We start from the raw sequence: 142,823 nt of genomic DNA, 5'->3' as shown, positions 1-142,823 counted from the left end.
AAACAATTTCAAAAAATGTTTAAATGGGGGATAGTTTAAGTGAGATCAGTGGAATTGCAATAAATCAGAGAATCTGGGAATGAATGCATGGAACTTCATCATACACTGCTACTGGATCTGTTTTGAAATTTTTCATAAAATGCTATAGCTTGGATTTGGAATGCCCTTCAAAGGTTCATGTGTTAAAGGCTTGGTTGCCATCTGTGTTGCCTTTGGGAGATGTTTGAGCCTTTCGGAAGAAAGCTCTAGTGGAAGGAAGTTAGTTTATTGGGGATGGGCCCTCAAAGGGGAATTTAGGATACCAACCCCTCCCCTTCCTCCCTTGTTGTCTCCTAGCTTCCATGAGGTGAGCAGCTTCTTCTGCCATATGTTCTTACCACAATGTATATATACCCCAGGTCCAAAAACAATAGGCCCACCAACTTGGACTGACAACTCCATAATAAACCATGTGAGCTAAAGTAACATTTTCCTGCTTATAAATTGATCATGTTGGGTGTTTCATTACAGTGATAGAAAATTAACACAACGTTAAAATTTTTTAAACTCCAAGAGTGCAGCAGGGAATGTCCCACAGCAATCATGAGTGTGTCAGAAGCACGGATGACTACAGGAGCACTGGGTAAGAAGCCACTTCTTCCTGAGTCTACCCTTGGCCATGCCCAGCTTCCCTTGATGGCACCCCATTTCTGAGGTGGTTTCTCCAGTCTTCCTGTATATACCATGAAGCATCCAATTGCCTTATATTTTTATTTTCTATTTAAGTTCCTGAAACTTGTAACCAAGAACCTGAATGGTAAAACCTAGCAAATTAAAAACCCTGGAAGACTGTTATGTTGTCTCATCCAGTAAGTGCAACTAGTTAATATGAAACTGGGCCAAGGATAAAAACTGTTTTAAAAATGCAGCTCTCTCCTTTCCTAAATTGCTGCCTGACTTTGGCAATTAATCTCATACTAATTACCTTCTTGTTTTTCCTGCTTATGGCCTCAGAATCCTGCTCAACACAGCTTTCCAGGAAGCCACTGCCCAAAACTGGAGGGCAGGGAATTGAAAGTGATTTGCCATTCCTATCCTAGGCAAGGGAGAACAAATGGGAAAATCTACTTCCCCAAACTTCTTCAAAAGATACAGAACTTTTGGGGGCTGGGGTTGTGGCTCAAAAGTAGAGCACTCACCTAGCATGCATGAGGCACTGAGATCGATCCTTAGACCACATAAAAATAAAATAAAGGTATTGTGTCCACCTATAACTAAAAAATGACATTTTTTTAAAGATATGTTACTTTTAAGCTGATTATAAATTAATTTAACTATGGTTGACAACAATTAATTGAATATTTCAAGATACTAGTAGAGAGGATTTTGAATGTTCCCAACACAAAGAAGTGATAACGTTTTGTCAATTACCCGTATTTGATCATTATACATTGTACATATGTACTGAAATGTTACTCTTTTCCCCATAAATATGTACAATTACATGTCCACTAAAAATAAGAAGCATATTTGAAAATAAATAAAAACTAAATGAGTTCAAACTTATTGTGCCTGTCCTCTCCCTTGCTCATCTTTCCTTTCCAAGTCAAAAGGTATAAATGACCTATACAAATATTTAATGATAAATCAATGATATCAGAAACCCCTTAAATGAAAACTTCACTGTAAGGGACGACACTTGGACCTGAAGGTCTAAGAATCCTTTTTGTTCCATCTTATCTCTGTATCAACTAAGTTTCTTTGCCACAATCACAAACCACATGCGCGCGCACACACACACACACACAGGCTCACATGCCTCACATGCCTTACTGAAGAGGGTAAATAAGATCCAGGCTCACTTCCCCCAGATCACCCACACAGATGGTGAAAGTCACAGAAGCTGCCACAAGCAGAAAATTCCTCATGATTTCTTTTACCAGTTGATCTAAACCTTACATCCTATTTCATAAAAATTACATTTTAGACATAAAAACGATCATTTTTCTTCAAAATGTGATATTTCAAGAAGGAACACCAGCTTAGCCCCTAGACCCACTTAGCCCTGGGATCTCCACATCTATAGTGAGGATCAAAGGGAACAGAGAAGCTGGGCTCAGGTTTCAGGCCGACTCCTGGAGCTGTTGACTTTGATGGTAACCTCAGACCTATCCTTTCTCTCTGTCCCTGTCTTAGTCCATTTTCTATTGCTATAACAGAATACCATAGCCTGGACTATTTATAAAGAATAGAAGTTCCCTTTGTTCTTAGTTCTGGAGGCTGGGAAGCCCAAAAGCGTGACACCAGCATCTGGTGAGCATCTTCTTGCTACATGATAACATGGCAGAGGGCATCAGATGGTGGGAGAGTGCAAATGCAACAGAGTCTGATTTTATAACAAAACTACTCTTTTAATGACCCATTGATCCACTGATTCATTGATCCATGAATAAATTAATCCAATCATGAATGCAGAGTCCTCATGACCCCATGAACTCTCAGAGATTACAACTCTCAACACTTCTGCATGGGAGACCAAGTTCCCAACACATAAGCTTTTAGGAAACACATGCACACCATAGCAGTGCCTTGCTACAGAATGCAATGAGGGAATTCGTGGGAGGTTCTTATTTTCCTGAAACTTGGTTTTAAGCTCTCAAGGCTGAGTTCAAAAGGGACCAAGTGCCCTGTGTAGTAAAGGTCAAAACTTACCAATTGAAACCAACTTGGGGTTTGCTGAGAGGGATCACTTTAGCTATAAATGCTCTTCCACAGTCACCAATACCGCCTGTCACACCCTCAGGAGAGGAAAGGGGCAAAAGGATACTTGTGGAGAGAAACATCTCTTCCCTTAACCCATCGTTCCATTCCCTGGAGCCAAGGGAGGGCGGCCCCCATAAAGCATGCAGGGTGAAGGGGGACTCAAGGAGGAGAGACTTACATCATGCACCTTGGTGTCTACCTGAGCACTGGGGCTGCTGGTAGGATAACCAAGCTGAGAAGGAGGCGGCTTGTGATGACCCTACAGTTTCTGAGAGTAGACTCACAAACGCAAACCATGTTCAAATCATAACAGAGAGCTAAGCAGAAACGAAGCTTAGAATTCTCAGTCCAGGGCCAGGGGTTGGGGCATTTATCCACCAACTCCTGCCCTACCTTCCCTGGAGAAGTAGGAGCAGGGGGTCCCTCACACTTCCAAGTCTAAGCCCTTGGATTGAGTAAGTTCCTTGCACTTGGAAGAAATAACTGAGGCAGAAGGAGACAAGACATGACTGTTTGAGGTGAGAGGTGGTCTGCAGGAGAACACTTTCCAGGCTGTGGCTGGAAGCAGAGGTGGGCTGAGGGCATGCAGAAAGGGACACCAACAGCGTCTGCTTCATACCTCCAAAATAATCAAGCAATAACAGGTGTTAACTATTTATGAAGTTCTGTGCGTGCCTCAGGAGACAAGCATGATATCTAATCACAGAACAATTTTATAATTTAAAAGGGATTTGATTCTCTTCTCTGTCTAGACAGAAAATAAGCTGGGAGAATGACTCAGACCCTGTATATTTAAATAGAACATTTTGTGTGCACCTTAAGTGAAGATACGTTAGTCTCTAGTGTGGAAAGTCAGATTAATACACATTACTTTGCAGGGAAACTAATTAAATTTTTCTATCTTCCTTCTTGGCCTCTATCAATTAACTGTAATTTAAACTTTACCTGGGTCTTTCCATAGAGGAAATAAAGCACACAACCCAAGCCCTGAAAAGCAAATATGGTGTTCTTAGGGGGAAACTTGTGAAGAATGAGATAAAAAGCTGAGAAGCTGGGTAGTTTTGAGTTCAACTGATTACAAACTCTACCATTCAAGGAGGAGAAAATTGGAAGGTATGAAGGCTTAACAATATGTTGAACCCAATTATCCATTTCAAGGAGACACTAACAAAATTCATATTTCCCAAAATAAAGAAAATCAAGCAGAGAAACAGGGCCCCAAAAAAACCTACACCATATGACATTGGTCCCTGGACCTTTTTTTACATTTTATATGAGTTCTAGATGCTTGTACACAGTAACCAAAGGACTAACTGAAGGAATAATCAGAATTGGAACAGAAAACTATTCTTTTTTTAATTTTAAATTTTTTATTTGTTTTAATTAGTTATACATGACAGTAGAATGTATTTATCCACTTTGATATATCACACATAGATGGCATATAATATCTCATTTATCTGAGTATACCTGTTGCAGAATCATATTGGGCACGTAATCACATATATAAAATAATAATGGATGTTTCATTCTACTGTCTTTCCTATCCCCACATCGGAAAACTATTCTTAAAAGGGAACAGGACTTTGTCCGGCCTTCCACAACCTGTTGGAGCAAATGGGTGACATTAGTGAAAATAACTCATTTTTCATTGAGTCATCCCACTAGAGGGCCTTTTAGGAGTTTCTTGGAGTCAAGTTTCCCATGTCAAGTGTATGTATGAACACTTTGGTTCCATTCAAGTGTGACTATTATCCCTCTGATCAGGGATGTGGCCCTCTCCCACTGCAGATGAAATCCTGGAATCCCCAAGGGACTGACATCCTATAGCAGCCGCTCTCCCTTTGTCCTATGGTCTGTTTCAATAATGCCAATGCTATATGACTCATACCCTAGGGCGCTAGAAAAACAGCACTGTCAGATTTTATTTATGGACACCTGTTCTCCAAGGGATGCTCACTTCTATGAAATCCAGGGAGGAAAGACTTGGATACAAACTAGAACAACAAACACATCTGAATCCTCCAAACCACATCTCCTCAGTTCTGGATGTTTTATTTTTCCTTTAGAAGGAAACTTCCTCTGTCTCTTTTCCAGGTATCCCCACATGGTCCTGAACCCAAGTCTAAGACACTCTTGATAAAATCGAAGGTAATTTTTTTAAACTCAGTTCTCAGGGATTGTTCTTTTTAATGAGTGATTTCATTACAATGTTGCTCAATTAGTTGACAAAGTCAGAGGTTCATGTTACAAAGGCAGAGTATCTGGGTTAGTGTCAGTGACAACTGATGACATGTTCCAGGCAATAGTGATGTTTTGGCCTTGGACCAACCCTTCAGAAGGTTTAAGAAATTTACAGAAAATGAGACATGGACCTAGCACTCTAGGAGCTTTAGTTTGACTAGGAAAATAAATGCACATCTAGGGCTGAGTTTGTGGCTCAGTGGTAGAGTGCTTACCTAGCACATGTGAGGCACTGAGTTCAATCCTCAGCACCACATAAAGACAAATAAATAAAATAAAAGTATTGTGTCCATCTACAACTAAAATACTTTAAAAATAAATAAATAAATGCATACCTATAAAGTCAGCAGTCTCAGGACGAATAAGTCTATAAATGAATACTTGTTCTTAGAAAAGGCCCAGAATGTGATCTATGGCCAAACTCACATTAGCATCCTCACAGCGGAGGTTCTCAAACCTGAATGTGCATCAGAATCACCTGGAAAGTGATAAACACAAAAGCATATGATACCTCAAGATAAAGGGAAGGTCGGTAATGTAGAAGGAGATCGAGGGGCAGAGTGAAGGGGTAGGTAAGGGGAGGCAATGCACGATGAAGTCTTTAAAAATCATGTTATTTGCATGTATAAATATGCCACAGGGAATTTCATCTTTATGTATAGGTAAAAAGAACCAATCAAATATAAATAAATAGACAAACAAAAGGAAATTTAGTAAAGGAAGGAGAACAGGGGAGGGAAAGAAGAAGAGCAGGGAAAAAAGAGAGAGAAAAGGGAAGGATCATAAATGAAATCAAATTCCAGGCATATATGAGTTTGTTGGGATGAACCCAACTACCATACATAACTATAAAGTTCTAATTTAAAAATAAATAAAAATAAAACAGGGTAGGATGTAGCTCAGTGGCTAAGCACCCTGTGTTCAATCCCTGATACAAATTAATTACTTAATTAAAGTGACACACACAGATTGCTGGACCACACCCCCAGAGCTTCTGCTTCAATAGGTCTGGAGCCCAGGAATTTACTTCTCTAACATGTCTTCAGGTGCTGTTGATGTTGCTGGACCAGGGAGCACACCTTGAGAGCCATTGGGATAGTTAATCTGCAGGGTCCAGTTGTCAGTGAGAAAATTGTCCTCTGGATTTCTGACCACGCCACCCCTGACACACACACAAACACACACAAAATTTTCAAGTAGTCTAGATTATTCCTCTACCCAGTCCCTTATGATATAGCTAAAACTCATTTCAATTATCCATTTGTTGATAATTACCTAATAAGTGTCACTATTATTACTTCAAGTATTCTCTTTTAGTTTCATTATGAATAAGAGGGCTAAGAATGTAGCTCATTTGTAGAAATCCTACTTAGCATGCACAAGGCCTTAGGTTTAATCTCCAGCAACCTTCCCAAAAAGCAAGAATAAGAAAACATTATTTTATGTTACTTTCATTTATTCTTTCACAACACTCTTCTTGTCTTTATGTAGATCCAGATTCTGACATATATCATGGTCCTTCTTCCTGAAAACTTTTGTTAACATTTCTTGCAAAGGAGATCTGGTAGTAATGAATCTTCTCAGCTTCTTTTATCTAAAGAAATATTTCTCTTTTACTTTAGAAGGAGAATTTTGCTGACTATAGAATTCTAGGTGGGGGAGAGAAGGTTTTTAGTACTTTAAATATTTTGTTCCACTCTTCTTGCTTGGCTGCCATCAGATTAGAAATCTATTCATGTTATTCTTATCCTTGTTTTGCCATAGGTAAGTGGTCCCCTAGCCCTACCTATCACCTTCTTTCAAGATTCTCTCTTCATCTTTAGCTATATGCAATTTGAGTATGATACACTTAAGTGAGGTTTCTTCGGTCATTTAACCTGTTTGGTGTTCTCTGAGTTTCCTGGAGCAGTAGTTTGTAGTCTCTTGTTTATTTTGGAGAGTTTCCAATAATTTTGGTTTCAAATATTTCTTCTATTTTATCTTACATCCTAATTACACAAATATTACATTTTAGGAAATTGTCCCTCAGTTCTTGAATATTCTGTTCTCTGTTTTGGTTTGGGTTTTTATTTTCTTGGTGTTTTATGGGCGGAGGGGTTGCACTTCATTTTGGCAAGTTTTTACTGACAATCTTTGACTGATTCTTTCCTCAGCTATGTCTAGCTTGCCAATGAGCTCATCAAATACATTCTTCATTTTTGTTACAATATTTTCAGTTTATAGCATTTCCTTTTGATTATTTCTTAAAGTCTGAACTTTTTAATATTAATCATTATATTATATTTATATTATACATTAATGATTATATTAGCCATTGTATTAATCAAAGTTGTATGTTGTCAAAAAGTTGCATGTTTTTCTTATCAAATCTCATAGCATATAAATCATAGTTATTTGAAATTTCCTATCTGATAATTCCAAAATTTGAATTGGGTGTCATATTTGAGTTGGGTTCTGAGTATAAGTGTAGTGTAGTGTGTGTGTGTGTGTGTGTGTGTGTGTGTGTTTCTTGTCTTTAGTATGGATGCCTTGTAATTTTGTGTTGAAATCTAGATGCCTTGGATCAGTAATAAGAACTAAATTATGTAGAGTTTAAGAGTGGAGATTTATGGTAATCTAGGTAAGAACTGGGCTATGTGTACTGTTTGCTGTAGTACTAGGTGCTAGAGGCTGCAATTCCCCCTGTTGTCCTTGTTTTTGTTCCTTCTTGACTCTAAGCTTCCCTAAATCCTCCTTCTCAGAGACAGCCTATGTCTTATAGTGCTTTGGGCTACAATCTGCTGTTAGTAGACTGGATACCTGGTGTGCTAGTAAGGTGAGTGGAAAGGGATTGCCCTATAATCTGATTAAATCTTAATATTTTAGTGGCATGTGACAATTCTGTGACCTTCACAAGTGTTTCTCCAGCAGTTTAGCTTTATTCCTCTGCCTTCCCTAACTGTGAAAATGCTAGTCTATTTCCTTAAAGCCCTGAGCTCTGCTGACTGTTTCCTCCACTTAGATGAGACAGGAAGGCTAGACAGAGCTAGAATGTGCTTTCTCCAGGTATAATAAGGCCATGGCAAAATCTTGACCTCTGAAGAGTATTTGTTATGAAGACTATGGGCATATTTCATAGTTATTACTCTCCCTCTGCCAGAGCCATAGGAAATAGTCCTTAGATATTCACCAGTGAGAACCTTGGAGTTAAAACCCACGAAATTGTGGAGTCCTTCTGAGACTGCAGCCCCCAGTAATTTCTCCCTCTTATGCTGGTCCATGTTTCATCTCCAACAATTTGGCAAAATTACCACCAAAGTTCTCACGAGTAGCTTATATATTACTTTATAGTTCCAGTATCTCCCAATCCTAGTAAGAAGCTCTCATTTGTATCTCTCATTTGTGTTATCTCTAAAGGCACCTCTCTCTCCAAATTCCAGGGTGGTGGTTTGCCCTGCAACCTCATTCCATAAGTCCAAGAAGATTCATTAGTTTTCAGCTTGTTCAGCTTTTCCTCATTGTAAGAATAAGAGAAACATCTTCCAATTTCTGCCTATGTAGAAGATGAAATCGGAAGTCCTTTCAGAATTAACCTAAGCAAAAAAAGTTTCATTTAAAAAGTCCTCAATAAAAAGAAAAATAAATTCCCAAGGCATTTCAAAACCAAAGACTTTCTAAGCCACCAAAGCATCTTCCTCCCGTCTCTGTTGGACTAGGCACATGAACAGCTAGGGACTTGGACATAGTGTTTCAGGGCAGAACTTCCACAGCTTTCCTGAAGAGAGACCTGATTCCAACCCCCAAAGACGATCTTTTCTCTAGTAATTATATTTGAATAGATCTATCTCCATGCACAATGTGTTGATGCAGTGGAATAATAAGCCATGACTGTGTTCCTTTCCATTTCTAAAGATGGAATATTTACAACAAATAGCCACAATCTAGAAAGTGTCAGTGTTAGGCAAACATTTTTTAATTTAAATATTGAATGTCTTCTCTCAGTTTTACACTGTCTCCATCCTAATTTAGAACATGTTCACCTCCTGGTCTGTGAGTATGTTTTTCAAATGTGCAAATGACCCTATCATCCACATTCCAGTACTTATGTTAAAATGTGTTGTATTCAAATATTAAACAAGACCAGAAACCAGAGAAATATAAATTAAAAGAAGAATGTGGTATATATTTACCCACACGACATTTACAAAAGGAGAAACTCCTGCAGAGGCAGGGAGCCCACTCGGAAAGAACTCAGGCATGAGATCACCAGGATTTTAATCTCAGCTCCATGACCGACCCCTATGTGACTTCGGGAAAGTCACTTGACCGCTCACCTCCAAGTGTTGGTGTTCTCAGCTGAAAAGGGGAGCAATAATGGCACATGTTAATATTGTAAGGAAGATGAGATGAGAAAATCTATGATGAAAAGCTTAAGACAGTATCCTATAGGCAGTGAAAAATAAATTAAGTTTTAATTATCACCGAGTCCAGCGTCATCACGCATGTCTGCAACATTCCCAGTGCATCAGTCCCACGCAGGCTCCCCCCGCCCCGCCCCGCACAACCCATACACACTGCAAAGCATTGGCTGAAATTACCTTGTACTTCATACCCTTTTGGCTCCTCTGCCCTCAAAGTTTCTTTAATCTTTAAGTGTCTACCAGACTTTTGACCCTTTGTTTTTCTTGCTTCCAGATTCCATTTGTGCCTCTGCTTGAACTTCACAGCAGAATTTCAGCTTCACTAAGTTTCGTTGTCAGCAAATCCCTGGACAGAACTTGCACTTCCCCTCCTACCTCTTCTCATACAAAAAGACCCAAACCACCTGCCCTAATGTCCTGCTTCCCCTACCCAGTTGGCAAACCTTAGTTGGTGACAGTATAATCAATAAACTCTTTCAAAAGGCAACATAATGTACACATACATAGAAAAGAGAAAGATGCAGAGACATAGATAAAAATAGAGAGAGGTTTTAAATTTTATCTCCTGTGGCTTAGAAATCTCACTTTTGAAAACATATTCTAAGAAAATAATACAAATTAAAGGGGGAAAGTGTATCATATGGAATTTTTCAATACAGGCTTTTTTATGACAGTGATAAATGAGAAGCAAATTAAATGTCCTAAGGAAGAGGAATGTTTAATTAACTTATGGCACATCCACTTCATGGAATATTATGCAGTTGTTAAAAAAAGGATGATTATAAAAACTAAATAGCAATTCAGAATAGTGCTCATGAGTCAAGCAAAAAAGCCAGGGATGAAACAATACATTTAATATGATGTAATTATATAAAAATATTGATGTATATAGAAAGATATAAAGGAATATTCAAAAATGATCATAACTATGTTAATAGGTTTAGAGTTACTTTTTCTTTTCTGTGTTTTTACCTTTCTGTAATATTATTGACTTATTTTAGAATAAAAATAAGACCCTTATAAATATAAATAAACAGTTACAAGCCCAATCTCAGCTTCCAGAATATTGTTTACTTTTAGTTCAAATGGTTTACATCCCAGTTTAATTCCTCATGCTCAAAGGATATTCTAGAGGCAAATATTTTTCTTACTAGATTTTGCTTCCTAAGGAAAATATGACCTCCACATTGAGTTATGATTCTCTTGCTCCTCTGTGAGCAGGGCATGTGTTTTGTATTGCTTTTCTCCTCATGGGGAAAGATTTGAGCCAAGCTATCCTCTTTGTCCTTTCACCTTGCTCTCTGTTCAGCTGATTATGAAGCATTTATGAGGCTAGGGACTGGGCATCCTGGTTTTCCTGGTCAGACAAAGCAAACTGACCCATCCACTGAGCCTGTTGAGACATTGGTCAAAGGATCCATCCAAACAAGCTAACTCAAAATATAATGACATGGAGATGAATGATTGTAGGTGATTCTGTGCCAGCCAGGTGAACTTCTTCGTTGTCCATGAAATGATGAATTCTCTAGAATGCTGCCAGATAACATTGTGTATATGTGTATAAATATAGAGCAACTGGAGAAATAAGGGGAATGAACCCTACTAGTCTGAAGAATGAATACCATAATTAACACCATAGTCTATGGCAGGGAACTGTATGTAATAAGTATTTCCTAGGTGGGGTCCTCTACCCTGCTATCCTCCAGTCTCTTTCTCTATTTCTCCAAACCCACTGAAAGGACCTTCTACATGCAAGTGTCTCTTTCACTCCTCATAAGAATCTATATGGGCCGCCTTCACCATTACACTGCAATGAGTTGCCAGACTGTGTCAGTCTTTTCTTACTTGACTTTTCTGTAACTCTGGATGCTGAGCATTGCCTCCTGTATGAGGCTATTCCTCCCTTGATTACAACGCTAATTTTCCTTCTACTGTTCTAGAGGCATGTTTTTGTTCTTTGAGTTCCTTATTCTCTGTCTTTAAATGTTGGCATCTCTTAGCTTGCTATAACTTCTCTGCCTCTACAGATTTTCCTGGGCAATATCATGCATTCCCATGATTCTAATTCCCATTTACCCACTGATAATTTACAGAGCTATAATTCTATGTCAGATCTCTTTCCTGCAGCCTTTTATATGTCCAACTTCTTAAACAATGTTCCCTGGATGTTCCAAGAAGGTACCTCAAATATTCCATAGCTGAATTCATCTTCTTCCAAAACCATTTATCTCTCCAATATACCTTATCCTCAAAAAGAAACCTGGGTATCATATTTGATGCCTTCTTTCCTTACATGTAATTAATCACCATGCTCTCTTGACTCTTCCTCTTAAACATTTCTCATATTAATTGCCTATATTTCCATTGCTCCTGCCTAAGTTCATGCCTTTGAATCTCTCTTAATTATTTCAACTGTCTCCTGATTTGTAGTCTCTGTCCCCAGCCTTGCTTCCTTTCAATCTATAATCCATATCTTATCATTCCTAAAAATAATTTAGTGGCTCTTCCTTACTTAAGAACCCCAATTAACAAACCCAGAAGTAATGATGGGAATAGAAAATCACCACTGGAACAACACAGAAATAATGACTACAGACAAGATCCATGGCTGACTACTAAAACTAGTGAGCAAAAATTTAGTAGAAACAAGAAATTTATATAGTGTCAAAGATGTTTACCTGAAATATTTAGTAATTACAAAGGAAAAAAAGGGCCTCAGAGTAGATAAATCTGGCATGCATCATCTTAGCAAGTGACTGAGGTTAATATTTCCAGTAATAAGCATATCAACATCAAGTACTGAGAAAACTAGTAAGACCAAATAAAGTTGAGTTATTTGTAGTATACCAATGCTAATTTCTTAGTTTTAATAATTACTATATGGCTATGCATGTTGTTGACATTAAAGAAAGCTGGGTAAACAGTATATGGGATTATGTACTATTTTTACATCTCTTATGTAAGTCTAAAACTACTTCAACCTAAGTTTTATAAAAATCACTGTGTCCCTAGAACCTACAGAATAAAATCCAATTTCTTTAACATGATCTATAACATCCTTCATGGTTTGACCTACTTCTCCACGGTCCTGTCTTCCACTCCTGCTCAAGACACACCCAATGTTGTAGTTATGCTAACTCATCTTGTTTCTAACTCATTCCTGATGCTATAGCAAAATACATTAAACTGTGTAATTTACAAACAACAGAAATGTATTACCCACAGTCCTAGAGGCTGGAAAGTCCAAGACCAAGGTGTTAGTAGATTCAGTGTCTGGAGATGCTTATTCTCTGCCTCAAAGTTAGTGTCTTGTTGCTGTATTCTCACATGGTAGAAGGGATCTAATCCACTTCTTTTAAAGGGCACACTAATCCCCCTTCCATAAGGGCTAAACCCTTTTGGGAAGTGACTCAATCACTTCCCAAAAGGCCCCACTTCTTCATAATATTTCCTTGGGTATAAAGTTCCAACACAGCCAGGCACGGTGGCTCAGGAGGCTGAGGCAAGAGGATTGCAAGTTCAAAGCCAGCCTCAGCAACTTAGTGAGGCCCTAAGCAATTTAATGAGACCTTGTCCCAAAATTAAAAATAAAAATTTAGAAAATGGGCTTGGGATGTGGCTCAGTGCTTAAATACTTCCAGGTTCAATACTTGGTACCAAAATAAATAGATAATAAAGTTCTGACATAGAAACTTTGAGGGGACACTAATATTCAGACCATAGTGCATTGTGCCATTTTTTATAAACACACACACACACACACACACACACGAGACCCACACACCATTTCCTGATTTTGTTATTAATGGATATTGTATTAAACCTTTAAATTTCTTGATTCCCAAACCGCAGGTATTTATTGAACTGATATAATTCCCATCCAATCATTGAACTCCCAAGTTATGACATATGCCATAGCTAAGTCAAGGTCATCAACTCAATTTTAACATCAGCTCAATCGAACCTTTTGGCAGAAAGTAACACTATATATGAGTCACAAGATGGAATGAGGACTCTGAACTCCTTCATCTCAAATGCAAACACTAAGATCACTTTTTACAAAGCCAAAGATGGACCCATTTATGCACATTTACAAAGTGCATAGTTCTGCTGTTATCAGGTCTATTACAATCCTGTCTAAATCCTAAAGTTAAAATGAATATCACAGTGAAGTAATTACTAGTGTATATATGAAACAACCTGGCCCAATTTCTTAATATATTCACAAACAGGGAGTTGAGTCTTTTATTAGTAGTTAGGAAAGGTTGCATTAATATTCAAGAGTTAAAATGTGCCATTCTAAATTTTTCATAATTTCCCATGGGGGAATAAATTTCCTTGAAAATATTCCCAGTAGGTGAATGACTTTAATAACATGGTGTCTGTGAAGATGGCAAATAAAATGGCTCATAGACTTATGCTTTAGCAAACAGTTAAAATAGCTTTTCTTTACAGACAAGTGTTAGTCCTACTCATTTGAGTTGATTGAGATTGGTTCACTTCTGTATATAAGTATGTTGACAATTGTTTGAGTCCTATTGACTTTCAGGTTCACAAGTTCTTTTCTGAAACCTTTATAAGCTAATACTTTAGTGGAGAGAGCAAAAAGAAAAAGAGGACCAACCGATGAAATTGAGATAACTGAAGGTTTTGAAATAAAAGAAGTGAAGAGTAAGTGAAATTCTCCATTTCTCCATCTTTGGCTCTCTCCTCTCATTCTTGTTTGTAGTGGCCAAGACACAGGGTGACCACTGTTTATTTTTTTTAAATAGCAATTTGAAGTGGGGAAACGTCTAACTCGAGTGTGGAAAAGAGCTACTAGAAGCCACAGGAGCAGACAAAAATTGAAGCATAGTGGGACAGAAAGGCCTGCAATCCCATCGAAAGCTTTTCTTCACAGGGTGCTAAAGAGCACAGTGGAGCACTCTTAGTCCACAGGCGGGACCAGCTGCCAAATTGCCAGAACAGAGTCACAGCAACTACACACAAGGCTAGTGATTGACTCTCCTCTAGAAATTGTTCACAATCAGGTAAATAACACTTTCCTTGAAAGTGCCAGGTCTGAGAATCCCAACCTCTTGAGGTAGGAGCGGCTTATCTGTCTCCCAAAGTCCGGAAGATAGATTTGTAGATAAAGCCTCTCTCTGAAGCTTTTAAAAAAACGGATGTTTTGAACAACCAATAAAAAATAAAATTAAATTAAATTTTAAAAAAAGGAGCAACTATCTTAAAGGAGAAATGACTTTCTGGAAACATGTGTTGGGCAAATATAAAGGTATATACATAACAATCAGGTGCAGAGAGAGCCTACAGAATGGAAGCAATTTTTACCACATGCACATCAGAGCACTGATATCCAGATATATAAAGTACTCGAAAAACTTAACACTAAAAATACAAATAACCCAAACAATAAATGGGCTAAGGAACTAAACAGACACTTCTCAGAAGAAGATGTACAATCTATCAACAAATATATGAAAAAATGTTCAATATTTCTAGCAATTAGAGAAATGCAAATCAAAACCACTCTAAGATTTCATCTCACACCAGTCAGAATGGTAGTTTTTAAGAATACAGACAACAATAAATGTTGGCAAGGATGTGGGGGGAAAGGCACACTCATTCATTGCTGGACTGCAAATTGGTGCAACCACTCTTGAGAGCAATATGGAGATTCCTTAGAAAACTTGGACTGGAATCACCATTTGACCCAGCTATCCCACTCTTCAGTTTATACCCAAAGGACATAAAAACAGCACACTACAGTGATGCAACCAAATCAATGTCTAGAGCAGCACATTTAACAATAGCTAAATTGTGAAACCAATCTAGATGCCCTTCAGTAGATGAATGGATAAAAATACCATGATATATATACACAATTGAATATTACTCAGCATTAAGAGAGAATAAAATCATTTTCAGGTAAATGGATGGAGTTGGAGAATATCATGCTAAGTGAAGTAAGCCAATCCCCAAAATACAAGGGCCAAATGTTTTCTCTAAATGGATGCTGATTCACAATGGGAGTGTGTGTTGGTGGGAGTGGGGGTGGGGGGTGGAGCATGGGTGGAAAGTAGGAACTTTGGATAGGGCAAATGGGAATGGAAAGAAGTGGGCAGGGAGTGGGAAAGATGGTGGAATGAGAAAGATATTATTACCCTAGGTACATGTATGAAGACATAAATGTTGTGACTCTACTTTGTGTACAACCAGAAAAATAAATGCTCCATTTCTGTACTATCAATCTAAATGCATTCTGCTGTCATGTATAACAAGTTAGAACAAATAAATTAACTTATTAATTTTAAAAAAATGTACATGAGAAAGCGAAAGATCAATAGTGACTAACCTACATTCTTAGGAATACATAACCATTATATTAACGGTGCTTATCTCTGATCATTATAATTATGGGTTGGTGTGTTTTCACTTAAGTTTTGCTTCACAGAGCATTTAATTTTTATGAGTCTCTGGGGTAACCTTGGTCACTCACTGGAAGCCCCAGTTCTAGGTAGCATCGTTCCTAGGAATCAGATTACACCACATGATATGTTCCTCCTGGCCTACAGAGAACCAAAGCAGGACAAAAACACAAATCAAACAGGATCTGGGCACTTTCTTAATTGCTTCCATTGAAAAGAAGAAGAAACTCTTAGAGTACATTTCTATAAAGATACATATTTCACAGTTATCCCCCAAATATATCCATATTACCTTCCTTTATTATTTTAACCATTTTTACATGATAAAAAAGAAAATTATATGTATATGAAATCATGTATCTGGAATACATGATGACTGACTATAAAAATTATAAATGGGTTGCTTTACAATAAAAGGCATAATTATACCATTCGTAAATAGAACCCTAAATAAGGAAGAAAATACTAACCTGTAAATTCTACCCACTACTATCCCCACACACCTACAAAGAAACGATTTTTCTCTCTCAGCATTTATTTTACAGATGTTTACTAACTTGTATCTAAAACTAACTGAAATCAACAATTGTTCTAAGCGATTAGGATATAACCAGCGTATTAACAATGCTTTATTGAGCTCAAATTCTGTAAGTGTCCATAACTTCTTTCAGAAATGGCAAGATAAAGAATTGCTTTGTGATTAAACTACTCATAGGCCTGATTCCTCACACAGCATTTGTCTTAGGACTTCTAAACAAAAGCCTAGCTTATGGCTACCCACAACCTGGCAACAAAGAGCAAATGCTGAATCCCTAACATCTTAATCTTTCAAATTTTGTGGCAAATATGCAAACTGTATAGTCTCTGACTGCTTACAAGCTTGAAAATTGCAACATACATGACAACTGACCTTTTTCTTGAAAATAGCTTCAAAGCATAGACTATTTCAAGTGGATACTACCAAACCTATTAACTTCCAATGAATTCCTTCTTTTTTCAGAGTCACATGAGGGAATGTTAGAATGTTTGGGGGCTCCAACTATCAGTGTCTTCAACATTAAAGAATGCCCACAGTAAACTTTAGAGCTCCAAATTTACATTCATTTCTAAAGCAAAAACAAGAAAAATAAGTGAACAGATAATAAATGAATGAACATAAGTAATTCTACACGAAAAAAATTGGATCTAAATATTACTCTGGCTTACCTGAAGGACAAGGTTCAAGAATGTTATCAGGTATTCAGGCATATTCTCAGAATCTCTGCTGAGCAAGGTCCATGATCTTATGGGTGCTGTCTCCATATGTCCCTGTTAAATTTTTATTATAAAGACTAGAAGGAAAAGAAAGCTCTCTTATTAAATGATATGATAATATAAGAACTGCAATAGATAAGCTCCTGGAACCTGTGCAATATACCAGGAGAGGCATCCAGAATGCAAAGCAGGAAGCAAAGCCATGGCAGGCTCAGATTTTTTGCCCAGATCTAATTTAAAAACTTCAGGGCAAGCTCACTCCAAGGAGAACTCATATTAGGCACAGACTCATTTATTTTCTGCTGATGAACACAGACATGTGAACAGCTGATAAACTCATCTTTCTGTGTAAAGGGTGCCAAGAATGCAATTATGATTTTCAGCTCCAAATTTCAAAACCACCCTATATACTAATGCAACTTAGGTTTGCACTATGCTAAATATATAGGTGACTTGATTTTACATTTATGTTTATCTTACTTAGAATTGGAAGAAAATGCACTCCACCTACTAGAAAATATGTTCCATATGACATCCGTTTGGGAGATACATGCAATAGGAGGTGATACAAGTATTTCTGGAAAGGTGTCAAAAATCTTTAATACAAACTCCTCAGCACGAATACGCAGAGTGTACATTTTGAAATCTGGGTGAACAAAGGCTGGAAGCAGAGTTTTGGGCTGCCTTCTACTGAGGGTCTACGGAGAAGGCTGTTCCACAGTCCATGAACAATGACTCTGTTCTGGGGCCAATTTCAGGAATTTTTTATTGACTCTCCATTTCAGATAATCTCAAAAACCTTAAAGACAGTCATATAGGATACAGTACCCATGACAATTCTCCACCCCTAGCACTGCATCTTGTTTGTAAAGCCAATAAGCCCTAGACAGGACTAGATACGTGATTTGCAAAATCAGAAGGGACCACGGCAAAATAAAAATGTTAAATAACTTATTAAGAAATTTAAGACAGAAATTCAAGTAGAGTGCTAAACCGAGCACAGTTCTGTTCTAAGCAGAGGGCCATGTGTTACTGCATGGGTCACATATCCATGAATATAGCCCTGCCCATAGAAATGTATTCACCTTTTCCCACAATCAAAGCATAGAACATTCACTGGCTACATTGCCTCCATGTATCCAGTACAATTTCTCTGATCATTTCTTATATATATAGACAATGCAAGCACTGTGTGTGTGTGTTTGTGTGTGTGTAAAACTCTATGGAATTAATGGATTTTGAAAGAGAAGCCGAAGACACTGGCTTATTGACTCTATTTCATTGAACTCATTACCAGCTTTGTTATTAGTCTTGGATTCATGGGCCAAAGCACAAGATGCTCACCTTTAATCTTTGCTATAATTTTTTTACACATAAAATATTGCCATAAGTATAATAATACCAAATGCTCACACTCACAATGCAAAAATAATTTTGAAAATAAAATAGAGAAATGCCATGGTTTTTTGTTTTTTGTTTTTTGGTTTTTTTTTACTTAAAGGTATAATAAAAAATCTACAGGGAGCCAGGTGTGGTGGCGCATGCCTGTAATCCCAGCGGTTTGGGAGGTTGAGGAAGGAGGATCATGAGTTCAAAGTCAGCCTCAGCAAAAGCAAGGCACCAAGCAACTCGGTGAGACCTTGTCTCTAAATAAAATGCAAAATAGGGCTGGGGATGTGGCTCAGTGGTCAAGTTCTTCTGAGTTCAATCCCTGGTACCAAAAAAAAAAAAAAAGTCTCTAAGGAGGGTAAGCACAAAATATAAAATAGGAAAATTAGAATAGGCATACTTACATGGATATTAATAATTAGCATTCTGCATTTATCAGATATGATATCTTTAAAGTAATTCTACAGCACAATATGCTCAGAGTCACTATAAATGATGTAAGTTTTTTATTATTAATATTTTCTTTAAAGCCTGAAATACCCAAAGATGCTGAAGATGGACCTGGTTTTAATGAACTACCTTAGGGCAGCATCTCCAGAACACTGCTTAGGAATATTCTCTAAGGGTAAATAAGTATAAAGAAGCAAAAAGTTTGGGAGAAAGAAGGAATGAAAAACAAATAGGCGTTGGATTATTTCTAGGCAAGGTTAATTTTTAGCCCAATTTATGACTTTAACATGCACAGCTAGCGCCACCTATGGAAACAAGAATTTTTAAAAATTCTGCTGCTAGCAAGTGGGTTCCTTCCAGAACAATTGAACTGGATCAAAGCCACAAAGGAATGAATCAGCATTTTAGTGGGGGGGGGGGGGGGGCAGGCGGACAGAAACTTGTCTTTGTTCAGTAAACAAAAGGAAGGGACTCTAATGAATCTTGGCACCAAGCCACAAAAGATTTACTGGAAATGGCAAACATGGTTTATTATCAAAGTCACTTCTAAGTTTTTTCCAGCTTATTATGCAAGGAAAACAAAAGAGAAACAGGCATAACAATTTTACCAGAAAGGGGATGATTTTATTTTAACTAAGATACCATATTGTTTGCACATTTCTTTTTTTAACTGTTGATTAATGTTTACCAATATTTTGGGAACACCTATTTTCTGCCAGGAACTTGAAAGTTAAATACTCAGTCCTCCAGAAGCATACCATCCTGAGCTGCTTTCACCCACCACACTCTTCCACCATGATGTTCTGCCTCACTTGGGGCCCATATATACATGTTTTGGTGGGGGACACCTCTAAGATAAACCATTTAGACATTTACTATGTCTAAAGTCCTATTTTTTAACAACAATATGGCCCCTAAGATCATCCTGGAATTGATAAAAGGTGGGTGTGGAGAGGAGGAAGGAGATAATACATCTATCTGGGGAGGTCCAAAAAAGCTACCTGGAGAAGCAGTACTGAACTGGGATATAAAGAAAGAGTTTGGTTTGAAAATGAAGCGATTGAGACACGAAATAAGAGTGGGGAAATAGAATCTATGTGTAAAGAGCAGCAAGGAATTCGAAGAGCAAGTACGGAAAGATACCTTTGGAGGGTTGCCCTGGAGCCAGATCATAAAGAATCTTAGACACCAAAGTAATCAAAAAGGACTTGCATCGTGTTTGCAATGTGCTGGGCACCATTCTACATGCTTCCTACAGACTAACTTGTCATCCTCCAAACAGCCATTAGTAGGTCGGCATATTTAAGGTCTCAGTTTTACAGATAAGAAACAATCACCACAAAGCTTCATAACTTGCCTAAAATCACATAACTACTAAGGTTTGAACCATGTTCATAACTACTACTTCATATCATCTCTTGATGATATGAGGAGTTTGGACTTATTTCTCTCCAAAATGAAGAAAAATTGGACAATAAGTTGCTCAATTTTTTAAAGTTAAGCAAAAGTTTCTCTGAAAAAGTAAACAAGTGCTCATTACAGATAACACAAAAAATAAAGAAAATGGCATAAACACAATTTCCCTTCCCAGAGACAAACACTGTTAAGATTCTATTCTGCTTTATTCCTATGTGTCTTGAAAACTCTCAGGGCTGGGTGCAATAGATATCCACAGTAACAACTTAAGGAATAAAAGAGAGGTTAGGCTGGAAAGAAACAGATAATACCCCCAATCTCTTTGCTCTCCTTCCTGCCCTGCCCCAGTGCAAACCTCTTCCTGATTTAACCACTGGAGGCAGAACCTTCTGAATTCACCTGTGCTACATTCCATTCTCCTAAATGTTTAACAACTACAATATTGTTTTTTATTCTACTACTGGCTACCTTAATAGTTTTAAATACTATAGTAGTCCTCTACTTATTCCATCAGTTTTTGTGGATTCATTCTTCCCTTAGCACTCAGGGAACAGTGATGCCCTATCTTTCCCTTCAACCTCCTCCCTTGACCTTCTGCAACTTCACTTTTATTTTTACTCTAGGAAACTTGTTGACTTGTACATAGTCTCTTCAGCAACCAAAACCAAGTCTTCCATTCTTCATACTTAAGATTGACTTTTAGAAGCTAAAAGCCAATGAATAACATTTACATTAACATGACTGTAAATACTTGTTACTGCAAGGTCAAGTATAATGCTAGGATCAAATGTCCCTGTTTACAAGTCCACTGTCAACTCCTGGGCTGTGAAAAGGAGAAAGCTTCTTGCCTCAAAGTGAAATAGGTTCTCTTACACTTTATCAGTTATGTTGAAGATCATGGAATATTTTGCTTCAAATTTGGAACACAATGGCTTGTGCTCTTACCTGACTTTCATTTTAGGGGCAGGATTTTAATTGCTCTTTTGGAGTTTCCTGAACTTCTGTTTGAAAGTGGAGTGTTTGTGCTCCCAGTTTGTGGAATGGATTTTATCCTGGATTTTCCTTCATGGCCCTCTTGGATTAGATCCACTGTGCCCCACTTGTCCCCTTGGACTAGATGCCTTCTTTTTCTCAAATTCTGTCTTTGTTAGAATATATTATCATAGAACTTTCTAAGAGACAGACTTTCTGATGCCATGAATGTCTGAAAATGTCTGTATCATCGTTCAGATTCCCAAAAACAACAACAACAAAACTGAAATTACTGTATGCACTTACACAGAAGGAATTTAAAGGAGAAAATTGATTGTATAAATAATGAAGGACCAAGAAACCACACAGGGTGAAAGGCAACACAGACATTCCAGCCACAGTGAACATTGACAGCCATCCTTAGGTTGGAGAGACAAAGCAGGAGTGTTCACAGATCCACACCTGGGCCAGGTCACCCAGAAGAAATGATCAAGAACGATATAGCAACTGTCAGGTCCCACACTAAGGGATTGGGAAAAGAGGAACTCTACCTGACTTGTTCATTCATCCTGCATTCTCACTGCTTAAAATCAATCTGAAGGAAGGGCAAGAAATCCATCCCAGAGGACCCATCTATGAAAGGAAACACACACACACACACACACACACACACACACACAATTTTCTCCTTCTCAGATACTCAACACAGAACATTTCTATGATCAGGTACGTGAAAATTTCTTCCCTAAACCAAGCAATTCTCAAGAAGACATCAACTGAGTGTCCTATGATTTAATTGAATTCTGACACTATCTGAATGTCAGGTTCCCACAGTTTAAGGGCTTCAGACCCACAAAAACAACCCACTTCAGGATACTAATTGCAACAAGTGCCATGTTGTGACCTATACTCCTGATCCACTAGATATAAATCTAGGTTGCCACAACTTCTCTCATGGGTTCAATAGTTTTCTAGGACAACTCACATAACAAAGGGAACCACTTGTGTTTACTGTTTTACTATGAAGGACACAGGGGAAGGGGGACACAGGGGAAGGTTCCAGGGGGTGAATTTCCATGCCCTCTCTGGTGTACCACTCTCCCAGCACCTTTTCACGTTCAACAACCTGGAAGCTCATCAAGTCTTGCTGTTCAAGAGTTTTCATAGAACCTGATCTCCAGCCCACCCCTCCCCACTACAAGAGGTCAGTGAGTAGGACTGAAAGACTTCCAACCTTCTAACCCAAATTTCACTTGATCTTCTGGTGACTGGCTCCAGCTTGAGCCTATCTAGGGGCCCCATTCTAAGAAAGCTCATTATTATAACTTAGGAGTAATTAAAGGAGCTCATTATAAAAAACAAAAGATACTTCTATCCCTTGGAAAATTTTAGGGACTTTAGATGATCTATGATAGGAACCAGGGACAAAAACCAAATAGATCTCATATTACATTATACAGGTCAAGGACTGGCATAGCCACCCTCATTCACACTTGATATATTTTTCTGCCTATAATGTAGGTCCAGGTCCTCAATTCTATTCCTTCAGAGTTTTGAAGGCATTGCTCCACTGACATCCAGCATCCAATGTTGTAGATAAGAAAAATGATACCAGTTTGATTCTTCTTCCATATCAGGTTGCTTGTCTTTTCTCCTGTCCATCCAGCCACCACAGAAAATTGGAAATTGCAAGCTTCCTATTCCAAATAAGAGTGTGTCCTACCACACACTCCTATCAAAATTCTTTTTTTTCTCTTGCTCCCTCAACCCACCCAAACTGTCAAACCATTGTGCCTCTGAAACAGGGAAAAAAAAAGAAAAGAAAAAGCAGAAGCAGATTTGGAACAACTCAAATTCCTAGCTATCAAGACAATAGCCCCAGGAGGACACTGGTTTATGTTTGGTCACTAAATCACCCAGCTTTCTCAGCAAAGGTGTGTTTGATAACTACAAATGCTCCTTTACTAACTATGGGGTACCAGGACTTGTCATAAACTGAAGATATTAAGTCAGAAATGTATTTAGGCTGGAGACATAGCTCTGCAGTAGAACACTTTCCTGGCCTGCACAAAGCCCTGCATTCAATCCTAGGCATTGCAAAGAAAAATGCAATTTAATATACCTAACTTACTGAATATCATATCTTAGCAGAATAGCACCCCTATAGTTCTCCCTTCTAGTCACATAGTCGACTGGAAACTGCCACTACTGTCACTGCCCAGCATCTCAAGAGTGTGTCCTACCACACATTGCTAGACTGGGAAAAGATCCAAATTTAAAATTTGAAGTATGGTTTCTCCTGAATATGTTTTGCTTTCACACCATCATAAAAATCAAAAAATCTTAAGTTGAACCGTGATGAATCAGAAACAGTGTGGATGTGTTGGATAAATAAATCAAACTACCTGGAGCCTAGGACTCTCACTTCTCTTTCTTATTTATCCAGACACCACTAGAAACCTAACCTCTCCTGGGTTCTTCATGGGCATATCCTACTGTCATCTGGACTCAGCCGAATATATCTAATTTCCCGCCCCCTTCCCAAGTGTTCCATCCTCATGCTGCATCACCTGTAAAATTAATAAAAATCCCTGTGACCTTAAGTGCATACACTAGTGTTGCCTCCTTAGTTCTACCATCTACAACCCCACCCCATCCCCGCTACCATCACTCTCCTTAATTGATGACTCTAATGTCTACTCTATTATTACTGCAATAAAATACTACAAACTTGTGGGCTTAAAATGATATAAATTTGTGGCCCAGGAGGCTGAAACAGAAGGATCCTGATTTCAAAGCCAGCCTCAGCCGCGGCAAGGTGCTAAGCAACTCAGTGAGACCCTGTCTCTAAATAAGATACAAAATAGGGCTGGGGATGTGGCTCAGTGGTTGAGTGCCCCTGAGTTCAATCCCCAGTACAAAAACAAATTATATTTATATAATTATATATATATATTTTCACCTTACAATTCTGGTGTCTAAAATCATTTTAGCCAGGCAACAATCCTTCTGGATACACGATCTTCTGGAGAAGAGAATTGTTTCCAGGCCTTTTCTAGCCTTCAGAGGCTGCTCACTTTCCTCAGCCCAAGAACCCACATCACTTAAACCTCTGCCCCCATCAGCAGATGTCTATTTCTGACTCCAATCCTATTGCCTCATTTTATAAAGCTCTGTAATTAAGTTGCCCCTGCCTCTTTTCCAGATAATCCAAGATGAAGCAACTGAAGGACTTGAACAAAATCATATGCGCAGAGGTCCCCTTGCCATTAATAAGCTAACATATCCATGGGTTCTGAGGATTTCAACATGGACATCTTTAAGAGGTCTTTATTGCACCCACCATACCTACCTTTCCTTCACTCTTGGTCCTCTCACCATTTTCTGCTTCATCATCCATTGGAAGATCCACCCAACACCCCAGGGCCATACCCACAGGCTTGCTATTACCAATAACCACACTTTCTCCAAAATCTGAATTTCAAATGTCTGCTTTTTTTTAAACACAACATAATTTCATTGAGATCACCAGTCCTAGCAACTATGCAAATTCAAAAACCTCCAGTACATTCATACCCCATTTTTTTTAATATTTTGTGAGTTTTCAGTGGACCTTTATTTTATTTATTTATCTATGTGCTGTGCTGAGAATTGAACCCAGAGTCTCACACATGCCAGGCAAGTGCTCTACCACTGAATATAACTCCAGCCCACACCCCAGTTTTTTATTCTCTCATCCTTTTCACCTCTATCTAGACCCTGTAGTCCACCACTGGAATCCCTCCCATGAAAACCTTTAATAGGTTTGTCATTTTTCTTCCCCACCTACACATTTACCTGGAAAACATGTCCTCAGTTAAATCCAATAAAACTGCTTAAGTTTTTTCAGAAGTGGGCTCTACATGGGAAGGACAAGCCTCTAGGGCTACCTCAGAAGAGTACATAATATGATAAATATGAACTGACCTACACACTAGCAATGCCCATCCATAGCAGAAGTCAATAAGATGTAGTGATTATTAAACTATTCCCTTGATTCACTCTGTATTACTGCTAAAAGAGTAGCAGTATTTCCTTTTTGAGATAGGGTCTCACTATGTTGCCCAGGCTAGCCTCAAACTTATGGGTTCAAGTGATCTTCCTGCCTAAGCTTCTCAGGTAGCTGAGGCTATAGACACATGGTACCATACCTGGCTTAAAAGAATATAATATTAATAGCTAATAAACTGTATCACCAGTATTATCCACCTTTAAAATATCCATGTAGTCCCCACACTTCTGCCTTCTGATCTTATGGCCCAGACAAAAATAATCTAAATAACAGAGTTTTATTATTGTCACAGCCACCATTCCAGTAAATCTAAGTAAATCAAGTGCTAAAATATTAATTATTTTACCTGAAAGAATTTTCATTTTTTTCAAAACTATCAGTGTGTTTGATGCTTGAAAATGACATATAAAATGATATGAAGTGAGTGCTTTCTGTCCATAAAGCATTTATGTATTAAAAAGAAAAGAAAAGCCAGATGTAAAACACAGAAGATAAAAATGAAAACAGTGTTGGGTCTGCTGTTTGACAAGAACATTTTGAAATGTGACAGGTGAACTTCATCAGGGACTGATACAAAGTAATTCACTCAGAAAAAAATATATAATCTATATTTATGGAGTAATGAACTCAGAACCATCTGCTATAAACCAGTAAAGAAGACATAATAAACTGCTAAAATGAGACACTAATCCAATATGATGGTGGGGGGAATAAGACATTAACAAGAGCAGATTTCAAATAGAATGTAAAAGATATCCTAAATCCCATAGCATATATAATGTATGAAGGCCTATTTGGTTCACCTCAAGAAAGATAAATGAAGCTGAGAAAAGAAAAACCAGAGAATGATAACAAAAAATGCATAAAAAGAGACTCAGTTTAATTATTAAGGCCAAGAATAAAAATAATAGAAGAGTTATTAATAAGATTATCATATATCACCTCAAACTAGAAACATATTACTTAATTTAATATTCATAGGAACTCTATTACATACCTATTATAATTTTCATCTTATAGATGACACCTCATTCTACTTGAACTATCAAAACAAAATTCCACAGACTGGATGCCTAAACAACAGAAATTTGTTCTCACAGTTCTGGAGGCTGGAAGTCCAAGATCAAGATGCAATCAGGGTTGGTATCCAGGGAGGGTTCTCTTCCTGCTATCTTCTCATTGTGTCCTCACTAGCTAAGGGAGATCTCTGGTGTTTCCTGCTCTTCTTATAAAGATACCATGTTCCCACCCCTCTGACCTCGTTAAACTTTAGTTGTGTCTATAAAGACCTCATCTCCCAGGGCTGGGGATATAGCTCAGTTGGCAGAGTGCTTGCCTCACATGCACAAGTCCCTGGGTTCAATCCCCAGCACCAAAAAAAAAAAAAAAAAAAAAAAAGACCTCATCTCCCAATACAGTGACACTGGGGGGTTAAAGCTTCAATATACAAATTTGGTGGGAGGTAGGAAGACACAATTTAATCCATAAACTGAAGAATGACTCTTCATGCTTATCTACTCTGTCCTGGTCCCTGGTAGTCTGGCCTCTGGGGACTGTATAGTGCTTATAGTAAGGTTCAGCCTTTGGGAGGGGGCAAGCAAGTAATGAGAAGGTCAGTGGCCTTGTGTGTGTTCAGAGATTGAACCCAGGGCCTTGCACATACTAAGCACATGCTTTACCACTGAGCTAAATTCTCAGCCCCTCAACAGTCTCTTTTTGATGTTCTGTGTGTTTCCTACTGGATGCTAATACAATAAGAGGTACCCAGAAGACAGACCCTCAAAACAGGATTCTGCAATTGCTCACATATTTTATAAAAGCACAGGTGGTCTCTTTTCTGGACATGTGGTGCTCTCACAATTACTCAAATTATTACTGGTAGTGGTGAAGGATGGAATGTGGACCCTGAGAAAGGAATTAGCAGATAATCATAGCATATAGTTCTAGGGAAAAATGTGGCACCTGTTTGTTAAGGCCATAGAGGTCATGAGTGCATGACTAATGAAAACCAAGTGACTTTACAACCCAGGATCATATCCTGGATGTTATCTGATCCTTTAAATCATAATTTTGACATTCTCTGCATTATTCTTTTGTTAATGGAAACAGTGTTTATAGTGACAGACTCAAGTAGATGTTGAAGTAGCTACATGAACAAATGCCTCACTCTTATGGTACCTGTTGTTATTGCTTTACCACCTTTCATCAACCTAAACCTTTGACTTCCTAGAGTATTCCATATGACTAGTTAAACTAGGAAAGTAAGCATGAGCCTAACTTATAGATGGTTCTCACTTGGTTCTGTCACTTTGGGGCCTGTGACAAGGCTGTACATCATGGTAGAGAGCACACAGCAAAGGAAACTGCTTACCTGATGGTGATCAGCAAGCAAGGGAGAGGGGACCTAGTGTCCCAATATCTCCTTTAATTTCATTGGCATATTTAACTTCCTCTAACTAGGTTCCCTCTCTTAAAAGTTTCACCATCTTCCCAATAGTGCCACAGGATGGTGATAAAGCCTTCACCAAATGGGTCTTTGGAGAATGCTCCAGATTCAAATAATATCAGAGAGCATTTCAACTCTCATAAAAAGAAATGTGGACTGAAAACAGATCTATGTAGATTGGCTAATGGATTGACCAAGATTTTTAGAATTTGAAAAAGCAAGATTGGTGTCAAGGTGATCTATGAGAGAAATATTAGATGAACTGGCCCAGAATGTGAAGATGTTTGTGTGCCATATAAATGCCCACCAGAGCACATCCACAGCAGAGGGCCCCCTCAATAAGTGGCTCAATGTGATGTCTCATTTTGTCAGGGGTCCTCAAGACAAACCTCAGATTTGATAATTTACTAAAAGGACTCACAGAACTTTAAATTAATTTTATATTTTATATATAATATAATGTAATATGTATGTAAAACTCCATATATATGTAAATATATGCATATATACGCAAAAAGATATGAATTCAGGTCAATCAAGAGAAAAGGTATATCTGACAGAGTCTGGAGGTCACCAAGCATGGGCTTCCAGGAATCCTCTCCCCTGAGTCCACAAGGTGCACTTGATTCCCCAGCAACAAATTGCAGCAATATGTAAGATAATTTTTCTACCACAGAATCTCACTCAAGCTTATGACCAGAGTTTTTATTGGGGTTTTTTAAGGTACCGTGTGTCTATGACATTGTAATTTATGAAATTTTAAACCCACCAGAGAAAGGAAGGTGTTCACCATCAATTACACTGCTTGCAGAATCTAGATGAGCAGGAACAGGCTCTGTGCATACACAAGAGTCCTATCTAAGAACTCAGTTACCAAGAACCAGAAAAGGGCCAATTATACAAGCCAGCTTTTTTGAGAATATGCAACATTTGAGCAACCAGGCATTTGAGTTAACTCTTCCACACATATTTATCCTGTTGATGTAATTTAGCCTCTGTCAAAGAGGCTTGCCTAATGGGCCCAGGATAAGTGGCCATAGAATCAAGAAGAGAAGCTCTGTATGGACTCAGCTATATGGACTCAGCTATATGGACTTTGTCTTATCAAAACTGATTTGACTGCTACTGTCAACTCTTCAGTTTTCCAAAGGCAGAAAAAAATTTCAAAAATTTTCAAAAGCCAGCATTTATTGTCAGGGTTATTTAGTGGACAACCTTCTATCACCAACAGGGCAGCTATTTGGCCTTCAGAGACAGATACTCATTTGTATTTTGGATTAGCTTTCCCTAACTTCTTAGTTTCTTCCAGCAACAACAATCAATTGTTCATATTAGTATGGGTCTAAATTTGGACTATGTTTCATAATTCAGATAGTATAAGTTCTCAAAGTTTTTTTTTAATGTTTTACAAAAGTTGCAGCTCTTTTAGAAATTGTCTGGCTGGCTTTCTGGCTATTATCAGAACTCCTCCACACCCTCAAAGAAAAAAAATTTACATTGTGCCTGGTGCAGTAGTACACATCTGTAATCTTAGCTACTCAGGAGACCGAGGCAGAATAATACAAAATTGGCAAGTGTGAGTCCAGCCTGGGCAACATAGCGAGACCTGTCTCAAAATAAAATAAAAAGGGATGGGAATGTAGTTTAGTGGCCCCTGGGTTTAAACCCTAGTACTGAAAATAAGTTTTTACAATGTATTATAATTCATTTTCATTTCCATGTATGTATAAATATCAGAATTATATTGTCAATAACTAAAAATTTATTGCTGATATTTTTGTGTGCAAGAGTGTCATATTTAAAAATCATTATGGGGAAAATAAATACATTTACTATGTTGGATCTTTCATTCCACGAACATGATACATCAAGTTTATTTGGGCCTTCATTGATTTATTTCATCAGTATTTTGCAGTTTTCAGCACATGTAATCTACATTTGTTTTGTTAAAATCATATCTAAGTATTTTTGTGCTAATATAAATAATACTGTTTTATAATTTTGACTTTTATTTGTTCACTGCAAGAATACAGAAGCATGATTGATATATACATGTATTGATGAGGTATCCTGTGATCTCAAATTCATTTAATACTATTAGAGTGTTTTTTAATAGATTCTTGGGATTTTTTCCATTAATAATAATGGTGTTTTTGATTAAAGGTACTTTTGCTTTTTCCTTTCTAATCAATCTGTCACCACTAAATGCAGTAATGGCTTTAAGGATTTTTTTTTGTAGATGCCCTTCTATTCCTATTTTGCTAAAATTGTTATGAAAAATGAATAATGAATTTTTTAAAATATTTTTGGTAAATCTATTGTTCAGATTACTTTTCTTCTTTAGTGTTAATATCATAAGTTATATTGACTGGTCTTAAATTTTGAGTCAGCTTTCCATTCTCGGGATAAATCATGTAGTCAAGATACTTTAGCCCTTTTGTATGTTGTTGGATTTGACTTCCTAATATTTTGTGGAGAATTTTTGTGTCTGTGCTCATGAGTATTATTCTACTTTTCTTTCTCATTAAGACTTTGTCTGATTTTGCTTTGCAGGAGAGATATTGATTTAATTTTCTTTTCTTACAAGGCCTTTGTCTTGTTTTGTGTGAGTAATCAATCTCATAAAATAAATTGTGAAGTATTCCCTCATCTTTTTTTTTTTTTTTTTTTTTGCCTTAAACAATTGGTAGAATTCATCAAACTAACTGGGTTTGGAGACTGGTTTGCTGAAAGTTTTTGACTAAAATTCAATTTCTCTTTTAGGTATACTAAGCAACATACTAAATTTTTCTTATTTGCCTTCTTTCTGGAGGTAATTTTGATAGTTTGTCTTCCAAAGAATAAGTCCATTTAATCTCTAAGAGTCAAATTTGAAGATATGGTGTATTTGTAATATTCCATTATTGTTCTAACACTTTTAATGTCCTCTTTTCTATTTCTGATATTGATCATTTTGTTTCTAATGTTGTTTTTTTTTTTTTTCTGGGACAGTATGGATAGTGGTTTAGCCATTTTATTTTTAAAGAATCAGTGTCTTATTTCATTGTGCTTTCTCTCTTTTTTTTTTTTTTTCCTATTTTCAATTTCATTGATTTCTGCTCTTGATAGTTTTCTCCTTTCTGATTTCTTTGGGCTTAATAAATCTTCTTTTTCTGGTTTCTTAAGTTAGAAGTTTAGATTATAGATTCAAGGCCTTTATTCTTTTCTATTGCACATACTCAGTATTATAAATCTTTCTGTAAGCATTGCTGTAGCTACAAAACACAAATTTTATGTTAGGTATTTATTTTTATTCAGTTAAAAATATATATTCTATATGCTCTTGAGACTTTTTCTTTCATCAATGAGTTCTAGAGAACTGTGTGGATCAATTTTCAAATATTTGGGTATGTTCCAAAACACCTTTCTCTTATTGTTTAATTCCATTATGTGTGGGAGACCAACCTTGCACATGACTGGGTCACACTCCCCGGCTGGGTGCTGAGGCACTCAATCACAGAAATGTGACAGAGCTTTCCCCACCCTTCTTGGGTTGTCTGCATTGGTGTGTCTTGCTACAGCCCCATGGGTGGAGCTATGCTCACCTGTTCCTTTGTAATATAACCCCTTGCCCTGTTTAGGATAGAATCTTCCATGGAAGTGCCTTGTGTGTGTCCCCTTCTCTTACTGTGCCCTTTGGGTGTGGCCTACCCAGGTGTCAATCAACCAGCTAACAGTGGACAGCATGATGATAGACTCAGCACCCTGAAACCTGACCCCTTGCCTCATTTGAATAGCTTCTCCTCAATAAAAGGGGTCAGTACAGGCTCTCACTCTCTCCCTGCAGACCCTTAAGGTCAGAGGAGCCGTCACAGCGACCCCAAAGAGAAAGGTATTTGTGTCTCTTGTGTGGTTATTTTGTGCAGCCCAATTAGCCTGAAACATTTAGTCACACAAAAACCCAGCAATTATGGTCACAAAATGCCTTTTGTATGATTTTAACTCATTAAAATCTGTTACGGTTTGTTTTATGGCCCAGCATATGGCCTATTGCTATGAATATTCCATGTACACTTGAGAATAATATGTATGCTTCTATTCTAAGGTGGACGTTCTATAAATACCAGTTAAACCAAATTGGTTTTAGTGGTTGCAGGTCTCTGATGTCTTCTCAGATTTTCCATTTGTTCTGTTGTTTACTGAGAGGAAAGAGTTGATGTTTCCATGTGTATTGTGGATTTGCCTATTTCACCTTTCTCTTCTATGTTTCTGCTTCATTATTTGACCCTCAGTTTTGTAATAAGGTCCAATACATCTAGAGTCATTTTGTCTTTTTGATGAATTTCACCTTTTGTCCTCATGTAAAATCCCTTTAATCCCTAGTAATCTTTCTTGTTCTACAGTCTACTTTGTCTAAAGTTAATATAATTACCTTATCTTTCTTTGATTAGTGTTTCTTGATCTTTTCTTTCATATAATGTTTATATACACTACAATACATTGAGTGGATTTCACATAATGGCATACCATTGTGTCTTCTATTTCAATTCAATCTGAAAACCTCTATCCTTAATTATTATATCTAGACCACTTACATTTAGTGTGATTATTGACCTATCGGATTTAGGTCTATCATTTTGTTATTTGTTTTCTCTGTTCACCCTTTCTGTGCCTTCCTTTAGAATGTCTGACAATATTATAGTATCCTATTTTAATTTATTTTTTTTTACTTTTTAGCTCCTTGTATTGAAGGACCCCAAGGGCCCAGGCCCAACATTAGGAAATCTAACCCCTGTGCCCTGAAGCTGCAGGATGCTCCCTTACACAACCCCCATGTCAAGACCCCTCCAGCAGCACGTAGCATTTCAAGTCCTGCACAATGCTACCACAAGATGCTCCATGTAGATAACCCTAACGGTCAAACTTGAGGATGCAGGTTTAAAAACAGGAACTAAAAGGATAGGATGCAGGTTTAAAAACAGGAACCAGAAAGACAGGATGCAATTCTATGGTTTTCCCGAGAACAATAAGTTGGGAAATTAAAAAAAAAAAAAAAAAAACAAGTTTACCCCCTAGGTGACCCGACTGACTGGATGCAGAAGGACCAACAGGAAGACTATTGTTATGCTATACTAAGAACTAACCCACTTGTTCCCTATAAAAGATCTGTACCCCAAAGCCCGGTGTGCCAGTTCACTGAAGCTCCGGCTGAGGTTTCGCTGAGCACCCGCAGGCGCCTGTGTGTCAATAAATCGCCTCTTGCCTTTGCAGCCAGTGTCTCGTGCGTCTTTCTTGGACAGGGAATCGGCGGGTCTTTCATTTGGTGAGCCAGCCAGGAGCACTCCTGTAACCCCATCCGGATCCCTGCCCGAGGAACTCCCGACATCACTGGGAGGTAAGCTGGCCAGCTCAAACTTTCTGTCTTGTTGTCCTGTTGGCTATCTGTTCTTTGTTCCACGCAGCGTCTGTATGACTATATGATCCTAGGCATAGTCATTTAGTATTCTGAGGCAGTTCTGTAGTCAATTTGTATTCTGAGGCAGTTTGAGAAGGAGTTGACGAACTCGGACTTCTCCCCTGCCACCCTGGGAGACGTCCCAGGGATCAGAGGGGTCCATTTCTTTGGGGCCCCCGGTGTTTCCGAGGATTACACCATCTTTGTAGGCGACGGAGAAGTACAAACTTCTCCCAGGCCATCTGATTTTTTCGGTTTCCACCGAAGCCGCGCAGCGATCTCACTGTTTGGTTTCGTTTTTGTGTCGTTGTGTCTGTCTCTCTATTTCCTCTCTGAGAATAACATGGGACAATCACTAACAACCCCTTTGAGCCTCACTCTAGATCATTGGCAAGACATTCAAGAGTGGGCAAACAACTTGTCCGTGGCAGTTAAGAAGAAAAAGTGGAAAACTCTCTGTACTTCCGAATGGCCAGCATTCAACACCGGCTGGCCAGCAGAAGGGACCTTTAACATTGATCTTATCTTACAGGTGAAAACCCGAATCTTCACCCACGGTCCTCATGGACACCCCGACCAGATACCCTACATTATCACCTGGGAGGACTTAGCTTCCAACCCACCCCCTTGGGTTGCTCCTTTCTCTCTACCCAAGCCCCCTCTCCATTCTCCCCTTGAACCCTCTGCTCCCCTTGAACCCTCTGCTCCCCTTATTCCAGTTCCCCCTCCCCAAACCTCTCACCTTTACCCTGTCCTTAACAAATCTGAGACCTTAATTAAATCAGGGGCAACACCAAAGAAAGTTCTACCACCAGAAGACTCAGCCCTGATTGACCTGCTGACGGACGAGCCTCCTCCCTATCAGCCCCAGCCCTTACAAGCCCCTGAACCTGATCAAGCATCCTCCGAGGACGAGAACCAAGAAGGCCCAGTTGCCAATGCTCCCCCGGATCCATCTCCCATGGTGGGACGGCTCCGGGGACGCCGGGATCACACCGCCTCAGGAGATACCTCCAGAGTTCTCCCCCTGCGACAGACGGGAGGCCCCAACGGCCAATATCAGTATTGGCCTTTTTCTGCCTCTGACCTCTATAACTGGAAAACCCATAACCCTTCCTTTTCTAAAGACCCTATAGCTCTAACCTCTTTGATTGAGTCTATCCTAGTAACTCACCAGCCAACATGGGATGATTGCCAGCAGCTCCTGCAAATTCTCCTCACTTCAGAGGAGAAACAAAAAGTTCTTTTGGAAGCTCGCAAAAATGTGCCAGGGGACGATGGGCGTCCCACCCAACTCCCAAATTTGATTAACGAAGCTTTTCCTTTAACCCGGCCAAACTGGGACCATGCGACTGAAGTAGGTAGGGACCACCTACGTCTCTATTGCCAGTTACTCATAGCGGGTCTCCATACAGCAGGGCGACGGCCCACCAATTTGGCTCAGGTAAGACAGACTACCCAAGGGGCAGAAGAAACCCCGACAGCATTCCTAGAAAGATTAAAAGAGGCATATCGGAGGTTTACTCCTTTTGATCCTGATAGTGAGGACCAGAAAGGAAATGTATCCATGGCTTTCATTTGGCAGTCCGCCCCAGATATCAGGTCTAAATTGCAGAGACTAGATAACTTACAAGATTTTTCTCTGGCAGACTTACTGAAGGAAGCCGAAAAGATATATAACAAAAGAGAAACTCCAGAGGAACGAGAGGACAAGATCAGAAAGATGCAGGAAGAACGAGAACTTAAGCTTAGAGAGGAATCAGACAAGAAAGAAAGAGAAAGAGAACGAAGGCGTAATAGGGAACTAAGTAAAATATTGGCCACCGTAGTTCAGGCAGGACACCAGGGAAACAGAGTAAACAGGGACAAGGAACAAAGCAGACCCCGTGTAGACCGAGATTAATGTGCCTACTGCAAGGAAAAAGGACACTGGGTAAAAGACTGCCCAAAGAGGCCCCCCAACTCCAGGAGAGATACCAACCGGACTCCCCGACTGCTAACATTAGATGAAGATTAGGGGAGTCAGGGCCAGGAGCTCCCCCCTGAGCCCCGGATAACCCTACAAATAGGGGAGCAACCTGTGACCTTCCTAGTGGATACCGGAGCCCAACACTCGGTGCTGACACAGACACCAGGACCCATGAGCCACAAAACGACATGGGTCCAAGGTGCCACTGGGAGCAAACCCTACCGGTGGACCACCACGAGAGAAGTACACCTTGCCACAGGTAAGGTTTCCCATTCATTCCTACATGTGCCTGACTGTCCGTATCCACTGCTGGGAAGAGACTTATTGACTAAACTGAGAGCCCAAATTTATTTTAAGGATGGGAGCGCCTCTATCACGGGGCCAAACCAGACTCCCTTACATGTATTGACTTTCAGATTGGAAGATGAATATAAACTTTTTGACAAACCCTCGGTATCTATGAGAGACATGGACTATTGGCTTAGTTCCTACCCAGAGGCCTGGGCTGAAACTGGAGGAATGGGAATGGCAAAACAACGGCCCCCAATAGTTATTCATCTAAAGGCCGCTGCTACTCCCATCAATATCAAACAATATCCTATTTCAAGGGAGGCCTACCAGGGCATCAAGCCGCACCTCAAACGCCTCCTAGACCAAGGCATTCTAACACCTTGCCAATCGCCCTGGAACACCCCATTACTGCCAGTTAAAAAGCCGGGGACTAATGATTACAGACCGGTCCAAGACTTAAGAGAAGTTAACAAGAGGGTAGAAGATATTCACCCCACAGTGCCAAATCCCTACAATCTCCTTAGCACTCTGCCTCCTACGCATACTTGGTACACTGTTCTGGATCTGAAAGATGCTTTTTTCTGCCTAAGACTGTCTCCCCAAAGTCAGGCTCTCTTCGCATTCGAGTGGAAAGATCCCGAAGGAGGAGTCTCTGGACAACTGACCTGGACGAGACTGCCACAAGGATTCAAAAACAGCCCAACACTCTTCGATGAGGCTTTGCATCAGGATTTGGCAGACTTCCGTATAAAACATCCTTCCCTAATCATGCTTCAATATGTAGATGACATTCTGCTAGCTGCGACCTCCGAGGAAGATTGCCAGGCAGGTACGGAGGAATTACTGAAAACTTTGGGACTGTTAGGGTATAGGGCATCAGCAAAAAAGGCCCAAATCTGTCAGACAAAAGTTACCTATCTGGGCTATGAACTCTATGATGGTCAACGATGGTTGACAACTGCCAGAAAAGAGACTATCTCAAGTATACCAACCCCCCAGAGTCCCAAGCAACTGCGGGAATTTCTAGGGACTGCAGGTTTCTGTAGACTCTGGATTCCTGGGTTTGCTGAGATAGCAGCCCCCTTGTATCTACTGACTAAACAAGGTAACTCCTTTATTTGGACTGAGGAACATCAATTGGCATTTGATCACATCAAATTGGCTCTTCTGTCAGCCCCCGCTTTGAGCTTACCGGACGTTACCAAGCCCTTTGAACTATTCGTAGACGAGAAACAGGGCTATGCAAAAGGGGTTTTAACCCAAAAACTGGGGACCTGGAAGCGACCTATAGCCTACCTGTCAAAAAAATTAGACCCAGTGGCCACAGGATGGCCACCATGCCTCCGGATGATCGCAGCTGTGACTCTTCTGATTAAGGATGCCACTAAACTGACTTTGGGACAGCCATTAACCCTATTAACCCCTAATGCCATTGAGACTGTAATTCGCCAGCCACCTGATCGCTGGATATCAAATGCCCGACTCACCCATTACCAGTCTTTGTTATTGGACACCGACCGAATTCAGTTCGGTCCCATGGTGACACTGAATCCAGCGACCCTCCTGCCGCTCCCAGGAAAAGCAGACCCTCACAACTGCCAGCAGATTCTTGCAGAGACGCAGGGAACCCGGCCAGACCTCACCGACCAACCGATGAAGGATGCGGAGCTGGTCTGGTACACAGATGGAAGCAGTTATCTGCTCAATGGAGAACGCCGAGCAGGAGCAGCCATCACCACCGAGTCTGAGGTAATATGGGCAAGTGCACTTCCAGGCGGAACATCAGCTCAGCGGGCAGAACTGATAGCTCTGACTCAAGCTTTAAAGTTGGCAGAGGGGAAAAGACTAAACGTGTACACCGACAGTAGATATGCCTTTGCTACTGCTCATATACACGGAGAAATTTATAAGCGCCGGGGGTTACTAACCTCAGAAGGGAAAGAGATCAAAAATAAGGCTGAAATATTAGCTTTGCTTAAAGCTTTGTTTTTGCCTGAGAAGTTAAGTATCATGCATTGTCCCGGCCATCAAAAAAGGGATACTCCAGAGGCCAGAGGGAATAGATTAGCAGATGAAACAGCCAAGAAAGCAGCCCTAGGACCACAACTTTTGATAGCGACTCTATTGCCCCAACGAGCAGAATCACAACATGGTGACCATGAGGAACACTGGGTCTATGAAGACAAGGATTTAAGTGTCATACAGAAACTGGGAGCCACCTATGACCCCGAGAAAAATGTCTGGAAATATCGAGGAAAGACTATTATGCCCCTCAAAAATTCAAAACAATTAGTGAAGTCCCTACACAGACTGACACATCTTGGGGCTAAAAAGATGAAGGAGCTCTTAGAGCATGGGGAAGGTACTTTATATCTTCCAAACAGGGATCAACTTCTGCGCCAGGAAGCAGAAAACTGTCAAGTATGTGCCCAGGTAAATGCTGGTAAGATCAAAATTGGAACAGGGATCCGGGTGAAAGGCCATAAGCCCGGAACCCATTGGGAAATAGACTTCACTGAAATCAAACCTGGTATGTATGGCTACAAATATCTTTTGGTTTTTGTTGACACTTTCTCTGGATGGACAGAGGCATTCCCAACTCGGCATGAGACTGCTAAGGTGGTTGCAAAGAAATGACTGGAAGAAATCTTTCCCAGGTATGGAGTACCTGGGACCATTGGGTCAGATAATGGGCCTGCCTTCGTCTCCCAGGTAAGTCAGATGGTGGCCAATACATTGGGGATTAATTGGAAATTACATTGTGCTTACAGACCCCAAAGCTCAGGACAGGTAGAAAGGATGAATAGAACCATCAAGGAGACTTTAACTAAATTAATGCTTGAAACTGGCACTAGAGACTGGGTACAACTCCTACCTTTAGCTTTATACCGGGCCCGGAACACCCCAGGCCCACAGGGGCTAACCCCATTTGAGATTTTGTACGGTGCACCGCCACCTGCTGTTAACTTTTATGAAACTGAAACTTATGCCTCCCTCACCCCATCTATGCAGACTCATTTGCGTGCCTTGCAGTTGGTCCAGAACGAGGTTTGGAAGCCTCTAGCCGCAGCATACAAGGAGGAACTCAAAACCCCCTCGCTGCCACATCCCTTCAAAGTCGGAGACACCGTCTGGGTACGCAGGCACCAGAGCAAGAACCTCGAACCGCCGTGGAAAGGACCTTACACCATCCTGCTGACCACTCCCACTGCAATCAAAGTAGATGGCATCACCGCTTGGATCCACGCTTCCCACGTGAAAGCTGCACATCCGCAGGAGTCCACAGACGCCTCTCCGGACCCAGAATGGAAGCTGCAACGCACTCAAAATCCGCTAAAGATAAGACTTACTCGCTGTTGATTCTTTCTGCCTTGCTCTTTATCAACCCTACATTGGGTGTTAGCCCCCACATCCCAAGAAATCAAACCTGGCAGGTGCTCACTCTAGATGGAGAAACTGTTTGGTCCGTCTCGGCTGTCCATTCCCCTGGGACTTGGTGGCCCCCTCTTTACCTCAACCCCTGCGATACCAAATTAGGATCAGCATTTGATCTCAAAGGAAAAAGACGCCTCCATCATAGAATTCAGGATGCCTGCCCCTGCCCCTCAGATAGCTTCTATGTTTGTCCACAAGATGGTAGAAGTGCAGCTCAGGCACGTACATGTGGGGGGAAAGACTCATTCTTCTGTTCCTCCTGGTCCTGCGAGACCACAGGAGATACCTACTGGAAGCCCACCTCCAAATGGGACCTGATACAAATGGCCAAAAATTATACAGGCAAGGGGAAAACCCAAAGCTGCAACCTAAAAATCACCTTTTCTGAAAAAGGTAAAACTTCCCCAGAACTTTGGCTCACCGGTAGAACATGGGGTCTTCGATGGTACCTGGCTGGATATGACCCAGGGTACTTTTTCAGGATTAAGTTAACTCAAGCCCCACTTCCAACCAGCCAAATAGGACCTAACCCTGTATTAGGAGACCAAAAAGTCCCTTCCCCACCTAAACTACCCCAAGAGATAATTATTGTCCCCACCAGTAGACCACCTAGTAACTCAGATATGACCCAAAACTACCAACCCTCAAATTCCTCCGGGACCGGGGACCGACTATTAGGTCTGATCCGAGGGGCATTCTATGCCCTCAACCATACCGACCCGAACCGCACCCAGGACTGTTGGCTATGTCTCACGTCTAGCCCACCCTACTACGAAGGAATAGCCTTTGCAGGTAAATGGACTAATAGTACCAACCCAGACCCTAAGTGCACCTCCCTACCCAGCACCAAGCTCACACTTACCGAGGTGTCCGGACAAGGGATCTGTATAGGAAAAGTGCCCTCTTCTCATCAGACCCTCTGTAATACCACCCTTACCCACATTAGCTCATCACCTAAGTACCTCTGGGGCCCCCCAGGGACCTACTGGGCCTGTAACACTGGGCTAACCCCCTGTGTCTCCACAACTGTTCTCAACATGACTACCGACTTCTGTGTGTTGGTACAGTTATGGCCCAAGATCTCTTATGAAACATCGGACTATGTTATAGCCCGATTAGGGGGACAAAAGCAGTATCCCAGGGAGCCCATAAGCATGACCATAGCCCTACTGTTGGGCGTTGGAGGAATAGCAGCCGGCATAGGAACGGGGACCACAGCCTTGATGCAAGGAAGCCACTTCTTACACTTACAAACAGCCATGAATGAGGACCTAATTGCTATGGCAAAATCTATCTCTGCTTTAGAAAAATCTCTCTCTTCCCTCTCAGAAGTTGTGTTACAAAATAGGAGAGGCTTAGATTTACTTTTCTTAAGAGAAGGTGGCCTCTGCGTAGCCTTAGGGGAACAATGTTGCTTCTACGCAGACCATACAGGAGTTGTCCGGGAAACTATGGAGAAAGTCACTGAAAGGTTGGCAAAAAGGCAAAAAGAATTTGAAGCACAACAAGGATGGTTTGAACATTGGTTTAACAAATCCCCATGGTTAACCACTTTGCTATCCACCATAGCAGGTCCTTTAATTATTTTGCTGATAATCCTGACGTTTGGACCCTGCATACTCAATAGATTGGTGCAGTTTATGAAAGAAAGACTTTCTGTAATCCAGGCTATGGTTCTAACTCAACAATACCAGTTGCTTAAACAACAGACAGGGTCACAAACAAGCTTAATCCAAGAACCTGAGCAAGCAGGACAATGGATATAAGATTATATCCATGATATAGAAAAGGGGGGAATGAAGGACCCCAAGGGCCCAGGCCCAACATTAGGAAATCTAACCCCTGTGCCCTGAAGCTGCAGGATGCTCCCTTACACAACCCCCATGTCAAGACCCCTCCAGCAGCACGTAGCATTTCAAGTCCTGCACAATGCTACCACAAGATGCTCCATGTAGATAACCCTAACGGTCAAACTTGAGGATGCAGGTTTAAAAACAGGAACTAAAAGGATAGGATGCAGGTTTAAAAACAGGAACCAGAAAGACAGGATGCAATTCTATGGTTTTCCCGAGAACAATAAGTTGGGAAATAAAAAAAAAAAAAACAAGTTTACCCCCTAGGTGACCCGACTGACTGGATGCAGAAGGACCAACAGGAAGACTATTGTTATGCTATACTAAGAACTAACCCACTTGTTCCCTATAAAAGATCTGTACCCCAAAGCCCGGTGTGCCAGTTCACTGAAGCTCCGGCTGAGGTTTCGCTGAGCACCCGCAGGCGCCTGTGTGTCAATAAATCGCCTCTTGCCTTTGCAGCCAGTGTCTCGTGCGTCTTTCTTGGACAGGGAATCGGCGGGTCTTTCAGTATATTTTGGTGGTGGTGGTGTGGTTCCTTCAGGGAGTATTATAATGACTTTTATAATCCATTTGGATTTAATATTTTATCACTTAAAAAAACTGAGATGCCTGGCCACCAAATAGGTTTCATGGTCTCCTTCATTTTTTTACGTACAGGCTATCATATTTATTACAACTACATACATTGAAAATCCCATAATATTGTGTTACAAGTTTTGCTTTTAACACTCATATATTTTAAAGATTTTAAAAAGAGAAAGTAGTCTATTATATCTACTCAGTTATTTGCCATGTCTGTTATTCTTTATTTCTGAAGTTCCAAGTTTCTCTCTGATATCATTTCCCTTTACCCTGAAGATATTTCTTTAGCATGTCTCTTAGAACACACATGTGGCAACAGATTCTCTTACAATTCATTTACCTGAAAATGATTTTATTTATCCTGAGTTCTTGAAGGATATTTTTACTGAAAAATCATGCTATCTTCAAAGCAGCACTGAGCAGGGCGGGATATGAAGATTCATTTAGTCTAATCCCTTAGCTAAAAAATTGAAAAACTGCCAATTGGATGAATATAAAAATGAACTTCATTTTTCCTTAAGTGACTCATTGTTGCTTCTTAAGGGACTAGTCAACTTAAGGAGGACAGCACTATATTTTCCATTCTGATAAGCTTGGGCTAATCTGATAATTTGTCAGTCAGATTCAGAATTTATTACCATTAGTCATGTTTGAGATTTATGTTCAATGCGAGGGAGGGATTTTTATATTCAATGGAAAATGTGTGACCTGTTCTCTGTGCCTCCACTCTACCCTCAGTCAGGGCACTCATATGCAAGGTGATGCTTTGGGCATGATCCAGAGAAAGCAATCCCCTTCTCAGCGGTGGCTTCTTTTTCCTTCTGTGGCTGGAACGATTAAACTCTGAGTTTGGCAGTTTGGTTTCTCACCCAACCAGTCAGATGCTGGCTCTGTCCTGTAGCACACTAATGGTCTATTATGCTCATGTGGGCATTTCAACCATGCATAATTCTAGTGTCAGCATCCTAAAGGGTGAAAACAAGCAGATACAAGTTCACAGTTATAGTCTAGAAGCAAATCTCAAATCCAAGGGGAAACAGTAAGGGGAGATCTTGACCCACCTCTCACCTGTGTTAGTCAGTTTTCCACCACTATAACAAATATCTGAGATAATCAATTTACAAAGAGAAAAGATTTATTTTACCTCAGGATTTAAGGGATATCAGTCCATGATTGGTCAGTCCTGTTGCTCTGGGCCTGAGAAAGCACATCATGGTGCCAGCATGGTACTGGCTCATCTCATGGCTAGCATTAAAATAAATAAATAAATAAGAAAGAGAAAGAGGACCAGCATATCACAATCCTCTTCAGGGCACACCCTTAATGACCTAAAGACTACCCACTTCTTAAAGGTTCTACCACTTCCCTTGTTCCAGGGCACAAGATTTCATTCAATACATGGGCCTTTGGAAGACATTCAAGATACAAACCACAACACCACCTGCTATGTTTTTGACCACTCAGCAGATATATGAAAAGTGGGTGTTTGTTGGTCTCCACATTCAGAAACAGATGTTCCCAACCTTTCCAGAAGTAACACCTTCCCTTTGTTGGGAGACCTTCTGGGGAGGATAAAGTTTAAATCCCTTGAAAACTCTCTTTTTACCTCTATCATACTCACAGCCCAGCTCCTGATGGAAAAGTCTAGTGGGGCAGAGGGAAAGTATTTATTTTAACTAAAAATAAATATATTCCCTTTTGTCCTTGTTTCTGAATGTTCTCCACTATAAGTCAGCACTTCCCATGTAATCAGCAGGTAAAGAATAAGGAAACAACAGTCTATAAAAAAAAGTTATGATGTGATATTCAACACTAGAATTCAGGATTTGAGCCTTTTTCTCTCTCCTATATTCTAGACCTTAGAGGCTGTGGATTTACAATTTAACATTACCTACAGGTTTTACTTATCTACATCCTCCACATCTCTATCTCCTCTATCCTTTCTCCAAATTAATGGTGTAATTATCTGCCCAATTTCACTCAATTCAGAAAAGAGAAATTACCAAGGGTATCTCCCTCACTCTTATCAACTATATTCTATCAGTCATTAAAATCCTGTAAATTTCACCTCAGCAACATTATCTCTGTCATAAGCCTTCCCTCTGTCCTTCTATTGTCTTATTTCCAAGTTTCATCACCTTTTGCTGGAATGATTACAATACCCAGTCGGTGAGTCAAAGGAACCTCTCCCCACACACAGTGCCACTGAGCTATCTTCCCAATAACGGGACCAGCTTCTTTCCCTACTTCAAAATATTTCATGCCAGTGGTAACAGCCTCATACTTTAAAAAGGAAAATAGGAAATCAGAAATTTTTCTTCCCTTACAAAGAGAATAGCAATTTTGAAGGAATCCTGAGTCATAGACTTCAAGATTCTGTTTATTCAGACATTGTGTTGTAAATTCCTCCTATTTGCTGATAACAGAAGCTCTAGGAAAAGGAATATCACTAAAGGAGCTAAACAGAGATCCTAGTTGCTAACTAATCAAATCCGGTTAAGATCTAAAGTAAGATTAAATTGCTCATGCTGAATCTGTTCAGTACCTTCAGTGACAGATTTCTTTAGTGTTTGCCTGCCATTTTCCAGTAACAGATAAGAACTCTGTTATTGTCTAATTGTTTTATTAGCCACATTAAAAAAAAAAAAGCAAAACTTTATGTTTGTCAGTAATACAGGGTTGGGAGATGATCATAAATCACAATTAGCAATTGCTTAGTAGGTAATAAAATTTCTTGTTGTTAATGACCTTATCAATAGTATCATCCCTCTAGTGCTTTACCCTGCCTTTTCTTCATAGTACTTATCACCAGCTTAAAGTGTTGTATTTGTCTATTTTGTCTTCACCAGAAACTGAATGCCTTAAAGGCAAAGGCTTTGTTTCACCAAACTGGGGTACCCAATGCATTTTAATCAGTTGTACACATCTATAGCCCAGAGCCTGGTTCAAAGCAAGCTTCCAGTAAATATTTATTTAAGGTTAAGAGAGAGAAAGTAAATAATAAAAAAGGAAGGGGGACTTCCCCTAGAAACCAGGAATGGCTTTTACATAATGAATTACTCTCAATGAAAGCATCTTAATAGTCATCGGAAAAACCCTGGAAGGAGGAACAGTCACTTGTATATGCCCTATTACACAGGTACAGACTGAAACTTTAAGTCCTGTCTCAAGGCAATTTAAAACAAGACAAAAAACTTCGAGACTCAACAATCTTAACTCTTTAGGTCAGACCCAAGAAATGGTCTGGCTCCTGTCAGAAATTACCACATTTGGCATGATTATTTCTCTCACAATAAAAGCACAAGAGGCGGCATTAGGATAGAACAGAGTGAATGAATCATTTTCGACTGTAACATTACACTCGGTTTTTTAAATATTTGTATCAGCTACGAGGATAAAGGTTGGAACAAAATAGAGAGCACCACTACCCAGAGCAAATATGGCCGAGAGGGGTTCCCAGCCCGCACCCAAAATGGACGCTGACTGTGACGTTTCCAACCACAATCCTCCACTGGTCCCGCCCCACCAACCGGAACCCCGGCTCCCCACTATGCCCACCCTTCCTTCGTAGGCTTTCTCATGATTGGTTGTTTGTACTATTTACATCTTCTCCGGATGTGGCGTCACTCAGTGAGCCTCGGAGACTGCGCGCGCACAGGCAGTAGGGAGTGGGTGGAAGGCGAGGAGGTGGGGTGTGCACGTTTCGCAGGCCCGGAAGGGGAACTGCGTGGAGGAGGTGACCGGGAACTGAGGTACTTCTCCTTCGAACCGACTTGAGACCCTCTCAACACTCTTTAAAGCCCGCTTTATGGGGCGTCTGGGGGGGTGGGGGCTGGAGGCGGCGGCTCCATTGGCTGTCACAGCTAGGCTGCGGGTCAGAGTCGCCGTCCTGTGGGTGACCCCCATGAATGAGCGGCAGCCTTGGGGTCCCCGACCAGCGGACAAAAGCCTCCCTTGCTGGTTGCTGCCGCTTGGCAACAAGGTGCTGAGTCATCCAGCCTCCGAGCCTCACTGCCGCGGCCTTGGCAGATAACGGAGCGACCCACACGGGGGCGGGGTGTCGTAGAGTGTGCGCTCACTTTGGAAGGTCGGAGGCTTTCCGTCGGGTTAGCAGCGGAATCTAGTGTACTGGATGGAAGACCGGGCGCTGGAGCTCATGCCTTATGTAAGGGGCGGTGGTGTTTTATACAAAATTAGCTAAGGTATTTGTTTAAGAGGTCTAATACCTGTTCAAGGTCACTTTTAACCTGTGGTAGAAGCGGGATTCCCACTCTGGGTGTTACAGGACACCGAAGCCATCCTGCCCCAGTCAGTGGGCTGAGGAAGGTAAGGGTTGAGATGATGTAATGGCATGCAAGTACCAGAAGGTCTTGGTATTTTCCCAAAGGACAGATGTCCAGTGTTGTACACCATTCATAGGTCCAGTGGCAGTGATGGAGACATTCATCTGTTCTAAAGCAAGAGTTTTTAGCTTTGGGGGGCGGGGGCTAGTTAAAACATATTACTAGTTCATTTCTAGAAGTAGACCCTCTAGAAGCAATGTAATACCCAGGAGTCTACATTTTAAGATGCATCTTGACAGTTTCAAAGCGTGTAGTCCCAGGATCAGCTATGTGGTCTGAACACTGTTTTGGTCACGTTTTCTTACGTTGAAGATTCAGAAAATGAGACACAGAAGGATGGTCACTTGCCTCAGATTCACTACAGATCATTGGCAAAAAATGGGCTAGTAGCCCAAGTTGGCTTACACTTCTCAGTTGCATTCTTACCTGTCTGTCATAATCATCTTAGCATTGCAGAAAGACATTTACCTGACTTCTTATTGAACACTTCTCTGGTGTAATCTCCCTCAGAGCTAAGACAATCAAAATTTTAGCATGCTTTTCTTTGAAATCACCATTGTAACATGAGGAAAACCTGAGTAACTGAGTTTGCTTTTAAAGATTAATTGCCCTTATTGTAGTTGTAGAAAGGCATAAGTAATAAAGTCAAAATTACATATTTTAAAAGTTATCACAGACTTTAATCATGTTAAAAATAGTGACATCCATTTTGACTTACACATAACTTCTCAGAGTCATACATCCTATTATTGGTCAAATTGGAATTAAAATCTAATTTAGTGGTCCATCCCAAACTGGGTTCTATGGGATAGGTTTCTTAAATTAGAAGAGACAGGCAGAGGCCTCCTCATTGAAAATTAGAGAAGTTGCTTTATTCCATATTTTTTGCCCTACTAAAAGATAAGTTATTCCTTCTATGCTCTTTCTCTTCCATGTCCTTACTTTAATTAATGGATTTTGTTTGGGGTTTTCTGTTTTTTGTTTGTCTTTATAACTAGCGGTTAGATCTGCTTGGTAAACCTGGTGTGTCACCATGCTGGCTGCAAGGTTTGTGTGTCTCCGGACACTACCTTCCAGGGTTTTCCATCCAGCTTTCACCAAGGCCTCCCCTGTTGTGAAGAATTCCATCACTAAGAATCAATGGCTCTTAACACCCAGCAGGGTAAGGATAATTTGAATGTTTTCCTATTGTCTTTTTCTGTCTTTTTAGTGTTTGGCTTCTCTTGATGTCCTGAGATTGGTTTGGGTTGGTTTGTTTGGGGAGATTTTTTGCTGCTTTTAATGATTTACAGGTAACGATTTACTAAAAATAATTAATAGTAATAGCCAGCAGGTGGTGCACTCCTGTAATTCCAGCAACTGGAGAGGCTGTGGTAGGAGGATCATAAATTTGAGGCCGGCCTAGCAACTTGGCAAGGCCCTGTTTCAAAGTGAAAAAGGATGGGGGATGGGGCGGGGGTTTGTAGCTCAATGGTACAGTGCTTGCCTAATATGCACAAGGCCCTGGTTTTAATCTCCACGTGGCGAAAAAAAAAAAAAAAGGACTGAGGATGTAATCAGTAACAGAGTGCCCTTGGGTTCATTCCCTATTACCAAACAAAAGCGAATACAAAAACAGTAATGTATCTAATTAGATGGTTTTCCCCATCAATTTTCTTTCATCCTGGTTCTTTTTTATTATGTATGAAAAAGGGCTCCTATAGCTTTTCTTTGATTTACATCTCTTGGGGTTTCTCACTCAGAAAATTGAGAGTAAATAGTAAGGGATCAGTAATTACATGGTAGGTGCAACAAGGAAATTTTGAGTGGTGCCTATAACCAAATGCTTAAGAACCCGGAGATATTTTCATAGAGCCAATGTTATCTTCTTTTTTTTTTATTGTAGATGGACAGAATGCTTTTGTTTGTTTATTTTTATGTGGTGCTAAGGATCCAACACAGGGCCTCACACATGCTAGGCAAGCTCTCTGCCACTGAGCTACAGCCTCTGCCCTCCAGTGAGCCAATGTCTTATTAATAAATTAGTAAAGATACTATTTTAGCTCTTATTCAGAGACTGATGAAATCTCTCAGGTTAGAGAGAAGCCCATTTTCTTTTACAACAGAGTTCTCCCCTAGTAATCAAGTGAGTAGGAGTGTAAGTTTTGAACTGTGAGATAATTAAGGAGAATACACAGTAGCTAGAAAGTCAATTTTTCCATCTTGGACTAACTGTTCCAGCATTGCAAAAGAGCCAAAACAAAAGCAGCAGTCATGGCTTCCCCTGACTTCATATTCAGGAGAAAGACTTTTTTTTCCTTGAACCGATTTTTCAGATAACAGAATATGGCTAATGATTTATTTGTATTTTTAAAAATACTACTAGATTCTCATCTTGAGATTTATAATAGTTCTGGGTATATAAATAAAATATGTAATTTATGAAAGGAAATAATTCTGAAACTCAAACCAAGAAGTGTATAATAAATTAGTGAATCACCATGAAGAGGAAGCACAGTTTGCTCCATGTTTAATTTGGTTGAATATTATTGACATTACATTATAGAGAGTATCAAATTTCTTTTAACTATAGAGTTTTTAGTGTAAAGAGAGCCTCTATTTTATTATTAAACATACTGTTTGGGTATGGATAATATATCTTTGTATATATATGTATCAGGAGTATGCCACCAGGACAAGAACTGGGATCCGCCGTGGGAAAACTGGCCAAGAACTCAAAGACGCTGCAATGGAACCATCAGCGGAAAAAATATTTAAAAGTAGGTGGTAGTTTTTAGTTTTTAACCTGAAGTATATGATGTTTTAAGAAGTCCACGAATAGCTTCCTAAAAATATCTACAAACCTGTATATATGTGCATTTTCTGAAAGAAAGGTCATATTTCTGTCAAGGATCTAATGATCCAAAACACATTAGTACCTTGCATTGGATTCAGTGGTTCCAGGTTACATGTATTTCTTCCAGGAAAAGTTTTACTTCTACTTTTTTTTTTTTTAGGAAGAAATATAAAAGATTATTAATATGCCATAATTTTAAAGGTATAGTCTGTTAAGGAAGTTCATTTAACATATAGAATCTTCATTTGAGCATATAATGTTAAGAATATGGCCCCAAAACATACATATTCGGAAAAGCCTAGCTATCTAAGAAGGGACCTCAAACTGCCTGCCCATTTGGGACCTTTCAGAAATGAATTACCTTAAATAAAGTCACTTCAGTTCACAGTTTGGATTTCAGCTTTGCTAATTCCATAACTAGATTGTTAATCTTCCCAGTGCTAAATAGTCTTATAAAACAGCAGTGTATTACAATGGGAAAAAGCCCTAGTCAATTACTAGGCTGATCCTAGAGAACAAATCATAATTCTATAGCAACAGCATAGTAACGTTCTTAGTAAACAAATTTAAATCAAAGGGAAAGATACTCTTTATGACATCTTTGTCCATTGAGATAGAGTTGACAAGTTAATTGTTGATACTCTAAACAAGAGCATCCTCTCCCTTGACTGTACTGCATAAACACTGATTACATTTTTTTTCTTCTTCTTTGGTTCTCTTTCTAGATGCCATGTAAGCTTTATCTTTGCTAATACTACTTTAGGACACAGTATAGATGATTATTTATAAATATTTTCTTTTTATCTTTTACTGTCTAAAAATTCCATGAGAACATACCCCCCCAACTCCTTTTAATAAAGTATTTCACAGATTGAAGGCTAATAAAATCTGCCCCCTCCCATTTCTAAATAGGAAAATGCTTTTTCCCATTTCTAAATATGTTGGCCTCAATTTCAAGTTCTCCTGCCTCAACCTCCCAAGTAGCTAGGATTGCAGATGTGAGCTATAGCACCTAGCTCATCCCCCCTCCCCCGCTTTTTTTTTTTTTTTTTTTAGTGATTATTACACCTTTGTTTCACGGTGTTCTTCAGTATGGTCTCCTGACCTTGAGAACATTTCTATATGTCCACACAAGATAATTCTAGCTATTATGAAGAAATACAGTATATCATTGATACCCCCCTAATAAATTTCAAGAAGGCTTTACCTCCAGCACTTTAGTATAGTTGAGACATGACAGTATTAACTTATATTTTCTCCTGTGTTCTGCAGTTGATCAGATGGGAAGGTGGTTTGTTGCTGGAGGAGCTGCTGTTGGTCTTGGAGCATTGTGCTACTATGGCTTGGGAATGTCTAATGAGATTGGAGCTATTGAAAAGGCTATGTGAGTAAATTTGTTCCCAGATGATCCCAGAAACCTTCCATAAAGATTCCAATTCTCATTCTTTAATCTTTAACCTTTAGTCACTAGTGGAATGTTTTGTATCCAGTCTTCATCTATGTATATACATGAATAAAAATAGAATCACTTTTTGCTTTTTTTGCCTATATGTATTCAAATCCAAGTAAACATCTTTTACCAAGGCTATACATGTTTAAGCAAAGAGAAAATATGTTGCTTTTTAGGTGTGCCAAAAGTTTATGTTTTATATTTTTTAATCTTTATAGTAACTTCAAGTTATACATAATTACTTTCCATGATAAGTGAAGTGAATACAATTGAGAATATTAAAGTGATTTATCCTAATGTCACTGAGCCAGTGAATGATTCAACCAGAATTCATATCCCTAACTAACTATGTCATGTTTCTTACAGAATTTGGCCTCAGTATGTGAAGGATAGAATTCATTCTACCTATATGTACTTAGCAGGAAGTATTGGTTTAACTACTTTGTCTGCCTTGGCAGTGTCTAGAACGCCTGCTCTTATGAACTTCATGATGAGAGGCTCTTGGGTGGTAAGTCAGCTTTTATTTTTCTTGTGAGTGTAAAGATCAAAAGATTAGATGAATTATACTGGGGTAGTAAATGGAAGTATACAGTTTTAGGAAAGTTGTAGTTCAAATGATTATATGACTCTTTAGTACAGCTGAGATTAATAAGGAAGTACATTCTTAGCTGCTATTCTTTGTTGAGTATAAAGCATTCTGTGCTATTAAGAGTAGGATAGTGCTGCCACTGTTATTCCTAAGCTTCTTGGCCTTATGTAAGATTTTATGTTCATTGAATATTTCTTGAACGCTTGGATTTTTATACACACCAAAATAAGATTTCAGATGGGGGCCTCTTCACACTATTTAGTATAAGCTGAACTGGACTCCATGGTATGGGATATGTAATAAAAAGTAGAAAGCACAAAAGTTAATAGAAAGACTGTATCTATCTTGGACTCTTAGAGCAGTTCTGTGAAAGAGACATTTCATCAGAGCTATTGAAAGTTAACATATTTATTTGATTTTTAGAAAAAGGCTAAGTGTAATCCAGCTTTACCAAACAACTTGAATAAAGAAGAGATAGGAAAATCTAATTTGAAAAGGGGCTTACAATCCCAGTAAGAGTAAAGTTTCATGTGTTTAAGGTGTGGAGTGTAAAGAAGACATGGTTAGAAAGAGTACGTTTGATTTCTAAGCTAAGGTGATTACCTAAGCCATTGAAGGCCATTCAAGAGACTAAAAAAGCAAAAATATGGTTTGTATTTGAATCTTCAGAATTGATGTGGAAGAGACCTGAAACAGGTATACCAACTTTGCCTTTATAACCTCTGAAACGTAGGATAACAACCTTAACTACAACAGTAAATGAAACTAAGGGAAGAGATGAGAGAGGTTATGTAGTACTTAACCAGTTCCCTCCGTCAGGAACCCAAATCCATCTAACTTTCAGATTTGTGGTAGTTCCATTATATTCTACTTTCTAAGAAGAGAACTATTTATGGTATCATTACCATTTGGACACTTAACATAGTCTAGGATCATGCATATCATGAATCTCTCAGCCTAGAGGTTCATGAATGCACAGTGAACATGGTTAGTCTCACCAGCAATGTCAGTTTGAATCAAAGGTGAATAATTTAAAACAATACTTTTGTAATAAAACACAAAATATTTAAATGTACATAAAATTTTAGGCCTTAAAATAAGACTTACAGAAGTTTTGAGCTGCAGCTGTACCCTCAACCCTCTTTGGTCAAAAGATTATTCTACTCTGCTTTCAAGGATAATTAAGTAAAATCGTTGGGCAAATCAAACACAGGTGCTACAGTAATGAAGATGTAGCCTTTTGGAGATGAGATAAAGTGAGTTTGCCCCAAGTGCTTTGGAATAGAGAGGCATCTGGCACTGCTTTAGGGCAGTCAAAGTGCCTAATAGAAAAAACTCAAGTTCAGAAACTCAGCCTTATAGCAAGGAGGTGTACGTAGGCCCAGTAGACACCAGTCAGTGTACCTGGAATGTAGAATGTAGAAAGGTAAAAGGCAAAAAATGAGACTGAATCATGAAGGACCTCTGAAGAAAATAAATGTAATTTTAGTAAAAACCCTGAAAATGTTATGCATGGAGGCAGCGTGAAGTTTTTGGTAATTGTCTCTCCATCGGAAAATTTTCTTCATTAATTGGGGTTTTTTGGTCCTCTGAAAAAACAGCTGTTCTGCTTACCTGTACTTTATATCGTAGGCTGAAAATTCTGATGCCCTTGGGTTAGACAGACAATACAGATGAATAAGGAGGCCTGGTATGGCCCATGGGATTATAGGCATCTAAAAACATTTAGATTTTAGGAATAGTTGATCAAACAAAGCATATCTGCTGTCTGATTTTATCCAAAGACGCATGTTTGCAATCTCTGCCTTAAGTTCCTTGAAAATGGACTCACTCTTATTCCTATCACACACGTTTCTTCTTGTCATAACACAACATTTAAATGTTACAACCTTGGAAATCACCTAAGATAGGCAAAGAAAAGGAATGGTGACAAATTCAGCCACAAACCTGCAGGTACAGAAATGTGGGGTCTTATATCTCATTGTTTTCCACATGTTATGACATTCACCTTCAGTTTTTCAGACTCTTTTAAAAATTATTTCAAGGAAATGTGTATATATATATATATGTGTGTGTGTGTGTGTGTATATAAACAGACATGTATGTTGCATAGTAAATATATGCATTTATAAAGATAGAGACATGTATATTTCACATGCTATTTGTGTTATATTAGAATATATATTTTAATCAAAAATAATTATTCTGTGGTTTTTGAAAGAATTTTGTTAATTGTTAAAAGATGTTGGTGCCAGTCCATTCTCCACTTGTATACTTGAAGCTGCAGAACCTCATATATAGCAGGAGGAGGCATTTCTCCTAACTTAACCAAAACTGAAATAAACCATTGCCTTAATGTGCTGGGAAAATATAGAATGCCATTTATCCTTTATAAAAACTGGTTTATTAGAAGTGCCTAATTGTATTTGAAACTTATGGTGTCAGATATTTATAAACATCTTTATTTTTATTTAAAGATCTGGTGTTTCTTTGTGTGTTTTTTCTTCAATATATTTTAGACAATTGGTGCAACCTTTGCAGCCATGATTGGAGCTGGAATGCTGGTACACTCCATATCATATGAGCAAAGCCCAGGCCCAAAACATCTTGCTTGGTTGCTACATTCTGGTATGTTCTGTTTTTAAATTGTTACTGAACAACCTTGAAAACTGTGCCCTTTTAAAGTGGCTCTTCACAGTTGTAAATGATTGTTGTAAATGTCAACACAACTAACATAAGTTAGTGAAATGGTATATGTAGAAAATAAAATTTTCTGTAGTCATTACTGGTTACATTATTGCTTAACCTTTGCTTTGAAAGGTTGTTTCTGGTACTAAGACTTTAAGCCACCCCAGTATTAATTTCCTGTAGCAGTCTAGTATGTGCATAGATTTACCTTTGTGTATCGTATCCAGTGTCAGGAGGATTTCAAATCTGATACATATCTTCTGAGATCCCCTTTTGTCTGGTATTTTTAGAAAAAGGGAAAAATTGAAGGTATAGAAAGTTGCTAAAATGTTTGTTGCCAATTACAAAACTGATGGGAATCCTAAGAGAAATGTCACAGGTCGAAATTTTTATCCAGTTATCTTTCCTAGAACAAAAGGTGTTTTTAAATTAGCCATCATCATGAAATCCAGTATGCCTTATTACTTATTCATACCTTATTACTTGATCTAAAAGTGGTGCTCTTGCCCAAGAGACACGCTAGTTTTGAAAATTCAGCATGAAGATAGGTAGCACTTGCCTGTTCTATGTAAGATAAACTACATTTAACAAAAGGGTAACTTCTACTCAGCACTTGACTAATGCCTTATCCAGGACTTTTTTTCTCAATTAACGAATTACATTTGCATCACCTTTGTTCTTTAAATTAATAATGCTTTCCACTATAATTTTTATGAAGATGTTTATAAATATCTGACATCTAAAATAATTTTTATAAGCTGTGATAGCATTCTCTAGTACACAAATAATAACACTGTCCTGTAAGTTCCTGTATTTTCCACTTTCCATCATAACACTCTTGCTCTTATTTTACTGTATTCCCTTTTGGCAGCACTAGTTTTCATTTTTGTTTTAAGCCTTTTTACTTTAATTCTTGAATCTATAATTTTGTAAAAAACTGATAGTGGGTTTAGATCCAAATAGTGAGCTACTTGGAATTTTTATAAAGTTAGGTTAATGTTTGTTATAGGTTGTCACTGACTAGGAAATAATGTTAATGTAATAATAGAATTTGGATAGCCACAGGTGTGGGTTGTGGAATTTGGAGGGTAGTATTATCTAAAGGGAAAGCTTTTTATAATATTGCTTAAAACAAAGGCACAATATTTTAAGATAGTACATTCAATATGGCATTTGTTCTTTGGTGGTTATTTAGTAAATACTTAACAAAAACTTGCTCTTCCTCCAGGTGTGATGGGTGCAGTAGTAGCTCCTCTGACGATATTAGGGGGACCTCTCCTTATTAGAGCTGCATGGTACACAGCTGGCATTGTGGGAGGCCTCTCCACTGTGGCCATGTGTGCCCCCAGTGAGAAGTTTCTGAACATGGGAGCACCCCTGGGAGTAGGCCTGGGTCTCGTCTTTGTTTCCTCACTGGGTAAGCTGCTATGCTTATCATTTTTAGTACTTGGTTCTTATGTCCTGAAATACGAAACACTCAAATATTATAATTAAGAGTCATTCTTTAAAAATTGTTTTAAAAGTTTATGCTAATTTGGTTGGGTTTCATTTATGTAAAAAAAAAATCTTATTGATTTTATAAGATAAAATCTAAAATGATTTAGAGAACATGAAAATTGCTCTGATACAGGAATCTTCCTATGATATGGGCAGGAGACCCATTGGAGGAATGAATGCCATGGATTTTTGAACAAGTATAAGTAACATTAGAACATATACTCACTTGTCTTATTGTTCAGTATACCAAAGATATTTGAGTAATTAAATTATTAGTCCAGTTATAATAAATTCCTTTTTTAACAAATCTTAATTTATTTTATTATTTAATTAATTAATTAATTAATTTATCTTTAAATTTTGGTTTCAGGGTCTATGTTTCTTCCACCTACCACTGTGGCTGGTGCCACTCTGTACTCAGTGGCCATGTATGGTGGATTAGTTCTTTTCAGCATGTTCCTTCTGTATGATACTCAAAAAGTAATCAAGCGTGCAGAACTAGTACCAGCATATGGATTTCAAAAATATGATCCCATCAATTCGTAAGTAGTCTTTACCATTGTTACTGTTATGGTGTTTTGGGGGGTTTTTTTGTCTCTTTTGTTTATGGCTTTGTTAGTTTCTTAGAGTAGTACCATAACGAAATATCACAAGCTGATAACTTAAACAACAAAAATTTATTCTCTTACAGTTCCAGAGGCCAGAAGTATGAAATTAAGGTTGGTACCTTTTGAGGCCTCTAAGGGAGAATCTGTTCCATGCCTCTCTTAGCTTTTTGTTACACTGGCAACCGTTGGCATTTCTTGACTTTTGTAGATACATCACTCCAATCACTGAACTTGACTGGCATTCTCCCTAAATGTCTCTCATTGTCTCTTCTTAAAAGACAACCAGTCATATTTAGAGTAAAGGCCTATCCTACTCCAGTATGGTCTCATCATAACTTATATCTTGGTTACATCTTCAAAGACCATATTTCCAAAAAAGGTCATGTTCACAGGTACCAGGATTGGGCTTCAACATATCTTTTGACGAAACACGGTTCAGCCAACATCAATGACTTTATCAAATTTTACCATTTTATTTCTGTTGCAGTTTTATTTCCTGTCTCTTAATAAACTGTGTGTGTATCCAAAAAACTAATCATTTTGCAACTAAGTGTAATATCTATATACTCGTCCAATTCAAAGTATTTTACCTGTTTTTGTTAATTAGGCTTAGGGTGCAACAATGAGCTCTTCATCAGTTTTTTGGATAGTATATATTTGACAGACTTTAGAACTAAAGAAAAGGTAAATATTAATCACATATTTTTGGAAAATACATAATCGACTTGGAATTTTTAAAGGATGAGTATCATTCTAAAAATTAGATATTCTTCATCATACAGGTTGTATTTTGAAGATATTGAACTTTTGTTGACATTTAGTATTATATATTCTCTTTTTCCCCCTTTGGATTCTACCAAACTAGTTTATTTTATTTTAAAAAAATTTCTAGAATTTCATGAAGTCTGTCACATTCTTAAAGTAATTTGTTTTTCTGTATCTAAAAATAAAACTTAATGTAGTGGTTTAAAAATTGTTGCTGTAAAGCTTACAGATTGGAGCAGTTTTCCTTAGGGGATTAGGGTAGGTGTGTTATATTTTAAAATGCTAGACTTGTGTCTAGCAAGTTTTTAAAATAAAGGTGTTTTTTTGGTTTTGTCTTGATTATTTCATTGTCTGTCACCCAGCCTATTTTGCAGTAAGCTGTACTCCTAGCAGATGGTCAGAGAATAGACTAACGGTTTTAAAAACTGCCTATAATATTTTAAAAGATTGGTATATTACAAGGAAACCTTGTATTTCCTAATTTAGGGCTTCTGTTGGCAATTAAACATCATATTTTTAACAAATTTCTATTTCATGTATTTAGAACAGATAATAAATATTGCTTTTTCTTTTACATATTAAAAAAGCTTTAGAATTGCATCATTTATAATGGGCATAATTTTCTTTCCTAGGATGTTGGGAATCTACATGGATACACTAAATATATTTATGCGAGTTACAAGTATGCTAGCATCTGGAGGCAACAGAAAGAAGTGAAGTAACAGCTTCTGGCTTCGCTACTGAATCAGATGTCTTGCTTGTTTAACAGCACATATTTGTCACATAGTTTGTACAAGCAGCTTTCCGTGATGTTTAGAAGTTAGGAACATATGTTGTCAACATGTTTAAAATGTTCCAGTAATGTGATCCTTCAGGTTTGCTTTTTCTTCTAGAGAATAAATTCAATAGTTCTCTTTCAAATAAGCATATACATTTCCAATTTTCATTTTTAAAATACTATAACAAAATATGAAATCTAAGGTTTGTGTTATAAGAATTTAAGCTTTTAAGTTTATTGGGTTAAGTTAGCAAACTCATGTTTGCCTGTATATTTGGGGGGGATGCAGAATGTTGAAAATATGGGTTTTGGTATAGAGACCAGAGAGAAGTAAAAGGTCATCTGCAGTCTTTTGTTGAATACTCATATGTCTTAGCTATGTGATCATGGGAAGCCAGTAAGAGTCATCTAGGTATTTGGAACAGTTGCTATTTTCCCATGTGTCTGTGAAACAGAGGTGATTAAATCTGCTCTGCTTCTCATTGCTGTCTTTACATTGTGGATATAATGATTGGCTTCTCATTGTTAGGGCAATCCAGAGTGTTAATCGTAAGGAGAATTCCTGATAGAATTATGTGAGTTTTACTTTTGAATCTTTTGTTTCAAGATAAAATATTTATTCATAACATGAAACTTGATGCTTTTTTTTTTTTTAAGTACACAAAAGATGTGTTTATAATTGCTTATCTCTTCAAACTCAGGAGCCTTTTTCAGAAAAGTCTGTTGCTTACACTAGAGATTATGAAAGCAGTTTTCTCATAAAACTGTTGGTTTCTTGCATTCCCTCTGAGACTAATAAGCACTTAACAAGCAAAGCAAAAGTAGTGTTTGTGAAACACATGAATCAGACTTATAGTAGGGAAAGTGCTTCGTTAGTGTCCACTAGCAGTTTTCTTTCTGTCCTGCATAAACCACTACTTAGCTTTTTTTTGTGATTATAAGTTTTTTGATACAAGAGTTATTTTTGGAAGTCTTTAATGAATGGAAAGAAATATGTATGATTATTGACATGATTGCTGTTTTTGAGAAATATTTATTACAGTAATCCAGAAATAACTATTTTAACCATCTCAAAGTATATAGGATGCTTATTTCTGAAATAATAAAGGTTTCAGCCAGATGGTAATTGGTCTGCTTTTTCCAACTAAACCACATGAACACCATTTTAATAGGGATTTATTTGTTCAAAACAGCAACATAGGCATTTGCTAATAGTACTTGTACCTCGTCTGTCTCTATTTTGCTATTGCAGCTTCTTAACCCTTATTTCTTATGTGACTTGACAAGTTTCTTAACCTTTCTTTGTTTAGTTTTTCTGTTAAATGAAGGTAAAGCCTATCTCACAGAGTTAAGGTTAAATGTGCACAAACTTGGTAAGCATTGTATAATTATTAATTGCTGATGCTGGTTTGTTACTATGTTTCCCTAAATAAAAATTATAGATGCCAAATTTCCCTTTCCCCATCCAATATCAATGTAATTTTAAAGTGAAATATCAAAGGGCCTATTGTCTTTAGTCACATTTTAGAACGGAAGTTTACATCCTTATTTTAAAATCCAGATGGTTTAATTTCAACAATGATAGCAGGCAAAAATTGATGTAGAATGTAATGTTGTTTTTTTAATTTAGCGGCTTAGTATTTTATTACAGTACTTTTTGTAACTTTATCAAGACAGTGAAGACTATATAAAATAGAAAAGTGAGTGATATAAAATGTGATTATATATCATAGCTCTAAAATGATAACTAAAAAAAAATCTGGCTTCTTTACTCCTGTTAACATGCAGAGTTCATTTCCCCTCATCCACAGGGAAGAGTATATAGATCTGAAAATTGATAGGCTTTAGGCAGAAAAAATTAGCATTTTACATTTTCAGACATGTCTTTTGAAGTGTTAAAGGATAACTGAGATCTGTGGTTTAAAAGTCACACAAAATATAAAAGCCCTTTTGGTTGCTTGAAGGGTGTCTAATGAGCATTCAGTGGGAAGACATGAGTGTGTAAGAGGGGAGGCTTATGAATAACGTAACTGCCTTCTGAAGCATAGCAGCCCCACATAAACAGCCACAGTCCCGGCCACTGGATGAGTGTCTTGGCAGTGAGCACTATTAAAATAACATAAAGATTCAGAGGAAATTTTCACAAGAAAATACAAACAAGCTAGCCATGCCCAATTACCTATACACATGTTGACTAGGCCAGTTTCAGCAGTGCAGAATGCCTCCCAAACAGGAATTTACTGGTGGGCAGTAACCAGGTGGGATTTACTGTTAGAAGACAGCTGGCCCTCCTGACCTTTGGGAACGCAGTGTTGGAGACAGAAACAATGTTAGGTGGGGAATCTCATGCCCTAATAGAACACTGGTAATCTTCACCTGAGTCATCCTTGAGAGATCAACATTTATTATGCACTCTATTAAGTAATAGTAAACCATGGAAAATAGCAACAAATGATTCCATGAATCAAGGCAAAGTCATTGAGAAACTACAAAAGGATTATTTGGAAAATTGCAACAGGACAGAGGAAGAGGCAAATGTGCCAAGAGCCCTTGGGAACATTATGTGTCAATATACAGCACAGAAGGGAAGGGTTGATGCTTGGGAAGGAGAATGGCGGCCAGGCCCTACATGCAGCATGATAGGTCGTGTCCTGACCTACTTCACAGAGAGCTTACCCCCTCTAAAGGACCCTGACTAAATTCTGTTATTAATTGCTGATTCTGGTTTATTAGTTTGTTTCCCTAAATAAAAATTATAGATGCCAAATTTCCCTTTCCCCATCCAGTATCAATGTAATTTTAAAGTGAAATATCAAAGGGCCTATTGTCTTTAGTCACATTTTTAGAACCGAAGTTTTTACATCCTTATTTTAAAATTACCCCTTCCGAAGGACTCTGACTAAATTCTGTTTGTGCTTGAAAATGCCCTCCAAGACTGCTTATACGTAAGCTCGAGTCAATTAGTGTCACCCGCAGAAATCACCTACCTCATTTAAATAGAGCAGTCTAAACTGGAAAAATTATATTTTTCACTGTGGTAAATTGTCAGGGGAAACTCTGTCTTTGGTTAGAAAATGGAGAGTTGTGTATCTTTTTCAGTATAATATAGCTGCCGTTAAGTAAATTTTGTAAAAAGGAAAGTACATATGGAGAGAAAGTCAAAAATCATTAAAACATTATAACATCTCAGATTTGCTGGGCAAGTTAGCACACACCTTCAATACCAGCAGCTCAGGAGGCTGAAGCAGGAGGATTGCAAGTTTAAAGCCAGCCTTGGCAGAAGCAAGACACTAAGCAACTCAGTGAGACCCTGTGTCTAAATAAAGTAAAAGACAAACTAGGGCTGGGGATGTGGCTCCGTGGTTGAGTGGCCCTGAGTTCAATCCCTGGTATCCCCACCACCACCACCACCAAAAGAAAAATTTCAGAGTTGAGCTTATGGAAAGATCCAGGAAAACAAGATGTTGCTCCACTGTAACACTGGACCCAGAGCCTTCAAGGCCCTACCCTTATTCCTCCAGCAGAGTAGAAGTTTGCCAAAAAGCTACACAGTTCAAGCCGCACTACACACATCTACCGCCCCTGCCTGCTGCCCCCACACCTGCTGTGGGGGTGAGAATAGGAAACAAAGCAACACTTCTGGGAAGCCTACTGCCAAATAATACAGCATTAGAACAGTCACTGACAAAAAGGGTCCATTCCAAACCTTGCTATTGTCCAGCCCCAAGTGCTGGCAGAAGCAGAAAACCTTGGCACCCAAGCTCCTGTCTGCACACCCTCCCTTCTGCTGGGCTATTGCAATTGGTGAGCTTGTCCTCTCACCTTTCTCCATCAAATAATTGGATTGGCATCAATTATTCAGACCTGAATTTCAGTGTGTGCGCACACATGTGCCCCACACACTTTTCCTTTTAACTGTGACAAGGAAGTCATTCCCCACCAAAGAAGTATCAGATATCCTTGAGCACAAGTAGGTGGTTGAGTATTATCTGGAGACAGGTTTTCATTGAAAAAGGGAGTGAGATCCAGCATTTCCACTTCTAGGTATATACTAAAAACTTGAAATCAGTATGTCAAAGAGGTATCTTCATACCTATATTCATTGCAACATTATTCACAAGCTAAATGTGTGTCAGTGGATGAAAGGATAAAGAAATTCACACATACAATGGAATATTACTTTGCCTTGAAAAAAGTCTGTCCTTGCAACAACATGGATGGCCCTAGAAGACATGTTAAAAGAAATAAGCCAGTCAACAAAAGACAAAAGTCATATGTCCTCTTATATGTAAGATCTAAATCAAACTCAGAAACAGAGAATAATGGTATTTATCAGGAACTGGGGAGAGGATAGATGAAGGCATTTTGATTAGGTTGCAGTTAGGAATATGTTAATTAGTTTGATTCAATCATTCCCTCACTGAACCTAATAATTACATACAATCACAATTTGTTGTAAAATAAAATACATTTTTAGCATATTATGAGAGAATTAATTCTTCAGAAAATGTAAATCTAAGTCAATGGTGACTAGAAACGTTTTTTTAAAAAAAAATCAAAATATTTTTAAATCTTGAAATGGTATTGAATCTTGGATAGGAATTAAATAAAATATCACTATAGCATCTCGGGGTCAGAATGACTATTCACCATGCTGAAGTCTTTTATCCTGAACTGTGATGATAATAAACATTCTGGGGTTGGCAAAAAGGGAGGGAAAATCTCGGCACCCTCCTTTCTGGAAATTGACCACATAATATTACAAAATAAATAAATTTCCCTACAGTCAACATTTTAGTATACCAGTCTTGTCATCTAAAACATAGTAGCACTCTGGTTAGAGCCTGGGTCATGTGACTGTAAAGGCTGTGCTTTGCACAAGAATAGGGGAGGCAGGGAGACAAAAATTGTCTTATCAGCCTGCTGGTGCCCCATACCAGCCAAAAACATGGGATGGAGTAAGGGGGAAAAGCCCAAAAGGCCCAGAAAGAGACAAAAGGTGAAAGCTAAAGGGTTATTTCTATCAGGGAGTCAAAGACTATGGCTTCACAGGTGCTCCAACACCAATATGGAGTGGCCACGGAAGAATGGAAAAGCCAATCAATGCCTTCTAGTCTCCCCACAAGCCTTTGTGATATGGTGGAAATCACGATGTTCCACCTGTAGGTGGCCACCAAGGCCAGGCAGAATAACCCCACAGCAAAGGCTGTAGGTGGACAGGGTTACGGGGAAGGGAGATGTGAATAACAGTGGGAAGATTTAAAGCTCCAGTGAAAGCAAAGGGGTCAGCAAGGGGCCAGATGCCTCATTCACCAGCCTTGACCACACAGCAGGACGCCCAGAGGCAAGCAAAACCCAGTAGATTGGAGGTTATGAGGAAGTTCAGATTAACTGTAAAAAGTAGAGGACAGTCTCATCTTTCAGGGGGGTGTGGAGCACAATATGGGGTGGAGTGTAAGCTAAACATCCATGTTGTAGGTTATTTCCTGGAACTCAGGGGAGAACCACGGTTTTGTAGTACACAGACCTGGCTGCAGTTGAGAAATTCCCAAGACCTTTTTTGCAAAGTGAAGGGAAACTTCATTTTCCTTAAGACAAAATAGAAGCTCCTGCCTCCCTCAAACAGGAAGAAAATTCAGTGAGAGGACAAGCAAAGGATAGTGTCCAGGACCTAGTCCCACCCTCCCTTCAGAGCCGATCTGCAGTTTGCCAGGCAAATAAAGGAAGGAGAGTAAACTCTGGTCCATTATAGGATCCATAAAACACTTGGACAGAGAGTGTTTCACCCGAAACTGCAGTGTAGGACACGGGGCAAAAAATGCTCTAACCATAAAGGGTGGGAACATTACAGGCAGCATCCTCACTGGTCTTAGAAATGGCAAATTTGACTTGAACTGTTTTCCTTCCTTGTAAAATCTCTAGAATTTTAAGTGCTTGTCTGGAGACTTCTTTCTCAGGAAGGCTGACAAATTTTCAAAATCATCTTTGGAAATCATTCAAAGCGTCAAATTTGAGTAGCTTTTTGGTACCTAAACTGCATATGCTTAAAACTAGCAGGTGTTCCCGTTAAAATGCTTCTCATTTTCACCTCTCCCAGCTCAACATGAGATTCTGAATATTCTAAAAAGCCAGAGGTGTTTCTTCCTTTTTAAAAATAAGAAGTTGACAGCTATCTTTGAAATGTTAATAGCAGGTGAAAATCTGTGAACATCGATTGTCCCTGAGGAATGGGGTTGAGCATGGAATTTACACTTTATACTCGGTGTTATTTAAATTAACGTGGGCCTGGATTGCTTCAGTAATTTTCTGTGAGCCTTTAGAAAGCAGAATTCTGACAAATGAGTCCCTTTTTCCACTGAAATGTACAGTCCCAGAGAAACCTGCAAATCTGTGACTGGTATGTGTGAGTGTATGAGGACTAGAACCCCTGAAGATAACTGATTTCTCCTGCCCTTAGTGGACAGTGCCCTTAGCATTCTGTTCTGTAAGGAGGAAAAAAACCTGTGGTATGAACCCGAAGTCTATTTCCAATTCCATAGCTGAATGGCTGCCAAATACTAGGAAAGTTATCCAAATCCCAGTTTAGTTGGTCAGTAGGTTACAGACAAATCTCTTCACTTCCCTAAGAGTCCACTCCTAATTTCTATACTCCCCAAGAGATTAGAGTTCATGTTTAGGAGTTGGCCTTAAATTCTTAGCTGCCCCTCTGCCAGCTGGACTGTTCCCTTCCCCTCTAATGATGGTTTGCCCAAAACAATAAGGGACTCTTCCAGTAGTACCTGTTACAACAGGTGACAATATAAGTGGCAGCCCAAGGTATGCGGCTGCTCAGAGAACTCGGTGGCAGCACTCCCAAACAACCCCAGATAAAATATGAAATTAGTAAAATAGTAGTACTATCCTTAATGTGGATCATGGATATAGTCCTAATCTTAGGAAACACCATTAGGAAACTGGCAGTTTATTGCAATCTAAGTAAGAATAGAGTGTTGGCAGGCACATGCATCCTCAAGAGAAGTCCCACCTTCTGACTCTCTCTTCTTCCAACAGTGGCTGCCCCCAGTATCTCCTGGACACCAGCACTGGTTCTGTCCCTGGTAAATTCCCAGGTTCTTCCTGCTGGAATCCCCTGCCATGGCCACTGCACATTCAGCATAGCCATCAGAATTCAGATAACAGGCCACAAAGGGAATCAGGCTGGGTAACTAACAAGGATGAGGTCTAGTTCGGAAGCTTAACTGCCCCAACCAGTTTCTTTGTGGGGATTGACTTTAAAGCTTTGCAAACATATAAAAGCATACGGGATGGCTGCCAAAATTGCCCCTAGCCATTGACTTGCCCGTTGAGCTGTTAAGCATGTGGATTAAATTGCTTCTCTAACCTGCAGCAAATGAGGAGGAACAGGGAATAGAAGGGCCATAGATTAGGCTCCAACAGCAGGAAATCATCTGACTTGGCTGCCAGGAACCAGGGAGATCCTGGAGATTTGAACAGATGATGCCATCTTCCCACATGCCTTTCTAGTCTGGGAACCACCATCATTTCCTTAGTTAGAAGGACATGATTCTTAAGACAAAGGACAGATGGCCATCCCATTCCAAGCATAAACGCAAATTTGCGTGTGCACTCATGCCAGCTATGTGTATGTCTTTACTTGCTGGCTTCCAGAAAGGAGCTCCTGCAGGCTGACCCATTTTCTCTCCAGCCACACAAAATTTATATTGCTTCTTCAGCCTGGGACAGCCTCTTCCCGCCCCACCCCGACCCATGCTCAACAGGAAACCCCCTCGGACACATTTCCAATAAAATTACTGTCATTCCTCAGGGATCCTGCTGTCCATTCACCAGGCCCTGTATCACCATAGTCTCTGCATCTGGGGGAAAGAGCATGCTAAGAGGTAACAGTCACAGCTTATGTGACCACTGCTGTTCCAGGCGTCATGGATGATTCACAAGGAGGAGACTCAAGCTGGATCTGGAAGGACAGGCAGGAGCTAGTTCAGGAATAGGGGCTTAGAGTACAGCCCAGGCAGAGGCTTGGCAAGGTGCATAAGAGACACCCACTCACTGTATGTTATAGGCGCAGGGGCACCCAACTCTATCTTTTTAGGGGTCTGGGGGTACTGGGGATTGAACTCAGGGGAACTCAACCACTGAGCCACATCCCCAGCCCTGTTTTGAATTTTATTTAGAGACAGGGTCTCACTGACTTGTTTAGTGCCTTGCTGTTGCTGAGGCTGGCTTTGAATTCACGATCCTCCTGCCTCAGCCTCTGGAGCACTGGAATTATAGGTATATGCTACCACACTGGCAGCATCCAACTTGCCCCTTAATGCCAGGGTCTTGCATGTGCTCAGGCAACCATGCACCATTATTAAAGGGACATCCAGAGACCATTCCTGATGGAAAAGGAACTCAAAGCGTTCACACCATCAGTCTCTCCCCAGCTGAAAGACCCCTATACCTCCTCTTTTCATACCTTAGCCAATCCAACACCTCACCTCTAGCAGCCCACCATGACCTGACTCATCATGCTATCCCGCCCCCATCCCACTTCCCACTCAATCTAGCCCATCTCTACAAAACTGCCTCCTCCCCAACTCCTTCACTGTACAATATCCCTCACTAGCCTTTGTCATGGACAGCACTTAGGATCCAGTGTGGTAGTCATCTGTCTGCATGGCTGCCTCCACCAAAGAAGTCACCTGAGGCCAGACACAGTGTCTCTGTGTTCCTGAGGCCCAAAATGTGGCCCAGCTGGTGGTACATGTCCAGTGAATGGGTAACCAATGAGCCTCCTGCACCCATGGCCAACCTCCCCATGCCAATCCTGGTTGGATGCTTCCCTCCTCCATGCCTTTCAGGCTAGCCCTATACCTGAAGTACCCTATCATTTTATCACCATATGAAACAATTATCCCGCACCTGAATAATTTAACAATAGTGCAACTACTCCTTGGGTTTTTGTTTTTTGTTTTTTGGTTGGGGGTACTGGAAATGGAACTCAGAGGCATTCAACCACTGAGCCACATCCCCAGCCCTATTTTGTATTTTATTTAGAAACAGCGTCTCACTAATTGCTTAGAGCCTCACTAACTTGCTGCAGATGGCTTTGAACTCTCAATCTCTGTGCCCATTTTACAGCTGGATGCATACTCAGAGATATTCAACAACAAGTTCAAGGTCACATTGCTGATAAATGAAGGAGTAAGGATTCAAACCCAGGTTGTTTGGCCATCCCTGAGGCATTGCAAAGGGTTTTATGGTCCTTATCCCAGCTTCATCTGAGGAATGAGCAGGAAGACATGCATATGATTATTCCAGATACTAAAAGTTAATGTTCAACCCTAGGAAGTGGCTCTCCCCCTATAACAGGAGTTTCCCGCTCTGACCACTGAAACCAGATCAGGGAGCTCAGGGGCTAGGCATTTACAGTTGTCTGTGTTACAGGTCACTAAATGCTCCTGACTTCTCAAAAAACTGAAAGTTTCCTCTTGGGAGGAGCTGATTGTACTCTTCAGGACTTTCAGTGCTGCTGGTGCCCTGCCCATTGGGAAACGCCTCTCCCTGTCACTCTCTATAAATGCCGTAGTGGCCCTGAGGGAAGCCTTCTGCAGCACAGCTCCAGCTGAAGACTTGAGACTCCAGTCACCTCACCATGAGGCTTCTAATACTTTCCAGCCTGTTCTGTATCCTGCTTCTCTGTTTCTCCATCTTCTCCTCAGAAGGTAGGGCTGCCCCCCTGGGGTGCTAGTACCTGAGGTACTACCTGAATTCTAGTTTCTAGGAAGTTTCCAAACAGGAACTGTTGGAGTTCAGGCTTTGGCAGGCAATCCTGCACAAGACAGGCTCTTGCTCCTGAACCCATGCAGTGCCTCTATCCATAGTTAGCACCAAACAGGTGGCTTTGGGGCTTCAGGACCTACAATCTCTTTCAATAGCTCCAACTCCCCCAAAAAAGACAGCCTAGGTGAACCATCGCACTTACATGCAAACCCAAGATCTCCCAGCTAGATTGCTGCACGTGAGTCCAACCTGTCTAGAAAATCTGGAGCCACTCTGTTGGATCTGTAGCATGGCTGGGGCAGAGCAAATTAGTGCTGAATGAATAATTAATTAGTTGACTATCTGAATTTGAACATCCCAAACATCTTGCACAGGCAGATGGGATGAGGGTATGTATGAAATGGGGATAGATATGGGGCACATTTATTCATGTTCAGAAGTGGGGAGCATGATCTTTCCACCCTTGTGGATGTGAATATTTAGCTCCCCTGCCTTTCTTCATTTAGATAGCTGAATATTTCGGGCTTTTTCTCTTACCTGATACTCTAGAAACTACCAAGTTTTTTTTTTTTTTTTGTCTCAATGATTTTGGTTATTTCAACATTTATTAGAGCCAGGGATGTAGAAATATGTAAAGGGGAGAAAAACACCCATGATTTCATGATTCAAGAATAACCATGTTCTGGCCACGAATGGTGGTGCACACATGTAATCCCTGCAGCTTGGGAGGCTGAGGCAGGAGGATTGAGAATTCAAAGCTAGCCCCAGCAACTTAGTGAAGCGCTAAGCAATTCAGTGAGACCCTGTCTCTAAATAAAATACAAAATAGGGGGATGGGGATGTGGCTCAGTGGTCGAGTGCCCCTGAATTCAATCCCCTGTATAAAAAAAAAAAGTATAACCATTTCAATATTCTGTTTATTTCTTTTCAGTCTTATGTGCATCTTTTTTTTAATTGCTAATATCTCTATATGGTCAATATTTGGTCTTTTTGTATTATAAAAACTTGTTTACTAAGACTTTAAACAATCTATATGTGATGTTACTTCACTGGGAAAAAGCTTAAACCTTTAAAATACAAAACTAAGAAATGTATGAATGAGCAAACATGAAAAATGTTGCTGAACTGCAGTGGATAAATAACAGAAAACACAGCTGATGGCATTTGTTATAAATGATGGCCTTCAAGCCTTCAACTTAAAATCATATTTCTGACATAAGCAGAAATATATTTTTGGATATCTTAGAGGTCACCAATGCTACTCTAATGGCAACTCAATAAGGATGAATATATTTCTCCATAAAGCTTCCTATTATTCCATTTAGGACTATCTATGGCAGATCCCAAAATTGACATTATTTTCAATATATAATATAATATATAATATAATAGTCTCATGTATAATTTGCCATCAAGTGAGTGAGATAGCACAAATTTATGTGCTCAGACATTTAGATGGTTCAAAATGTTGCACTGTAGTAAGTATATGTAAAAGAAAAAAAAAAAACGTGTACATAAAATATTTCCTATACTTAGGATTCTTAGGCTAGATTGCCAGGGGAGACTGTGTGGAAGGGCATGGACATTTCTGGGCCACAGAATGGTTCTTCGGACAGGAAAATGAGGAGGACATATTCTGAGGGCATAGCCATCTTCCAACATTGACTTTATTATTTCTGAAAACTAAAATACAGCAAAGTTCACCCTTTCCCTCACATAGCCTGGCTCATCCTGAGTTTCCTGAACCTGGGTCTCCCTGCCCAGAACCACCCCAGGGTACCCCCAAGTGCACTAAAGGAGTGTCTGGGCTTTTTTGTATCCATCCTCAGGGAAAAGGCATCCTGCCAAGTCCTGGAAACTCTGCTGCCACAGAGTTCCTGCTCTCAACCTGACAACCCAGAAAGGTAAGTGCTCATATCTGCTCATACCTGGGGTTAGGGAATAGCTCCAGTGGGTCACGGAACAGGCCAGACACGTTGATCAGCCCCCACCTGAGCCTGGTGTGAGGCCCTGGTACAGAGGGGGCCACCAACAGGTATGATCTTTGCCTCCTAGAGCTTAGAGGGAACAAATTAACCATTTCAAACTGAACACATTCTATCAAGGAAAAGCAAGAAATGGCATGGGGTGTACCTGTCCCTTGGATGGGAGGTGTCAGAGGAAGTGAGATTTAAGAGACCCCATGAAGGGCCAGGAACCCTGCCTCAGACCATGGAGGTTGATGGTCCAGAAAGAGGCAGCAGTGGCATTGAAGGCCTGGAGTGAGCTAGAAGAAGACATAGAACACAAAAAGGAGCTGGGGGGGGTGGGGCCAAAGGTGCTTATGGAATCTACAAACCAAGGGTGCCCGACTGCAGCAATGTGGACCTGACGCACAGGCCAGCAGTGCAAGCCACCTGCGGGTGGATGGGGCATGCAGGTGCCAGGAGCTTCAGCCTGGAGGGGCACATTGCAGCCCCCAAAGATGCAGGCTGCCAATATCCAGGCTCCATTCCTAGGCACCCAGATGGAGGCACCCAAATGGGCTCCGTGCTCAGAGTGAGGCCTGGAAGAGCAGATCTACCCCCATTCTAGGGCCCGTGCTTTGACTCAATACCCTCCCCATAGATTCCAAGGAGGCCCCGGCCCTTCTTGCCTCTCTAAGGCTATAGCCCCCAAAGCCCATGACTAACACTAGAGCCTCATGCCTGACTTAGCAACCAAGAGTCCCACCCACCCCAAAGGGAAGCTCAGATGTGGATAGGGGTGAGGGGTGGGGAGTGAGACATGACAGCTCCAACCTCAAGCTACTTCTCTCCAGACGCTGAAAACCTCTTCTTTCCAGCTGGCATCACACCCAGCTGGGGCTGGGTAAAAATAATCAGTTCTCACACGCACACCTCGCACATTGCAAAACCGCAAAGAGAATGTGAGGCATCTGCCCAGGCAAGGTGAAGGGTGAGCACAGGCTCACTGTAACTCTGCTCCCCCAGGCCTGCTGGGGAGGAACACTTCTATGAGTTGCAAACCTAGGCCCCTCTCACCCCTCCCCAGCATGGGATGCTCAGAAGCTGTCAAGAATAGACCATTGAGGGGTGGTGTTGTGCCCACTCACACACACACACTTACACACTACACATACAGAGGCACGCAGACACATACACAAAAACACAGACATACATACTACACACACATATATGCACACTACATACACATGTACATGTGCCACACATTACACACCCAGATACACACAAACTCATACACACACACACACACACACATATATACAAGTACACACAGTTCATAGGAAACATGGCCAGGTTCACCCTTTGTGCACAGTACAAAAGTAGTCCCTTTGTTAGTCATATAACACTTTGGAAAAATAACCTAGGGCTGTGACTTCTAAGTTGAGACTGAATTTCTTCAGGTGTATATATATATTTTTTTTAATTTCCACTATAGAAACATATAAACAACTTTTAAACATATTTCCAGGTTCTTGCCATGTGATCGCATTTAAATCCTTGCTACCACCCTAGGGAGGTCTTGTCACCATTGTATAGATTGGAAAACTGTGAGGCCCAGTAGGAAACTGGGCAGAGCCGAAAGCCAGGCTCTGTGCACCTCTTTCCACTACAATTACCTGTCTTTTCCTGGGAGGGAAAGTCTCCTGTAGCATGGGTTGGATGACACGGCACGCCAAGCTGGACCGCAGACTTCTTAGATGAAAAGTGCCATTCCGGTTGGCATCTCAGCTCCCCACCCACTAGATCCATGTCCTTGAGCAGGTCCCCAGCCTTGCTAAGCCTCAGTCACCTGCCCTGTGAAAAGGTATGATAAGTGAATCTGCATGGGGCTGCAGTGAGGAGTCAGTGGGGCACTTGGCATCAAGCCTGACTCCCCCCCCCAACCCCCACTCTTACCATGGAGTTAGGCTGGACCCTGCCTGCTTCCACTGGGGCAGGAGAGCGATGATTCCCATGCCAAACACCAAAGCTCACGCATTCTTGCCCAGGCTTGAGGGTTCCACCCATTATCTTCCGGGACCAACACTGGGATTGAGAGAAAAGGAGGGAGAAAAATGAATCAGGGTGTTGTGTAACTGAGAGCAGGATTTTGGGGTGTGTCAGGTTCCTGGAATCTAGCCTCATGGAATCCAGCACATGGACATATGAAAGCGCCTGTGCCTCCATCTGCAGTCAAGAAATTAATACAGGGCTGCCAGCACCAGCTGTGACCCACACCTGGATGGCAGCTGCTCCTCATTCTAAAGCCTTCTCTGGGCACTGCTTTATATCTAAGTGCTGCGTGAAACTCACAGGAGTGTCGAGATATGGAAGGCCCACGACTCTGGGTTAAGGCAAAAACCATCTCCAAAAATTAATGTGAAAAAATGGTGGATTTGATGAATTGACTCCATTTACCAATTTCCTGATAAAAAGTCTTTCTTAAAGATTTACAAAATTAGAGCAATCTATATAGCAGCATTGTCATAATATTTTTTAAAACGAAACATTCAATATACTAACTCTGTTGGCTTGAAGGGGCATCAGACACTGGCCCTGAGATGCAAAGCTGTTCTGGTTTAAACTAGGGTCAACTGATGGCTGCTTAGGACCTGGGGAGCCCTGTGGCAAGACTTGAGAGATTGCCCAGATACTGGGAGTCCCATGCCCCTCTCTGCTTCAAAGTTCAGCAAAATGATTCAACCCACAGTAGAAGACTCATGGTGGATGAGAGATTCCTCTCCTACCATGCAGTTGTCTCTGTCTTTAGGAAGGACCTCAGACAGGAGGGACAAAGATTGCCCACTGAGAAACACATGTGGTGGCTTCAGGGTTTCAGCAACAGTATCAGAATAGACATGAGGACCCAGAAGTAGAGACCCTGGAGGAGGTGGACAGAGCCCTCAGCCCTGGGGACCCACCAGAGGGACTGCAAATCTGTGGTCTTGCTTCCTGTAATGATGTCCATTAACTGTAACTGCCTTAAAAACACCCCCAACTTGAGTGACCCAAAGCAGTAAGTTGTTGTTATTTTCCATGCCACTGCAGGTCAGCTAAGCATTCCTTCTAGTCTCGGCTGGTCTTGTTCATTCTTCTAAGGTTTAGAGAGGCAGCTTTGTGGATCTCGGCTGGACTCCTTCATGTGTTTGTGGGTTGAATAGCTGTTAGTTCAGGAGAGTCTTGTTGTAACAACTGGATTTGCTTCCACGTGGTCTTTCTTCATTCAAACTAGCCCAGAATGTTCACAAGAAGGCTGCAGGGATCCACCATTTGGGAATGGGAACGTGGAGGCTTCCTCAAGGGGAGGCTCAGAAAACACCCACCTTCATGTCCACCCCGTGCTATTGGCCAAAACAAGTCACAAGACCAGCCCAGATCTTAGGAACAGGGAAATAGATCCTAGACCTTGATGGGAGAAGTTGCAAGAGAAGGGCGGAGAATGACCACCTATTCCCAATCAATCAACTGTGATGTTTATTGTAGGACGCAACAATGACACTTGGGATCTACAGGTGGGGACAGAGCACAGAGGGGGTGGGCAGTGGTCAGGACATCATGGGCCATCAGAAATGCTGGTGGAAATACTCATGACATGGTGTCAATGGAAAAGAATAAGTTATGTATGTTCATGATTATCACCACAGAAAGGTGAAAGTAATTTCAAGTAGGAAGTAAAAAAATGGAAAGAAAATCACACCAACGTTAGCACTTACTTATGATTAATACATGAGGTTGTGGATGAATTATGAGAATTAAACTTATTTTTTACGTAGCAAGAGCTTATATAGCAGTTACTAGTTGTCATATTTACATCTGCTAACACATCTAATCCTCACAATAATCCTAAAAGTCAGATGCTTTTACTATCCTTATTTTCACCGATGAGGGATCAAAACCCAGATAAGTTATGTAACTTACTAAAGGTTACACATCTAGTAAGTAAATGGTACAGCTGGGCTTTGAGTCCAAATAATTTAGCTCCAGATTCTGTTATTAACTTTCATACAACAGTGCATGTAGTAGTAATCTGGAATCAAGAGAGAAAGAAGAATCTCATTACCATAACTTAAGAACATTTCTCATTCATGTTTTCTTTGTTATTATTATGCAAAAAAGATTTGCCTGGGTTTGTTTTTATTGTACTTCACTTTAAAAATCTTTAATATTAACCATAATAAGCAATTTTCTTTATGTTGCTACACATTTTTTATAACCTCGGGGTTTCTATCATCATGAGGTATCATCACTAATTATCCATAAAGATCACAGGATACACTATTAGCAGCATTTTTTTCTGCTATTAAAAATAATATGAAGAATAGTTTAATGCAAGCAGTATTTCCTTTCTTGTGGATTGTCCTCCTGTAAATAGGACTGGTTTGCCAATGATGCAAATGCAGCTCTGGAACACATGTGGCCTGGCACTTGCTGCCTAGGAGGAGACAGTCTGGGGGTCCAAGGGCTGCACGTCCATGTGGCAAGCCCTCGGGCCACAGCCTTCACAAACAGGCCTCCTGGACCCAGGCCAACTCAAGTGTGCTCTGCCTGGTATAAGTCACCTTCTCTCCACCTTCTGCCAGTAAATCAGAGTTCCCCAGACTCCCCCAACATGACCGAAACCATCTGGGGTAGTCATGTTTGCCATGAAGGGCCCTTTCTGGGCCTCCCGTGAGGAGGGGAAGGTCTGATTTTTTGCTTTGATTTTTTTTTAAAAAAAGTTTGTGCTTGGAATAAGTCTTAATTATGTTTCTCTCTCTCTTTCTCTCCCCGCCCCACCTTTGCTCCCCACTCTCTGCCTTCCTGTCCTCATGCCTCTACCCATTGCTCCTCCCCAGGAAACCGCATGAGGCTCTGCAGAGTGTGCAAGCTCAAGCCAATGTCACAGTCTTGGGTGGTGCCTGGGGCTCTCCCGCAGGTGTAGTGCTCCCAGAGCCAGGCTCCATACAGCTGAGATTCTTGTTCTCAGCACCAGAAACACCAGAACCCTTGGTTTGCCCCTCTTAGCAAGTGAGCTGTGATGTTGGAGAATGTCATCTAAGGCATCAAGGGCCCTGGGGAAGGTTCTGGAACTCCAGGTCCTGGTCCCAATCCTGCCACAGTCTGCAGAGCTGTTGTGAGCCAGGCCCAACCCCCAAGACTTCAACCCCAGGAGGTCCCTTTAGTGCAGAGAGTTGAGGATTTCACCATGACCTGTGGCACCTAGGGTTCCAGAAGCTTCTAAGTCTACGAGAATTCAGCATAGTAAGACCGAAGGGTGGTCAATGAGGACTGCAGAGTCTCAGTCATCCTCAGATATACTCCAATCCTGGCATTTAGTCACCAGCATCCAGTGACCCCTGAAGGAACCACTTGCTAACTTTCAGACATGAGTCTACTGGAAAGAAGACCCAAACTGATAACAAATAAACAAACAGCTAAAATCCATGACACATCTTTTTTTTGAGAAAATTGGTGATAGGGCCTGAGCCACAGCATTCCACTAAAATAAAACCATCCAGTAAAGAACATGCAGACCACTTCTCTATCACAGCACAACTTAGGTTGTGGGCAATAGGGACAGTAACCAGGTTCAACACCCCAAGATGCAAAGCCCAGCCCTGCCCAGGATTTTTCATGCAACTTGAGCATTACAGTCTCTTTTTTTGTATAAATGGAGATCACAGGACCTTCTCAGAGGGCAAGCACACAGGAGTAATGTCGCTGCCTTCCTTGCTACAGTGATCACAAGGCTCAGAGCCGTGGCTCACAGGGGACAGATGGCTCAGGTTTAAGAGGCTTATTTCTCAGTAAAGCTCCCTTCTAATCAGATTCTCCCAGCAAGGTGAGAAGCCCCATCCCCGCATCACCCACAGGCATGGAGGACACGACCAGCCCACCTGATGTGAGGGTGACGGGCACAGGTCCCAGGTGCAGAATGTGGGGATAGCAGTCCCCGGGCACATTACAAGTCTTTATCTTGTCAAGGCAGGATTTTCCCATCCCTTTCATAGATGCTCCTGGGCTCACTCACTCACACCTTCAGCACCCTATTTCTGGGGTTGGCAGTGACTCGGTGCTGGGTTCTCAAGCTCAGAGATAAACAGGGTCCTTTAACATTGGATAGGCAATCACCACTCCACAAAACTGTGAGCACCAGTGGAAAAATTGCAGGCCAGGTGCAAGAGGGGAGCGAAAAGATGGGCAGCTGACACATGAATTGAGTTAGTGGGATGGAGAATCCAGCTAAAAGAAGGAGCATGCATGTATGAGGTTTGTGTTGGGGGATGAGGAAGATGTGACGTGTGTTTACTGGGAGGGTATGTGTGCATGTGATACGGTGCATGCGCTATGTGTGGTGTGTTGTGTGATGTATGTGTAGTGTGTGGTGTAGGTGTGTGGTCTACATGGTTGCTGTGTGATGTATGTGGTGGGTATATAGTGTGTAGTGTGGTGTTTGTGTGGAGTGAAGAGTGTGTGTGTGTGTGTGTGCGCGTGTGTAATTGTGGCCTATGGGTTGGGTTGGGTAGGAGCACACCAAGGGCTGGGCAGAAAGACTTGAGTTTTGGAGCAGAATTCAGTAACTGGACAACAATAGGGGGCAGAAGGGGAAGCGGAGGATCCGGCCTGGGGCACATAGAATGACAGGCCATCAGGTACCTGGGGTTTTCTCTCGAGAACAACAAAGAACTAGAAAAGTGTGTGAGCAGGAGAGACCACAGGTAAAGGAGATTGAATGAACTGGGGAGGATAAGGCACCGGGGGAAGGCGGGGATGTCTCTGAACATGGTGGGGTGGCCTTGGTGATGCATTAGCTGGGTGGCTGTGGGGAAAAGTCAGACCCTCACCAGGCACTCCCTCCTTGGTAAGGCAGCTGCCTCACCTACCAGCAGTGGGAGCTGGTGGTCCCTGTATCCTTGTCCTTCCTTCTTCTCTTCTCTCCATGCCCACCCCTCCCTCCAGAAAAGAGGTAAAGAAAACACACACACACACACACACACAGACACACACACACACATGACTTAATGCATGTGCTTGAGTCAACTAGGAGAAATGACTCAAAATCATGTGCCCCATCACAAAAGTGAGCCTCTCCCAGAAACAGGCAGAGTGAGGAAACACCAGTCCTGGAGCATCAGCCTCTTTGGTAATTTTGTGTGTGGGTATTTGTTAATGCACACAAGTAAAAAGAAGACACAGCCTGGCTCTTGGGGGAAGAGGACACTTTCTCTTGAGGACAAGAACTGCCATGCCATGGCTCAGCGAAGCTCACAGAGAAAGGGTGCAAGAAAGAGGCCAGCCTCCCGGGTTCAGCTGACTTTCAGAGCAGCCCACACTTGGCAAGGCTGTGGGGAAAAGGCAACTCTCATACATTGTTGGAAGGACTGAAAATTGGCAAATTGGTGCAACCCCTCTGGAAAGCAGTATAGAGATTCCTCAGAAAATTAGGAATGAAACCACCATTTGACCCAGTTATCCCACTCCTCAGCATATATCCAAATGATTTACAATCAACATACTACAGTGACACAGTCACATCAATGTTTATAGCTGCTCAGTTCCCAATAGCCAAGTTATGGGACCAACCTAGGTGCCCTTCAACAGATGAACAGATAAAGAAATGTTGGTTTATATACACAATGGAATATTACTCAGCCATAAAGAAGAATGACTTTATGACATTTGCCAGTAAATGAATGAATCTGGACACATAGTGTCCATCACTTCATGCTAAGTGAAATAAGCCAGTCCCCAAAAACCAGAGGTCAAATATTTTTGCTGATATGTGGAAACTAAACTATAATAAAGTAGGGAAGGTGAAGAAAGAATGTTTAGTATATTAGACAAAAAGGGGAATAAAAGAAAGGGAGGGGGATAGGAATAGGAAAGACAGTAGAATAAATTTAACATAATTTTCCTAGATACACGTGTGAAAACTCTTAAATGAATCCCACCATTGTGCCCACCCACAAGAATGGGGTCCTAACTAGAATAAGAATCATTCCATGCTTATATAATTCTATCAAAATGGATTCTGCTGTCATGTATAACTAAGAAAAACCAATAAATAAATAAAAGCAGTAACTTGAAAGGGAGCCGAGGACCCTATACTTGCCCCACCTCTCCCTGTCCCCTCTGTCCTTTGCCCGAACAGTAGAAAAACTTAGTTCTCAAAAGATATATTGAGTATCCAGGGAAGTCTTGTGCATAAGACTATTCAAACACGGGGAGGAATCCTAAACATCTGTAAATGACTTTAAACCAATAAAGCTGGAGTTCTTATGATGCCCCGATGGACTCCTCGAGGAATCTAGACAAGTTCACAGGATACAGTAGGGTAAAAGTACACAGTCTCCATGGCAACAGAGTGAGTCCATGGTCCTTGAAGTGGGAAAGGGGCACCTGGGGTAGTTGATTGGTTTCCAAGATAGATTTGAGGTTCCAACGGTGCCTCTTTAAGCATCCACTGTGTGACATTGGGGGAGGTCAGGAAGCTTCTCAGAACCTCAGGTTTCCCACCTGTAAAGTGAGGCTAAAACTGCTCATCACAACTCCCAGTTCATTCTGGGCAAATGATCAGGTAAGCCGCCTCCCAGAGCCCTGCAGAGACCACGCTCCAGCTGGCTAGCATTCATTCACACAGTGACTCCACTTACTGGGAACACCTAGGATATGGGTAGGTCCAGTGGTCTAGTTTGGTTTCCCTGGCAGTGGCGAAAACTTGCCAGTTTATTAGCAGCCTGGAAGTATGAAGACAGCTTCGAAGCAGCTAGCAGATACACCATCAACAGCTCCAACCCTGGAAATGGACTTTGGTGCACAACTGCCGTGTAAATTCAATTAAGCTGCACAAACCCTCAGATTAGCAAAGTGTTAACCAGAAAGATAGGAGGCATCAAGCTGTGAGATGTCCACACTGGGGAGTTCCTTTCCACATCAAAACACAACCTTTTTTGCTTATTGCTTGTTCAGCTCAAAATTCAAATATTCCATGGATGTGAACAGTCATATGTGTGAGCCATAGTTTCTACCACTCCATATTGTCTTTCACCCTGCCAGTTTCAAACATTTCCATTTCCTGCCTGGCTCAGAAGCATTACAACATATATCCCCTGGCTATTCTACTCTGTCAATTTATGGAAGGATGGGAGAGCATGTCAAAGGCATGCAGAGGGCCAGTGGTTAACTAGAACCAGGAACTAAAACTCCTGACATTCTTAGAAGACTCTTCGTTCACTTATTTCCTCATTCATTAAAGAAGTGAATGATTACTCCTTAAGGAGTATGGCTTTGATAAGTGTTGTCCAAAGATCCATGTGTTAAAGATGTGGTCCCCAGCCTGTGGCACTATTGGGAGGTGGTAGAGCCTTTAAGAGGTGTGGCCTAGTCTTTAGGTTATTGGAGGCATGACCTCAGAGGGGGACCCCAGCCAAAACAAACCTTTACTGTTTATAAGTTGATTGCCTCAGATATTAGTTGCAGTAGTAGAAGGCTGACTCACACAAGAAGAACCCACTGTGTCCCAGGCCCTTTGCCGAGAGTAAAGCAACCTATGAATTAAATACAGCCTTTCTCTGAATGGTTCACAGGCCCCTGGAGGAGAAAACCAAGCAGACGATTTCAATTCATTGTTCCAAGTGGTGACCAGTTCTGCTTGGGGATGGGGGCATACTGGGGGAAGAAAAACCCTCTGGGGAAACACATCTTCTTTGATGTGTTCCCTACCAGACTCAGCCATGCAGCAGACTTAGCTAACTAAGAAGACATCTACAGGGTAGAATTAGGCAAAGTCTGCCTACCTGTGTGAATGTCATGTTCAAAGCACTACAACATTACAATCCAGAAGTCAGTCCATGGGCAAAATGATTACTGGGGCATCACTGAGTACCAGGAAACAGTGGCAGAGTACCTCCGTTAAGGGGATAGGCAGGGCCACAACAATGGGGAAGGGATCTCATCCTCATTCCAGAGGAAACTGAAACTGTCACCCTACACCTGGCCTAGGAACAAGAGGGACAGGCAGAGGCTGACAATCTGCCAGACGGTCTCCCAGACTACTGGGGCAGAGTCAGAGACACTGCAGCAACTGTTTACCTACCCTTGCCTCCTCCTCCATCTGTGTTGTTGAATAGCTACAGCAGGTGCTCACCATCTTCTCAGCACTAGGGGGAGCCTAGAGAGTACCTGGTCCAACTTCTACATGCAGATGTGCATGCAGATGCTGGGCTGAGTGTCTGTCTACACATGGAGATAAGACAGGAACAAGTTTGTGATAACACATGAACAAGTTTGCATGTGAATGGCATTATGTATGTTTATACAAATAGGTGTGAAAATGGGACTAGAACTCACATGTGTATATTTGTGGACAGCTATGAGAATATGTGTGCACAAGTGGGCAAGAGACTATGGGTTAGCACACTTAGGAAGATCAGATAAGAGCAAAGGTGTAAAAGTGCATTTATGCCTGGGTTGATGTGTTGGCAAACAGCTAGAACACGTGTGCATGCCCAGGCTGGCAGCTGACTCTGTAATTCTCACTTATCAATAACTGGACCATTTGCCAGAGGAAAAGCTGTCAGAACCTGACCCAAAGATGACCTGATGGCACCACAGATAACATGTGGGGAGGCCCAGGAGAGAGGGAGCTCCTCAGTTACCCTGCAGGGGTGGTAGGCAGGTAGAGGTAAGGGTGACTTGGGTTCCTGGGGCTGCTCAGTGTCTGCAGGGTGAAGACCAAGTCTTATAATTCATGGCAGATGAGCCCTTCCCGCTACAGCAAACTGAGTCCTCCACATAGCTTCCAGCCCCACTCCAACCCCCACACTCTCCCAACCCCCACCACCCAACCCCAGTGTGCAATGTCAAGATCAAGATCTGTGACAAAAACTACCATGAAGCGTTGCTGCTTTTCCATGTTTTTAGGTGCTCTGAGGACAGCGCCAGATCTAGGGTGGCCACCCCATCTCAGGTTACCCCAGATTTTCCTGATTTTAGCATGGAAATTAGTGCATCCCTAGAAACCCTCAGTCACAGGTAAACTGGGACAGCAAGTCACTCTAGCAGATCTGAGCTTATACAATTGGGACGGAGGCAATCTCTTCAAGGAAAAGACTATAAAGTACAAATATGGAAGGGATATGTGAGTAAGGGAGCTCAGAGTCTAAAATTTCCTTAACTTCATGGCCATCTACATCAGCCATGGAAAGAGTTTCAACTTTGAAAGCAGTCCAACTGGATATAAATCCAACCTCTGCTCACTGGCTCTGTGGACCTATGCAAGTGACTTACCCTTTCTGAGCTTTAAGTTTTTCTTCTGTAAAGTAGAGACAATGATACCAGGAGGACTGTGTAGGTTAAATAAGGTAATAGGGGTGAGGATGAACACACACACATTTGCACACATCCTCATACACACACAGTTGGCATCTGGTATAAGTCTGTTGACTAAGTGAACTGAGGACAGAGAATCAAAGGTCCCAAAGAACCCTATAGTGAAGAGATAGTGGACAGGACACAAGGAGAGTGGGCTCTTCTTTGCGTATGACAAGATGGCTCCTGGAAACTTTGGTTCTGCCTCCAGCCAGCCTCTGTCTTCTCATCTCCATATAAGACTTGAGGAACACTGACCTTGGCTTTGTCCCAGCATTTTGTGATTGAAAGATGCAGAAAGGTCTATGCAATTTCTAGAGCAGCTTTTCAAAATGCCAAGCCTGAGAGGATCCAACAAGATGAATTAATTGGGCCTGAAAATTTGAATGTCCTAGAACCATTATTTCATCTTCTCCCTCCTTCTCTCTGAGTCCTGACCCTTGCTAATAGTTAATCAAGGTGGCCTGGCATAGGAGATGGGGGATGCCATGCTCCCTTAAAGGCCCTTGGAGGTAGGGGGTCTCCTCTACCTGAAATCACACCTTCCGAAGGGCATCCTGGAATGTAACCTGGCTTCAAGTGGCTGCCCTGTGCCCTCCTTTCTAACTCAGGAATGACACAGCCATGAGAAGGGAGTTAGGCTAAGTTTCCAAGCACACTCCTGTGTCAGAACAGGACAATGAGAGAGCCCAGGGAACTTTACTAGAAACTGGCAAGTTCCTGCCCTTACCTGCTTCAGGTAAGGTATCAATCAGCCAGGTATCAATCAGCCAGGGTCCCAAAGCAGTGCCTTGCTTTGCCTAAATATCCTGCAGGTCTGGGGAGCTCCCCTTACCTGGGCAGTCCATACTTGAGTTGGCCAGCTATATGCCAGTCTACCTCAAGATGGGGTTTGAAATTGCCTGCAAACTATTTGCCTTTCCTCCACCAGCTTGAAGAGTGAGTCAGCTGCTCCTCTATGGTCACCAGACTGTGCTCTAGGGATGAGAGTGAGTCTGCTGCCCACAACACACAACACATGTGATGAGACCCTCTGGGAGAGCTGGAGGGCAGGCAGGCATTCCTGGGATCCCAGAAAGGAGGCCCTGACAACCCTTCACCACCTGTTCCCCATCTTTTGGTCTCACCTTCAAAGCCTTTAGGAATGTGGTTCCTGGGACCTATTTAGATTGCTAAGGCAATGCCTCCCCAAACCTCTCCATCTCTTTCTCCTCTCACTTCTCCTCCAGATATCCCTTCAGACCAAGTCTGGGCTTTTTCCCTGCCCACTGTTTTGTCTTCAAGAATGCTCAAGAAGTCCTGAATTCCCTGAAACTCACAGAAGAAGTTCATGAAAAAGGAAAACTGGGGTGGAGCCCTAGCCCTACCAGGACTTGGGGACCCAGGGAAGCCCCAATTTTCCAACAGCCTTTTCAGGGCAACCAGGGGGAAAGACACTCCTTTCCCTCCATAATGCCCTGTCTCTGCACTTCGAGGCCCCTGGCTCCTGAGCGCCAGGCTTGAGCAAAGGGGGCGTGGTGGGAGGGAGGACAGTCCTGTCAGCCCTCCTGCCGGCACCTAGGAGCAGGTCCCTCAGCTCCGTTCCCACTAATTGGTCTCATTAGGAGGTGGGCAGGAGTGCTCTAGCTGCACAGATCCGAGCCCTGTCATCCGCTTAGCGCCCTCGCACCACCCGGCACTCCCGCCCCGTGCCCCCTCCCGCCGCTGCCGCCGCAGCCGCAGCCACCCCCATTGTCGTCTCTGCTCTCCTCGCGGATCCAGGGCATGCTTGATGCTCCTGCTCCCGGCCTCGGCGGCGGTGAAGCTCACTACCCACCCGCGGAGACATGAGGCGCGGGCCGCGGGCCGTCCTGGCGCTGGGGCTGCTGCCCTTCTGCCTGGGTGAGTGGCTGCTGGGCCCCTCCGGCCGCCGTGGGTGACGGGGAGAATGGGGGACGGCGCGACTTGGGTGGACTCAGGGACATCGTCCACTTCCAGAGTGAGACTCGGGCTGCGGGACGGGGGCGGGAGAAGTCCTTCCAGCTGTCTGGCCCGGCCAGATCTTGGGCGCTCCTGGGGCGCTTCTCCAGAGGGGTGGACCCAGATCCCCACGGTGTGGGGCTAAACCCTTGCTGCTCTCCCTTCCTCGGACGCAGGGTGGGAGATTGACTAACTACTTCGATGGCTTGGAGGGACAAGGGAAGGTATCCTGCCTCGCAGTATGACCTTGTCGGGGCACTGCCCCTCTCTGAGCAAGAGTTTTCAGTCCTCCCTTTGATGGGGGTGGGATTGGGCGCCACCTCGCTCCTAAACGCCCGGATAACGTTGTGTCTTGGAGAAGCTGGAGCGCAGTCGGAGCCCATTGGAGTTGCGGGGGTAGGGGTGCACTGTCCGCGGCGCCCAGCGGGGATCCTCCGTGCAGCAGAAGTTGGAGAGACAGAGCGCTCTTCTTCGCACTAGTGGGGTCTGACCAATGCCACGCTGGTGCGAAGCTCTCCCGGGGTGTCTGGGGGATCTTTCCTTTCTTCTTTCTAGTCCAGGCCAACTTTGCCCCCCATTTCTTTGACAACGGAGTGGGCAGCACCAATGGAAACATGGCCCTATTCAGCCTCCCAGAGGACACCCCCGTGGGTAAGTAGTCCTAGCTTCAGCCCACCCCCACCCCCACCCCAGGTCTCCCAGAGAGCACGCTGCATTCCCCTGGATGCAGAGACGCAACCATGACTCCTCTGAGCCTACAGGGTGCCTAGCTCAAGGCTGCGCATGCCCCTGGGGGATTCCTTGTTTGTCCTCCAAGTTCCCCAGGGCAATGTCAGGAAAAGAGGTCACCGCTGCCATGGCGACCTAAGCCGGGACAGTCCAGGAGACCGGGGAGAGAGCCTGAAGACAGGGTAGGCCCCTGGGGGCAGTCAGTGGTCTGCAACTTGGCGATAAGGCACTGCTCCTTAGGGGCTTTGTGACCTTGAACAAATATATTTACTTCCCTGAGCTTCAGCTCTCTAGACTTTAAAAAGAGCCACCAAGTTCCAACCAGCTGAAATATAAAGAGATAGCGAGGAGTAAGAAGAAAGGGTCGCAGCCCCTCTTCCTTACTCTATCAGCGTTGGTATTCCTAAAGAAAAGGAGGAGCAAGTTAAGCAGCACCTACCTTCAGAAATCCCTGAAGTCTTCCAGGTGACTTCCTGCCTTCAGTACTGCTCCCTTGTCTCCTTGCTTCCCCCACCCCAGGGATAACCCTCCCCCTCCTCCCAAGTCTTGGCTGCAGAGAGAGAAGTCATTTTAGACAGAGGGAAATAGTCACTATAGTCAACTAGGCACAGCAGACCTGAACCTCCTCCATAATCTGTTTTACAGATTACAGTCAGCAAAGTGGCTGATAATAACATCTGACAGTTGTGAAGAATAAAAATAAAAAGTGGGAAGAAGCCAGGAGGGGTGAGGCCAGTCAGGAGCTCCCAGTTCAGGGCAGCACCTTAGATGCTGAATTGAACATTCACTCTATAAACATTTGCATCCTTGGTTCTGAGCAGCTGCCACTTTCAGGATAAATTGGGTCCCAGGTTCTAGGTTTCCCCCACTGTGCTCCTTCCAGGTACCCATGTGTACACACTGAATGGGACAGACCCAGAGGGAGACCGGGTCTCCTATCACATCAGCTTTGACCCGAGCACCAGAAGCGTCTTTTCTGTTGACCCCAATTTTGGAAACATCACTCTGGTTGAAGAGCTGGACAGAGAGGTATGGGAATGTGTGAGAAGCCCTTCAGGGCTGCTCCTGCTAGAGCATGCCAGTATGTGTCAGATCCTCTCTGCAGACAGGGGACCAAAGGGGTTAGGGATGGTGATGCTGAGGCTGCCCAAGAACAGCAGCTCTGCCTCTGGGCTGCTTTCCATTACAGAGGAGACTGTGCTCTCAAGGAGGTGGGGGTGGGGGGTGGGGGGATGGCACACACCTGTAATCCCAGCACCTCAGGAGGCTGAGGCAGGAGGGTTTCAAGTTCAAAGCCAGCCTCAGCAACTTTTCAAAATAAAAAATAAAAAGCTCTGGGGATCTGGCTCAATGGTTAAGCACCCCTGAGTTTCATTCCTGGTACCAAGAAAAAAGAAAAGAAAGAAAGAAAAAGAAAGGTGAAATGTATGCACTTTGAGGTTTCTGAAAGAAATTTCCTGCAGTGGTCTTTCCTGCAGTGGTCTTTGAAGCCAGTCCTTAGACAGATCCTATAAGCCATAGGGATGCTCAGCAGATCAGGACTGGAAAGAGTAGTTGAGAGAATGTCTGAGTTTGGAAAACCTCCTCCCTTCTGCAAACATCTGAACCTGCCAATGACAAGGCAGGGGATTCCTTTCCCTTTAAAGACCCAACACCAGGCAAGGTGTAGTGGCACACACCTGGAATCCCAGTGATTCAGAACAGAAGCATTATAAATTCAAAGCCAGCCTTTTTTTTTTTTTTTTTTAAGGGCTGGAGATGTAGCTCAGTGATAGAGTGCCCCTTGTTTCAATCCTCAGGACCATAAATAAATAAATAACCCCACAGCAGGCTGGTCAGCCTAGTTGGCCACATAACTAGACCTCAGCTGTGGGGCTGCTGCCAGTTCTGCTTCAATGACAGAATCCACTAGCCTCAGGCAGAATAGAGAAAGGGAAAGAGGACTCAGTGACTACTGTGGAAACAGCACTCCTGGCACCCACAGGGATCTGGTGACCTTATAGACGTCACACAATGTCCTGGGGAGCTCTTGAGACAACATGGGCATAGACCACTGCAGATGTCTGGGATATGGAGAGGTGCAGAGAGATAAGGGAGAGGTAAAGGAAAAGAAAAGAAAGGATGTCCTCTTCTTCCAGCTAACCAGAATTGGCCTCTCCTCCCACTCGAGCAGGAGAGCATTTTCTGTTGGGGCCCCATCAGTTGCTCTGGGTCTATGAGAACCCCTGATACATAAATCCCCCAAATCTCAAGCCTGGCAAGAGGCAGCTTTCAGCCACACTGGGTGCACTGCCACCACCAGGCCCTGCTCCAGGGCTTCCTCAACATGCCCAGGCCTCCTCTGATGGTCCAAGAAAAGCTCCGCTAGCCCCAGCATCCCCAAGGCATGTCAGATTCCCAGACACTCACTCAGTTCCTGTGCTTCACAGAGGGAGGATGAGATTGAAGTCATCATCAGCATTTCTGACGGCCTGAACCTGGTGAGTGCGCTCCTGAGCTGCCCTAGCAACATGTAGTGTTTGGGCCTGAGAAGGGCATGGTTCCTCCCCTAGCCCACTTGAGGGTTCCTGTAAATCCAATCCAGGGTCCAACAAGACCTGCCCAAACTGCCCAGAGCAGAGAGCTGAGTGAGGTGTGGAAGAGAGAAGCAAGGTGGAGAGAACAGAGAGCAAGTTATCTCCACTGACCTTCTATGGGTCTAATCCACATTCCATAGCAACTCCTCAACCCTGTGCCCCCATCTGCTCCACTTGCTGGAGCTGAACTAAACACTGACCACCCAGGAGTTCTTCTCACCTGCCTCACACCCACTGGCCCCCCCAGCCACCCCAATCCACACCCAAAGTGCCACCAGAGACATCGCTGTGAAATGTAGATCTGAACACCCCTCTCCCAACCTTTGCTTTGCAACTCTAAAAGCAAGTGCCAACAGCTGGCTCCCACCACCCTCAGGATGAAATCCAAGCTTCACTCAGACATGCGGGACCTCCCATCAGGCACCATCTGCCTTGCTCAGCTTCTCTCTCTCATCCATGACTTAGCATCTCCTCTATTCTCTGAACTCACTATCTCAGTCCTCTTTGCCCTTGCACACATGGCCCCTTCTTCCCAACCCACCACCCAATTCTACCTCTTTCCCCTGGCCAATCTGCTACAGGGATTAATATTCACTCCTCTGAGAAACCTCCCTACTATCCACCACCACAGCCCCAGCTAGCTGCGGCTTCCCAGGGCCTCTAGATGCAGCACACACAGTCCGAAGGGATGCATTTACACAGGTCATGGTGCACCTGGTGCCCTTGAGGGGTTCCATGCAGGGGAGAATATGCTGTTCTTTACCCCATATCCAAGCCACCATGGCCACTGCAAAATAATGTACCTTCAGACTGTCTGCTGTCTCCAGAGTGGAACACAGTGCTTGGCATTAATAAGATTTGTTGCATTAAATAAATAAAAGAAGAAAGGAAGGGAGAGAAGGAGAGAGAAAGAAGAGATGGGTAGGAACATATACTTGGGGGTATTAGAGGCCACCATCCTTTTAACCCCCAGAAATTCTCACTGCCCTGACTCCTGATCACTCTGCCCTTTCTTAGGTGGCAGAAAAAGTTGTGATCCTAGTGACAGATGCCAATGACGAGGCACCCAGGTTCATCCAAGAGCCTTATGTCGTCCTGGTTCCTGAGGTAAGAGGAGCCACTGGACAGGGAAGAGACCCCTCCTCAGGCCCACAGCCTGCCTGCTAGAGTTGCTGTTTGCTCTGGCCCAGGGAACCAGGGCCTGGAGTGCAGAGCACCTGTCCTTCCCTTCACTTGCTGCCCTCTGGAGAGCCCACGCCTCTGGGTCCTCCCCTACCTCTGCCTCCCTGCCCTCCCACATTAGGTTTTATTCCAAAAGAATGTCTACTTACCGTTTTCCATTATAATTAATGCATGTTAATTGTAGAAATGTGTAACTTATAGAAAAGTAGGAGGGAATAGTTTTGAAAATCACGCTCAACCCCTCCAACCTGAGAACATGTTACATTTTAGTGTATTTTCTTTTAATTTTTGTGTGATGATAGGGTTTTTTTTTTTCATTTTTTGTTGGACATAATTGTGAACATAGTAAACAAATGCTATCAATATCTTATTTTTCACTTTATTTATGCCCTAGAAATTTTCCTCATTCATTGAAAAGTTATCATTTTGAAAGCTTCCACCAAGTGAACAATCCATCTTCATTAACTCATTTCTTTATGCTTGGATATTAAAAATTTATATTTTTGATATTATAAGAAATATAAACCTCTGAGCATACAGGATTTCTTTTCTTTAATTAAGATTATTTCCTTAAGGGGCTGTGGGTATATTTCAGTGTTAGAGTGCTTGCCTAGCATGCTCAAGGCCCTGGGTTCCATTCCCAGCCACAGAAAGAGAGAAGGCAGGAAGGAAGGGAGAGAGGAAGGAGGGAGGAGGAGAGAAAAGTTATTTTCTTAAGATAGAACCCCAAGGTTTGAAGTTACTGGGTCAAAAGCATAAATACCTGTATCCAAAGTGCTTTTCCAGGTCACCTGTTCACTTCCTGCCCTACAACATAGAGAAGAGTTTGTCTCCCTGACCCTTGTCAACACCAAAAATTCTCAAAGTTTAAAATGTTTGCTAAGTCAGCAAGAGAAACCAATTTCATTCTTGTTCTGAAGTCTGTGTGTGGGGTCCCTGGTGATCCTAAGTATGTCCATGTTTGTAAACCGTGTCCTCATTTGCAGATTGCAGTTTCATATATAAAACCCTCATCTACTTGGTCCTTCCGGTTTCTCATCGGGCACCCCAGTCTCTTGCCATGTCTTTCTCTCCCCCGTTCCTCCTCATCTTTCCTGCGTTCAGTTCTACATGTCTCCTCCGTCTCTGTCCTTCCCCCATTGGAGGCTTACATATGTCATTGTTACCTCTTCAGCCTCTCAGTCCCCTGACCTCACCACTTCCCTATGCCTCTGGCCCCTGACCCTTCCCTGTGGCTGTGGCCCCTCAGGACACACCTGCTGGAAGCAGCATCTTCAAGGTCCATGCAGTGGACAAGGACACTGGCTCTGGAGGGAGTGTCACCTACTTCCTGCAGGTATGGTGGGATGCATAGGATGCACCCAGGGTTTTGGGCTGGAGGGGACACTTGGACATCCTCCCTTCAATCACCAGTAACCTTAGACCAGTGCCCTCTACTGTTCCCAAAGAGCATCCACAGGACTGAGACAGACAGGTCGGGACCTGAGAGGGATAGCAGGCTTCTTCCTGACTCCCCCATCCTAACTTCTTCTAAGTTGGCCTGTTCCCTCCCACTCCTATGAAGACCTGTGACCCTTAGTCCTCGACTTCCCCAGAATCCTCCCCGGGATAAGCCTCGGACACTTTGCACCCACACAGGGTAGAAGAAACCTATCTGGGACTACAATGGTCCATAGAAAAACGGGCAGAGGGAACAACTCTCAGAATAAGAGCTACTATGCTACTGACCCACACCCTTGTCCATCGGTGCTGCCATGACAAAGGCAGGGACCCCTCCCCTGTAACCCCCACCCCTATCTGTTCTCCTAAAAGCCAACTGCCTCTCTGACATGGCTGCTGTTTCCATGCCATTTCCTCTTCTCTGCATCTGGTCACCCACCCTGACAATTTTCAGTGTACAGCTTGGTACAGGTTCTGAAGAAACATACCTTCGACTCCACATGGAATTGGAGAGATCCCCCACTTACCACTATGTACTTTCAACACGTTACCTGAATTTTCTAGCTCAGTTCCCTCACATGTAAAATGGGAAAGATAAAAACATATCTTCACTGAACAACTGTGAGGATTAAATGTACACAAAACTCCAATCACAGCACCTGGCACTTAACACCTAACCCTGTGGCCTCCTGAGCACCCCCACCAGAGGTTAGTGCTCCTGCTGGCCTCCTGCAGACTGCTCATCATCCCTTGCTGCTCCCAGCAGGAGCTGCCCTGGACAGGCACAGCCCTTACACGTGGTTTGAAGGTCCCCAAGGCTCCCTCCTTCACCATGATACTGAAACTCCAATGCCCTCTCAGAGTACCATCCGCACGTTTCTACCTGCTGGTAACTTCAGGCCAAGGATGAACCCCATGTTTTCCAGCTGAGCAGAAAGAAAAGCTAAGGCCCTGCTTGGAGAGAACATTCTGGTCTTGACGAAAACTGTGGGAGAGAAAGTCCTAAGCACAGTCTATGAGGGTATCCTGGGGGCCAAGAGGGCTGTGCGCCCTCAAGTTGGAACCTCAGCCCCCAAATCAGAGTTCTTTTGACAAGGGCCCATGAGAACCCTTCAGAGTGAACATTCCTGGGCAGCCTGGGGTCCTCCCTCAGGTCCAGTGCCTCCCTGATTCTTACAGAACCTGCACTCCACCACATTTGCCCTGGATCACCACAGCGGAGTGCTGCGCTTGCAGGCCAGAGCCACTCTGGACTATGAGAAGTCCCAGACTCATCTTGTCACTGTGATTGCCAAGGTAACAGAGAGTGAGAAACAGAGGAGCATCTAGTCTGTCCTAAACTTTCCTGGAACACAGTGAGGTTGTGCAGCAGGAGGGCAGTTTGCAGAGCAGGAGGCATAACGGGAATTAAGGAGGGAGGAGAGGCAGCTACTTAAAATCTTTTGTCAGGACTTATTCTCTGGGGAGCCTGGTGCCTATGGCATGGAGAGGCCATATGCCCTTCCAGGGGAGAGGATATGACCCTTCAAGACTGATGGCCAGGATCAGCTAGGTAGGACCAAGTGATCCCCTCACACCCTTCACAACCTGGCCTCTGGGACCTTCCATTGGTCTGGCCAGGCTTGCTCACCCCACTCCTCCTCTTCATGTGAGCAGTTCCTCTCTCTGAGCCTCTGTTTCCTCATCTGCCTGCTCCAGAAGTTTAACTAAGTTCTTCACATTTCTGAAGTGCATGGTGTGGGAGCCAGGAATCAGCAGGGCTCAACCAAGCCTCTTCCCCACTAAGAGCAAAAGCTATTCCACTAGGCCTAGAAGTTTCTTTTGCAGGAAGCCCTTTACAGGTTACATATTGGCTAGAGGTCATCCCACTACAGCCTCCATCAGGAGTTCCAAGTAGGGCCCACCTACTGGTTCCTCTGTGGGGGCTCAACTCACTGCACACTTCTGTTAGGCTTGCTGAGGATAAGGAAACAAATCCCATGTGCCCCCATGGCACCCAACTCAGGCTGGACCTGTCATCGCTACTCAGGTGTTCCAGGCTTGGTTTTGGGCTGGGAATGGGAATTTAGCCCTGACCTCCTCCTCCTCTGGCACTTGCTCACATGAGGTCCTGGAAAAAGAACCACTCCTGTATCCAGAGGACCCTAGTGCATCCCAGACCCTGGTTGAAAACCTTCGTGCATCATCTCATTTAATTTCCCCAACGTCCTTGTGAGAGAAGTAACTGCATTGACACAGGAGCAAACAGAAGCTCAGAGAGGGCAGATGGCCCCGCAGCCAGTAGATGGTAGGTGCCAGACTCCTATGGAGTCTATCCCACTCCTGAGCCCAGCTTGTCTTCATTCTCCTTCTGTGGTCCTGGTTTTTCCCCAGGATGGCGGGGGCAAGCTTCGAGGGGCCGACATTGTGTTTTCAGCCACCACCACTGTCACAGTCAACGTGGAGGACATTCAGGACATGCCTCCTGTCTTCGTGGGCACACCCTACTATGGCTACGTGTATGAAGACACCCTGCCGGTGGGTGGCTATGCCCCTCAGCCAGTGTCCCCTCCAGATGTTTCCTTCCCTGTCCCCTTGTGATTTCTTGGGGCCCCATGCTGAGGATGCTGGACTCACCCTGCTCCCTGGGAACACCCCCTTCATACAGAGGCTGGCTCTGGACTAGGCTCAGCCCATGAACCAGGAGGAGGAAGCCCATACCAGTGTGGAGCATGCTTCTGGGCGCTGAGGCTATGCCAGGCAGTCCTATATTCATGCAAGTTTACGCCAGCCTGGCTGCAAATGTCAGCCCCTGGAAAGGTCAGAGAGAGAGGATGGCGAGTGGCCAACAGTCTTGTTTGAAGTGGGGCCTTTTTTATACCTTTGGAGGGTGAGGTTTCCTTTGTGCCTCCACAGCCCCAAGCGTATAGCCTAGGGACCCTCCAACCAGCATTTCTTCCATCATCTGCTGTGTGAATCACGGTGACCCTTGTGAGGCATCCAACCCAGGTCCAGCTGGAAGGCCAATCTCTACGTCCTTCGCACGTAGTCAAATCTCTGCCCCTGGTGCTTCAGCTATTGTTCTTGTGTTCTGGTCTGTGGGTGAATCCCCAGTGGTCAGTTTCTCCAGGCTGGCTTGTGAGACTCAACCTCCCTGCCACACCAGGAACCTTACTATCCTTTGAGTACCCCACTCCATCTTACTACATCATTTGATGCCCCTCCTCCTCAGTTCAACTCCCGCACTGCCGCACATTTGGTGTAAGATGTGGGCATCTCCCCTCTGCTCCCACAGCATGCCTGGCACACCCCACTTGAGCTCATCCATTCTTGGAATACATCCATGTATTTAAAGTGCCTCCCAGCTGTACTATGGGCTCCCTGAAGGCAGAGCAGTCCAGAGCCAGACCTCAATTGGCCACAGTGGATGCAACAACTCTGTGCAATTATTTTGCCTTCTCAACTTTCACTATCCCCTTTCCCTGATTGTTCCCAACTCCATGAAACAAAGAAACTGAGAACATAGAGCTGGAGACAAGCACAGAGAACGGGAGGGAAAAATACTGGCTGCCCTTAGTGCAGGCTGCAAGATGGGTTGGGAGAGCCCCAGACCCACATGCTGAAGAGCTAAGGGCAGAGAGAGGTGTTGAGGATCAAGGCTTGGGGTTGGCTATGGAGGGAAGGCAGCAGCTGAACCCAGTTCAGATGTAGCCCTGAGTAGTCAGGCAAGAGGGTAGGTCCCAAGTAAGGTACTTAGAAAGGGGCAAGGTCAAACTGGACTTTTTCCTCTCAGTAACTCATCTCCAGGGGCCATAGGATAAAGTACAAAGTGTGAGATGTTGCATCTAAGGTGATCTTGGGATCCACCCCTCTCACCTCTCCCTCATGCACCTCTAGAGTAGAGTGAGGGCAAAAGATGGAGGGGGCAGCAGGGTGAGGCTGAGTGTGGCCTATGGGACTGGAGTCAGTCTGGAGGCCTGAGGGTCTCTGGGCAGCCCATGCTATAACCTTGTGGGCCAGGAAAAAGGGAGGCTCAGATTGTCCCTCCATCCCTGGGAGGTCAGTGAGTGCTGGAAGCCCCCTGCAGAGTAGGGCAGCATCACAGTTCAGGGCTACCCAGAGGCCTGGTTCTTTTCCTGTGTGGGGGTGGCACTTCCCTTCTGTGATGGGGAAGTTTCTAGGGAGGGGGAACCCCCAGTGTCACCATTAGCCTCAAGCAACTGCTTCTGTTCCCCCAGGGCTCAGAGGTGCTGACAGTGGTGGCCATGGATGGAGATCGGGGCAAACCCAACCACATTGTCTACAGCCTCGTGAACGGTGAGCCTAGTCTAGCTTTGGAGCTACAGCTCTGACTCTTTGGGTGACCACAGAAAAGTTCCTCCACCTCTCTGGGTTCTGGTTCCCTTACCTATTGAGGTCTGAGGGTCTCTAGGCAGCCCATGCTATAATCTTGTGGGCCAGGACAAAATGTGGTAGAGAAGGCCAACTGGGCCCTTCAGGAGGTGACAAATGTGCTGCAGTCTAGCAACAGTGGGAACAGTACTGGGGTCCTGAGAGCCACACAGTCCCCACTGATTCTCATTCCCTTCACCCTGAACACACATTTGTGAATGGCGATAAGTGGCAACTTTTCTTTTTTGTGTGTGTGTGGTGGGAGGTGCTGGGGTTCGGAACCCAGGGGCACTTTACCATTGAGTCACATCCCCAGACCTTTTCATTTTTAATTTAATCTTATTTTGTTTTTGTTTTGTTTTGTTCTGTTTTTTGAGACAGGTTCTCACTAAGTTGCTTAGAGTCTCGCTAAATTGCTGAGGTTGGCTTCAAACTTGTAATCCTCCTGCCTCAGGGTCACTGGGATTATAGGCATGTGCCACTGCACCTGGAGGGTGGCAACATTTCTTATACTCTTGGAATTTCTGTACTTTTTTTTCTCATTCTTTTAAATATTTGACTAGCGCATATAGTTGAATTGAATAAATAAGCACAGTGATGATATGGTATGACCCTAGTACTAGCCCTAATATGGATGAGGAAACGGAGGCTCAGAGCAGCTAAACTGGCACCCAAGTCCCGACCTCTGGATTTAAACCCAGGTCTTTTAACTCTGCAGTGTGCTCTTTCCACACCTGGGCAGCAGCTGAACAGGCTGCAGTGTTCCTGAGGTGGTCTCTGCAGCCCACAGGAGGCCAGGTCATCACGCCTGGAGTCTGATTCCAGATGTGCACATGTCTTTACACTCTCACCCAGAGACTACCACCTCCCACACCCTGTCCTAGGACACATCTGATACACACTTGCCTTCCAGCACCTCACACCTGCATGAACATGTCCACCATCCCAGACAGGCTCCTTTCCCCAGATGCACAGACATTGGGCACCTTCCTGCCCCACCACCACTGCAGCCTTTTCCCAGTCACAAGGCACAGCCCAGCCTCTGTTCTTGCTTCTCCCTCTGCGGTTCCCCACCATCTCCTTGTTCTTTCCTCGTTCTCTCTCCACACCCTCAGTTTCTTCCCCTCTTTCCTTCTCTCTCCTCTTCCTTACCTCCCTCTGTCTTTATCTCCTTTTTGTTCCCTTTCTCTGTCTCACTCACACACACACATACACACACACACACACACACACACACACACAGTATCATGCATAGGAGAAGGGATACAGTATGGAACCTGAGAGCCAGACAGAAGTGAGTTCAAGCCCTGGTCTGCACTTGCTGTGTAAGCTTAGATAAGTTAACTTGGCCCCTATGAGACTCAGTTTCCTCATTGTCAAGACACAGATGAAAACAGTTTTGCAGTCTACAAGGAAACCTCCATTAGCTAATGCTTGAGAAGCGAGTGGCGTGACTCCCCTACACCCCCCTGTGGCCCTGTGCTGAACTGCAGGGGACTTCTCTGACAGGTAGTGATGGAGCCTTTGAAATTAATGAGACATCTGGAGCCATTTCGGTCATGCAGAGCCCTGCCCAGCTCCGGAAGGAAGTGTATGAGCTGCATGTACAGGTAACCCCCTCTAGCTTTGCCAGTCCTGCCCACTCTCCAGCCCTGGAGGGCTACCAAGGCAATGAGACCCAGGCCCTCCTTGATCCCTGGGGCTCAGTCTGAGAAGGGAGCTAGATGTTGCTACCTTGGGCACCTACACCAGATTTTAGCTCGTGTGTGTGTGTGTGTGTGTGTGTGTGTACACGCATGCACACACAGCAGGAATTATGAAAAAATAGGAAGAAATAGGACTGAAGCAGCAATGCCTCCAGCACCAGTAAGACCCAGCAGGTGGAGACTGGTGGAGGAAACCATGGTGGATGAGGGTAAGTGAAGATATTACAAGCCACAAAATCCCTGGAAGCCCAGGCTGGGGACAATAGCACATGATATAGTAAGGAATCAAGAAGGAGTCAAATGAGATTGGAGCAGAGTTCATAGGCAGCATGCAGAAGAAGGAAAGTAGGAATCCCAGCTTGGGAACCAGAGCATCAGGGGTCTGAATGTGAGGTATGGGTTTTCTCTAAAGCAGGGCATGTGACTTGTGCAGCCACACAGAAACTGTGTTTAGGAGGGTCCCACACTAAAGTTAATTCTCTGCTGTTTACTATCTTCAAAGTTCCAATAACTTATGATGTTTTATTGGATCTTCCCCAAAACAATGAAGAGCCATTGAAAAGTTTTGACAGTCTCATGTTGGAAAGCTCATTGTGGCTACTTGGTAACTAGTTGGGTTCCAAAATTTGGAATGTGGGATCCTCTCTTAGGATGGGAATTCAGAGTGTGTGTCTGTGTATGAAAGGGGTAATCCCAGGACTCTGGTTGTTATGAACACTCGGGGGATCCTGGCTCCAGTGCTAGCCAAGCATTTGAGAACTCAATTAGGATCTGAAGAGAACTGAACAGGACACAGAAACACCATTCAAGGAGTCAGCAGAAGATGACCTGTAGAGGTAAAGGGAGGTGGGATGGCAGAAAGGGACAAATTGCAAAATACAAAGTGGTCAGATGAAACCTAGATGCTACCATCAGGAGCATGGGAGAGGCTACATGTTAATTAGGAAGGAAATGATGAGTCTGGGTGCCTGGAGGACATTCAAGGTGAAACATCCATACCTGGGCATGCAGGTTTGGAACTCAGAGGAGAGAGTGTCCATATTCACTGTGAAAGGCACAGGAAGGAATGAGAGCACAAAGGATGGCTGTGGGAAGAGAGGAGCAGTTGGCTAAGTCTACATCACAGGAGCATCAAGGGAGGTACAGGTGAAGGAAACCCAGGAGGGATCAGAGAGGTTGAGGAGAACTTGCCAAGAGCAGAATCACATTTTCCAAGGGAATGGAGCCCTTGGGAAGGTGCAAAGGTGATAGCGTGGAGTGCAGCACGGAAGGCAGTGTGAAGTATCTAAATGTGGGACAGGTGAGAAACGAGTGGGAGTAGGAAATGGAAACAGAAGGCACAGGTGTCTGAGAAGGGAAAGGGTTAGGAGAGCAGCCAGGCTGTGAAGGAGTCATTTTAGGAGAGTGACCTTGTAGTACCAGAGCATCCTGATAGAAAAGGGAAAGGAGGCCCTGGAAGATATTTGCTCAGATATTTGCCACATTATTAATGAGATACTATGGACCCTCAGCCCTGGTTTTTCAGCCTTTATTAGTTATCCAATGCTTCATGACAAATTACCCCAAACCCAGAGGCATAAAACAACATACATCCATACTCTCAGTTGGTGTAGGTCAGGGGTCCAGGTTCTGTTTGACTAGGTCCTGGGTTACAAGGTCACTTTCATGGCTATAGTCAGATTGTCAACCAAGACTGGGGTCTCATCTGGAGGCTGGAATGTAGAAGGATTGTCTTCCTAGCTCACATGGTTATTGACACTACTTAGTTCCTTGATGACTCTTAGCTAGGGGCCACCCATTGTCTCATGGGCCTCTCTCCAACATAGCTGCCTCCTTCATCAAAGCCATCAAGGGAGATTCTGCTAGTAAGAGAAGTTACAATCTCATGTAATCTAACCATGAAGTGATAGCCCATCATCTTTGCCATATGCTGTCAGTCAGAAACAAATTGCTAGGTCAGACTACACTTAAAGAAAGGGGATTATACAGGACCATTGGGGCCAACAAGAGTCTATCTGCCACAAAGCCGTAGCCACCTCTCCCCACCCCAGGTGACAGAGATCAGCTCTGCAGGAAGCCCAGCTGCCCAGGCCATCGTCCCTGTCACCATCAGGATTGTGGACCTCAACAACCATCCACCAACATTCTATGGAGAGAGTGGGCCTCAGAACAAGTTTGAGCTGTCCATGTATGAACATCCGCCCCAGGGGGAGATCCTGCGGGGCCTCAAGATCACCGTCAATGACTCTGACCAGGTGCGTGGTCTTGCCCTCAAAGCTAACTGGCTCTGTGTCAACTGTCACTGCCTATGTAGCAGGGGCCAGGCAGATCAGAAAGTGAATGAAACCAAAGGTTATAATCAAGAGGGAGCAGAGGGACAATGCCAATCAAAGATTATCTTCTCAGCATAAAGGAATTCAGAATCAACTAAAAATGAAAAGCCACAGAGAAAAAGAAAATTACGTCATTTGCAAGAAAATGGATGGAACTGTAGAACATCATGTTAAGTGAAATAATCCAGGCTCAGAACATCAAGTGTCATATGTTTTCTCTCATATGTAGACGCTAGAGAGAAAAGGGGCAGGAGGAGAGAGATCTCATAAAAGTAGAAGGGAGATCTGTAGAAGAGAGGATGTGGATCAGGGGGAGGGAGGAGGAAAGGGCAAGGAGAGGGCAAAGGAGAGGACACTGAGGAATGAATTTGATCAAATTATGTTGAGATAAAACAAAAAAATATGCTGTGTACATGTACAACTATGCCACAGTGAATCTCACTATTATATATAGTTATAATGTACCAATAATAATTTTTTAAAAAAGCAAAAGCCAGTCAAACAAAACTCCCTGCATCTGACCCTCCAAACAAGTGTTTGCAAATATGTCCTTCCACCCCTATGATCAGCACAGAAACTGGGTCTTATGTGTTTGTACCTTGCTTAATCCTTATAACCTGCTAAATCTTTCTGATCCTTGATCAATGCACCTTTAGAAAGAAAGATGACTCACCTTTCAGGGATAAGGGCATTTCCCTATGCTGAGGGCACTTAGCACCTGTATAGGATGTGTTTCTGTTCTCATTTATCTTCCCTGTTTCCTCTTTCCATGCTCCATTGCCCAGGGAGCCAATGCCAAATTCAACCTGCGGCTGGTGGGACCCAGAGGCCTCTTCCGAGTGGTCCCACAGACGGTCCTAAATGAAGCCCAAGTCACCATTATTGTGGAGAATTCAGACGCCATTGACTTTGAAAGCTCTCAGGTGTTAACCTTTAAGGTAGGTGATGTTTTGCACTGTCTTAAATGGGGAGTGTAATGGGGTGCTCACCCCATTATTGATTTATCCTGAGGGGACTCCTATCACCCCTGTCCTTCCTGGTCCTACTCTTTTTCTCCCTGGCCCTCTGCTCCTCCTGCTGACATGGGGAGAAGGTGCTAGGTCTGGTTGGGGGAGAAGAGTGGCGCACAGACAGCCTCCTACAGACTGCTCATGGCCTCAGCTTCACTGAGCTCCCAGCTCCTAAACCACAACTAGGCCCAGGAATGCAAGGGATGGAGAGTCAGAGAAAACTACCACTAAGATTTGGCCTGTTAGTAGAAAGAGAGAAACCGTTTGATTATCAAGATGTTTTCCCATGTGTCTTTGACATCTGTCATTTATTCTGATAACCACCTTAGCTGAAGAGGGAAAAAATACTTTTTTAATGTCACTTAAAATTAAGTAAAATTATAAATGTATACAAATAATCAATATTACATATTAACTTGTTATATGTTAGTAAAAATCAACAATAAATACTACATTGATATTATTTAAGTCATCATTGCACTTATACACACATATATACCTGAAGCCCAACATCATGTTTAAAAATGAAATATTAAAAGAATTCTATGAACTCTGGAACAAAACATGAATGCCTGCCATCACCACTATTATTTAGCATGATTTTTGGAATAACATTGTTCCCAAAGAAAGAAAAGAAATAAAAGTCATAAATATTAGAAAGAAGAAGCCAAAATTCACATTATTTGTAAGGGATATAATTGTTTCTTTAGAAAATCTAAGAGAAGTAGTTTAAAAACCACTGGAAAAATAGCAGAATAGCTGACATGTTCGATTACAAGTTGATACCCCCAATCAAACAGAGAATATATAATAGAATAAAAGACTTCTAGAAATTACCATAACAAGAAATGTGTAGTATTTAAATGATGAAAAATGCAAAAATTTCATAAAGGGATACAAAAAAGGCAAGATATGTAAAGATGTACCTTGTTTTAAAAATGCAAGTTCTCCTTAGGTTGATATAGAATTCACTATCTCCCCAATTAACTCTGACTTAGAATTTCCTTTGAGAGGAGGTAAGAAAACTTATCCTGGTTTTTATTTGGAGAAATAATAGTCAGAAAATTTGGAATTAAAAAGGAATATATATATATGCAGATCAGTAGAACAAAAAAAAACTGGCTCAAATATAAACAGGAGCTGTCTGTGAGGGAGGAATGAGGAGAGATCTTACAGATGGTGGCAGGAATAACCTCTTGGAAGCGGAGAGTAAGAACAGAGACAAGGCAAGGGGTGCTGGACCAGTTCTGGGGAGCAGGTGGTGGGAGGGCCCTGTGCAGGTGACTGTCCATCCAGACAAGTCCTCAGTTTTCCCTCCTTCTCCAGCTCCTGGCCATTGAAGTGAATACTCCAGAGAAGTTCAGTTCCACGGCAGATATTGTGATCCAGCTCCTGGACACCAATGATAATGTCCCCAAGTTCACTTCTCACTACTATGTTGCCAGGATCCCTGAGAATGCCCCAGGGGGCTCCAACGTGGTGGTTGTCACAGTAAGTTGGGGACTGGCCCCAGGACTTGGGGTGGGGTAAGGGGCCTTGTAAGTGAGACAAATTCAGGTTCCAGTTTAAATCACAAAGTCCACAGTCATTAGCTGTGACTTTGAGCTGCTTGCCCTCTCTAGCCTGTGTTCCTTCACTGGTCTGTGTTGAGGACATATGCACAGGCCATGGGACCCATCCCGTTCCCTTCCTCATATATAAAGGAGGAATAAATGACTTGAAGATCTGAACCTTTTTGTTCCTCCAACACTTGAGAACTCCCTGGAAGAAAACTAGAGACCTAAGGCAGTCTCCCGTCTCTTGGTGAGTTCCTCTTCAGCTGAGCAAACTCCAGGCCTCCTTGCATTGCCATTGAAAGCAACCCTTGCTTAGGGAGCTGTCAACATGTCCTGACCACAAGACAGGTGCCACTGGAGTTTTCTCTCTTCCAGGCTGTGGATCCAGACACAGGACCCTGGGGCAAAGTCAAATACTCCATCTCTGGTACTGGGGCCGACCTGTAAGTAGATCCAGAACACAGACATAGCCTCAAGCAAGGGATTTATTTGGCGGTGGGAGGAGGTATTTTTGCTGAAGGCAGGAAGAACCTGGAAGCCATGGGAGCCTGGGTTGCGGGACAGTGAGCATTCCAGAGTGCAAGGTGGGTGGTGATGAATAGTGGGAAATAGTACAGAGCCCAAGTCAGAGATTTCTGGGGACTTAATAAGCAAGGTGCTTAGGAGAAAAGAAGGTCATGGTCACTGCTAGAGCTAAGGCAGGAGGCTTTCTGAGCTAGGCAAGCAGTACTGGGCTTGGGGAGGGAGCAGGGTGTTGGAGGAGAGCTATAATTCCTGGTTGTTAAGCTCCTCCTCTCCCATTAGACTGCAAGGATGGAACCTGAGCAGGCAGGATTTCTGGGAGAAGCTTCATAATGCCTCACTGCTGCTTCCTGGAGGCAGCTCATCTGCTTATCATTGCATGCATGGATGTGTGTACATGAGTGGGTGCGTGTGCCAAACACACATATGTATACACATCCATGCATGTGCATACCTGTGCCTGTTCTTTCTATGCCTGCCAGGTTCCTGATACACCCGTCCACTGGGCTTATCTACACCCAGCCCTGGGCGAGCCTGGATGCTGAAGCCACTGCTAGATACAACTTTTATGTGAAGGCTGAAGACATGGAGGGCAGGTACAGCCTGGCTGAAGTATTCATCACTCTACTGGACGTCAATGACCACTATCCCCAATTTGGAAAAAGCATCCAGGAGAAGACGATGGTCCTGGGGTCCCCAGTGAAAATTGAGGTGAGTTTTGAGGCAGCTGAGCTCCCCTAAAAGTCTGGTTCTAGCAGCTGAGAGAGACACTGGAACATAACAATTTAGTTTAAAATAAAAGGTAATGGATTCCTACTAGGGGCAATGGACTTTAAGGTGTTTTACGTAACCTCATTTCCACCTTATCCCAGAAAAATCTTCTGAGAAAGAAGACATTACAAATGGAAAACAGGAAGCTCTAATGGGTTAAGTGTTTATCTTCTCTGAGTTCATATAGCTGGTCTGCCTGCCTTCAGAGCAGTGCTCTGTCTACTGGGCTTCACTGTCTTCCCAATGGCGAAAAAGTATGAGCTCTGAAACCCAATGGAATTGACCTTGGATCCCAATTCCCCTCCTTCCATTTCTACCTTTGGGCAAGTCACTTAGTATCCAAGCTTTCAGTTTTTCATCTATAGTATAGATTCACCAATACCTACTTCCTAGACTTGTTCTGGCAATGGAACCATACAGGACCTAGCATAGCCCCTCACTCACGGCAGTGCAGACCTTCTATTTTTTTCCCAGCTTAATCCATCTCAATTAAAATCAACCATTTCCAAGCTCCATATTACATCTGGTTTATCCAGCATAGAAAGGTATCTTCCCCAGGCCTGGCTTTATCCGTCCCTCTCTGTGCACAGGCCATAGATCAGGATGCAGAGGAACCCAACAACCTGGTGGACTATTCCATCACCCATGCGGAGCCAGCCAATGTGTTTGAAATTGATGCACACACAGGAGAGATCAGGCTCAAGAATTCCATCCGCTCCCTCGATGCTCTGCACAACATCACACCTGGAGGGGACTGCACATGGTCTTTACAAGTGCAGGCCAAGGACCGAGGCTCCCCATCCTTCAGCACCACAGCCTTACTCAAGATTGACATCACAGACACTGAGGTGGGTACAAAGCACAGTAAGGAAAAAGTAGCAGTAGTCAATGGACCTTAAGGTATTTTACATAACCCAGGCCTCTATGACACAAAGGCAGAGGGAGAGAGATCATCTCCTGGCTTCCTCCAAAAGATGCTCATTGCTATCAAAGGCTCCCTAAGACATCAAACCAATAGCCTTGGGAATCGGACTGAAATTCTAGTTTCAATACCTATAAATAGTGGAACTTCAGGCTTTCCTAGGATTCTGTTACCTTTCCCTATAAAATGGAAATAATGATGCCTCTTCACACGAGTGTTGAAAAGTAAAAGTGAAATAATTATGTGTAGTTGTCTGGCAGAGAATCGTCGCTTTAGGGATTTTTGATACATTTATGTTAGTGAATTCCCCTGTAATCACAGACAAACAATATCCTATGCTTCAAGGACAGCGTCCAGCAAAACAGATGTTTTGAATCTAAAAGAGGTTGTTGGCATCATGTTCTGCCTGAGTGATTGTCCTAGAGAACGATTTGCATTATGTTCTCTCTCCCTATGTAGTTTTTCTGTAAAGAAGCCCATAGCACATATTAGATTCTCAAATTCTCTTAAAATAAATCAGGCTTGGCCTGGGAGTGTAACTCAGTGGTAGAGTTCTTGCTGAGAAAGCATAAGGCCCTGGTTCTATCCCCAGCATGGGGCTGTTGGGGGGGGTGCTGACTCATCCCATCAGGCTTAAGGAAGTGCATGCCCCCACTCTGTCCTCCAGGGACCAGTGGGAACAGTTCAATGTAGGCAACGGCTTTCTCTTCCAGACACTGTCCCGAAGCCCCATGGCTGCCTTCCTGATACAAACCAAGGACAATCCCATGAAGGCCGTGGGTGTGCTGGCCGGTATCATGGCCATTGTTGTGGCCATAACCGTCCTCATCTCCACTGCCACTTTCTGGCGTAACAAGAAGTCCAACAAGGTCCAGCCGGTGCGACGTGTATTCCGCAAGCGTTTCAGACCTGCACCCCGCACTGCCCGCACTGAGTGGCTCAAGTTCAGGAAGGACAAGTCTGCCACCAAGTTCATGCTAAAAGAGGATCCTACCAATGAGAACTGCAATAACAGCACTGGAAGCCCATTGCCCCCCATAGCTCCAGCTCTCCCTCCACCCCCCAGAATGGTACCCAACACAGTCACCTGCTGTACGGTGCCTACAGTCTCTGGATCCCTCACCCCAGAGAGATCCCAACAGTCACCTCAGTCTGAGGCCTTGGGAAGCTCCACCCAGTTGACTCTGGTCTCTGAGCTCAAGCAAAAGTTTGAGAAGAAAAGTACAAACAAGGCTTACTTCTAGAGAATACCCTGTAGCTCCTTTTTCCCTTCCAACCCAACATAGCCACCCTGCTGATCTCAATGTGCTCCCCTTCCTCTGTTTCTGAAGGTCATCCCTGTTTTGTACCCCATACACAAGTCTCTGGATAGGGCCTTGGGCAAGCAATTTCTCAGGATGCATTTAGCAAATATGTCCCCGTGCCCCCAATCCTTGACAAAGCCATGATGCTCCCCATTCTTCAGAGGCCAGGAGTTGACAAGGAGCTAGCTCTATGCATCTTCTACTCACCAACCCCAGACTTCACAGTTGCTTGGGTCCTGCTGGAATCTCATCATAGGGCCTTGGCTGTATGTGATAAGCCAACAAGAATCTGGATCCTGAAGCCCATAGCTAAGAGCTTGAGCAGGAAAAGGAGATCTAGTCCTGGCTGAGGCTGGAGGTCAGCAAACTTTACATTCCATAGGAGAGGAAATGCAGGCAAGCAGGGGGAGAAGAGACACTGAAAACTCATCCTGGCTGCAGGGCTCTGCCTGAAGCCACTGAAACACTGAAGCATGGCACCCGGGTGAGATTGTAGACCACTGTTGTGCTCATGTGGGACAAGGGACCTACAGGTATAAGATGGTTTTACCAAGAGTGAAGGCAGAAATGCCTGTCCAGGACTGCCCTGGTCCTAGAAGCTGGAGCCACACTGGGAGCTCTAAAAGTACCCAAAAGAAGGTTGGGACTCCTCTCTGAGAAGCTGCCCCACCAGTCCTCTTCCAAAAGACAGTGTAGGGTGGTAGATAGATATCCGGGCTGAGATCTAAGGGATCTTCTGCTTTTATTCAACTTAGGGAAGCTGTTTTAACTCTCTGATTATCTTCTTCCTCATCAGTAAAACGAAGAACCTCAGCCCCAAGGTTGTGATGAAGCCTTCAACCAAGTGCAAAGTGGCACAAATGCAAAGTTTTTTTTATGCAGGCCAGTTCTCTGAGTACAGTTCTTCTAGAAAATATCAGAATCTCTCAGATACACTGGTGGTGTTGTGCTGGCTACCACTGGTCCCCAGAAGCCAGAACCAGATGACGGCTTTCTGTTTCTGTTCTCCCCTCACCCATTCCACTCTCAGGGAGCACCAAAGCTGGGCAGCAATGTCTAGTTCGAGTCTCCATTTTGCCAAGATAAGGGAAATGAGTTCCCAAGAAAGGCATGATTTGTCCGATGTTGCATAGTGGGTTAGTAGCTGGGATCTGGTCTAAAAGCATTTTCCTGTAGCCTAGGCATACATTGTTAATATGTGACAATGTTCCCAAGAGAGAAACCCTACAAACCTGCTATGGTTAATATACAGAGGTTCTTCCCTGCTTTAAGGAACCTGCCATAAGAAAATCTAGATTTATACACAGATATAAAAATAGAATTGTTCTTTACATTTTGCTCCACTTGCACAGAAGCCCTCTAGAATATGTCGTGATTTTATGAGAAGAGATTTTATGCTTGTGTGATGTCTGAATCTGTGTTTTGAGGTATAACTCAGATGTGCCAGTGTACAGAGTTCTTGCCAGGGTGTCTTCAGTTCCTAACCCAAACAGTATTAATGAGGGGCAGGCTCTCGCATGTCAGGAGCCCAGACTGGACAGGTCTTTCCAGACTTTTCAGGAGAGGGCTGGGTTGGATCATGTCTGCTCATTGCAGGGAATACAGCATCCTTACAACATGCATGCGGTCAACCTCTTTTGTAAATGGTAAATAAAAGTCTAATAACTCTACAACAATATGACCTCCTGCCCCTGCTTACTTTTGTGTTCATGGACTTGTGGAGACCAGTCTTCCTGACTCACAGCCAAGCTCAGCCTGCCTCCTGGCTCCTTCAGTGGGTATAGCCAACCTGACCCCCAACTGAGGGAGGCTTCAAATTTTTGTCCAAATTGCCTGCATGAACCTCAAACAGCAGCACCTTTGCAGACTTGTCTACCTGACCCCCTCATCCAGGACTTGGATTGGGCTTTTTCCCTAAGTAAGACACACTCAGGCAGGGTTACTTGGGAAAGAAGGAGATCTGGGGCTAGAAGTAACTACCCCAGTACAGTCCAGCAAGGGCAGGAATTGGGATGTTTGGCATGGGCGGGAAAGCAGTTAATCTCTGGAATGATGGTTGCTAAGACCTCTGAACTGGGAGCTCAGGATAGCAGATGGGTTCTGGAAGGGAGTCGGGCTCCAAGACAAGCCCAGAAACTTGAACCAAAGTAGAGTCGATTTTGGAACTGGCCATGGAAGGAGAAAGGGCCAAGTAGCCAGCATGAGCCACATTGGGACAAAGAAGGAGGGGACAGCTTAACTGAAGAGACCAGTGAATATAGTCAGCACTAGGGTAGACCCTGCCACTGGGGTAGAGCTAACCAAGTCCCACCGACTTAGGGAACAGCAGGGTGAGGGGCTCCTTGCTCAGTCACATCAAGAAAGGCCCAGATCTACAAGCTGGTACAATGCTAGGTCTGTAGGGAAAGAGCTGAGAGGGCAGGTACAGCATCTGGGGAGGGCCTTCCACTCTTGGACTATAAGAATGGAGCATTAGCTCCATGGACAATCAATAGACACTAACTGAAGAAATCTGTAGTTATTTTTCCTTCCCTGTGGCTGAGCTCAGCCTTTCTCGTTATATGAAAAATAAAGTGCTTTTACAGTTTGACAGCCCTTGGTCTGAATTCAGATTCTGCCACTTAAATGTGATATTGCTGTGACAATGACAAGAACTAATATATTCAAAGGACCTGGCACCAGCTTTGTAGCTACTGTCATAGCTCAGAAGACAGTTGCTATTTTTAGTTGTAGAAGAGAATATTTAAGGATAGCTCACTGTGGCCCACCTAGGAGGGCACATTTCCTGGGGGAGAGGGCTTCTCCAAGCAGACCTTCCTGAGAGTGTTTCTACCCAATAATAGGCCTGGAATCCTTCCCTATGTACTGGGAGGAGAGAAGACAGAAGATGGAAGTAGAAGAGAGCTGGGCCTCTGTAAGCTGCAACTTGCAGCTCTGTCCCAGTGCAGAACCCAGCTGGAAAAGTGTGGCAAACCTTCTGCCCCTGTTTCTCCAAGGACATCAGGGATTCTGTATCTCTTTGATAACAGAATATTTTCTCTTTCTTTCTCTCTCTCTTCCTTCCTTCCTTCCTTCCTTCCTTTCTTTCTTTCTTTCTTTCTTTCTTTCTTTCTTTCTTTCTTTTTTCTCTCTCTCTTTCTTTATTCCTCTTTCTTTCTTTCTTTTTTCTCTCTCTCTTTCTTTATTCCTCTTTCTTTCTTTCTTTTTTCTCTCTCTCTTTCTTTCTTCCTCTTTCTTTCTTTCTACTTTCTTTCTTTTTTCTCTCTCTTTCTTTCTTTCCTTCTTTCTTTAAAAAGATGGGGCCTAGCTATGTTGACCAAGCTGCTCTTGAACTCATGTGTTCAAGGATTCCTGAACAGCTGAGACTATAGATCCATGACATCACACACAACACAACAGAGGCTTCAAAGAATCCAGAGTGCTGGCTACTAATAGGCAGCAACACTTCTCTGACAGTCTTCAGGGTTTCTAGATGAGGATGGGTTAACAGGGATAATGAAGATGATGTTGCATGAGGACCACGGCAGGCAGATTGGCATGTGGACACAAAGAGGTTCTTTTAGGAGACAGAGGTGTTCTGAAGGGTCTGGATTCCAGAATGAGGTGGTTGTGGCATGAGCCACCATAATATGATTAATAAAGTGGATTAGCAACAGTTTGATGTGACAAGAAATCATGCCAGTGCACTTCTTTTGCTAAATGAGGTCCTGTCACTTATCCAGTACTCAGTAATTCACTCAATCATTCCTGTGGAAACACATGTTCTTAGTCTTATCATCTATGCTGGGCCCTAATCTAGGTGTAAGGTGGACAGGTTCTAAATAGACAGAAGAAAAGAGGAAAAGAACAAAATTCCTTCTGCAAGTTGCTGATAGCAGAACCCTGGGACTAGAGATAGCTCTATTCTAAAAACCAGTAGCCCTACTTATAAATGCCTCCTGTCTTAAAATTACATGATCTAAACTCTAAATGCATAATCTCCCCCCAAGAGCATGACAAATGGATCTAAAACTATAACATCCTTCAAACATGAATCGTACAGAAAAGGTGAGGGATATTAGCATAGGTATCATGACGTTACATGTATGGATACTCCTTGACCTATGGAGTTTTATCCAAATAAATCCATGTTAAGTTGAAATCATTGTAAGCCAAAAATGCATTTAACACACCTAATTTACTGAACATCGTAGCTTTGCATCACTGTACAGTAGAGTATCAGTGGTTGTTCCCTTCTGATCACCAAATGGGCTGAGAGCTGTGTCTTGCTGTAACATCTCCATGCTGTATATTGCTAATCCAGAAAAAGATAAAAACTCCCGACTGAAGTTTGATTTTTTACTGAATGCATATCAGTTTTGCATCATTGCTAAGTAGAAAAATCCTAAATTGAACCATTTGGGACTGTCAATAATGTGAATCTTTAGGATTCTTTTTTTTTTTTTTTTTGGTACTGGGATTAAACCTAGAGGTTTAACTACTGAGCCACATTCCCAGCCCTTTTTATTTTTTTATTTTGAGACAGAGTCTCACTAAGTTGCTTAGGACCTTGCTAAGTTGCTGAGGCTGGCTTTGAATTTGCGACCCTCCTGCCTCAGCCTGCTGAGCTGCTGGGATTACAGGTGTGTACCCCACACCCAATTCACTCTAGAACTTTTTAAGAGGCTCCCCACAGATCTTCAAAAGGATGGTATTCCCAGAAATCCACTCTAGACCAGATTCCTCTTCCCTAAATGTCCATATTCACAGGAGCAGCTGAACACAGCTTCTGACCAACATGCTTCCGACCCACTTCCAGGTTTACTCCTCTTCCATGCCCCTTCCTTCCTCCTGCCCACCCTGTTCCATGCCCACCTCCAAGCCCCCTTTGGCAGAGGAAAATCAGAGCGTCCATTCTCGCCTTCATGGTTGCACCAAGCTATTTCACGATGGCTGAATCCTCGGTCCTGTGGAAGGAAATACTCAGAGGCCAATACAAATACAAGTTCCTGCCTCACTTCAGCCACTTACCTTTGAAATATACCTCAGGAGTCTCAGGAAATAGAAGGGAGACCATAGAAGGGAGACCAATAGTGTAGAGGAAGGGAATGAGGGGGCATGACAAACTACTGAGAAACAAAATCTATCAAAGTATAATATGTCCATGTATGAATATACTCCAATGAATCTCATTGATATATGTGTGTGTATATATATGTATATATATAAAATTATAATGCACTAATTGAAATAATAATAATAATAGTAGTAGGGATATCAGTAGAGTAGAGCAAGTGGATCTGGGACGGAAGAAAGGAGGGAAAGGAAAGGTGCTGGAGAATGAGATTGATCAAATTATGTTATGCACATGTACAAATATGGCATAATGAATCTCACTATTACACATAGTTATAATGCACTAAATTATAATTTTTTTGGAAACAGAATTTTAATTTATATATACTCAGAGAAAAGAAAAAGTCCTATAAAAATTACCATATGAAATTTATTATAAAGAAATTCTCTATTATATATATGTGTTATTGTGCACATGTACATATCTAAGTGTATATGCATTTTTTAAAAAATATACATTCTAAGGAGCAATAATAGTGTTGTCTTGTGTTTTTTTAGAACTTAATTTGTTAGAGAACAAACTAAAATATTTACATATAAGTAGGTGGGAAGCTTGTATTTACTTTAAAATATTTTAAAATCCCCGAAAAAATAAAATAAAAAAAGGTTGAGGGTAAGGACCAGATGAAATAAGACCAGAAAATTTTAAAACTTGTTGAAGCTGACAGATGGGAAGGAATGAGATTCTCTCTACTTTTGATGTGACTGTAAATTCCCATTAAAAATTGTTTTTTCTTCTAGTGTCTAAAAGAATAAGTGAGAAGGACCTGAAGGAATGATGAACAATTGATCTGAATATGAGTGTTGTCTTTGTTTTAAATTTATTTCAAGCTGGGCACAGTGGTGCACACCTGTAATCCCAGGTACTTAGGAGTTTGAGGCAGGAAGATCGCAAGTTCAAGGTCAGTCTGAGCAACTTAGTGAGATCTTGTATAAAATACAAAGTAAAAAAGGACTGGTTATATAGTTCCACAGCCTAACATATATAAGGCTGTGGGTACAATCTTCAGCACCACAAAAAAAAATGTTTTAAATTATTTCAACCAACACTGATTATCAGAAAATTCTGATATTGGGTGAACCCAGTGGCCAATGTAAAGAGAGTCAGCCTCATAAATCATTGAACTTTCCAGGTTTAAGTTTCTTTCCCTATAAAAGGGGATAACTACCTACTTTTACAGAATAATATATGCAAAATGTTACATGTAAATATTACATGTAAACATGGCCTTAGCTCCATGAAGATAAAGACTGTGTCCTGGTTTTCACTGTTGAACCCAATCTGTCAAGTTCCGTTCCTGGAACACTGTAGGTGCTCAACAATACTTGAATAAATGGATGAGGCTCAGTTGAGCTGCCATGGAGGGTTGGTTTTAGGGATTGGATTAGCCCCACATCACCCCTTGGCAGGCAACAAAGCACTACCTAAAAAAGGATTAATCCCAGTTTCCTCAAATAGGCAGACACTGGCCTTCCTTGCTATGGTTACTGTGCCCATCCAGTATCAGAATTTGTTCACAATCTTGGTTGAAGTAAATTTTGTCCACATCATTTCCCACCCCTTGACCTGGGTTGTTAGCCACTGTCTTCTTCTTTCTCCTCATTCCCTTTCATGTGTCTGTGGCCATCGCCATCCTCACAGACAGCTAGATGGTCTCTAAAGGATCTGTCTTTGCACTGTGGAACTGCAGGGGGAGGCCTGAGAGCATGCCTGTGGCGAGGACAGCAGTGCGGGCCCCACTCCCTGCAGCTGCAGGGGCCCTCGGCTGTCCAGACATAAGCCCCTACAGGCACTGCCAGCAGCAAAACACACAGGACCACCGAGATGTGTAGGAGGCGCTCGCGGTCCTCCAGCCTGCCACCATCTCTGCCTGTCACAAAGAGGACACATCTGCCCTCGTGTGGGGGCCGGCTCCCCATACTGAGGCATGCCTCATATTTTGTGCCAGGGAGGAGGTTATTTACAGCATATGTGTTGATTCCAGGGCCAATGTGGACCACTTCCTTTCTGAGGGCTTCATCCGAAGTAATATAGAGGGTAAACCACTCCTCAGAGATGTTGGCTACTGCAAACCACTCCAGCAAGATCCCGTGCACGGTCTGCTTCACCACCCGCAAGTCAATGTAGGAATTACCCTCCCGGGAGATAGAAAGAGAATAGGATGCAGGCAGGACCTGGGAAGGCTGGACATGGAGGGAGATGACCAGCGTGCTCCTGCCAATGAAATTGGAGGCTACACAGGTGTAATTGCCACTGTCTACCAGGTGAACAGCAGGGATGATCAACTGGGACAGAACAGCATCTTCTGCAGTCGAAGAAGTCAACACTGGGTGGAGAAAAGAGAAAAGTAGCTGTGCATTGTTCTGATAAACAGTTGGAAAGTTCTAGCAATGCTGGTTTTGTTGTTGTTGTTAAAAGATGATGCTAATCATTTGTTAAGCATGTACCTGGTGCTAGATGTTCACCTCTCAGAAACTCTGTAGGTACCTAATCTTACATATAGAATGTTGAGGACTGGATCAATCTACCAACTTACCCATAGTGAGAGCGATTGCTGCTGTTCAGAAGCAGCAATTAAACTGAAACCCAGTTCTATCTATGAAGCCCACACACTTTCAACATCAGTAACTACTCCCAACAACCACAGTAGTCTTATTGAGCTTAACAGCTTTCAGGAGATTTCTTGTAATTGTGTGACTGACCAATACTGTGAGCTCCAAGAAATGCTTTCTTACCTCCCAAATGTGCAGTGCCTCAGAGTTTGGAGTCAAATTTCTGGGTCCCTATTCCTTGCTAATTGTATGGTCCTGGGCAAGGTGCTTAAATTATCTTCAACTTACTTGTCAATAAAATGGGATGATAATAGCATGCACACCACAAGTTTGAAGATAAGGGTTCAATAAGTCTTAGCTGTTGTTATTTCTAGAAGACTAGGCAGAGCATAGTGCCAAGAGTGATTTACAGAATAACAAAACATAAGCTCTGAATGCATTTCACTGGTTTTCAAAAAGACTGAATGATAAATTCTGTATTTCTCCTCCATTCGCATTTAACCATCAACTAACAGGATGTGACCAAAATGATGAGGAAAACTGAAAAACTCAGTTAATTTTTTTTAATCATCTAGAGGATGTAACCATATTATGACAACTGTCTTGGTGACTAACTGCATTTCCCAAGTTTTACCTTGATACTTCAAGTAGTCTTCTAGACCTAGACCTAAAAATATGCAAAAATCAACAAATTTCCTTTTACCTTCAAGATACTCTTGAGGAAGCCATGTCTGGCTTTGTGGCATGGACAACCCTACAGGCAATTCCACCTGAAGTGTGAAAACAGAGCTTAGAGCTTTGATAAAGAAAGACAAATCCCAGTTCTGGGGCCCATGGAATTCTCTTTATCTCCCTGTACCCAAGTATTATAATTTTAAGGTATAAAATCTGACCAACACAGTAGTAAGAAGTGAAAATTAAGTTAGTATCTAGGAATTTCCAGCTTTTCCAATTAACTGAGAGGTAAGAGGGTGAAAGATCAATTGCTGAAATATATATTCTGTCCTGGACTCACTGAACTCATATCTCCAGGGCACGGGGATTGAAAAATTTCATTTCAAGCAAGCATCTCAAATGATTCCTTTCCGGCAAGTTTAGTAAATAAGTAATAAAATCAATTCTAGTTGGAAATTCTAGGATTATAAAATTTGCAGTATACTGTTTTCCATCTAGAGGGCTCTTAAAAATGTATTTATTCATATACAATTCTAAAACATGTATACAATATGATAAATCAGCAATAACATGTTTATTTATGTCCCTATGCCTATATGTCCTGGAGAGATCTGTATGCAACCATTTAAAACACTGCCAGTGGACTGGGATGTACCTCAATGCTACAATGTTTCCTAGCATACAGGCCTTGGCTCTGATCCCCAGCTCTGCAAAAATAAAGTGAAATAAAATAATGCTGGTAATGAAACACTGTCTTGGAATCTTTTCTATTTTGGTGAGTGTAATTCAGATCTATTCTGATTTTACCTATACCCAGCCTTCATGACTAACACATTTTAGAACCTCCTTATTGATGTAGGATTGCTACAGACCTCTCCATTCTCCCTAGATACCCCAAGAGGGTACGTGTGGCTTACCATTAAATTTTCTCCAAATGCTCAGGGGATAATTCCATGAGATGGTTGGTGAGGGGCTGGCCTGTGCCAAGCATTGCAGAGTCACATTCTGTCCTACCTGAATGGTAATATTGGCACTAGGGGTTGAGATCTGTGGCTTCATGCAAACACTGAGCTTAATCTCATGAAGTAGCTGCCCTGCCTTGTAGACAGGGTCCTGGCATATCAAGTAGGAATTCACCAGGATGACTGGAAGGCTATTGGACTTGACAAACTGGACAAGTCCTCTTAGACGACAGTCACATACCCAGGGGTTGTTGTCCAGTGCCAGCACCATGCTGGAGAGAATCTTAGCCCGACAGTGAAGTTGCTGGCATTTCTGGTAGGACGGCCAGTTCAAGAAGACATTTTTGGATACGACTGTAAGCCTATTGGAGGATAGGTCAAGGTAGGTCAGGTTGGCTAGAAACTGAAGAGCCAGCTCAGGGAGTATATCAATCCTGTTGCCTTTGAGATCCAAGACCCTCAGGAAAGGGGTGGCACGGAACGCTGTCCATGGTACTGAACGGAGTTTGTTCCCCTGCAGTCTCAACTCTCTCAGTTCTGGCAGATGCTCCAGGGCTCCTAAGTGGATCACAGTGATATTGTTAAAGTTGAGCCAAAGGTATTCCAAGGTGCTCATGTTGACGAAAGGCCCTCGGGAAAGTTCAAATATGGGTGAGTTTTCAATTCTTACTTGCTTGAGCTCTTGAGGAAGGTTCTCTGGAATATTTCCCAAAGAGATAGACATGCATTGCAGAGTCCTGTACAAGAAATCAGAAAAGCTTTAAAATGAACATCAGGAAAGTTGGAAGGGATGTCAAGTGGATCCTTGCATTGTACATGTGAATTATATGAAAATATATTATTCGCTTAAAATAATAGAGATCTATATTGGTAAAAATACTCAGCTCACAAAGTCCAACACCAACTAAGGTGAATCTCATAGGAATTTTGCTGATTTCCTGCCAATTCTGGGCATGTGTCCACTCCATATCATTCCCAACAAAAGTCCATCCCCTATAACCCTCTGGCATCCTGCCAGGACAGCGCACCTGCCAAAACTCTCCTCTGAGCAGGTGCATCCTTGCAGACAGAAAGGCTGAACTGCATGTGTATCCTGAAAGACCAGAACTAGCAGAAAGTAGTGAAAAACCAAAGCCATATTTCTCTGTAAGAAATTGCTGTGTGCTTTGAATAAGCGTAGTCCCAGTTTCCGAGTGGCAAATCCTATTACTGGTAATCCATGGTGATGTAGGTCAGCACAGCAGCAGCAAAGCCCCTGGATGCTCTAAAGTCTGTTATGGCCCAAATCATAGGCTCAGGCAGAGTCCATGCAGAGGGAGTTATGCCTCTTGACCAAGGCATGAAAATTCACCATTTTTCTGGTTGCTGGTTCTGGAAATTTAAGTCAGATATCTAATTACATCCTGGTTCTACCTTCCTTCAGCTTCTTTCAAAAAAGTCTGAGAAACCAGCAGGTAATGCTGTTCTGAGCATCAGGGTTCATTCATGGCCAGGGTCCATTTCATATTTCACCATTCACAATTGGCTCCTGAATCCCAGCATTTTCAACCATTTTCTCCAAGTGAAAGCAGATGAGGAATAACAAAGTAGTTCTTTGATGATTCCAATCATTTGTTCTCTCCCCCATACCTTGGTGGTGTAGTTAGGCATGCTTCCAATGCATCAAGACTACTGCATCTGCAGCTTGACCAGAGGCTGACCAGAGTCAGAGAAGCATCATGATGTTGTTTCAAACACAAGATGGTATTTTATTGTTGTTGGTGGTGCTGATGGGGTTTTTGTTGTTGTTGCTGTTGTTGTTTTGAGACAGGATCTCAGTAAGTTTCCAAGGCTGGGCTCAAACTCATGATCCTCCTGCCTCAGTTTCTCAAGTAGCTGGAATTACAGGCACATGCCACCATATCCAAAAATATTATATTTTCTTATAAAACCAAAACATTTTTCTTTTTTCTGGATTTCTCCTGAATGCTATGTATTTCACATTAAAAGTTAAAAAGCTACATTTTAAATTGAGATCTATATGACTTGGTACTTGCTCTGCCACTCTTTGTTCATTTACTAAATATTTCTTTATCATTTTCTCTAAGCCACACACTTGCTAGGTACAAGGAATGCTGTGGCAAGACAAACTCTTATAGACCCTGACCCCATGAAGTCTTCTTTCTTGCTTATGCATCTGTCTTGAGATTTTTTTTAATGTTTAACGTCTGCGAATCTCAGTTTTTCCTTTGCAGAGTGAAAATATTAATAAGCACCTCATAGTGTTCTAAGGAAACTTTAAGATTATGTAAATAAAGCTCCCCACATACAATAGGTGTCCAATAATTCACTTCCTATAACAATAGATTTCTGAAGAGCAAAAATACCTACATCTGTATTAATTGGGGGTACTTCCAGATGAACACTGAAATTTTGTGAGTTCCTGTAAGACTCATGATACACATTATACCCTACAAAAGGCTTCAGTGAAAAAAATCCGCTTAGAAGCTAACCAGTAGGAGGGAAACGGGTCACAACTAAGCTGATTACACTCCAGGCTTTCCACTCATGACAGATATATTTGCAGGAGTTCCCATTCAGTTTAGCTGTGCAATCTGGGTAGATCTCTGGAGTTCCTCTCAAAATGAAAATCCAAAACAAGGAGTGTGCTGTGGGTACAAAGTTTGTGGTGAACATGGAGATGCCTAGATCTCCTTTCAAGAGATGATCTTATTCCCAGTTGCAAAAAAAGTGCTTATGTGAGTTCAGATCTGTTCCAAGGCAGCCTACATCCAGTGACTGAGGGCAGTGAGGGATCAGAGCCTGGCCAGATTAGCCTGATGGGGGGAACACTTCCTATAGGCCATTCTCATTCTAGAGTCTTCTGCCAAGTTTTCCAAGACCTCATTAAGCTTGCTTCCTATGTGTGATTCAACCTACAGGTATGCATAATCATCAGTAAATTCCTTTCACTCTTCTTACTCCAAAATATAAAAGCTGAAAGAATCTTCTTCTTTATCTACAATTTTTCTGTCCACTCCATGCTTGTGTACAGCATTGTCATTATCAAATAAAAAAAATTGTCAAATAAATCCAGCTCCACTCAACTTACTGGAAGTAATTTGCTGCAAGACTGTGAAGAAAGAACACCAGTGGTATGTGCCATCTCTGAAATCACGTAGGCCACTTTCCTCTGCCCCTTCTCCTTTCCTGTTCTCCTCAGCCTCTTATTTTCTTATTTGGAATAGAGAATCTATATATTGGGAGTTAAGGCAGGGGTTAGAACAATTAAACTACCTTGGGTAATGCCATTCAGCTTAAAATAACATGTGGCTAAGTGTAATCCCTAGACTCAAGAGACCCTGTCAACAAAGAGAAGGAAGTATAAGAATATTTCCACTACATCTCCCCTCCTGCAGGTTGATTTTAGAAACTTGGCTCTTAAGAGTTCTTGGTGGAGACAAGTGGAAGAGGACTTACTCTGCTTATGAAACTATTAGATATAATAACTCCTGGGAGGCATCTCACTGGCTTAATAGAATCTTGATAAGAGAGTATCCTATCTGTTCAATTGGAAGATGCTGCTCATTCCTCAGTATTAGCCGAACTCTGAAACAGCCCAGACAGAGAATTGAACAATTTATCAGAGAGCAGACATGCTATGTTCCCTTTTTTTTTTTCTAGCTTAAGCTGCTTCCTGCCCCCTCCATCTGCTTCCAGTATGTTTAGATGTTTCCTTTGACCACCCACACTCTGTGGTAAGTCTGTGGTGAACAGAAGATCACATTTCCAAGGCCCCTTGAAATACATGGGCCATGTGACTCATATTCTGGCTAATGAAATGTTAGAGTAAATGATGTTTGAGAAGTCCCATGATCCCCTTGTGTCGTGTCACTTTTTCCATGGACATTCCAGTTGGTGGCGCCTCCCTCCACCTGGATCCTTGTATGAGTGAGTGAAGCAGAGCCCTCCCTCCATCCACATTTCTCACATTTCCCTCTCACTCCAGTAGACTCTGTAAGAGCAAAAATGAATTATGATGTGTAAAGACACTGAAATGGAGGAATTATTACCACAGTATATACCTAACCTATTCTGCCTACAACCTGCTTACAACTAAATAAAATGTGCTTGAGTACTTTTAAATCAATGTTTGTCTTTACTAGATTATACCATGGTTAAAAATCAAAATTTCTAGCTCTAATTCTTTGAAAGGACTGCTCACTAAATCCCTTAATTGATAGCCTAGTTTTTTGTTGTTATTGTTTTGTTTTTTGTTTTTGTACTAGAGATTGAACTCAGAGGCTCCTAACCACTGAACCACAAATCCCAGCCCTTTATTTATTTATTTTTTTTTTTTTTTTGAGACAAGGTCTCACTAAGTTGTTTAGAGACTTGCTAAGTTGCTGAGGTTGGCTTTGAACTTGCTATCTTCCTGCTCCAGCCTACCAAGTCTCTGAGATTACAGGTGTGAGCCACCCCACCTAGTTTTGATAGCACATAACTAATTTCCAAAACACAATTTCTGGATTTTTGTGTCCTACAACTTAGGCAACTGCAGGTAAGTGACACTTGACACACCCTCTGTCTAATCAAGAGGAATATAATCATGTTATAGTCAGGAAAAGACATGACGGAGATACCATGATTCCAACCAATCTCTGAACTCATCTTCCAGGGGCAGCATGCTGCCGGACCACTATAGTTCAGACTGGTCTTCAACATTAGCAGACAAGAAATTTTTTTCCAAGACACTCAGAGGTCATTCAGTTTTCAGGGATTGACTCATAGTAACCAGACTCATATACTAAAAGATTAATATATAAACCAGACACCATTTATTTTTTTACCATGGGAATTTGTTGTTTTCCTTTTTGAGTGACTTAAACATTCATGAGCACAATTAAGAATGATTCTTTCCTACAAGAGCAAATGAGAAAAGACAGAACATATAAATGAAGGCTGACAGCTGAGCACTGGGAGGCTAACCATCTTGGAGACCATGACCATGCAGACCATGAAGACTGGCATTAATTAATCACTGGAAAATCCAAACCTTCCCTCTCTTAATTAGGTATATGAACAAATCTTGCTTTCAGTTTCTTATTTTTTTTCTTCCAATAAAAATGGGTAGATATTAGTTGTCTTTAGGCCAATAATTGTTCAATATTGATTGATTTAGACACTTAAAGGCAATATCTTAATCATTTCACCTGGTGCTTCCTCATCTGTTGCACTTTTATTTGAATTTGTGGGGTGTCTGTCATGTTCATGTATCAAGCAGTCAGAATGAGTCTTGAGTCTCCAAAGACACAGCAGAACTACAATAAAAATCTAGATGAGGGGTTGGCAAACAACGTCCTGTGGAGCAAATCAAGTTTGACACTTGTTTTTATAAATAAACTTTTATTGGAACACACCAATGCCCACTAACCAACTTATTGTCTGTAACTGCTTTTGCATTCCATCAGCAGGGCTGAGTAACACAGCCTATAATATTTACTATCTGGTTCACTTCACAGAAAAGCCTTGCCGACCTCAATGTGGACATTGCCCAATCAAATAATTTCTCATACCAATGCCTATAGCTCACAAGTTATAATAAAACACACTGAAAATGATGGCAGAAAAATACCCAAGTATGGAAACTCCATGCTTATATGCCTAGTTGTTCTCATGGTTCAGATCCCAGGTTTCAGTGGTTCCAGAAAGATTCCTTTTTCATAGTGAAACTGCTGTGCACTACATTACAGAGATCAGTACTGAATAAAGACCCTCAGCTTGGTCAAGAGGTTGTCAAAGACCTGGAGTCCAAAAAAAGAATCTATCACTCCCTTATATAAGTCCCTTATCTCTTTAATTCTCGGGTTTTTCATCTGTAAAATCAAAGAATTCAACTACCATTGTTGGTTGTTGTGAGCATCTAATGCAAGAAAACTGAGGGAAATGTGTGATAATGCAAATATGAGAGGAAAATGACTTTAGGAATGAATCATTGTATTACTCTGATTTTTATCTAGTGAGTGTTCACATTATGTGGGGTCTCTTGCATGATACTAACAAAATAATTTCCCTGGACCATTTACTGTTCACAAATTTCCACAATTGTTACCCCAAAGACTTGATAACAGGCACCATGGATGCTCCCCTCACTAGAGCCCAACTCTGTAGACAGGGAACAAATTAAGCCTTCCCCTGGACATACTCACATTTTCCTATACACAGAGTCAGTATCTGAGTGGTTTCCCACCTTCAGGCAAAAACCAAACAAAATCTCTAGAATAGCTTGCCGAAGGACCAAGGAAGGAAAGCTCCCAGACACTTTGAGAAGCCCCAGTAAGATTTAGTAAGAATCACAAGTGTTGTGACATGAGGGCAAGTGCTGAGTGCCAGACAGTATTGGGTGTGAAATGCCCTCTGACACAGAGGGTCTCTTTGATCTCTCCATCCTGACATGCTGAGAGCAAATAAGCAGTGGTCTCTTAGGCATCATCCAAACTTCTACAGTCTGTTGAAAATCAATGATTGTCTCTAGGCAAAAATGACACCCAGGGAATAAATGTTAGAATTCACTGAATTTTTGCCTAGAGCACAGTATGGATGAGTAATGTGTATATGAGTATGTACATTAGCCAAAAGGTGACTGTATGTGTGAGTACCTATGAGTTAGCATAAATGTAACCAAAATATGGAACAGAAGATTGATAGGGATTGTTGCCAATGGAGATAAAATGCTGTGTCCAATTCCAGAGCTTCCACAGCCTGGTCATGTAATCGTGGGCAATATAGAAAATTAAATCGCTGTTCAGCAAATATTTCCTGCTCCACTATCACCTCTGTGGGAGAAGTGTCCTTACTTACCCTGTTAAAGTTGGGTTTGGCCATGAGACTTCTTTGGCAGATAGAATATGGGCATAAGCGGCAGTGTGCCAATCCTGAACTAAGAATTTAAGAGGTATCACATGACTTTGCTCATTCCTCTGATGTCATCTGACTTTACCATGGGAATAGCCTGTCCCAGGTAGCCACTATTACTCTCCAGTCCAGGCCCCAAATCAGGGACACAGAGCAGAATGCCCATCAATATATAGACCATGAATGTGAAAATAAGTGTTTTTTACCATACACCACTGAGTTTTGGTCTTATTTGTTATATACCCCAAACTGGTGGATACAGACAAAATACTTAACTTCCCTATTTCTTCTCCAGGAAAATGGAGAGGAGGGTGGTGCCTGGTATAAATGGTTGTTAGAACATTTAAGCGAGTTAATTCATACAGAGTATTTAGAACATTTCCTGGCACACAGTAAATGCTTAATAAGTATTAACTGCCATGGCTGTTGTTGACATAATGTATGAGTAAGCAGGTACCCAAGCCGTAAGAGTGACTGGGCATGCAGTCAGGCTTCAGAGTGAGTGTGTAAGAGTTGAAGAGGGAAAACAGATAGGCAGGTGTGAGAGGGGGGTGCTGCCCTCAGCAGAAGTACTCGTTCATCCTTCTGCCTCCGCTGGTCCCCAAAGCCTGAGAGTCTAGGCTGGACCGGCCGGAAAGGAGCCGGTCGGCCTCACTAAGGCTGTGCCGAGACAGCTCTTCGGAGCCGTCGTCGCTGTGGCCCAGCCTCTCCAGGTTGACGTAGGCCCCCGTGGCCTCGGTGGTGCCCCGGGTGCGGCACTTGCGGCAGCGCCTACGAAGAGCACCACAGCAGACGAGCAGCGTGGGTGGCAGGGCGATGATGGCAGCCACGCTGATCACCACCACGTTGATGAGCCGCTGGGTGCCCTCGGCGTCCACCATCTGGTCGGTGGAGAAGATGAGGCATTGCTCCTTTCGGGGCACCAGGCCCCGCACACAGACACATGCCACGTACTTGGTCTTGGGGGCCAGTCCGTCAATGGTGACACTGGTCTTCCCCGGCGGCACGATCAATCTACGCATATCATGCTGCCCAAAGACGGTGTAAAGGACACTGAAGGCAGTTGTGTTCCCAGCCTGGGGGGCCTTCCATACCAAGGACACTCTGTGGTAACTGTCCCCCACCACTTTGAGTGACTTCACCATCCGTGCCTCCTGGGGTTCAACCTGCCCTTCCCAGAGCTCTCCTGGGGCACCCATCTGGAAGTGCTGGAGGGCCAACTTCTCCTTCAGGCTGGGCATAGAGGTCCCAATGGCCAGGACAGCAGGTTCAGGAATATGCGAGACATGCCGGGCCACCAGCTTGTTGTTGTAAGCAGCAGCTTCCGCCCCTTCCCCTGTCCTTGCCCATAATGCCCCTGGGATCCCAGTGTGTTCTGTGGATGTCTGGGGCTCTGTGACAATAAGGGAGATAAGAGTCTCAGAGGCTCCTAGGAAGTTCTTTGCCTGGCAGATGTAGTCTCCAGAGTCCAGTTTAGACACTGCAGGCAAGTCCAACAGAGTCCAGCTTACACCATCACTGGAGACTTCCTGGTGCACTGGGGGAAGAAGAAGCACATTTGAGAAAATGAATGGGCCCATCTGCCCCTAACTTACTCCCAGAGCCAAGTTCACAGCCCCTGGGCTACACATGCTGTACTAAATATCCTATCATCCTGAGAAATTGCTGGCAGGCATTCAACTTTCAAGTTATTCAAAGGCCAGCTCACTGGGTCACTCAAGGCTCAGTTCCTTGCCTTGTAGCCATATAACCTTGGCTGAGATCAACCAAGATCAGGATTACCTAGGCTCAAATCTGGGTGAGGCCCTAGAACTCCGGATGGAAGCAGAGCCTAAGAATAAACTGCCTTCTAAATCTGAGATGTTCAAATCTGAGATGCTCTGTGAAGTTTTTGCAGAGGTGATGCAAGTATGTAGGCAAGTACGTTGCAGGGTGGCAGTCAGGGAGTAATCATGAGGCAGAGAGCCAACTGGAAGTGCCCTGCCACCCTGTTCACCCCCATGGTTGCTTCGGTTGGATCATCTTCACCTTTCTGTTTTACATTGTGGAACCTGTTGTACTATTTTGTTTGTAAGTTTAATTCAAACCCACTCTTCTAGAGCAATGCTTACCAATCTAGTTGAGGGAGACATAGAAGAAAGCTGGGGGAGGGTTGCAAGATTTTCTGATTAGCTGCTAAGGAGTCATTTCTCCTTAATCCCCTCTCTGTTCTGTGGATGGCTGTGACTCCCACCATTGACCCCCGTCCTTGCTACCACCATGACAAAGATGAGTCATTTCTGCTTATACAGCCAAGCCAAAATAGTATATACTGTGAAGTCACCTTGACTATATTAGAATCCCAGCTCCTTCTTATAGGGCTGTGTGATGCAGGCCAAGCATTTAGCTTCTCAGAGCCTGCATGCACTTGTATGAAAAATAAGGATATCAGTTGCTCTTTAAAATTCAACAACATTATGGGCATAATTCACTTAGCACAGTGATAACCTCAATGAGGAGATCAATAGATAGCAATCCATATCATTATTCCTGGCTTAATATTTCAACTGGAAAACTTACTGTAAGTATTTAATACACTAAGTTCTACCAAAAATCCAGCCTTTTATTCCTCCCAATAAAATCCTTCAGTTTCTATAACAGTAGCTGGTAGGATATATAACAGGACATTTCAAGAGCTGTTGTCATCATTAAATCCGTTGTCTCCATACTGCTTCTGGGAAGATCTTATTGGAGATATGGGGGCCCAACCTAGCTTAGATTGGAAAGACTCCATTGGAGATATGGGGGCCCAACCTAGCTTAGATTACTTTCCCCTGACCCTGCCCACTCCCTGTTTGGGATGTTGATCCCCTCACCCCAGTTCAGGTGCTCAGCACAAGAATCCCCACAGCTCACATACCTGTGCCATTGAGTGGGTGCCCGTTGGCTCGCCTCCAGCTCATCTCAGGTCCAGGGACCCCAGTGGCTCCACAACGCAGCAATACTGCACTTCCCAAAGGGGACTTGATGCTGGTCACCCCTGGACGGAGCTCTGGGCCCTGGCACTTCCTCAACTCCAGCTGGCTAAAGGCCACTCCAGCCAGATTACGTGGGGTGTCACACCTCAGTTTGGCCTCGATGAAGACCAAGTTTGGGATCCAACCATCTAGGAGATGGACCAGGTCATAGAGTTGGCAGTCACAAACCCAAGGGTTGTCCTGCAGCCCTGTAGCAGTGAGAGAGAGGCAAGAGGTGAGCCCTAGATACTCAGGTGCCCAGGCCCAGCTCCCTTTCCCTTTAGAGAGGATGAAGCAGGTCCTCAGGTCAGAGTCAACAGAACTGACTTCCAGCTCTTAGCCTTGCTAGCTGTATACCCTTACACCTGGTTTTTCATCTTAAATGATAGCATTATTTCCCTTCAAGGTTGGTATAAACATAAATAAAGATTATATCATTAAGCACTAGATAGGCCATACAGCACACTAACAAAATTGCCAACTATGTCAGACTAATCTTTTCAAGTCACTGGCAAGGAAGAAATTTTCCAATAATTACAGTATCCCAAAATCATTCCTAAAACTACTCACTGACTCCTGACCTTTGACCCTAGTCTTTCCAGTGTAAGTGGCACTTACAGCATCATCCCAGCAATAAGAATGGCTGCTCTGAACAATGGGTCTCTTTGAGGTAGGCTCAGAAGGAGTAAAACGTGGGGTAAGAAGGCTGAAAATCAAACCCTATGAGACGTCCCCATTCCTCTTTACTCCTTGTTGAACATTTTTAAAGAACTGAAAGCAAGTCTTTGCACCCACTTGGTCAAAAAGGGGTACCATGTGTCTTCAATTCTAAGGCACAATTCCTTTTTATATGCCTGCATTTCTGAAATACAAGATGAAGGCATTTAATATAATATAGTTTTCACTCCCCCAAAGATTGATATTAGATTTGATAGTGAGTTTAATAATCCTAATATATCATACAATTGCATCCATACAGTTTATATATTTGGAAAGGAAAATGTCAAAGGGTTGGGGAAGGTATATTCAGACCTGATTGCATGTCCATGACTTTCAGGTCCCTATGAGCACTAGCTGAAGATGTCACTTTCTTCTCCCCCTCTCTCCCTCCCCCTCCCACAGTGGCTGCTGCCTTGTATCACTGCTTAAATGTGTTTTGTGATACACTAGTAACTCAAGGTTCATCACTGTCTTGGCTCTCATAGTGAGTTAATCTGGTTTTCGCCTGTTACAAAAGGATCCCAAGGAATTAATATAAAGGACAAAGTTAAACAACAGTGAAACGTTCACCTATCAGATTGGCAAAAGTTTAATATTTTGGCCATTTTAATTGTTAATTCCATGAAGGATTACATTTTCTGTCACTGTGATTCACTGCTATATCCCCACATCTAGAATTGGAAAGAACTCAAATATATTTACTAAATGACCTTGTGAATGGGTGGTCTCAAGCACTACTGGTGAGGAGTGAGAACAGTACTGGCCACTTCACAAGTTATCAGATTGACTCCAAAATGTTTAATGGGCACTGCATGACCTAGGAATTCTAATTCTGAGCACCTATCCTCAGAAACAGCTGTACACACATATAAGAATGCACTGCCCAGAACATTCTCAGTGGCATTGTAGGTGTTAACAAAATATAGAAACAATCTAAAGGTCCACTGAATGGGAAATGGCTACATAAATTATAGCAAAATTATATTACAATCCGGCACGGTGGCATATGCCTATAATCCCAGCAGTTCAAAGCCAACTTCAGCAACAGCGAGGCACTAAGCAACTCAGTGAGACCCTGTCTCTAAATAAAATACAAGACAGGGCTGGGGATGTGGCTCAGTGGTTGAGTGCCCCTGAGTTCAATCCCAGGTACCTCTCCCCCCAAAAATCCCTATATTATAGAATATAGTGCAGTAGCTTTCAAATATGAATTTATTCCATTTGTAATAATACCAAAAGATCTCCAAAAAAGATTGTTGGATGAAAAAAAAATAGTATTCATTAGTATATATAATAAAAACTGTTATATAACACTCACATAACTTTTATTTTGGCATGTTTGTGTATATATATATTTGTATGCATATGCAAATGTATTGTAAAAAGGAACTTGCAAATAAACATGATAATAGCAGCTATCTGGAAAAGGCAAACGAGATCAGAACAGGAAGCAGGGACTAATGGGTCTCTATCCTTTTCTGTTATGTTTTCAATATTTACATATATTCACATATGAGTTAGATAATCCAAATCGATTTTCCAGTTATGCCATACCTCTTCTCCTGGGGATCAGGCAGAACATACTGAGGAACTAGCCAGTATATTGTGTCAACCCATTCAACCTAGCCCCTTGCGCAGGGAAACTAAGTCTCAGGAGGCCACAAGCTGGGTATATGAACTGGGAGATTCCATACATCTAGGTTTCCTTATTTATAACAATGGAATTTGAACTGCTGTAGTCTAGCCTGAGACTTGAGCTCCTAAGCCTGGGACTCTTGTATATCTTAATCCATTTTCACTTGAACGTAGAAGGTAGATACGATTTATATTTTCAGACAGAGAATCCAGATTCACAGAAGTCTGGTATAAGACCCCCAGGCTCAGCAGGGTGGTGCCATCTCTTACCTAGGACAAGCCTGGCGTGGTGACCAGGAAGGAAGGGCCCAGACTTCAGTTGAGCCCAGGTGAGCAGCAGCTCCTGCGGGAGCCTCATCAGCTGATTGCTAGAGAGGTCCAAGAAGGTCAGATTTCCCAGGAAGCGCGCGGCCTCCGGCGGCAAGACCGAGAGGCGGTTGGCCTGCAAGTCCAGCAGCCGCAGCTGGGGGGCGTCCCTGAGCGCGGCCCAGGGGAAGGCGGCCAAGCGGTTCCCTGGCAGCCGCAGTTCGCGCAGGCGTCTCAGTCCCCGCAGCATGAGGACACTGAGCTCCGCGAGGGCGTTGTAGGGCAACCACAGCTGCTCCAGGCGGCCCAATGCCCTGAAGGCCTCTCCAGGAACTCTGCGTATGGCGGTCCTCTCCACGCGCAGTCTGCAGGTGTCCGGAGGAATAGACGCTGGGGGTAGGGTCATGTCGGGATCACTGCACACCACGGCCCTGGTCACAAAAGTGGGGGATATTTGAGCAAGGGTCCTGTCAATTCTGGGATAACCCCCTTCCCTTAGCCTCCGGATCTGCTTGTTAACACAGGGCACCAATTTCAGGGTCCAAACTAGGTCAGGCTCTGGAGAGGGGACCCTAGAACAAGCAGCCTCACATTTTCCCTTTGAGGTGCTCTTGTTTGGAGAGCAGAGCCTTTCATAAGGGTCCCAGGAGAGCCATTTGGTCTTCACTGGCCTGAAAGACTTCACACTTAACTATGTTCTGTTACAGCCCACAGCACCCACCTTGCACTAAGAAAGAACAGCATTAATAAATCCTGTGATCATTGTGCGTGTGTGTGTGTGTGTATACATATATATGTGTGTGTGTGTGTGTGTGTATATATATATATATATATATATATATATATATATATATATATATAATTTTTTTTTAAAATATGCCAACGGCATCAAAAACTGGAAGTGCTTCAGGGGCCATGAGATGATCAAAATTTAGTCTGAGATCTGGGATGTGGCAGCCCCACCATTAGATTCACATTTGGGCTCTCTGCTTGCTGGCTGTGTATCCTTAAGTATATCAAATAACCCCTTTCCCCCTCAGTTTCCCCGTAGTAAAGTCTACCTCATAGTGCAGTTACAGTGTTTAAGTGAGATAACATACAAATTCAGCATGCAGCCTATCACCCTGTACTCATGATATTGATTACTGTATCTGTGTCTCAGCACTGAAGGTAGAGCAGGGCAGTCTTACAACTTTCAATACTCCTGTGCCAACAATGACTTCCTAGGCCTTCTTAGTTTGAATCTAAAGCTGAAGATAAAGAGAGAACAGGAAGCAATCCCTGACCACAAGTAACCTACAATTCAGGGATTGTGTTTTATACCATCAATGAGAGTAGCACACTCACATGAGGTAAGATGAAAAGGGAGCGATTCCCAAAAAGACAGTAAAATGTGGAGGCTGGGCATCAGGGACCCAGTCCTTGTATGGTGTCAGTTTCATCCCAAGCGCTGCTCTGCTAGCACTATGAGAAAGGTGTCATGTTTTGCTTTGCTAAAAGAAGTTATTCTCTTTTAATGATTGCCATCATGCATTGCCCAAATCAGGCCTTCCTAAGTGTCTACCATCTTAACATACACATGATACTAAAAAATGGCCCAACTTGGCTTGTTTTCTCTTGTAAATGGCATCACAGAAGGTATTTCCACCCACTCATATTCCTCAAAGAAAGATTGGAACCCCTACTAAGTGATGGGCCATTCAGAAGAGAATCAAAGTCCCTGTCCTCTGCAGCTTATAGTCTATTTAAGGGAAAGAGAGCATTGAAGGCCATAATATTTTCAGGTAATAATACAGGTTGAGGTGATAGCAAGGAGGAAGGTCTGAATGTAAGTGGGAGGAAAGGAAAACATATCCTGAATGGGGGAGAAAATGGTGAAAGGAGGCCTTAAAGGACCCCAATAAGAGCCCAACACAAGCCAACAGCACAACTTTTGATGGGACAACCTGGGCACAAAAAGCATGAGACACATCTGTCCAGGTACCCAGATGGGGCATCCTAGAAACCCCCATATCTGCAGGGACATACATTTTGCTCACAATTCAAGAGTGTGGGTCAGGGCAGGTTGCCAGGGGAGGGCTCTCTGAGAGACCCTGGTAGAGGTGGGTCTGAAGAAGGCACCTATGGGGCTGAAGGAGCCTTGATCTAAGTGCACAATCTGTGCCTCTGGGCATTGAGGATCTGGGGAGAGGGGGCTCTGCAGCCCTTTATGGCCTCATTCCTCTCATAAGACATTCCATATAAATGCATGGGCACACATCAATCCTACTACTGTCAGGCAGGTAGAACCAACTGTAAGAGCTCTGGCTTCAGGAGAGCATGACCACTGGTTGACATTAGGACCCCTAGAAATTGCTCTTGTAATTTTAGTTTCCATCCAAAGTCTAACTCTGTTGTCTGTAGTTCTCATCTTGTTCATACCCATGGCAGCATCCCAGACAAGAAGAGTTCTGGAAATAGAATCAGAAGTCCTAGGTTCTGGGACCAATCCCATCACTGAAGCTCTGGGACTTTGAGGCCTGTGCTCCCTGTGAGTGGTAAAGGAGGCTTCTTGTCACTCTGATCACACTGTCCTTGGCCATGGGCTATTTCCCAGCCTGCTCAGGTCTAAGTCTTCTTTAGTGAAAGGAAGCTTACCTTCCATGTGAGTTACAGCATCAGACACTTATGCAGAAAGTGGAAATTTTCCTATTCCTCAGATCTTACAGGATGTCCTTTTTTTTGGCGGGGGGTGCCTCTCCATTCTCTGCCACCCCTCAACCCCAAGCAACATGATGCCCATTGCCTGAAAGGATAACTGTAGTAACATTGTTCTCTGATCACCACCGTGGCTCCCTAGTGCCCATCTAAGACAAGGGGGAAAAGGAGGATGGAATTCCATAAGGTTGGAAAGTTGATCACAAAGGCCATAAGCCAGAAGATGAAATCCTTAAGTTAGAAAATGCACAGGTCATTAATGGATAATCCGAGGAAATTGGTATAAAGAAAAGATGGTATAAAGACTGCTGGAGAGAAGACAAAAATGAGCTCAGGGCTGGGGCTCAGCGGTAGAGCACTTGCCTCAAAGGTGTGAGACCCTGGGTTTGATCCTCAGCATCACATAAAAACAAATACGTAAATAAATAAAGATATTGTGCCCATCTAGAACTAAAAAATTTTTTTTAAAAAAGAGCTCTAGAGGAAAAGCAAGGGTCCACAAACCAGAGTAGACTTGGGAAGGTGCCATGGAAAGGAGACGGAGAGAATGTGGGTGTTCTAAGGGACCAGATGGAGGATGGGGGAAAATCAAGGAGGAGGCTGAGGATGGAGGGAGCAAGCTTGCAATGGAATGGACACTTATAATACTTCTGAGTCTCCATAGAAAGGGGTCAAGCCTGATCTCTTAGGGGCTGCCAGAGGAGACCCAAAGTGGGAAGAGCATGAGGAGGCAGGTGGTCCCTTCATGGGTGGAGTGACAAGAAGCACTTGGATGTGACTGGTTATTCTAGGGAGATTAGGCATATAAATAGAAGAGGCTTGGAAAGATGGGGCTTGGAGACACAGGCAGAAAGGTGGGATGGGAGGTAGCAGGAGAGGAAAAGAAAGAGGTAAGGAGGAAACTTCCTGGGCCTTTAAAGAGCTCCTTTAGGCTCCACCAGGAGCCTAAAGGAAGGCTCAGGAGGGAGTTTCTGAAACCAGCACACTTGGCCCCACGGCACCCCCCACTTGTAAGCATACTGAGTACCTGCTGGACAGAGCAAACCCCCTACTTACTGGAAGAAAATACATTGCAGACAACCCCCATAGGACTCCTGGGTTTCAGGGGCCAGGGATATGGGGGTCTCACCCAGTCATGATTTGAAAACCCCGCATCCTGCATACCCATGATTATCCAGGGGCCTCAGGTGGAGATGCGTGGGACTGTCAAGCAAGGGGACAGCTGCTGGTATCCAACCCCTCCCCACCCAGTCTAACTGGTAAAGTTATGAGGGCGAGCCACCATCCCATACCCCTGGTGCCGTACCTGGCCTTGCTGCCATCACCCAGGATGTGGAGGCCGCAGGTGCACTGAGAGGGACAAGAGCCCCGGGCCTGGTGGGACCCCCCAAGGGCCAGGATCCAGAGCATGCCCACTGCCACCCACATGACTCCTGGCTCCTCTCTGAGGAGCCAGCCAGGGGCCAGCCAGCCCAGCAGCTTCCCACTTACTCATCCTCTCCTCCCAACCCCAGGCCATCGGATAAACACAGACAGTCTGGGGATTAGGGAGGGGGCCCCAGCCAGAGCGCTCAGCAGCTTACTGCTTCCTGAATCATTCAGACCTGAGGGTGGGGGAGGAGAATCCTTTCTATAGCACCGGCCCTAGGCCCAGACAGGTGGGGGCACAGCAAGGCAAGGTAGGTGAACATCTGCCAGAAGCAAGCAACTACGAGGGTGGTCATCTGTAAAGTTCCCTATGCAACCAGGCTGTGGGTAACACAGACCTCCCCGAGGTACATGAGCTCAGGGAAGATGGACAGAGAACTCTGGCCTCCCTGGAGGTGATGAGGCATTAGAAAGAGCTGGAACTCAGGGACAATGGCTCTCCAGGTTCAAATCCTAGCTCTTCCATTTAAAGGCCATGACTTTGGGTGAGATACATCATCTCTCTTGGCTTCTGTGTTCACATCTGACAAAAGTAAGTCAAGTTAATCCACCCAAATTCAACAATCCAAGTTTCCCAGGTAACAAAAATTCCTGGGTTACAAAAGTTCTCTCACAAGTAGTAAATATTAAGTTTTTCTGGCACCTGTTCAAGAAGGAGCTGGAAAGACAGATATTATAGGAAGACCTCAGATGTCTTCCATGGCATCAGGAACTATGGCAGACTGTTGGGCAAGCTGCTTCCCATGAGAGCCCAATGGATGCTCAGAACATTGTCATCTTAGCTGGGCTCTTCTGGACATTACCACCAATGCCAAAGGCAAGGGATAAGAGGAAAGATCTCTCCCTTCTTCTCAAAGCACCATACTCTCAGAAGGGGCCCAGAACAGCATCTCACAGAGTTTTTGGAGAATGCACATTCTATTTTATCTGTTTTCCCTTCCCCTAACTTCATCTTAACAAATCTATTTAAGATGCCAATGGGGACCAAGCCATGGGTGATTCCAAGTAGTAGACACATTGGTGACCCATTCGTTCATTCCTCATGTTTGACTCCAAACATGAGGGTTTTTTGGGTTTTTTTTGCTCTTTGGTCAGCCTGCCCTACCTGGGTCCTCCCCAGACCAAAAGACCAGCCCCACCTATTGTTTCTTCTCTGTCCTTCCCTCTTTGTGTCTGAATGCCTTCCTTCCGTCTCTTATCTGGCAGAACTCTATCCATTATCCCCAGCCTCATGCTTCTTTATTTTCTCTCATGAAGTTACTTGAGATCTTGCAGATATAGAAAGAAGAGGGACATAAGGGTTAACTAGCAAGAAGTCTAGACAGAGCAGGGAAGACTCCAGAGGATGTGACCTTGAGCTCAGCCTTGAGGGGTGATAAGGCTCAGACATCAGTGGGGACTCATGAAAGGAAAAGTCTAGGAAATGGACATTCTCAGAGCAAGATGAGTTGTGTGGCGAGAGGAAATCAGATGATATCAATGAAAAGTCCCTGAGCTACATGAGCAGGAGATCGGGCTTTTGTTCCAGTTTCATCCTCAAATCACAGCATGACCTCTGGCTGATTATTAACTGCTATTGGCTTCAGTTCCCTCATCTGAAATGGAAAAGATAATAGTATCTAATTCATGGAGAATTAAGAAATCATCACAAGATTTTTTACTATGGTGGCTGACCTCAATAAACATTAGTTGTATTACTATTATCTGAAAATGAGTTAGGTTGCACTAGATCAATATTTTCTGATGTAAATGTCACCATGAGCTATTACATAACTTGTACTAAGAACCTCATTTGTTAGAAGCCCAATCTCTCAGTGAGTCATGGGGGCACTTACAAGAAGACAGCAGTCCATCATTCCAAACCAGAGACCTGCTAGATTTTTTTGTGCTTTTGTAGTTCAAAGACTGTATGACAAGAAATGCAACCCTGAAATCTACATCTATGATGTGCTCTTTTACTAAGGAATTAGGACAGGCCATGGACAAAAGATGCTTACGTTGCAAAGGAGGAAACTGAGAAGACACTATTGGTCCCACTTCAGGGAATGCAACTAGTGGAAGATTCAGAGCCAGAACCCAGGCTCTAGTCCCAAAAGAGGTTCTTTCTATGATAGCAGGTGACTTTCAAACCTCAACCTTTCTACAGGCACGTGATCCTGTGGACATACACGCATGCATGCACACATACAAACACACAGGCACTCAGATTGTCAGCAATGATGAACACAGAAAAGCCTGGCTCCTATCCGATTCTCAGGAACAGCTGCGGCTCCAATCCCTCCTTCCACTCCTCTCCCTTGATTATGCAACTCCTTTCCAATTCAGCTCTCAGCCACACACCATTTGGATTCCCAGACCTTAATCCTGCCCAGTGAGGCTGAAATGAATGAGACAGGGCCCCATTCTGGCTTCACAAAGGCTGCACTGTCCAGCTGGTGAATGGTTTTCTTTTGCCTGGGCCAAGAGGACGAATTAGACGAATTAGACGGGGGAGGCAGAAAGAAGGAGTTCAAGGTCTAGCATAATAACCTGCATGTGCCAGCACGGGGAACGGTCCTTTAAAAGGGAGGGGCATGGCTTTGGGGAGCCAGAAAAAGAGCAAGGATGGCAGAGACTGCAGCCCTGCCCGCAGGCTTCGGGGAACTGGAGGTGCTGGCTGTGGGGACGGTGCTGCTGGTGGAAGGTGAGCCAGGCAGGTCCTGGGGTGGAGCAGGGGCCCAGCAGGTTCTCAAAACCCAGTCACAGCTATGGTGCTGGCACGAAGAGTTCCCCTAACCTGAGTTATCATGTCATCCTGATTGCTTATTCCTATGTGCCTAGACCTACAAGGTCTCCTCGTGGCTTCCCTGTAGGATGCAGAGCACCAGCGAGGAGCCAAGAGAAAAAAGCCAGGTAGGGATCAGGAAGGGACAGACTTTGGAGCAGTGTCAGGGGTATATATCTACCCAGAGATGACCAAGAACCAACCTTCAGACTTTATGTCCCTCCAGGCAGGAGAAAATTTAATCCAGTCCCTGGAAATCCTGCTAAGAATCCCATGAAAGATTAGCCTCCAAGAAGACTCTGGAGACAGATAGCTCTGCCACCTGCTGTCTATGTGACTAGTACCAAGTCACTTCAGCTCTCTGACTCTCAGTGCCTTGACATTCCAAATGGGTGGTTGTGAAGGTTAAAAGGGGTCAAAGTATGAAATGTTTGTCTAGACAGAAACCCAGGGAAGGCACCAGGGAGTTCATTAACTTCTGTCCCCTCCTGCCCACCATTCCTTCTACCAAGTCTCCTCCCACAGCCCTAGGTATGTCCCACATAGGGACCACCTGGTTCCTTCAGAAGCCCACCTTCACTCAGAATCCTTAAAATACTCGTGGGGCCAGAGCCAGAGATTGGGTTCACCCTAGAACTAGGCTGACAGGGTATACAGTCCATGTTCAAAGCACATCCAGAGAGGTAAGCAGCACATTTTCTCACCCAGTGAGAAACGACAGTGGAGAGGAAGTGACATAAAACTGGTCTTAGAGACTCTGAACACCATTGTCTGGTGGCCCCATTTCATTTCCCTTTTTTCTAGGAATGCTACATTCTAGCCTTCCTCTATGACCTCAAACATGCTGGGAAATTTTACCCTTTATGTCTTGGCATGTGCTGCTCCCTCATTCTGGAATGTTCTTTTATGCACCATCCTTTGGGTAAATGCTCCCACAGTTTTCAAGTCAGGATCTTTCTCTGTTCCTCGATGTTGACAGGGGAAGAAGGTGAGGTTTAGAAATTTCAAGGGACAGCAAGTAAGTAACCTAGCTGCCATTCAAGGCCAGGTCTCTCTGCTCTCAGAAAACACCTCAAGTTCACCTCACTGACTGATGTCCTGGGTGCAGCTCCCGGCACTAACGTCGGCTCCTCCTCTCCAAGATTCTCCCTGATGTTGCTCCACCGACCTTGGGGGAGGCATTTTGGAATCTGAAAGACTCCAGCTGGAGTCCTAGCTAACTGTGTACTTAGGGCATGACAGCTAGCATCTCTGAGGCTATTTCTTAACCGTAAATGGATAGGAGAATATGTAAGAGAAGTCTGAATGACATGCTTATCAGGGTGCCTGGCACCTCCTAGGTGCTCAGTGCTTGTCTGTCGGAGGTTGTGAATGTTCTAGCAGGAACCATGCTGTACTGGACCATCTTCTTTATCTGTCTTCCCATGGGGCTGTGTTGGTAGAGGAGAGGGCGTGAGACTTAATGGCTTTCAGTGTTTGAGGGTCAGTCTGCCTCAGGAGCATTTGATGAACTGCACCAAGAGAACTGCTGAGCATGAAGGGAGAAAGTTGCTGAAGGTCCATCCACCTCTGGACCCTGGTTCTGACCCAAGGTGGGCCTCTCTAGCCCAGATGCCAGCCCCTGCCCTTCCTTTCAGCTCTCTCTGGTCTCAGCCTCAATGGCCTGACCATCTTCTCTTTCTGCAAGACCCCGGAGCTGCGGACTCCCAACCACCTGCTGCTGCTGAGTTTGGCCGTGGCGGACAGTGGAATCAGCCTGAATGCCCTCATTGCAGCCATATCCAGCCTCCTCCGGTACCAGGCCCCTCTGCACTCCACTGGTTCTGGGACCCTGCTTGGGGCCTGACTTAGGGGTACTGGGTAGCCAGACCAGAACCTTTTTTTTCTTACCTATAGAAAACTAACCCAAGGGCAGAGGGTGGGCAGGGTAAACTCAGCTAAATCCAAATTCCAGATTATCCCTGCAGCGCCACAGCTAATTTCTGGAACACAGGGGTTATTCAAACTCAACCAAAGGGATAACAGACTCTCAGGATTAAGAGCATGAGCCCTGTAACGGGGTAGCCCAGGTTTGAATCCTGGTTCTATCACTTCCTTTTCTGGGCTATTTCTGTAAATTGTATATTATTCCCTAATTCATATGGGTGGTTAGAAATATTGACTTTAATTATTTTCAAACAACTTAAAACAATGCTTGCCACCTAGGAAGCCCTAAATAATTGTTTGTGAAAGCAAACAGAATTTTGACTTGTGTCCAATATACATCCACATGTGCAAACCTGGGTCCTGCATAATTTCAGAAGATGTGTTTGTAAGATTGTTTTCTTAAGCAAAGGGAACATTCTGTCAGGTTTGGGGCACTATGAAGGGAAACCACCTGGGTATGAATGCTCAGGGCTGACCAGTCTGTGGGGTCTGAATTGGTAAGGATCTTTCCTCCCACAAAGCACTGATGTTTCTTCCTTTGCTTATCCATGGGGCAGAGGATAGGGAGGCCCGAGATCCAGGCTCAGTATCTTTTCCTCCCGTGCCTCAGTTTCCCCACCTATAGAAAAAAGGGCTTGAGCTCTCCTCTGGTGGAGGCATCTGATCACGCAGAAATATCCTTTGGTCTAATCGCGGTGCAGGAAAAGTCGCAGACAGTTTGCATAGAGCTTCACCTCTTCCACCGGGATTCTTAAGCTCAAAGACCCCAGTACCTTCCCAGGAAAAACAAAGATAATAAGGCCCTCTTTGGAGGAGTAGGACTAACATTCAGGAATCTTCCAAGCTGTTTCTGGGCGGGCGTGGGCGTAGGAGAGATGGAGGGGCGGGCGGAGTAACTTGTGTCGTGTGTCTCCCACAGGCGCTGGCCCTATGGCTCCGATGGCTGCCAGGCTCACGGCTTTCAGGGCTTTGTGACAGCATTGTCCAGCATCTGCGGCAGCGCAGCCATCGCCTGGGGGCGCTACCACCACTACTGCACCCGTATGTCAACGGACTATCTGCAGTGCGGGAGGATAAGAGGCAGGGAGGGGTGAATAGAACTAAATTCGCCCAGGAACTTAGTGATGTGTTTCCCAGCGCAGAGAGTGTGGGTGGGTGGGGGTGTACCGTGCATAAGATGTGAACAAGCATTTCAGAGAAAGAGGGAGGGTAGGAGAGTGTGCAACAGATCTGTTTTGAGGCAGGTGTTGGAAAGATTGCCTCTGCCTTTGCTGCAGCCTAAGGCAAGTCAGGGATCCTCTCTGAGCCTTAGTCTTCTCCTCTACAAGATAATTTTAATAACTAATCTCACAGTTTTATTTTGAAAATCAGATGAGATCATGGATTCACAAAACGTCCTTGCAGTTGGGCAGTGTTAGAGATAGAAGGAGATGAAGAGAGAGAAGCAGTGCATGAGTGTGCACGTGTGTGTGTGTGTGTGTGTGTGTGTGTGTAGCTAGGCATGTGACCTAGAAACTCACTCTTCCACAGGGCCTCTGCCATGCCAAAGTTTCATGAAGACTAGTTGCATTGTCAAATGCCATCATCATAATTAGCCATCGCAGTGTGCCACCGAACAGGTTAAATCTGTTCTGATTTTATCTGATATTTTTTTTAAACAAACATTTCACATAACTCTTAATTTATTTACTTCTTTCTTTCTTCCTTCTTCCTTCCTTCCTCCCTTTCTTTCTTTCTCACAAAGGATTGACTCAGGGGCATTTTAACACCCAGCTCTTTTAATTTTTTTTTTTTTTTTTTTATGGACAGGGTCTCACTAAATTGCCCAGGCTGGCCTCCAACTTGCAATCCTCCTTCCTCCACCTCCTGAGTAGTTGGGATTACAAATGTGCACCAGCAAACCCTACTCTTAAACTTTTAAAAATCCACTTAGTCTTATTCTAAACAATATCTGTGAAATCACAATTTTAATGTTCTTATAGTTTTAACAAACATTAGAATAAAAATCTTTCACTGCCAGAGGTATAAAAATGTGCTTTGAGAAGCTGTGTATCAGCTAACCCTCCAGCTTGCAGCCTAAGAAACAGAGGCACAGAGAAGTTAAGCAGTTTGCTAAGTGTCACACAATAGTAGACAAGAGCTAGAATTGAGTGTGGACCAGATGCATCCATAGGAACCTGCTTTCTTTGTTAGCCAAGTCCTGAGCTATGGATTTGCCCAGCATGGAGGCCCCTGTGGGGTCCACAGACAGTACAGCCTTGGTCTCTGAGCATGGCCCCTTTGGAATTTTCAGATCTTCCCCTTGTGGCAGACACACACCTGGCAGCAATGTCACCAACCCTCGTGGGTGTCCCCTATCACATGTCTCTCTCCAGATCAAAACACTGCCTTTGTCCTTATGGTTTTCCAAGGCAGTAAGTTAACCTCTCCTGCCTGCATGGCCATGAGGCACCTCTCCCACCACTTCCCCAAAAGTCCCTTGAACCATCCCTCACCCTCACCCCACCCTTCTCTCAGGCACACACATACACACCTCCTTCTCAGACTGGAATAGGCTTCTCTGCCTCATTCCTACCAGACCTCAGTTCAGAGCCCTTTCTGTCCTGGAGGGTTTGATACAGCAGGGTGAAGATGGGAGAGGAGGAGGGAGGAGGTCTGAAACTCACCTGCACCATGTCATGGAGCTCTTGTTGCAACACGTGGGTCAAGATGGACATTGACGATTGTGCCCCCACTTGGGGTGGAGGGCATCTTAGTCAGCCTGGGCTGCTACAACAAAACTTACCAGAATGGGTGGCTGTAATAACAGAGATGTATTTCTTAGAGTTCTGGAGCCTGGAAGTTCGAGATCAGGGTGCCAGCATGGCCAGGCTCTGGCAAGGCCCCATTCTGGGTTTGTAGAGAGTCGCCTTCTTGCTACATAGTCACAGGGAGGAAAGCAAGATCATCTCTCTCGTGTCCCTTCTTATAAGGACACCAAACTTTCCATTGGGACTCCACCCTCATGACTCATTACTTCCCAAAGGCCCTCCCTACCTTCAGTGCCGTCACACCGGGGAATAGGGCTTCAGCACATGAAGTGCGAGTGGGGGACACAAACATTCAGTCCATAGCCAGGGAGCACATCCAAGCCAACTCCATCTGGGGCCATATCTGTAAAAGCAACGTGTTGGCTGTGGGAGGTTGCAGATAGGCTCTTCTCATTGACCAAACCCCATCTGGATTCTTGTCTACAAAGAAGCATGACCAATAAACCCCCAACAGAGGAGAGGCTCAGTAAAGGCATTCTGAGCCAGGTCCAGGGAAAGGAATGGAGCCTATGTGGAGGGAACAGCAGGATGTCTGGTCAGTGGGGCTGGACCAGAGCCACAGATGCTGTTGGGACCTGGCCTCTGCTAATGGCCCTGAGATGGAACCCCAGTCTCTGAGTCAAAAATTCTCAGAGGGTTTCCTAGAAGCAGAGACCAGCTGCTTCTTAACAAGAGCTGAGGGCGGTGGAGAATCCAGACTTCCACGTCTCCCCTCCACTGCTCCCACCTGAACCACTGCCCATGGTTCATTCCTAACCTTGGCTCTGAGAAACACCTCTGTTCCTTCCCTACTCCCTGCTTCTCTCTGTTCTCTGAAGAAGATGATACCAATTGTTTATCGAGAGACCTTCACCATCCAGTGTCTCTTTTGTTCTTCATAAGGATCCTCAGAGGAATTATCATTCCCGTTGTGGAGGAGAAAACTGAGGTTCAGAGAAGACCTTTTTTGAGGGGGAGGTACTGGGGATTGAACTCAGGGGCACTCGACCACTGAGCCACATCCCAGCCCTATTTTGTAATTTATTTAGAGACAGGGTCTCACTGAGTTGCTAGAACCTCGCTTTTGCTGAGACTGGTTTTGAACTCACGATCCGCTGGGATTACAGGTGTGCACCACCGAGTCCAGCAAAATTTACTTTTTTTCTTTTTTATGATACTGGGAATTGAACCCTGGGTCTTGTGCAAGTGGGGAAAATACTCCACCAACTGAGCTATATCCCCAGTCCCACCCTCAACTTGCCGGAGGCACCAAGCTATTTAGAATCAGAACTGAGAGTTAGCAAGCTTCTGTGTGACCCTGAAGTCCGTTCTTTTTCTCTTGGTCAAGATATCTCCTCTTCACGACACCTCTTCCTCCTGTCTCACACAGGCAGCCAGCTGGCGTGGAACACGGCCATTCCCCTGGTGCTCTTTGTGTGGCTGTCTTCTACCTTCTGGGCAGCACTCCCCCTCCTGGGCTGGGGCCACTATGACTATGAGCCCCTGGGAACATGCTGCACCCTGGACTACTCCAGAGGGGACAGGTGAGGCAGGAGGACCAGCTTCCAGGCTTCCTTCCATGGGAATGTTGGCTTTGAGTTCCTGTGACAAGGTTGTCCCAGCTGAAAAATCCAAATTGGGAAATGCCGACATTTATCAGAAAAATCTCAACTCCGTAGTCATGATGTCCACTTAGACAGGCTGACATTGGGACTGAGGGAAGCCCATCCTGAAGACTGACCAAGGGATGGGAATGTTATACAAACTGGGGCCCAGAGTGGAGCCCGAGAGGGGGCATCATACAGTGCGTCCTCGGCTTCTATCCATCAGAACAGTGGTGGAGCCCTGCTACCCCTAGGCCATCTTCAGCACAGTCAGTTTTTCTGGCTCAGACTTCATAGATTTCTAGAGGGATCCATTCCCTTAGTTCAGTAGATCCAAAGAATGTTGAGGTCTTTGTAGTGGGAGGGATTCCCCTGCATGGAGATCAATTCTAGGAATTCCCTGAGTGTTCTGTGAGCCAGTAGAGAGAGAGAGAGAGAGAGAGAGAGAGAGAGAGAGAGAAACTGAATGTTCCCCACTATCATGGACTGTTTTCTAGTACTTTCCCATCCATGTGGCTACCTTTAGAGGATACCTTGGGGAGTTGGTCACATGGCTCCACTCTCCCTTTTTGTTACCACCAAAGCTGTGTTGAATTCCCTGCTTTCCAAGAGATCTTTTACCCATGAAGCGTCTGCACCTGATGACAGCCTTCCCAGGTGAAATCTACCTGAGGAGCTGAGTGCCATCCCTGTAGGGTATTCTTCAGCTGGGGTCCACTGCTCCTGGCAGCCCTTCCTCCCACCCCTCCTTAGTGGTCATCTCCAAAGTGTTCCTTGGATGGTCTTCCCTTCATGCAATGAAAAATGAGTGAGTCCCACCTGTTCCTGGTCATCCCTTCCACCTCCCTCTGACCACTACCTGAGACCCCAGGCTTCTCTGATCTCCTCAGTGACACAGTGTCCAGTCTCTTTGTCATTCACAGGCTCCTTTCAAATCCCTGTACCTAGAACACCCCTTGAATGTTCCTTCCTCGTGGTCCACTGGCATCTCCCAAGCTAAAGTGTCCCATTCTTCATGCTTGGGGAACAGCCAGGTGAGTGGGGCTGAGCACTTGAACTTGAAGGAGGCTTCTTCCTCATCTCAGCTCCCTGGCTTCTGAGGAGAGTTCAGCTGGGACCAGCAGTGATGGCACTCTGAGCATTTATCTGATGGGAGCGGTTCCCCATCTCTGACTCTCTGGTACAGAGGTGGCTAACCATTCCTGGTGGCTGACTCCCGCTCCTCCACCCTTCCACCTGTAGAAACTTCATCAGTTTCCTCTTCACCATGGCCTTTTTCAATTTTTTCGTGCCTCTCTTCATCACCCTCACATCTTACCGGCTCATGGAGCAGAAATTGGCAAGGAGTGGCCATCTCCAGGTAAGGACCCAGCCCAGAAATCCCTCAGTTCTTTTCAGGGATACTCAGGGATATGTATGACGTGGTGGTTGTTTCCAGGGTTTCCTGTGTTTGCAATGATCAGGAGAAAATTCAATTTGTATAACAATAAACTGTTAAGGCCCAAAACTACCCTCCCCTTGCTCAGATTGCCAAGGCCTGGGGAGCAAAGACCAGAATGGCTCATATTTACCCAGACCCTCTTCCACTGAAAGTCCAGCTCTCCCTGCAGGATGCCATCCATGCTGTTACATTCAATTCTTCCAGAGGATTTGAGGCTTAGCACAAAATTGCAGACTCTTTAAATGTTACTTTTAAATTGCTTTGAGATGTTTAATTTAATCACAGTCACAGGCTGTTACCCACAACATAAAGTCACACCTGCAAGCACATTTGTCCAAGAAAAATGATGTTTCAATATAAACCCTCCTGGCCATTTCTGAATGTCTGCATTAATGTTCATTTTTCGTAGTTTGTTACCTGGACAATTTAGCAAATGAGTCATAACAAGCAGCCAAGGTTTTTTTAAAAAAGTATTAGCACTATTTTATATGTATTGTCAGCTCATCTTTGTGACCACTCTCTGAGAAATGAAGGCTTTATTCTCCCTGTGTCACCGACTGGATTGAGGTTAGAGGCAGAGGGAGGTTAGCTAAGCAACTCACCCAAAGCCACACACCTGGAAAGAGCAGAGATAGATCCAGAACCCAGGTCTTAGGCTCTGCCACCCAATTGCTCAATTATAGTCATAAAAGAAATACTCCATTTTATTAAGACACTTAATTTGCTACTTCATTATTTTTCCTTTGAATTAGAAAGGGATTCTAAAAATTGATTTTAGCTGGACATCCACATACCTCTGAGCCCGCAGGAGGAGTGTGGGGGTTGCACTGGGACCAGAATCCAAATCCCTGGCTTGAAGCTCACTTCTGGCTCTGGCGCCCCCTCCCTCCCAGGCTGTCCTCCATTCTGCTCTCTCCAACCTGTCTGAATGTGCAAAGTCACCAAATTTCTTGAAGTTTTGATCAGCCAAGAGATAAGACTGTCACTGTGACTTTGTCATTTTCCCCACTGACTTTAAATTACCAGCTCTGGTAGCATCAGCTGTAGTCACCATGCATGAGCCCAGGGACCTCAGCCTAAGCTAAGTGGTTTCTGGAGATGACATGGTCTCCCACGGAAGTTCCAATTTCTCCTTCAGCCTCAACTTCTCCCCAGAAGAATCCATCAGTCCTAAGCACCCGTCCTCCCCACCCCCTGTAGAATGAGGTACAATTCAAGAGAAAAAGAAATGTCTCCTGGTCAACATATTTTCAAAATCTAACATTGAAGAAAATGTGTCCTCTTCCAATTTAAATTGTCTTCTCTGTTAAAAATACACATCAATGAGAAAACAGGCAGCGATATTTTGCATCAAATTTTTAGCATCTGAATATATGCCAGGAAGCAATGACAGGGCAAATACATCCTGAAATTTGATCTTGATTTGTGCGCCTCCTTGTGGCCATGGGTGGTATCATATTATAATCCCTTTGTGGCCACTAGGTGGTCCTTAAACATCACCCACTTTCCAGACCAGCCCTGTTCTCTGGTTGTTTCTCATACTGTGAAATCTTTGATACAGACAGGTCAGTATTACCAGGTGGCTACAGCTGCTGATGGCAAGTTGGTTCTGGTCTTGAAGTTTAAAGGCAGCTCAGCCTGGGACCCTTATGCACATAGTCATTGAAGCCCAGGATTCCTCCCACCACCAGTGCTGTGAATTGAACCAAGGGCTTCAGGCATGCTAGGCAAGCAATATACTACTGAGCTACATCCCCAGCCCCAGGATTCCTCTTAAAGAGCAGAGACTTAGAAGGAAGCTTATTATCTTTCCCTGACCCCCAGTGCCTGCCTCCAGGCAAGTCAAGTATTGTTAGCACATTTTACAGACAAGGCAACTGAGGTTAAGTAAGCTTAAACAACAGGCTTAGGGTCACCCAGCCTTAAATGGCAGAGAGGCCCATCAGATCCCAAGTTCCTCTTCAGGCTTAGCTTCTTCCTGAAACCTGGTCCAGGCTGCTCAGAGCCCCTGAGTACAGATCTGGTCTCCCTGCCTACCCAGAGTTGTGGCCACCCTAAGTGAAATGACACCTCCTGTGACAATTTTTCCCAGGTGAACACCACTCTGCCAGTCAGGCTGCTGCTGCTCGGCTGGGGCCCCTATGCCCTCCTGTATATATTTGCAGCCATCATGGATGTGAGCTCCCTCTCCCCCAAACTTCGAATGGTAAGGTCACTTCCAAGACCCAAAGCTAGAACCCACTCCATTGTTTTGTGTTTCTTTGTGTCACCCATATCTCCTATTGACTTTCTGGCCTCTGTATCAGTCTCTCTCTCTTTGCCACTTCCTTTGAGTGTTTATAATGCACATCTCCTGGGCCACAGGAGACTGAGATGATAGGGACAAATAGTCAGAAGGTGACACTCAGGTTTTGAGTGGAAGTGTATTCCTATGGGGTTCTATGAATCATGCATCATCTGCCAGCTAGTCAGGGAGAGCTCCAAGGCTGCAGAATCAAACCAAGGACAAATGATTAGCAGTTGCGGGGCGGGGGGGGGGGGAGACTAGAGCATCTAAGTTGGACCAGGGGGAGAAGCAGAGGCTTCAAAGCATCTTTCCTGGATTTTTCTGTGACAACAGGTGCCTGCCCTCGTTGCCAAAATGATGCCCACAATCAATGCCATCAACTATGCCCTGCGTGGCGAGATGTTCTCTGGGGGAATATGGCAGTGCCTGTCACCACAGAGGAGCAAGCAAGACAGAGCCCAGTGAACCTCTCTGAGGGACTGCTGAGACCCAGACCCATTCCTGACACCCTGGACCGAGACCCTGCCAAAAGCCTGTCCCAGATCCTGTCCATCAGCCTCAGAAGCCAAGCCCCAGACACTCATCTACCAACCCCAATGGCCCTGTTGAGCCTGACCCTAGGTTGAACACAGGGATACAGAGACCCCAAGCTGCATGGAAAGATGGTCATCATATCCCCCACACCAAGGCTAAGAGACCTTGAGAAAGTCACTCTCTGTCCCATGAGTTACCTGACCCCTAGCATAAAGATATAAATATGGCTGTGCAGGGTTGTATGAAGCTTGAACAACATAACATGTATTCACCACGCTCATAGAAAATGCCCATTAAAACACAGCTATTGGTATAAGCTTTGACCAGGCCCTTTGGGACTCTGAGTCTTACATGGAAAGGAGAATACCCCTGAGGTTTGCTTATGGGAGCTGGACTCAGGCTTCCAGCATTCCAACACCACTTCTTAAATCCTGATGTGACACCAGTGACTTACCCTGTCCCTGCATCTGTGTCTCAGCTGATGAAATGAGATGACAGTAATGGTGACCTGTCTGCACAGATAGAGCCAGAAAATTATCTGCATGTCAAGTACTCCCTGGGAGTTAGCCACCAGCACACATCAGTCAGAGCCAGCTCCTGGATCTATGGGGCTTGGCCTGCATACTGCTTAAAAATGGGGATTAGTTGCCAATATTTTAAAATCTGAATAATTTATGTAAAGCTCCAGATGTCAGAAGATGAGGCCTCACCAGTTTGCCTTCCTCCATAATGACAGGGTTCAGAGCTCAGGGTGGTTCTTCCCTTTGCCCAGTACACAGACTCTCCAGTTAGTGGCAGCTCATGCGTTGTCTGTAGAGCGCAGGTGTCTGTGGGTTGTGACACTAATGCAGGGGTCCCCATTTATCTCTAGATGTATGTCTGGATGCATCTCACACAGAGCCAGCACTTCAGGGGAAAGGTGTGGCAAAAGCCCAGTCCTGGGTGGACCCATTGCTTTAGAGGAAGATGGTGATGATTAGCAGGGTGATGAAGGGCCATATGAGAAGCCTAACGGTGGAAGAGCAGGTGGTCCAGGCCCCATGGAAGCAAGAAGAAAGCTCCATCCCATCAAATAGAGGGGAC

The 142,823-nt window shown here is 43.2% G+C and overlaps 7 protein-coding genes and 1 non-coding gene across 10 annotated transcripts; 6 read left to right on the top strand and 2 right to left on the bottom strand.

Moving 5' to 3' along the window:
• Positions 1 to 29,201: 29,201 nt before the first annotated feature.
• LOC114096492 (U7 small nuclear RNA) lies at positions 29,202 to 29,263 on the top strand. The gene has a single exon (XR_003583435.3). It is a non-coding gene; the product is annotated as a U7 small nuclear RNA (small nuclear RNA).
• Positions 29,264 to 33,569: 4,306 nt separating this feature from the next.
• On the top strand, positions 33,570 to 35,129 carry LOC114105480 (uncharacterized). The gene has a single exon (XM_027952000.3). The coding sequence runs from the start codon at positions 33,570 to 33,572 to the stop codon at positions 35,127 to 35,129; it is 1,560 nt and encodes a 519-aa protein (XP_027807801.2).
• A 9,872-nt stretch (positions 35,130 to 45,001) lies between these two features.
• On the top strand, positions 45,002 to 58,363 carry Ghitm (growth hormone inducible transmembrane protein). Its single transcript, XM_027939911.3, has 9 exons — positions 45,002 to 45,111; positions 46,701 to 46,864; positions 48,362 to 48,461; positions 49,811 to 49,922; positions 50,355 to 50,496; positions 53,097 to 53,205; positions 54,494 to 54,682; positions 55,133 to 55,304; positions 56,768 to 58,363. The coding sequence occupies exons 2-9, from the start codon at positions 46,736 to 46,738 to the stop codon at positions 56,850 to 56,852; spliced, it is 1,038 nt and encodes a 345-aa protein (XP_027795712.3). The 5' UTR covers positions 45,002 to 45,111; positions 46,701 to 46,735; the 3' UTR covers positions 56,853 to 58,363.
• An 8,006-nt stretch (positions 58,364 to 66,369) lies between these two features.
• Gpr15lg (G protein-coupled receptor 15 ligand) lies at positions 66,370 to 73,605 on the top strand. Its single transcript, XM_027939936.2, has 3 exons — positions 66,370 to 66,641; positions 68,529 to 68,603; positions 73,481 to 73,605. The coding sequence occupies exons 1-3, from the start codon at positions 66,572 to 66,574 to the stop codon at positions 73,603 to 73,605; spliced, it is 270 nt and encodes an 89-aa protein (XP_027795737.1). The 5' UTR covers positions 66,370 to 66,571.
• Positions 73,606 to 81,797: 8,192 nt separating this feature from the next.
• Cdhr1 (cadherin related family member 1) lies at positions 81,798 to 104,087 on the top strand. Its single transcript, XM_027940010.3, has 17 exons — positions 81,798 to 81,914; positions 82,548 to 82,643; positions 83,605 to 83,750; positions 85,151 to 85,201; positions 86,315 to 86,404; positions 87,729 to 87,815; positions 89,099 to 89,215; positions 90,293 to 90,436; positions 92,137 to 92,215; positions 93,800 to 93,900; positions 96,048 to 96,251; positions 97,115 to 97,267; positions 98,666 to 98,830; positions 99,271 to 99,338; positions 99,900 to 100,128; positions 100,779 to 101,036; positions 101,824 to 104,087. Exons 1-17 carry the CDS (start codon positions 81,860 to 81,862, stop codon positions 102,352 to 102,354), a joined length of 2,574 nt encoding a protein of 857 aa, XP_027795811.1. The 5' UTR covers positions 81,798 to 81,859; the 3' UTR covers positions 102,355 to 104,087.
• A 5,017-nt stretch (positions 104,088 to 109,104) lies between these two features.
• Lrit2 (leucine rich repeat, Ig-like and transmembrane domains 2) lies at positions 109,105 to 112,857 on the bottom strand. The gene is made up of 4 exons (XM_071611706.1): positions 112,748 to 112,857; positions 111,675 to 112,456; positions 109,978 to 110,007; positions 109,105 to 109,856 (listed from the first exon to the last, which is right to left on the bottom strand). Exons 1-4 carry the CDS (start codon positions 112,855 to 112,857, stop codon positions 109,105 to 109,107), a joined length of 1,674 nt encoding a protein of 557 aa, XP_071467807.1.
• Positions 112,858 to 119,173: 6,316 nt separating this feature from the next.
• Positions 119,174 to 128,395, bottom strand: Lrit1 (leucine rich repeat, Ig-like and transmembrane domains 1). Its single transcript, XM_027939879.2, has 4 exons — positions 128,274 to 128,395; positions 124,235 to 124,701; positions 121,513 to 121,818; positions 119,174 to 120,150 (listed from the first exon to the last, which is right to left on the bottom strand). Exons 1-4 carry the CDS (start codon positions 128,393 to 128,395, stop codon positions 119,174 to 119,176), a joined length of 1,872 nt encoding a protein of 623 aa, XP_027795680.2.
• A 2,604-nt stretch (positions 128,396 to 130,999) lies between these two features.
• Rgr (retinal G protein coupled receptor) lies at positions 131,000 to 141,671 on the top strand. Of its 3 annotated transcripts, none has more exons than XM_027940014.2 (7): positions 131,000 to 131,078; positions 132,797 to 132,952; positions 133,992 to 134,126; positions 137,265 to 137,418; positions 138,721 to 138,838; positions 141,012 to 141,125; positions 141,540 to 141,671. In XM_027940014.2, the coding sequence occupies exons 1-7, from the start codon at positions 131,000 to 131,002 to the stop codon at positions 141,669 to 141,671; spliced, it is 888 nt and encodes a 295-aa protein (XP_027795815.2). The 3 variants fall into 3 exon arrangements, with proteins under 3 accessions (XP_027795815.2, XP_027795816.2, XP_027795817.2); XM_027940015.2 differs by having other exon boundaries at positions 132,797 to 132,953; positions 134,005 to 134,126; XM_027940016.2 differs by lacking the exon at positions 141,012 to 141,125 and having other exon boundaries at positions 132,797 to 132,953; positions 134,005 to 134,126.
• Positions 141,672 to 142,823: the final 1,152 nt, after the last annotated feature.

This window comes from Marmota flaviventris, chromosome 4, assembly GCF_047511675.1.
Source record: "Marmota flaviventris isolate mMarFla1 chromosome 4, mMarFla1.hap1, whole genome shotgun sequence".
Taxonomy (NCBI): domain Eukaryota; kingdom Metazoa; phylum Chordata; class Mammalia; order Rodentia; family Sciuridae; genus Marmota; species Marmota flaviventris.
This window is presented reverse-complemented; position numbering and strand designations above follow the sequence as displayed.

What these genes read in the sequence shown, in the direction of transcription:
- LOC114105480 (XM_027952000.3), top strand. Translation starts at nt 33,570, where the DNA reads ATGGGACAATCACTAACAACCCCTTTGAGCCTCACTCTAGATCATTGG.
- Ghitm (XM_027939911.3), top strand. Translation starts at nt 46,736, where the DNA reads ATGCTGGCTGCAAGGTTTGTGTGTCTCCGGACACTACCTTCCAGGGTT. An exon ending in AGCGGAAAAAATATTTAAAA is followed by an intron (nt 48,462 to 49,810) that starts GTAGGTGGTAGT and finishes TGTGTTCTGCAG; the next exon opens with TTGATCAGATGGGAAGGTGG. An exon ending in TGATGAGAGGCTCTTGGGTG is followed by an intron (nt 50,497 to 53,096) that starts GTAAGTCAGCTT and finishes AATATATTTTAG; the next exon opens with ACAATTGGTGCAACCTTTGC.
- Gpr15lg (XM_027939936.2), top strand. Translation starts at nt 66,572, where the DNA reads ATGAGGCTTCTAATACTTTCCAGCCTGTTCTGTATCCTGCTTCTCTGT. An exon ending in CTCCATCTTCTCCTCAGAAG is followed by an intron (nt 66,642 to 68,528) that starts GTAGGGCTGCCC and finishes ATCCATCCTCAG; the next exon opens with GGAAAAGGCATCCTGCCAAG. An exon ending in CAACCTGACAACCCAGAAAG is followed by an intron (nt 68,604 to 73,480) that starts GTAAGTGCTCAT and finishes CCCACTCTCTGC; the next exon opens with CTTCCTGTCCTCATGCCTCT.
- Cdhr1 (XM_027940010.3), top strand. Translation starts at nt 81,860, where the DNA reads ATGAGGCGCGGGCCGCGGGCCGTCCTGGCGCTGGGGCTGCTGCCCTTC. An exon ending in TTTCTGACGGCCTGAACCTG is followed by an intron (nt 85,202 to 86,314) that starts GTGAGTGCGCTC and finishes GCCCTTTCTTAG; the next exon opens with GTGGCAGAAAAAGTTGTGAT. An exon ending in TTGACATCACAGACACTGAG is followed by an intron (nt 101,037 to 101,823) that starts GTGGGTACAAAG and finishes TTTCTCTTCCAG; the next exon opens with ACACTGTCCCGAAGCCCCAT.
- Lrit2 (XM_071611706.1), bottom strand. Translation starts at nt 112,857, where the DNA reads ATGGCTTTGGTTTTTCACTACTTTCTGCTAGTTCTGGTCTTTCAGGAT. An exon ending in TCAGAGGAGAGTTTTGGCAG is followed by an intron (nt 112,457 to 112,747) that starts GTGCGCTGTCCT and finishes TTTCTTGTACAG; the next exon opens with GACTCTGCAATGCATGTCTA. An exon ending in CATTTGGAGAAAATTTAATG is followed by an intron (nt 110,008 to 111,674) that starts GTAAGCCACACG and finishes AGGTACCTACAG; the next exon opens with AGTTTCTGAGAGGTGAACAT.
- Lrit1 (XM_027939879.2), bottom strand. Translation starts at nt 128,395, where the DNA reads ATGTGGGTGGCAGTGGGCATGCTCTGGATCCTGGCCCTTGGGGGGTCC. An exon ending in GGTGATGGCAGCAAGGCCAG is followed by an intron (nt 124,702 to 128,273) that starts GTACGGCACCAG and finishes TTTTGTGACCAG; the next exon opens with GGCCGTGGTGTGCAGTGATC. An exon ending in CCACGCCAGGCTTGTCCTAG is followed by an intron (nt 121,819 to 124,234) that starts GTAAGAGATGGC and finishes TCACTGCTACAG; the next exon opens with GGCTGCAGGACAACCCTTGG.
- Rgr (XM_027940014.2), top strand. Translation starts at nt 131,000, where the DNA reads ATGGCAGAGACTGCAGCCCTGCCCGCAGGCTTCGGGGAACTGGAGGTG. An exon ending in GACTACTCCAGAGGGGACAG is followed by an intron (nt 137,419 to 138,720) that starts GTGAGGCAGGAG and finishes TTCCACCTGTAG; the next exon opens with AAACTTCATCAGTTTCCTCT. An exon ending in TCTCCCCCAAACTTCGAATG is followed by an intron (nt 141,126 to 141,539) that starts GTAAGGTCACTT and finishes CTGTGACAACAG; the next exon opens with GTGCCTGCCCTCGTTGCCAA.